General features: G+C 36.9%; 3 protein-coding genes across 3 annotated transcripts; all 3 read right to left on the bottom strand.

Annotated features, from left to right (window-relative positions):
- Positions 1–19,275: 19,275 nt before the first annotated feature.
- On the bottom strand, positions 19,276–20,702 carry LOC131026857 (uncharacterized). Its single transcript, XM_057956862.1, has 3 exons — positions 20,527–20,702; positions 19,758–20,391; positions 19,276–19,407 (listed from the first exon to the last, which is right to left on the bottom strand). The coding sequence occupies exons 1-3, from the start codon at positions 20,700–20,702 to the stop codon at positions 19,276–19,278; spliced, it is 942 nt and encodes a 313-aa protein (XP_057812845.1).
- A 1,006-nt stretch (positions 20,703–21,708) lies between these two features.
- On the bottom strand, positions 21,709–95,092 carry LOC131026858 (uncharacterized). The gene is made up of 8 exons (XM_057956863.2): positions 94,408–95,092; positions 94,193–94,290; positions 93,713–94,126; positions 92,912–93,568; positions 92,286–92,717; positions 23,122–23,196; positions 22,506–22,734; positions 21,709–21,911 (listed from the first exon to the last, which is right to left on the bottom strand). The coding sequence occupies exons 1-8, from the start codon at positions 95,090–95,092 to the stop codon at positions 21,709–21,711; spliced, it is 2,793 nt and encodes a 930-aa protein (XP_057812846.2).
- Positions 95,093–99,726: 4,634 nt separating this feature from the next.
- Positions 99,727–105,772, bottom strand: LOC131026859 (putative transcription factor bHLH041). The gene is made up of 8 exons (XM_057956864.2): positions 105,252–105,772; positions 104,909–105,034; positions 104,028–104,127; positions 103,903–103,917; positions 103,750–103,806; positions 103,013–103,642; positions 100,896–101,288; positions 99,727–100,141 (listed from the first exon to the last, which is right to left on the bottom strand). The coding sequence occupies exons 1-8, from the start codon at positions 105,362–105,364 to the stop codon at positions 100,061–100,063; spliced, it is 1,515 nt and encodes a 504-aa protein (XP_057812847.2). The 5' UTR covers positions 105,365–105,772; the 3' UTR covers positions 99,727–100,060.
- Positions 105,773–140,404: the final 34,632 nt, after the last annotated feature.

The raw sequence follows: 140,404 nt of genomic DNA, 5'->3' as shown, positions 1-140,404 counted from the left end.
AAGCCTAAACCTGCAATTATAGCCGTGCACCTGCAAGCTACACAAAAAAAAGAAGGGAAGAAGGGTTGTGGATTAGGGTTTGCCTTAGTCAAACCCCGGTTGAGGAATCAACCTAGAAAGAAAGTAATTGAAAATACTTAAATGTGAATAATGGAAGTGTATACCTTGTAGATCTGCAATTTGTTGATGGTGGTTGCTTTGCTTCTTGAATGCAATCACAAGTATTGCATGAAATGACATGTAACATGACAAAAACCTAACACACATACATGCTTGCAAAAGAATTTTGTAATATTGCTCCAATGAATGAGTGAAGAAGACACATCAAGAAGAAGAAGACTTGATGAATGCTTGAAGGCTTGAACACTTGAACGCTTGATGATGATAATGGAGACCTTCTTGTTTACCCAATTTTCGCTTATCTTTGCTTGTTACCACCTATGTAAATGAGAGGAATAGATCCCCTTTTATACTTGCCTAGGAGAATTAATTTTCATCTCACCGACGATCGACATAGGGGAAATTGAATCCTGAATAGCAAACTAGGTTCAAGGGTCAGATGGACACATTTTAGGGCCACCCAAAGAGGGAGGACAGGGGCACCAAACCCCTATCTTTCCCTATTTTGGGGCTTGGAAATGGTCACAAGGTGATGCAAGGGCTGACACAGGAGGAGATCCAAAAGAATGATGCAGAGAGGGGTCCCAATTGAGTAGGAAAATGCAGTCGCTAGGGTGAGGACCTAAAACACGGTCAAAATTGCAAGGGTTGTAATTTTATGACACTACACTATCTATCTATCTATCCACACACACACACACACACACACACACACACACACACACACACACACACAGAGAGAGAGAGAGAGAGAGAGAGAGAGAGAGAGAGAGAGAGAGAGACGTATGCATGCATGCATGTATATACATGCATGTGTGCGTATATATACATGCATGCATGCATGGTGCAAGAGCACCTAAGGGTTGAAATGCACTTAACCAATTTTGGCTTGTGAGACCTTCCAGTGGCCATGTAAATACATAAAGACTTTATCTAGTCCATTTGTATGGTTTTTTAGTTGCAATTTTTAAAATATCTCTTTTCGGCAAGACCTACCTCGATCGGCAAGTCTTACCCCAATGAGTTCGCTAGAGTTTGGAGTGGATCACTTACCTCAATGACCCAATTAGTCGTCAGTGCTCGGAGTATTGTTATCAGGTATCAGAAGGAGTAGTTTCAAGTTTCCCTGATGATTAACTTGACCTATACTCGGACGGTGATCGCAGATGATCCTACGGTTGTCGCTATACCGCGATGGGAAGATGATCGCCAGATAATCCTCACGACTTGGCGACAAAGCACGTGCAAAAAAAGAGGTGAGTTAACGACCATGCAGGTTGAAGGTGGATAAAAAATGGTTGCTATACCACAATGGAGAGATGCATGAAAGTTATTCCCTGCGACTTGGCGACCAAGTGGTGGGACCCGACAAGAGAGAAGCTGGTGCAGGAGCACCTAGTTGAGCAAAACTCTCCTTTTTGAGTAATTTGTGTTTTCATGTTTTTAATGTCTTGTGTCAAGTTTATAATGTTTTTTTAGGTTTTTATGTGTCTTGTTTAGTGGTTTTGATCTCATTTTGGGCTCAAGAGATCAAGTTTTGCCTTTCAGGCTTTGAGTTAACAATTTTTGACAAAAATGTGCAAAATTGTCAAAAAGGTCTTCTAATGCTTTCCAAAGCATTGAAACATGTTTGATAAGTTTTTTTAGGCATATCAAAGTTATTTAGACAAGTTGATAAGGTTAGATTCTCAAAAATGCCTTTTGAAGCAAGAAATGTTGTCATTTGGCTTGAAAAGTTGTCAAAATTGTCATTTTTTTGGGTTTTTCTTGCAAAATGTAGTTGTGGGAGCCTCATGTCCATATAGGGCTTGGTAAATAATTAGATATGCTATAAAAAGGCCTCCCTTTTATTTGATAAAGTTTGGTGATTGTATGAGCAAGAGTTTCATAATAAAAATCATGACATTTTGGCTTTATTTGCTGGTTTTTCCTCTTTTGGTGTAACGGTCCGTACTATAGCTTCATAGTCCGTACTGTACCTTTGGGAAAGTGTGTATAATAGTTTTAAAATTCTCTCCAAGTGATTGTGGTACTAGTTTCCTTTGGCATGTTGTTTGTACAAAATTATTTTACTTCTGTGTGCTCACTGCCCTATCAGGGGTTTGAAGTTCCAAAATGCCACCACTTGACTGATCCAGGTCTGGGATCCCACTTAATGGATTTAGTAAAGTTTTTATTCATGTATATACTATAAATATGCTCTATTTTATGCCAAAAGTGTGGTTGGAAGAAGGACTTGAGTGAATACTAGGCAAGTAGTGATTACTTAGGTAGTAGCATGATCAAAAACTCAAGATATGTACCCAAAAGCAATTTGGAGTGAAAAAATGAATGGGGAAAAGGTCTGGACATATGGCCAAGGGTGTGAAGCATCATTTTGATGTGTTAGAGTAGCTTGCTCCATTTAATCATTCTTATTTTGTAAACAAAACAGTGAGTTCACTGTTTTTGTGTATTGTGTGTGTCAAAATGCTCATGGAATGCTTCAAAAGCATAATCCAAGCCTTGTAACTGAGAAGGCAATGTAATAGGAATAATCTCTAGTGTTTTTCAGACCTCATTGAGGTATATTTCCAATTCAAACTCTTCATTATGTAGGTCAAAAAGTGTAACAGTTGTTGACTGGTAAAAGGGCAGCAAATTGACAATGACAGTGGCAATTTTACTATTTTCTCACTTGTTTGCCAAGTGTTTGGCATTATGTTTGCAGGGCAGTAATAGGAGAAGGTTCTATTTTGGTGTGGCAGAAGTCCTAAGCCATTTTTGAGGCTTGAAGAGTGGAGTTGGAGAGACTTTCCAATGTTTTTGGTCTAAACCCTACCAAACCCCCCAAATATGCCTAAAATGGTGGACAGTCCTCTTGTTGATCTAACAGTGGCCCAAACCATGAAAATCCATTAGCACATACCTCTAAACCACCTTCCAAAACAAGTTTATTGAAGGAGAAGCCCATTGTTGGGCAGGGTGAGTAAAAAGGTGACAATTACCCCTCCACGGGCTAGTAGCCTTTGACTGCATAACACACACTTTTTAGAACCCGATTGCAAGGAGGACTTGGGGACTCATGGAATTTTATGTGATCATCCTAAAATAGTGAATCAAATGACAATAGGACCTTAGACAGTGCTTAGCCTCAGTTGGAGGTTTTTGACATTTGGTTGGTGTATTGAGTAAGCTAAGGGCTATGAGTCTCAAACTAAGTTGGGTGTCAAACTTGAACAAAACCTTGCTGCCCCTACATGTCCATGTTGAAGACCCCTAATGCACTCTGAAACAATGAGTTGAATGCCAAAAGAGGAGGGATTGAGGAGTGTGTAGTTGGGTGGAGTGAGCAGTTGGAGAAAGTTTGGGCATGGGTGTGAGCTATTACCAAAAAGGGAGGTTGTTAGTGAAAACTTGTAGAGAGACTTGACTATTGCAACTAAACTTGATATTGGCCAACATAAGGAGAAGACTTAAACAATACTTTTGTTTCCCATTGTAACTTCTTGACCAAAATTGGTCTTTTGAGCACTTTCCTACCAATCTCCCTATTAGAAGCTCAGGCAAGTTAACGAGTGGGCAAGTCCAGAATGATTAGACGATTGTCGCTATACCGTTATGGCGAGATGCATGAAGTTTATTCCCCACGACTTGGCGACCATGGTGGGACCCAATGACAAAGAAGAGTTTCATTCTGGATGGTTAGTGAGGCCGTGCTAAGGTGGCAAGATAGGGACCCTGGAGCCAATCAGGGGGTGCCACGTAGCAGAGCGCAAAAAGAGAGATCGAGCAAGATCGGACGATCGGGATAGCTGTTTGGTTGTCTTTCTGATGACCCGATGGAAAAGTGTGAACTTTGCATGTCACCAATGGGCATATGAAGCCAGGTTCTGAGGCTACGCCGATGACCCGTTATGAAACCGTTTTCTCCAGTTTGTAACCATTTGTGTTTCACGACGGATGGATGAGCTATAAAAGTCTAATTGTAAGGTGTTGGATTGGTTGAATACTATAGGAAACACAAGAGAAATACATACAAGTCTGTTTTCTGGTTTTCTATCGCTGAGTGTTGTACTATCTTGTTTTTGTTAAGTTTTTCATTACAGTTATGTAATTAAAGTTTCGTTTTTGTTGTTCATTTCTTTGTTTTGAATTCACAGTGTAAATATGGCTCTGTCTTGAGCCTCCATTGTGGGATCCACACAACCATTGGAGTTCTTCAGGAAGAGCCAAAAATGTACAGTAAGAGTAGAGTAGCAGTAGGAGGAAACCAGGAAATGGCAGTCACAATTTCTGCATACTGAGCCTAGGCGAGCTTGGAAGAAGTCCGACTAGGTTTCAATGACCGTAAAGGAGTAAGTGCAGGGGAGGACTGGTGTAGAAGTCTGATTGCAAAATCAGACAGGATGATGACTTTATAGACTGCGAGTAAGCAAGGGTAGTCCCACACCTCTGCAACTCATAGTGACAGAATCTAGGAGCATGGAGAACAAGCTTCTTTATGAGCTTGTATCGAGTGTGGTAAGCAAATACTGGTAGGGAAGCACTTAGAATTCTAGAGGGATATACTTGGAACCCGAGAAGGGATAGAAGCAAACCATCAAGAAATCTAATTGATGGCAAACTAGGTTGCCTCCCTATCAATGCATACTTATGTATATGTGTATGTATGTATGTATGTATGTATGCATACATATATATGTATATATGTATATATGTATGTACATGTATATGCATATATATATTTATGTATATATACATATACATACATAATATATACATACATATACATACATATACATGTATATATGTATGTATAAGTATATGTATGTACATGTATATGCATATATATATTTATGTATATATACATATATATATACATACATAATATATACATACATATACATACATATATATATGTATATATGTATGTATATGTATATGTATGTACATGTATATGCATATATATATTTATGTATATATACATATATATATACATACATAATATATACATACATATACATACATACATATGTATATATGTATGTATATGTATATGTATGTATATATATATGTATATGTATATGTATGTATGTATATATATATATATATGTATATATACATATATACATACATACATACATATACATATACATATATGTATATATGTATATATACATATATACATACATATACATATACATACATATATATATACACATACACATACACATACACATATACATCCATATATATATATATATGTGTAAGTAAGTATGTATATGTATGTATGTATATATATATGTATATGTATGTATGTATGTATGTATGTATGTATGTATGTACACACACACACACACACATATATATCTGTGTGTGTGTGTGTGTGTGTGTTGGTTGAAAATTTTGTACACTTGGAGAAATGTACAAAATTGTGGTTTCAACCACAGCACACTAGTAAACACTCTCCTATTAAGGGAAGGCTCCCCCTATCTATCTAAAACTAAAATAAAAACAGGATGGGACAACAGTCTTCCTTCTTTCTTCAAGGAAGCCTATATCCTTTTCTCTCCTTAGAAAAGTGATAGCAAGAAAACGTATAATAATGGTAACAACTTCAAATGAAAATGAGAGAAAGGAAATGAAGTTTCCTAAAAGCTCAAAGACTCCCGTCACTTCCTTCGGGACGAGACAGCAATATCAAGCTCAAAGACTTGACTATTGGAAGTCCTATCTACCCTTTGCTATACTAAATTTTACAATGAATAAAAAACAACAACTCAAAGACTGGAATAATCTATTCTTTCAACACAAAGACAAGAACTAATGCAAGCTCAAAGACTTGCTGCTATTTCTTATCAAACAATAATTTTTCCTCAAGAATAGATGTAAGCTCAAAGACTTGCTGCTCCTTCTAGAGATTTTCCTATTTTAATTAATCTTCTCTACTTGCAGCTCAAAAACTTCAAATCAGATTAGACTAAGCTCCTTTAGAAACACTTTGCATGGAAGAAATAAAAAGATTCAAACTCAAACATGTAGCTCAAAGACTCAAAACTTGAGTAATTCTTCTTTATTATTCTTCAAAACTTTCAATTCACATACATAAGCTCAAAGACTTCTTGCTGTAAATTTGGCAGAGTTTTTGCTTGCTTTCCAAAAGATATATATTACAATAGACCCCTCAAGTATTTATAGAAGAGGAGCCTTGAGAAAAAGGTGGGAGGATCCCAACTAACTAGAGAAAATCTCTCAACCACCTAGACTTATTCAAAAGTTAATTAAGACTTAAATAACTAACTAAGACTTCATTAACTAACTAAGACTTATTCAAACTACAGTCCTAATCGAACACAACTTGTAGTTGCCTTACATGTAATTACAAAAGTGCAAGTAATGTGTAACTTGCATTTTACAAAAAGTACTTTTACATGTAACTTGTCAAAACAAAATTACAAATGTATAATTAAAACTATTCCATGTGTCTAAAGATATGACTCTAACTGCATCATCCTTTGTCTGTGATGATCTTCATGTCACTTCAGGATCCTAGAAGTTGAAGTATTCTGGATTGATAAAGACATCTTGAACCGGAACGGGAACTTGCACCCTTATCTTCTTGCTTGGGGTAGTACTATCTTTTCAGGAGGAAAAGGGTTGCCTTCCTCTTTTCATGTCATGACCATCTTTGTCTTGAAAGCATTCTATGCTCTCAACAATGAATTGTTGTTGTATCTCTTTTTTGTATCGTCCTCCATTTCTTGAAATTTTCTTGTAAAAGAAAGCCCATGCCTTAATCCATTGATTTGGTAGATCGTGCGTGCAAACCAGACTGACAAGGGAAGAGAGAAATTGATGCAAAAATGGGCTCACAAGTGAATTTTGGGTTTTGGAAGTTGCATTACATGTGTGGGGAAAACAAGAGCATTAACTTGCAATTGCGGGGAACAAACATGCAACTTCATATGTGTAATGGGTAACTACAAGTTTGCACTTGAAATTGGACCTTTAGAACTCATTTTCAAGTGTTTTTTGAGTGCATTTTGGACCAATTTCGGGTTCTGGATGGCTGACAGCAGGTAGACTTTTAAATGGGGAAAATGAATGAAGGTGTGAAATGTGTGGATGAAATGGTATGTATGGATGATGGGAATGAATATGAAAAGATTTTGGGAAGATCATCTTCAAGAAAATGAGAAGAACTTTCAACATGTAATCCGGTTCTAGAAACCCGATTTTGAAAAGGATGGGTATTTTTTCATCTTTGCAATTTGGAATTTCAACAAAAGATGGGTAAATATTTTATCCGTAAGGGAAGAACAATTATTTTCATCCAACTTGTAATTGGGATTTAAAATCCCGAATACAAGTAAAGAGGGAAAACGGAGAAGAACAATGCAATTCTAAAATTGCTTTAAAAAGGGAAAAATCTCTCTCACAAAAACCAATTTTTGGGGAAGAACCAACCATTTACAAATTTACAACTAGAAAGGAAAAACAAGAAAACAAGAAAAAAGAAACAAGAAGAAAATAAATCTTACCTTGCTCCAATTTGAAAATGCCTCTCCAAAAGATGATCAATCTTTGAAATAAAGAAGAATATCTCTTAAAAAGAAATTAACTGTATTCGAAAACCCTAGCCACGTTTTTGAAAAAATGCCCAAAACTAAAAAACGTGGCAGCAAATGTATGAGAAATGGCATGGAAAATGGCCAAAACTCTTTCTAACCTCAACGCCTTAGCATACCAAGCCAAAACGATTCATAACATTGCTGATTCGTGGCATTCCAAATGGCCAAAAAACGTGGCTGCTGTTATAAAGCTAAAAACCAACAATCTTAACCTCCATGTGGCGTGAAAGGTGTTTCAAAATGCATAAAAATAGGGAGGAATCCAAAACGCCTTCTATCTCCCAAAAAAAATCTCCACAAAAATTTGCCTAAAATCCTCAAAAAAAAAGTTTTTCCTTGCAATTCGGGTTTTTTGGAACAAATAGCAAGTTTAAAATGCATGAAACAATGAAAATTGGGTTTTTTGGAGGATATAACAAGTTTAAAATTTTACTTTTTCAACATGTTAGGCAAAATCGGGATTTTTTGACCAAATAACAAGTTTAAAATGTCAAAAATGCACTTTATAAGCAAAATCGGGTTTTTTAGACCAAAGTGCAAGTTTTAAATTGTCACTTTTTCACTTACAAGGCAAAATCGGGATTTTTTGGCCAAATAGCAAGTTTAAAATGTCAAAAATGCACTTTATGAGCAAAATTAGGTTTTTTGGACCAAAGTGCAAGTTTAAAATTGTCAAAAATGCACTTGCAAGGCAAAATCGGGTTTTTTGGAGAGAAATGCAAGTTTTAAATACTTGTAAAAGGGAAATAAAATCCCTACAACAAGTTATACTTGCTTGCACATATGTAATGGGGATTTAAAATCCCTATTACATGTAAAAACCATTAAAGTAGGGGTTTTTAGACCAAACTGCAAGTTTACTTGTAATTTAGCCAAAAAATCCCTATTTTAACTAAACAAGACCAAAAACATTAAAAATAATAAAAACAATAAAAGGGAAATTTAAAACAAATTACAAGTATTCATCCTTGAATAAAAGTGCACATGTAATAAGCCAAAAATTCCCCTACAAAGACCAAAACAATGAATATCATTAAAACTTGCAGTTTGAAGAAAATTCTCCACTTGCAGTCGGGATTTTAAAACCCGATTGAAGGAAAGACATAGCAAACGAACCCAGAATTCGACGAAATTCAAAACGTAGTTCGAGGATGGACTGAGGATTAAGGCAGTCCAAGGATTAGTCAAAATTTTGCCTCGAGAAGCGTGCCATAGAGTAAATGTTTCCATTTTTTCATAAAATTTCATGTAATGGTCCTTCATTTTTTAAAACAAAAATGAGGACAACAGTATGTATGTATGTATATGTATGTATATATATGTGTGTGCACACACACACACACACACACACACACACACCAATATTTAATTTTATGGTTAACCCACACATACACACACATACACGCACCCCAATATTTAATTTTATGGTTAACCCAATTTAATGCTTTCTTTTTCAACTTGAATACTTTTATTGAAAAATGAAGGATTTCCCATGATAACTAATGTACTTAGTTAATACTTCTAGAATTATAGGATTTTACACAAATTTTTAGTTATGTCTACAATTTTTTTTAAAATATTAATTTTATTTTTAAAAAAAGGAAGGACATATTATGAAAATTAATGTACTTAAATAAGATTTAATATAATTTTATAACAAATTTAGGGGCATTTTGGTAATGTTATCATAATTTTTTTCATAAAAAGGTACAGCCCGAGTCACTTGTAAGTGTATACTAATATATAATATTATATGAAATTACATGTGTAAGTAGAGGCAAGAAAACTAAAGTCCTTATAAGGGAATACTGAAAATATTCATAACTAGAATCTAGCATTGAGAACTACAAATAAAAACATTAGACAAGCATATTATGGAGAATTGAAATAGTAAGAATCCACACTCATTGGTTGTAGAGGAAGAACTAGTGTAGAAACCTTAGGGCCACGAAGGCTTTAAAAAAAATAGTAAGAAACTCTACACTAGCTATAAAGTGTGCATGAAGTTTATACCTCAAATGCTTACTAGTATAGCTTGTAATACTTTGTAAACACATGAAATATAAGGATTTAATATAATATTTTGTGGGGCAATAAATGATCAATCAAGATCGATTGTATTAAAGAATTATAATTTGTAATAACTTGATGGTATGGAACTATCAAAATAAGATATTCTTAGGCATAATTGAAGGCGAGTGAATCCAAAAGTTTAGTATCCTTAACTAGGTCCATGGTGTTTGAGAGAAAGTAAGAAAAGACAAAGAAAAAAAAAAAGTAGAGCACCTTAAAGCTACCCTTGATAAAGTTTATATACCCAACACCATTTGGATGACCCTTTTTGCATGAGGGTAGGGTATAGAAAATACACGAGATAGCATGGTGGAGCTGAAAGGACCAAGGATGAGAGGCTCCCATTTTTTTGGGGACAAAATTCTCCTATTCCTCATACCCTTGCTCATATTTACTAATAATTTAGAAATAAAGGGGATAAATAAGGATAAGGTAGGAATGATTGCTAAAACTAGAAGAGGATATAATAGAAAGATTATGATGAATCACCTAGAAAAGTAAATTAATGAAATAGTTTTCTTTACTATTAGGATTTAGGTGTCATCAATCCTAAAAATCTTTTATTTAATTGCTTCTTAATGTATTTTGTAATTTATCTATAAGAGGTTAAATTATTTTACCAAACAGTGGGGCAATCCCACAATAATGGGTTACAAACTTGGTACATTCTTATTTTTGCCCGATATCACATATGTTTTAGAAAATATAATGATTTAAGCCTTGAGAGGTCCCATTTGAAGGAATTAATTGAAGAGGGTTAGATCAAACCCCCTTGGATACAACCCCTCTGGTCTTAAATCATACTTGCGATTGAGCCTCCTTTGCACCTATCAAAATGCTGACAAACAACCACTTTTACTTTAGCTTTTGCGGGGTCAAATTCCTTTAGAAGTTACATTTTGTAAGTATGTAGTCCTTATTATAAGCTTTTCAAAAATTATAATTTTAAATTAATTTAGTTTCACTAATATATTTAATTTTTATTTCTTGTGAATGTAGGGTTTTTATCAAACATTAAGGTCTTTGTTTCACACATATGGAAAAATAGGAAAATAGATTTTTTTAAAATATCTTTTCCTTAGGTATTGATATCCTCATTTCAATACAAAAATAATTCAAATGCACACAAATTTTTTTTATGCATAATGATATAAGCCTTTATCCAAATTACAATTACTCTAACTTCAAAAATTACCTTAAAAAAATATATGCAACAAAAAATATGAAAAATTACCTATACACTAGATATTGACGTGACAAATCTATATTGCAAAAATTATAATTTTATTCTTTCTATAAGAATGTTATGCACAACGACATAAATATAGTAGTTTGCTTCATCTTCAAATTTTTAATGGTTTAGATGCTATAAGTGTTTGAAAGTGAAGATAGTGCAAAATGCTGATTTCAATATCAAGTTTGGCCAAAAAGTGTAACCCATTATTGTGGGATCACGTAGTGTTGAAAGAGACCATGTAAAGACAAAGTTACTTTTACCGTTTGTCCTATGAGAAAAGGACATTTAAATTATTACCCCTTTTTGGAATCTCCTATTTTGAGGTGCTTGGACACTTTTCGGGAGTTGCAATGGAATATATGACATTAATGAAAGTCATTATGGATCCCTATGACAAACATATATGATAGAGATTTCTATATTGGTCTAGGAGTGCACAAATTAGCTAGATGCCTTATGATAGTTGTAAGAAGCATTTGTTAAAGGCTATTTTCAGAGGTACACATGATTTTTTTCAAGTGGTTTTTTTGTCTGCTTTTTGGTGATACTATAGTGGTATTCATCTTCACAAGTTTCTATAAATTGGGGCCTTTAGCTAGAGTTATTAATTGAATCTTGTTCAATGTGCAGGGTAGCCTAGTGCTGTTAGATTTTATAGGGGTTTTATAGAGAAGTGTATTGTTGTTATAGTCTTCATTGGATTAGTAATATACTTGCATCTCTTTTAGTGGTGGATTTTTTTTTCTTGAAAGGGTTTCTACACATAAATTTGGTGTTTCATGTGCAATGGTTTTCTTCTATTTATTTTGATTCTGCAATCACATTATTAAGGGTTAATCTTTAGTTTCAGGTTTGCACTAACTTTCAACTTAAGTTCATATTACGAGATTCCTTCACCTTGTTTTACAATATTTATAGCTTAAGGTTATTTGAATGCTTAAAGTAGCAACTTCTTAAAATAAATACTATATCCAAAAGGAGACAGGTGGAGCTCAATCTATACATGGTTTTATATCTTGCATTAGGTTATTTTAACATGATGTAACTAATAGAGGATTTAAACCATAGAGATTAAATAAATAAATGATAATTTTCCTTTTGCAATTAACGATGTGACCCCTAGCTACAAGATTTGTAGTCTTGAACTAGAATACCTTTTAAGGCCTAGAAATTAAATATCACTATTGAATTTAGATACTTGTTTCTTTAAGTTAAGTATATCCCTTGTTGGACAAAAATTTGGCTACCTTGTTTTATCTGCTAGATTAATGCCTAAATTTATATGAATTAAGATTATCCAATACATGTTCTAAATCTATTGTATGATGTAAAAGGGTTTATAGTGATTTATGCTTCTAATTTCTATAACATTGATGGTTAGTTATCAATATTATTCAATGAGGATGATGAAATTAGTTTTTTGTCTTTCCATTTAGATGACAAGTAGGCATGTATATGTTTCTACTTCATCAAGTTTATTCCCTTAAGAGTTTTAATTATTTTGGCCTTTTGTAGTTTAATTGATTTATCCCTTAATAAAATAAACTTCACCAAAATATCCTAAATTTCCTTGCGGATCTCCATAAAATTTTATTTTAACCCGAGTGGATGGATGAGGGATTCATCTATGCTTTTTCCTTTCTACTTTGAAATTAACACTATGTATTGAACTAGAAGGAGGGAGAGGCTTGAGGAGAGACCATGGCAAATAACATAAATTATGAATCTAAGTTAGTGAATACCTTTTTTGGAGTTGTATTCTTAGAAAAGATTACATCATTATTTTAGAGGTTATTCTTTTAATTTTATAGATCACAACTTCACATTGGAATTATATTTCTAAAGATTTTGTAGTTATATTATAGCCATAGGTTCCAACTGAGAATGGATGGGCTCACATACCAAATGTCGGTTAATGTGTACTCTTTACAAAGGGATGACCATGATAGAAATGTTGAAACTACTGGTGTGAATAAGGTTTTGGACTTAATAAGGTCTTGTGCCTAGTGTTTTCACTAGTTTCTAGAAGGGGACTTAATCACATGACTTAAATTTACTTAGATTCTAGGTCGAATTCTATTGGATTCCTTAGTTTTCACATGATCTTATCTTATATCATGATAACTACATCAAACTACCTAAGTCAACACTTCAATTGTCTCATTGCATAGGATTATGACACATGTCAACATCTTGTCAAATCCTACCTCTCACCTTGCGATAATAAGCAAGGCCTCTCATGTAAATTTTCATGTCCACTATCATGTTTAATTAATTGCATTGTTGAAGCCAGCTATTCTTGCTATTCTCTCTTGTAGAAGTTATTTTAGTCTTGCAGGGATCTTGGGGGTGTTGTGGAGTCACCTATTTACTCCAAAATAAACAAGGTGTTTGGGTAGGTTCTTTTCCATCCAAGATTAGCATAGAGCTAATTGTAGCATCTTAGACTAAATCTACAATTCAGTAAAAGACAATCTATATATTCGAATACACTCTTCTATAAAGGACACATTTAAAGGGTGCCATAATTCCTATTTATCCAATATTTTAATAGTCAAAATTCTTTATACAAGGCAAATTCGAAACCTAAATTTAGGAAAAGAACCCTATTTCAAAGAGAGGATAATCTTTGTTCCTATATAGGTATCACAAGGGCTTCATTGGCTAGGAAATATTATATCACGTGCATTCATATTGGGGGGTTTAATATCTCGAAAATGAGGGTACAATATATTTCCTATCGGTGAAAATAGGGGGGTTTTTAATTCGGGGTATGAAAGAAAGCAATATCTGGTGAAAATAGGGGGGCTTTTAATTTGAGCTATGTATTGGGAGGGAGTGAAAAAAAGGAGTTTAGGGCAATATTTTTTGAAAGTAGGGGGATTCTTTAGTATGCCATGAACACATGTGATATGACCCGGGTTCACTAAGTAACTCCCTCGTGATAGGTATGTAGGCTAGATCTTGGAAGAGGAGGCATGAGAGAGGGTTGGGTAACCCTCTTTTACTATACATTTTCTAATTTTGGAGGCCATCCAAGAAATTTCATCTTCTCCAAGTGAAAAAAGATTACTCTCTAATCTAGGATTTTGGATGAAAGTTGATTTTTTTTTTCTTTTTAGAAAAATATAATTGTTGAAATTCTTTTATTTATTTTTACCTTCAATAGAATCTTCCAAGAATAGAGCTTTTCCCCTATTATGAATTATCCATGAGAGGTGAGGAAGGGCCACCTCTTGGCTAGATGTGTTGAAGTTCAACATATATGAACCATTTGGAGGCTCAACCAATGTGAAGATTCTCTCTTTGTCCATTATGTCAAGGTATTTTTCTTGCATAATTTTACACCATTTTGATTTTGGTTTAGAGTAAATATTCCATGCAAGTTTTTTTCTCCCAAAGATAAATTGATTGATCCCAGATTAAGAATACCAACACCACCTAAAGTTTTGGATTTGCATACTTTATCCCAAGACAACAGTGTTATTTTTTCACCAATACTACAACTCCATAGGAAATACATTTTTTAATTTTTCTATTTTTCATTTGATGCCTATTGGGATTTTTAATGCTAACATCATATAAATTGGTACTATTAAGAGGACAACTTTCATTATTGTTATTTTTTCAATGATAATAAACCTTCTACCCTTCTAGGAAGAGATGTTTTTAAAATTGTATTGAAGAAAATATTTTTATAACCCCTAAGAAATAAAGGTATACCTGAATTCTCATGGGGTATTTTTTTTATTTGAACCCTAGAAATTTGGTCATCCTTTTTTAAATCCTCATGTACATGTTGAGGAAGAAAACATTGGATTTATTTGCACTTATTTTTTGACTTAAGGTTGAGTAGTAGTTGTACTTGTGTTGGCCCCATTTCCTTCTTTAAATGGTGACATAGACTTACATATGAGACATGAAAATGATCTATAAGATGAACTCAACTTTAACATAGACACGTGCTATGCATGAAATTAAAGAGAAAGAACATAATAATGGTACCAATTTTTCAACATCGAATCATTATAATTAATGTCACATCAAATTTCACCCCTGATCAAAACTTTAATGTAAATAAGTCTATCTATTTATATTAAATTTTTTACTTTAACATTGTCAACATCTATAATTATCAATTTTTTAAAATCTAAATTTATTTATACTTATCTATACATCTTATTGAATTAACGTAAGAAACATTTCCCTTTATAAAATTATAATAATATTTTTTCTATTTTTTCATATTATAATTAATATTATTCAATTAAAAAAAATCCAAATAACGTGTACGTTTCCTTTAGTAAATTAAAGAATATTTTAGAAAAACTATGGTGACCTCGTCATTAGCGCATATACAATTCTAGAACATCACATCACCATACTTCGTACTAAAATATTTTATAAATAAATGAAAACTTTTTAAACTCACCACACTTCGTACTAAAATATTTTTTAAATAAATGAAAACTTTTTAAACCTTCCCGTGGAAAAGAAAAAGTCAAAATGTTCTGGAAGTTCAGATGTCTTTCTTGACCATCCCATTACCATACATTTTCGGTATTTATTTATTTATTTATATTGCACAAGACGGAGCACTTGCATTAAATAGTAAATGGAAAATGACACTTCATTTTTAAGGCAAAAGATTATTTAGTCAAAAGATTATGTAATAAATTATGAGATTTAAGGATATTAATAAAATTGTTTAGTGGATAAACATTAAATAGATATTGTTCACTTTATTTATGACACGGTCAAAGTCACTTAAATATATTTTTAATTTTTTTTTATATATTTATTTATATAATTTATTTTAATCAAAATTTTATAATTAAAACATCATTATTAATGTTGAAAAGTTTTTTTTTATCATTATGTGATTTTGAATGTAAATTTCTGGGGCCTGATGTCATTCTAACTACTTTTTATCTAATCAATACGTTATATTTTTGTTTTGTTGAGACATTCTACCATTAGTATTGAGTCATATGGCGTGACCATGTACAAAAAGACAAAAATACAATTGACATTTTAAAACAAATCTATAAAATAAAAAACATATAAATATAAAACAAAACAAATATGTTTTCTTTTTAATTTGTCAAAAAAATAAAATAAAATTTATCACCTAATTAATTTAATATTTAATAGAAAAGATATTATTTATTCTTTAAATATAAATACAACAAAATTTTAATACATATGCTATGCTGGAAATGTGGTATCAACCTGCACTGCAAGGAAAACAACTCAAACACACGCATGGAACATTGCATTAGAGGTTAGAAATCAACAAAACAAGTTAGTGAATCTAAACTCTTTAAAATCATTCCATGCTCCTCTATCTCTAAAGATCCTCAAGATTCAAGGTGGCCCTCACTTGGAGGAGCACTTGATCTCTTGGATGACAACCTAGAGAACGAGATTTAAATGATTCTAGGATCAAAATGGATGCAACTAAGATCCTAATAAATGCTAAAATGATAGATGGGACTAGGATGCAAGATGCAAGACTAAATGCTCAAGATGATGAAGATAATGAAACTACATTGATTCCAAATTAAAGATTAAATGATACTAGATGAGTTAATTAAGCTATGAAAAGATATGCGTTTAAACTAGATGATGTGCTAATACATGATGCAAATGCTAAATGCTATAATGCTTGAAGATGACTTGAATGAGCTCCTTAACCTACAAAATGACTATAATTTAGATGCACAAAGAGATTGGATTCTTTTAAGGAAGGAATGGGCTCTATTTATAGGGAAAATAGAGAAATGGATGGTTGAGATTGAGTAATCTCAACAAGGGCTAGGATTGAAAGTTATCAATCCATGGGAGAGATTCAATCCAGTCCCAAGTTGACAAATGTCACCTTGAGAGGGCTTGAGGGGATGCTAAACAAGCATTAGATGCTAATCAAGCAATCAAGGATAACCTCAAGGAGTGACATCATGGATAATGTCATTAACCAGGGAGGCATGCTATTACCCAAGAGGTAAACTCTTGTGCAACATGGGAAAATGGTTAAAGGGACAACCATCATGGCTAAGGGGTGTGGGCTTGTAAGAGGCATTAAATGCCTTTTGAAGACTTTGGAGGCTAACTTTCCCAAAGAAAAAAACCACTAGTGGTTTATGTAAGAGCCTTACATGTTTGGAAGACTCAACAAGTTAACTTGTTGAAATAGATAAAGTCTTAAATGCATTTTGAAGACTTTCTTCCAAATTTCGAGAAGTGACTCTCCCAATTTTAGGGATGGGACACGATCAGGAGAATAGGACATGATTAGGATAGGATTAGAAGGCTTCTACAAGAATGATTAGGGAAATATAGGATTTTGCAATTGGGTGAGGGAAAATAGGTATTTTTGGTAAATTAAAATGATTTAATTTAGCCAAAAACGGGATGCAACTTGCATTTGTAGGATTTTGCAAGTGGGGGGGTTTTGAAATAAATTTTGATTTATTTAAATGCAAAAGGGATTTTAATTAAATGTGAATTTAATCAAAAAGGGGAAAAGGGGATTTTAATTAAATAAATAAGATTTATTCTATTAAATGGCTAAGGGTACTTAATCAAACCTTAGTTTAATTAATAGGTTAGGCTAGAGGAAATGGATTTAATCAAATCTTTAATTTGATTAATAGGATAATTAGAAGAATAGGGATATTAAATCTTAATTTAATTAATTGGAAGAATTATGGATAATTAATGAATAAAATTCAGTTAATTTATTGTGCAATTTTTAGGTGTCTACATTTTCCCCCTCTTTGAGTTTACGTGTGACCACATGTTGATTCAAGGAAAACACTCAATTTGTCGCCAATTTTTTTCGATATGATGCTGTTGCCAAAGTTGTCGATATGATTCGAATAAAGGGGTAAAATTTTTATTAATAATCATACACAAGCATTACATAAGAAGCCCAGAGTCCCCAGGATCCAAAGAAGAATCATAAGAAAATAAATTGATCATCCAACTTCATAACTATCCATATCCTCAACAAGGATCCTATGCAAATCCTGACAGTAATCTTGGGAGAGATGCCCCCAACCCTCAACTTTCCATTCATCGCCATGTTCTGAAGCCCACTTAGCCAGACAATCAGCCACTATATCCCATTCACAAGGAATGTGGATGAAAGACACCTTATCCATCATGGCACTAACCTGCAAAATATGGCGAACAATCCCTTCTAGCTGCCAATTAATCCCAACCACCTTCTGCTCAATTAGCAGATTAACAATAATCTACGAGTCCAATTCACATATAGCCTTACGACACCCCAATACATAAGCTCGCTCAAGAGCATAGAGAATTGCTAATCCCTCCATAAAATTATTAGCCTGCTGTCCTTTGTGCACTAAAAAATAAGAAAACCACTTCCCCCAAACGGTCCCTACCAACACCATCAATCCCAATAGGACCCAGATTGCCCCGAGAGGAGCCATCGGTATTGATATTTAAGAAATCAGCCTAGGGTGGCAACCATCTTCCCACCCTTTCAACCTTCTTTATAGCGCACCTGCTTCTCCTAACACAAGCAGAAACATGAGACAACTCTTGCAAACCCATCCTACTCACAATTTCAACCTCTCATCTTTCTAGAAGAAAATTCACCTCACATTTAGCTTCCACTGTCTCCTGGATCATTCCTATTATTCTATACCACACTTGCTGAACTATTAGCCGAACTTCTCAAAAAATCCTTCGGTTCCTCTCTAACCAGATCTGCCAAAGTATGAAAAAGGGACCTATGTGCCACACAGTCTGGAGAAAATATGACAAAATAGGAGGCTTACCTATACTGCTCCAAAAATACACCAAAGAATCTGCATGAATACAAGGGTGTTTCCACACCCCCCATCAGTAATGCCAGATCTGCATTGAAAAGGGGCATATGAATAACAAGTGTGAAGAATCCTCCTCCCCATTATCACACAAAACACAGATGGAGGGACCATGAAACCCCCACTTGCGAATATTGTCCCAGGTCAGACATCTATTCAAATCCAAAGTCCAAGCAAAAAAATTGCACTTCATCCAAGAGAATTTATTCCAGAGATATTTCCACCAGTGTACTTCCCTCTCCTCCAATCTATGAGTCAACAACTCCTATTATCCACTGGCAACACTAAAAACACCCTTACGATTTGGGGACCACGCAAGTCTATCCCTACCCTTGAGAGGGATACAATGTCTACTAGCCAAAATGCCATGAAGCTAAGCGCAGTCTTCGTCCAAACCAACAACCGACCATTCATCAGGCACCTTCCACTGCACCATCTCCAATTGCCCACACCTATAATCCATTTCAAAGTCGCTAACTCTAGACCACCCTGCCTCAAGGAACCTCTGACAAAGATTCATTAAATTAGGAAACTGATTAATAATGTAAGGGTATCCATCCCAAGAATTTGACCAAAAAAGTGCCTATTCCCCCCTCTTACAGATCCAAAATAAACCTTCCTTTATCAGTGCAACCCCTTTGTTAAGTGTGCTCCAAATCGTGGAACGTTTTTCCACAAGCAAATATCTTGGGATTTCCTCCTTCAAAATTCTCTGCATATACTTGTAAGACAAAATCCTAGCCTAGCATTAGTCTTATTCCACACACCACCTCCAGTACAATTTTGCCGCCAAAGCAACCCCAAATAATGAAGATTGCTTAGGCCAAGCCCAACCAACTGTTTCGGGCTACACACCAAGTCCCACTTGACAAGACACCATTTAGAGGAGGACAAGTTCCCTGCCCATAAAAATTGCCTTGCCAAGGAATCCAATTCCTTCACAAACCACATTGGTGCCACTTGAAGCATACCCCTATAAGTCAGGAGAGAAATAACCACTGACTTGATCAATTGAACCCGTCCAACAAACGATAACCATCTATTCGTCCAATATTCAACCTTCATGTGAAATTTATCTAGAATACACTGCCAAGATTCCCTGAGAGGATTGCCAGTAGAGATAGGAATACCCAGGTAAGTCAAAGGAAGAGAGCCAACCTGGAATCTCAATATGTGAGCAATCCTCAACTGGATAGGCCCCGACGTGTTGAAGAAGAAGATGGAATATTTTTCTTCATTGATCAGCTGGCCAGAACCAACAACATAGACATCCAAGACTTTAGACAAATTTATGGCTTCACTAATCCTAGACACTCCCATCAGTGTCGTATCATCCACAAATTGCAAGTGAGACAGAGGAGGAACATCATTACCCCAACTCCAACCATGAATAATACCCATCCCCACATCATACTTAATCAATCTCCCTAGACCCTTAGCCAGAAGGATAAATAAGTACAGGGAAAGAGGGTCCCCCTGTCGAAGACCCCTGGAAGCACCAAATAACTCAGTATGATCTCCATTGATTAGTACAAAGAACAAGGTAGACAAACCAAAACTCATCACCCAATGGGTCCATTCAACAAAAAAACAAAAGGCCCTAAGGATCTTTTAAAGGAATGACCATCGAACCCTATCATAAGCCTTTGCCATGTCTAACTTGATAAACATAGCCTTTTCTTTAAAAGTAGCCATAGAGTGAATGGTCTTAGTAGCAATGACCACTCCATCTAAGATTTGACGAACCTCAACAAAACCACTCTGTTCCTCAGAAATGAGACCCCCAAACCATTTCTTCATCCTTTCCGCTATCAGCTTAGAGATTATCTTGTAAATCACATTACAAAGAGATATAGGGCGGAATTGACTTAATCGATCAACCCCATCACACTTGGGGATGAGAGTAATGAAAGTCGCATTCAATGCCTAAAGCATCTATTTATTCCTCTAGGACTCTTGGACCACCTCTAATAAATCCAATTTGATAATATCCCATAATTGTTGATAGAATTCAATCGGAAACCCATGCAGACCTGGAGCCTTTCCCTTCTTCATATGAAAAACAATCCTCTCAAGTTCATCCAACAAAATAGGTCCCATAATATTCTCATTCATCTCTCGAGTAACTAAAGAAGCAAAACACACCAGAACTTGAGCTTCCTCTTCAGACTCCCCTTGAGAGTCCTCCTTGAATAAGGATTGAAAGTATTGCATAGACTCCCTAGAAATCTCCTACAAAGATAAACACTGCTCATCTCTATCATTAACAAGATTAGGAATGGAATTACCATGTCTTCTTGCTTTCACCGAATTGAAGAAGAATGCAGTATTCTTATCTCCTTCTTGAATCCAATCAATTTGAGCTCTCTGTTTCTAGTAGATCTCCTCCCTAAGCTCCTACTCCTCTAGATCCTTAACTGTCCTATCTTGCTTCCTGAGCAAGGCATCTGACAATCCATGCTCTCTTATCTCTCTTGTAATTCCATCCGACTCAAGTTGAGCAACAACATTAGCATGAAAAATATTACCAAAGCTCTAACGATTCCACTGTTTAAGCTGAAACTTAACAAATTGTAGTTGTTTAGCAAAAGTGTACATAGCAGTGCCATAGGATGACCTCCCTTTTCTCCACCACTCTACAACAAGTTCCTGGAAAGAAGAGTCACACAACCACATAAGATGGAATTTGAATGAAGGAGCATGAGCCACTTGAGAAAAAGAAGACACTAATTTAATGGGATAGTGGTTTGATCCTCTCCAATCTAGGATCTTAGAGCATGTGGACCACCCCCCACCAACCCAAAAACTAGAAACCATGAAGCAATCCAGTCTCTCCGCAATCCAATCCTCCCCTATCCTTCGGTTGTTCCAAGTGAATAAAACCATTACTGGGCTTGATGTCAACAAGATTCAGGTCTGATATACTATCCCAAAGAAGGATGGAAGAAGGCTCCAATCGCTTAACACCACCCTTCTTTTCACACAACTCTAAGATAGCATTGAAATCACCTGCCATAATCCATAGATGGAAAGGAACTAACCTATGCATAAAGGTAATATGAGACCACAACTTCTACTTACCATGAAGATCAGTGGGGGCATAAATATTAGTAAGCAAGATGTACTCCCCAGTCTCAAGATTAGAAGCAATCTCGGATAAGGATGATTTGGAAGAAACCCACCATATAGGCCGAATTCTCAAGGGGTTCCAAAGGCAAGCCACACCTCCAAAGCAACCATATGCCCCAATACACTGGCATTCGCCTCTCCCCCACAACTTTGGCACTAGTCCAAACATACTCTCCATAGATAATTTAGTTTCATGTAGGAAAATAACATAAGGAGAATGACTCCTTATCAACTCTCGAACAAATTTTTGTCTAGGGCCACTGTTCAAGCCCCTAACATTCCATGATAGAACAATCATTTCAGGGGGATTAGAAAAATGAGAATCCAGAGTCTTTATTGACCCCGACTCAACCAAATTCTCCCCCATCAATTTGATCTTATTGAAGTCCTTTCTACCAACTTTCGATATCTTCTCCGCGGGTCCTTTTTTGATGTCCTTCTAAAGAAGGCCAAGAAGTGAAGAGATCCTATTACTTTTGACCCCAATAGAGCACAAATTCTTTGCTACAAGAGAAACTTCCCCAACAACCATCTTCTCTTCATTACTAGAGATGGGTCCCTCCTGAGCCACTAGTTGTTGATCTGTATCCATAGGTTGACTCCCAACCTCCTGCTGGGCCTGGGAAGTATCCAAGTTCTCACTATCAGGAACCAATCCTACCACACTTTGATCCAAAAGAAGCATTTCCAGATTCACTTCTTGCTGGCCAAGATCATCCAAAGCTTCAAATCTGTTAAAAGTATCCTCCTCCTGTCTCTCCTACAAAGACCTCTTTTGATCCCAGTTCCTGTTCCTTGTCCTAGCTGGGATGAAACCATGTGTACCAATAGCCTCATTAGACAAGGAGGCTTTTCCTTTATCAACCCCATTAAGGTTACATGAGAGCTGTTGAGGCTGATGCACTGTCGGTTTAGACCTAGGGTACTTGTCCTACAAATGACCATACTCATGACAAAGGCGACACTGGAAGGGTAAAGTCTCATAATCAAGCTGTTGGAGCCAAGAATAAGAGCCCACACACATATCTATAGCATCTGGCAAAGACTTACTAAAATCAATTTCAACACAGATGCAATAAAAAGTCATTACCTTTCTCCCCAGGGTTTGCGTTGAGGATCCAACAGGCTTCCCAAGTAATGAAGCTAACATTTGTAGCACATCCTCCTGACAACAGTCCACAAGAAATCTAGGTAATCGAACCCACACCGAGACACTATTTAGAAGCTCCTCTGAAGGGTTAAATCCCGTATGCCACGACTTGAAGAACAACCCCACCTAGTTATGAAAACATGGGCCTCCCTCAAAGACCCTAGTTCGTGATCATCCATGCAATTGAATGTGACCATGAAGTATTTATTTGCCAGCAACATAATATCTATTTCCCCTTCCGACGCCCAAGTTGTTTGAGGCCAATTCTCCAGAAACTGCAGAGAAACCTTAATCCCCAAAAATTTGCACTAAAGCGAGTGTTTTGAAAAATATTCTACATCATCAGCAATCATCTTAGGTGGAATAACCAATTTCGACCTCTCTTTGCATCTCTCAAGACAACCATTAATCTTCAAAATTTGAGAACCATTGGACATACTTGCAGTAGCGGTACTCGGATCTGGATCAAAAAGATTATTAAAAAAGGTCTTAGAACCTTTGGATGGTGATTTCGAGCCCAACACTGCTCGAAAATTTATACCAGGTGAAACCCTTGAGGCATCACCACCAGCAATAGACATCACACCCAGCTGCAAAACCACAACCCTAACAAAAGAGGGCAAGGAGGTCTCCCACCACGACCAACATCGATCCCCCACTGCAACAACTACCGATCACCCACCCCTCCCAAATGCAACCACATAAAAGAATTAGTTAAAAAACCCCCTCACCCCATAGGCTCCCCACAATGCTACCGCAAAGCCAATCCCAACTGCACCTTGCACCAACACTCCTCCCACGAGCCCCCCATTACCACTAGCACCAGACACGATGGCCAAAGGAGCCGCCCCACCCTGCAACCTACCACACTTCCCTCCCCACCGCGCATAGACTGAGACTCAACGCTCACGAGATAGGGCTCGAATGCCCTAGCTTGAAACCAACAACTCGTTTGAAAGCGAAGCCATCCTCCTCAAAGTTATCGATATGATTATCTGGATATGAAAAGTTGATTTCTATATGAAGCGCTGATGTGATTTTGTCGATATGAAGCTATTATGAGACTGATATGGAGATTCAATATGATAATGGTGTCATCAAAATTGTCGATATGATGCCCCAGATATGAAGAATTGATTCTGTAATTGTTAAAAAGGTGAATGATGGAGATCTAGAGGAAAGATTTTCTTCCCTCTGAGGAGAGATGAAAGTTTCACTTTGGACTTCCCTTCAAACACTTTTCACGCATTACATTACAAGAGGGGGGAAATGCACTAGATTCAACCTTTAGAGAAAGAGATTGAATTCTGAGTGATGGTAAGTTAATCCCCTCTTTTGGAATGAGATTTGAATTGATTGAATTTTTTAATTATGAGTGATGCTCTGCAAAATGGACAATGTTAGACTAAAACCTGTAGTCGTATAACACATAAGAACACAAGAAACAAAGATAAATGTTAGTGTTAATCAACCAAAAACTACTCTAAGCAGGCATATCAAGAGAGACACTAAAAACAAGATGAAGTATTTAACTATGAAATAAAATATAACAAGGAATCTCCAAATGCCTTCTACCATGCTCGTAACTCCTTCTCCCTTGTTCCTCTCCTCTCCAAGTTCCAAATTATTGTAGCTCTCAGCAGCTTTTTGCACTATGGATGTCTTATGGAGGTTCAAGATTGACAAATGATTGTTCTCAAAATGATATGCAAATGTGAACAAAAAGTAATTAGATATGCTATGAAATGAACTAAGATTTATTTTAGTCCAAAATGACAATATATGTTATTTATGCTAAATGCTCTTTCTCTAAAATTCACTATAATGTAAATGCATACAAGTTTTCAGGATCTGGATTATGAAGAAATGGGCTCTATTTATAGGAAAAATGGAGCAATGGATGGTTGAGATTGAGTAATCTCAACAAGGGTCAGGATTGAATGATATTCAATCCATGTGAGGATTTTCAACTCAATCCCAGGATGACAAGTGTCAACATGAGAGGGGTTGAGAGGAGAGGGAAGAAGCATTAAATGCTTGACATGACCTGAGGGTTAACTTGGGAGTTAAGGTCAATGTTGGGTTGAGTGAATAAATTCATTATTCAAAGAATAATGCTTTTATCCAATGGATAAAATCTTGTGCAAAGGTTAAAGGGATAACCATGGTAAAAACAATAAATGCTTGAGGAGACACATGATTTACATGAGGGTTGAGTTAGGGGTCAAAGTCCCTAACCATGGGTGCAAGTGGATTTAACCATAAATGGTCATGTAAGAGCCATTAATGGTCATGTAAGAGTCATTAGTGGTTTGGAAGACTTTAGAGGTTAAATTGTTGAATACACAAAGCATTTAATGCTTTTCAAAGACTTTGAAGTCTTTGAGAAGTGACTCCAAGTTGCTTAGGAATGTGACAATATTTAGGGGATGGATTAGGCTAATTAGAAAGGGGTTTAGAAGAATATAGAAGGGGATTAGGATTGCAAGTGGGTTCGATGGGTGAGGAAAAATAGGTTTTTTATTAAAATAAAATTCATTTATTTCAACAAATAAGTGTAAGTTGCATTTTTAGGAGAATTCAAGTGGGGGGTTTAATGATTTAAATAAATGTTTTAATTTATTTATTTAAAATAAGAAAGGGGATTAAATTAAATAAATAAAATTTATTTATTAAATTGAATGTGAATTTGGTTTAATGAATTAATTAAATAAATTGAATAATTTATTTAATTAATAGGAGAATATTTTGAAGATGAATTAATTAAATATTTAATTAATTTGTGGCTAGTGGGTTTTTAATCAAATAAATAGCAAATATTCATTTAATTAAAATGGACAGATTTATGTGACTACATTTGCCCCTCTTTGAGACGGTGTGGTTTATCGCGTCGTTTTAAAGAAAGAAAAATAGGTGTGAAGAAATATGCCCCATAATATATATATATATATATATTTTTAAATAAAAGTGGAAAATCCACTAAACTTTTATTAATAATGAAGTAATTACATCGGGTTCAAAAAAAGGCACACCGACAGGAAAGAACCCGCAAGAAAACCTCCGGTTGTAGCATTCAAAATGATAAAACAAATACTACCCTTACAAACATAAGTTATGTCCAATCGAACCCCCCAACCCCCTATCACTATAGTTTTTACAAGTGTCTCATAGGACAATTCCAAAAAAACCAGAGAACCATCAACTGAAGAGGTAGAACACAGAATGCCAAGAGAGACCGCCAATAGGATAAGTGAGATAAAAAACTCTGCCAAAGCCGAGGATAATCAGCGGAGCATAATAGGATTCGTAGAGTCTTCAGGCTTGCAACAAAAAACCATTCCACCAAATACAAAGAAAAAATGTTAGCTATCCAAAAACCAGAAACTAGAGCTCTCCTCCGGGGGTTCATGAGGTGGAGGCGGAACAATCCTTAAAGTAAAAGCCAAACAAGCAGGAGTAGAGCACAAGGAGCCCATAGAGATTAATGAATGTAATGCCTGAAATACAACCCATGCTCTATCCACATAATGATCAGGCGCCAAATACAACAAAAAATCCATGGAGGCCTGAGTGTTTTCCATAGAATCACAAATCAAGCCCATACGAAGTTCATGCAGTAATTGGCCAGACCAACCATTAGCCATAAGCTCGTGGTGAGGAAGAAAACCAACGTAGTAAAAAGACCCCATATCAAAGCGATAACCGACCAATGCAGGAGAAACCAGTGACCAATTACAAACTGATGGAAAAATAAACGTGGAAACCAAAAGGCGTACCAAATCCACGTCAAGTAAAACATCAAAGAAAATAGTAACAAAGCGAGAGAGAAGCTCAGCATAAGAAACTTGAGGATAAAATTGCAACCATCAACACCCCAACAGCCTACGGAATTCAAAATCCACCGTAGGAGTGAACAAGTTAAAAACCTTACTAAGCTTGACAAAATTATCCTCATTTTCTTCCCCTAGTGCTCGGGCATCTAAAACTACTCTGTAAACACCAATGAGCAGAGAAGAAGACATTCGTAGGAGGAAGGGCTCCGAAAAGGCCACGAAGATCATAACAGAAAAACTGATTTGGAAATAGCATAAGATGGTATAAATGAAAGAAAACCGCCCGTAAACTCATCATCATGATATTGCAAGCTATCTGATACAAGCTCATTTTGATTAGAACATTTCACATGAATTGGAAACCCTTACATTAAAATCCATAAATGCAACACCAGAAAGCGAGGGCGCCACCTTCAACAATAATTATCCCATAAGCCAAAACTGGCAAGGCTGGAACACACACATGGCGGCCAGTGAAATAATACATTGCACCAAGTAATTAATCCCCAGGAGCATACCAAGTGTTTAGAATGCTACAAGCATGCGAAGTCCTAAAGGACTGAATAAAGATGGTACAAATCGTACATGCCACCACCCTAAATATGTCTTTATCAATAATCAGATACTCAAAAGCAAAAGACATTAACAATATCCAAAATTGGCCCATACAATGCATTACAAAACCTTGAGAAGGACCCTTAATAGAAATTCAACTTCAACTTAAGATTTCCTAGCACACTGCAAGGAAATGCATATAACATGCTAAACATACCTCATGGGATATACACATTTTCTACCCCAGAAAGCAAATTTTAAGAACACACCATATGTACCGAATAAATCTTGACTACATATGTAGTGCAAGTAGAATCTGCACTTGGACGAAGATAACATGCAAACCACAAGAAGTAGTGGTGACAGATAAAATGAAGTGAAATGACATACCCCAAAGTTTGAACAAGAAGCATAAAAGCCAAAGTAGATTAAAATACTAGCCTGTAAGGGTGAGATGCCGATTGAAGTTTACCTGCCCACACCACATAAGAAGCACACAAGAACCTCTAACCCCAATGGAGAATTGTAAGAATACACCATATGTGAACAGGAACATAAACTTCCTATCTACACATGTGGTACATATACAAACTGATCAGAGAAGAGGATAATGTGAACACCTTAAGAGAGTGGAAAATAAACCGAGACAAATTACCATAATTCTTGAAGTTAGATCAAATACACAAGAAGAATGCATTGAGGAATGTCACATACTTCCACAATCTTATGATGAGCCCCAATGTCAATAGCCATATTAGCTAGAAAATCTACTAGTTTATTCAATTCTTGAAAACAATGAGATAATGAGAACGTATCAAAGAAGGACAATTTCTCCAAAATATGATCTATAAAATATTTCAAGTGCCAGCAGTTACTATTACAGCTCAAAACACTTTGAATGATGACCATCGAATTCCCCTGAATCAAAAGATTTTTAATCGCTAAAGAAATAGCCAAACCAATCGCAAGGGACAAAGCTTGACATTCAACAAAATTATTTGACTGAGAGCCAAGGGCATGACATTGAGCAGCTATAAGAGCTGCAATATGGTAAAAAATGGCCATACTGGCCCTAGCCAAACCCGGATTACCCCTAGAGGCCCCATCAAAATGAAGTTTAAAATGACCCAGGGGAGGAGGATCCCATCTAGTAGCAAGCCTCTTAGTACTACTAACCAGACTTCTTGTAACAGACCCGTGAGAAGGGATGGCAGAAAGAGAATTCCAAGTCCTTGTAATCCCGCCTTCCCAATGAGAGAAAGGAGTCAGATTTTCCAAATTCTTATGAATATATGATAAAGCCACCTCTGAGATAGAAGCCTCTATCTTGACTAAAATGTTAGAAACCGAGGCAGATGATTTTCTAAAAATCCTATTGTTTCTTTCTAACCATATGTTCCAAATGATAATCAAAGGAGAAATGAGCCAGAGACAGGCATAAAAGGATGAGGAGAACAAGATAGGCCAAGCTCTAAAATGGGAAAGGAGGTCCTTGCCAATAACAAATGACAACCCTAGTTTCTCAAACAACCATTGCCAACATCCAAAGGCAAAATCACAATGAAGGAATAGGTGAGAGGACGATTCCAAATTATTATTGCACAAAACACAAGGGAAAGCAACAATCAAACCCATCCTATCCAGTCTCATCCTAGTAAGAACCCTTTTTTGAACAACAAGCCAAGCGAATTCTCCAGTCTGCGGGAGGCAAGCTGAATGCCAGAATAATTTGTAGGGCCAAGAGGAAAAATCCTTAGTCGGCATAAGAGAATTATATCCTTCTTTCACTGAATACTTGCCTAAAGTGCTCATAGTCCAGATAAGCTCATCTTCCCTCTCAGACAAGATGATAGTTCTATCTTCAAGGATAGAACCAAGCTCTACTTTTAGGTTGGGACTAACATTCAGGTAATCAACTGATTTCCATTTAGCCATCTTCACTTGTCCAATATGTACAATTTCAAAATAGTCAGACAAGAAAGCCCCCCAAGTGTCCATAAGGATTGATTTTGGAGGGGACCAATCCCTAATGGAATCCAAAGGATAGTAACCATTCCAAGCATCATCCCAAAATATAACTTTATTCCCATTATGCACAACCCAAGACAAGTGTGGTAGTAGTGCACTTCTACATTTCACCAAAAAATTCCAAATAGCCGACCCCAGAGGCAAATTTGAAGTGTGGAAAAGAGACTCTCTAGCTCCATTATGAAGATATTTAGCATACATGATCTTAGCCCAAAGGGAATGTGGATTATCATATAATTTACACACTAGCTTAGCCCCCAGAGCCAGATTCTGATTCTCCAAACTTTGAATTCCAGACCCCCAAGCTCTTTAGGAAGACAAACCTTGTCCCAGGCTAACAAGGGGATCCTAGATTTCCCATCCTTATTATTATTCCAAAGAAAAGATCTCAGAATATCCCTTAAAATGACAAGGACAACCTTGGGAGCTTTTAAAATTGACATTAAATAGATTGGCACCACATTCAACCCAAACTTAATCAGAACAATTTTCCCAACCATAGTGAGCCATTTATGATTCCATGCCAAAATTTTCTTCGAAGATCTTGAAATTACCTTGTCCCAAAAACCCACCTTAACCTTATTAACAAAAAAGGGGATCCTAAGGTAGCTACATGGGAAATCCCCAAGTTGGAAACCCCAAAACTTCTAAAGCTTATCCTGAATCAAAGAATGAGTATTTAGGAAGAATATCTTAGATTTGTCCTTATTGACCTTTTGACCCGAGAATGAAGCATAATCTCTAATCACTTGATCTATGACTCTAGCCTCCTTCAAAGTTGCATTACCAAACAAAAGGGTGTCATCGACAAAGAGGCAATGGGAGATCCTTTGATCAAAGTTTTGAATTTTGATACCCTTCCATAACCCATTCATACGAACTGACCTGATTGCCCAACTCAAAGCTTCAGCTAATAATATAAACAAAAAAGGGGACAACTGATCCCCTTGCCTTAGACCCCTAGAAGAGTGGAAGAACCCATAAGGAGACCCATTAACAAGGACTGAGAATCTAGCCGAGGAGATACAAGACATGATCCATTTTATCCAAGCCATAGAAAAACCCAACCTTGACAAAACAACTTTTAATGCATTCCATTCAACCCTGTCATAAGCCTTCATCATATCTAGCTTTAGGATCATGGTAGGGTATTTCTGAACTGAAATCGAATGTGGCACCTCATGGGCAACTATAGCCCCCATGAAAGTTTCCCTTTGTGGAACAAAACCTCCTTGTTCAATGGAGATTAATTTTGGTAAAAGTTTGGCCAATCTCATAGAAATCACTTTGGAAAGGTCTTATAGAGGGTGTTGCATAAAGCTATAGGACGAAAATATGCAAAATTTTTAGGGTCCTCCTTCTTGGGTAAAATAACTATCAAGGTAGTATTTAATTCTTTAAGGATTGACCTATTTTGCCTAGCTTCCTCTAGAGCCAAAAGAACATCCAGACCCACAAAACCCCAACATTTCTGGAAGAACAAAGGAGTGAAACCATCAAGCCCGTGTGCCTTATCCGGATTCATCACAAAAAGAACCCCCTTAACCTCATCTAATGAAAAAGGAGACATTAACATTCTATTGTCATTGGGAGAGACTAGACAAGGAATGTGAGAAGAAATATTGTTAGGGGCATCGATATTCTTAGATGAAAGAAGATTCTTGAAAAACTTTACAGCTTCCTTAGAGATGTCCTCTGCCTCAGAGATAATATTCTCATGACAATCCTGTATACAAGAAATCCTATTCCTGACCCTTTTCAATTTAGTGGAAGCATGAAAATTAAGGTTACAACGAAGGGTATATATGGGGAGAAAGGGGTGAAAACAGGCTCATTTGCATTCACGTCCATAGTGAAATTTGAGCTCTGATAGTGACCTTTTGGAAGAGCAAGCAGTAGTCAGGATGTCGGTTCCCATAGTAGATCACTGATTAGAGTGAGTCCGTCAATTCCAATGGCTAGATGACTATGGACCAGTAGTATGTGAATTTGAATTTTTAAATTTCATGCATTTTTGATATGTTTTTTGCTTGGTCTAAGTTGAGTCAACACAATAGCACTAAAAATGTGTTTTGGTGCTATTTTCAACTAAATTAGTGCTATTGTGCCACTATAGCATTATTGCATAGTGGTTTAAGCATTGTTGTCAAGGGTAGCGCTATTGTATAGCTGTTTGAGCGCTTTTGGGTTTTTAGCGCTATTGTGTAGTTGATTGAGCACTGTTGATGCAAGGTGGCGCTATTGGATAGTCGATGTAGCGCTATTGTTGGTTTAGCGCTATTGGATAGTGGATTTAGCACTTTTATGAGAATATTAGTGCTGTTGTGTATAGAATAACGCTTTTGTTAGGAAAATAGATGCCCTAGTGTGTTTGAAAAAGAATCTCCTGATGCCAATGATGGATGGATGCAGATGTGAGTTGAGAGTTTTTTTGAACCATAGCAGCCCTGATGAGACTCAGGTCATTAGGATAAATGTCTATTATAGTCTAGGTGTGCCATGATCGCTAACCTGTTGAGACACGAAGATACTTGATCAAAGTATCTATTGATAGTCTAGGTTGAAACTTAAGAAAGTTTGAAACAAAACAACTGATGACGATGGTTGATGCATGTGTGTAGAGGATATTCGCATCTTACAGATGCGCGAGAGGCATCCCACCACATAGGTGCTGTCACGAATCATTTTATTTAATAATGTGCAATTTAAAGATGTAATGTGATTTTGAAATTTTAAAATAGAATAGATCATTCATAATCTAGTATGAGGAAATATAGTATGCTTTTTACTCCTGCCATTGATATGAAATTCGACATTCAATATTCTTTTGGGTTTGTCAATACTGATAAATTTTTGAGTGCAAGTAATGCAGGATGAGGTGAAGGAGGTCGAAGGCGAGAACACGAATCAGGTAGAATTGCTTTTAACTAAACGACTTCGATGGAAAGGGAATCTCTCACACACCATAGTAGAAAAGTTTGTTTGTGCATTTGTGACTTCTTCAATGTATGATTTTGTATTAGAAACAAAATGATGTGAGTAATTAGTAATCGTTACATTGATTTAGTCTATAAAAGTGAAAATTAGTTTGCTATTTAGAGTTATGAAATTTATTGACTTAACGTTCTTTATTAAGATGATTTAATGTTCTAGAAAAAGAGAATGCAAATATAATTTCATTTATGATTGATGTGTTTTCAATTATATGGAATTTGTATGCATGAAATTTTGATAATTGTTTTATAAGCTGTCTTATTTTAAAAGTGATTAAGATAATTTTTATTTTCAAATTGAAATATTATGTCTCAAATATTCTTGTTCATGATTTAAGGATTATATATATATATATCATCTTTATTTTTAAAACATTTTTACAAAAAGAAATCGGGCGTTATAAATATATATATGTATAATTAATTTATTAAATATCTTAAATATTTTAATTAGGTTTTCTTTTTAAACATTTAAGAATTAAACGCAATGTATATATATTATTGTTTTATTAACATGTTAATAAAGGTGGCGGGTTGAAAAGGTAGTCGACCGTTTGAAGTTGAAGTTTGAACCATTTTGGTCGGCTTGTTAACAAACTTCCTCCGCCCACGGTAGCCGCTGTCAAAACCTTTAACACAAGTCAAATACGGTGGGAGGCAAATTAAAGGTAAGTTGTTTTAAGGTAGGCGTAGTTTAAGGGAAATACCACCGACTACCACTACTCCTATTAAAACATAAATAATGTGTAAAACACATAAGCCATGATATCTAACTTGATCGACACATATAAAAATAACTTAAATTGATTTAAACTTGGCATGCAAACCCGATCCACTGTGAATAAGCTGAGAAGTCGGCAGTTAATATAAACACCTCCATGATCCATGTTAAGCATCGACTCAAGCAGCAATCAAAGCTCCAACTGAAACCATTGCAAGTTTTAAACAATAAAAAGACTCGAGCTTGCCACAAAATGAGGGTTGCATTTAAATTAAAGACATGCGTGGAGATTATAGTTACAACCAACTAATAAACATGACAATAGAAATAATGGAACAGTAAATAAGGCCCAAAGGATAGCAGCAAACGTAGCTGAAGATTAGAATAAATAGACGTATAAACACACACATTATTTCATTCTTTCTCACATGAGATTAGAAGAGCGATAATTTCTTGAAGGGAAGAAAAGAATAGTTGGAGAGAGGAGAAGATATTTGGCTAATATCGTAGAGATTGAGCGATAGAGATAGTTGGATATAGAGGTAAGAATAGTTGGATAGAGAGATAGTTGGATATAGAGGTAAGGATAGTTGGAGAGGGAGAGACTTGCGATCAAGGCATGGAATCATTTGATGAAAGAACGACAAGCTCAAAATCTTACAAACCACTCTAAGTTTCCAAGAGGTTAGAATCCTTTGTTTATGTTTTATTTTATTTGTTATATTTGGTATAAAATGTGTAGAAATGGAAGTTTAGATAATAGGTATGTACGTCCAAATGGGTAGCAATTATTATTATCTTATTTGAAATGCTTTGTAAACCATTGTGGAATAGAAGAAAAGAATTTAGAGAAAAGATGTTGTTAATATCGTATTTTGCATAAAAATAATTAGTTCTAATTCTATTTTAAGAACGTGTTTGTGTACTTTAGGTTATATATGGGATTAATTTCATACATGTATAACACCTTCTTTTGTATGTACCTTATTTAGTCGAAAGATTGATTTTAAGATTATTGCTTATAAAAGTTTATCATTTTCCAAAATATGAAAGATTGTCTTCGATAGATATATTAGACAAGTAATGAATAGTAAGGAAAAATGATATCTCTATTTTTGTTTTAAAAGAAAGATTGTATTCTCAATGGAATTTGTGTTTGAGGGAATCAAGCTAGGGTTACGCTTGAGTTAGAAAATTTACCTTTCGGGATGGGTGCCGAATGTGGATGTTTTAGGGAGAATAGTTGCTTTTTCCAGCTATTATTTTGCTGTGCATGGCATATACTCGGCTGAGTTATTGTTTGAATTATCCATAGAAAAAAAATGGAAATTCCTTATTTATGCTCTCTACCACATCCTAGTATGATAGTGAATGCTTGTTTCTTAGAATGAAGTAGGAAGAGTGAAAATGCATATATTATCTAGGCATGCACCAGATTCGCTCTTGCTTTCGAATTCTTTGGTTAAACCAATTCATGCAGGGTCGAGTATTCTTGATTGACCAAGAATTCTGGGGAAGCGTAAGCTTCAAGGTTGGGTGAAAGAAGCGCCTGATTCTTGTTCTCATCTACGTTGAAAAGACAGAAGGAAGCGACTCAAACTAATGGTTGACGGATGCATCTTGTTGTATATTCTTAAGGCAATTTGGAAGCCTAAGTAGGAAATAAGAACTTCTTAGTATTGGATATTGTATTATTCATGTGCATTATTATGATATATTCGATGTTTGCTTATATCTTGTATAAAATATGCTTAGAGATTGAAATTTTAAGTTTATTTATGAATAAAGAGTAGTTTAGGGTTAGATCCTAGATTGACGTCTTTACATTTTTGGTATCAGAGCCAATTTTATAACACTAGGACCTATATGAGTCATTTCGCTAAGGTAAATCTGGAAATTAATAGCTTTTTGTTTAAACATTATAGAAATGGTTCGTACCAAGCAGACAGCCTGAAAATCAGTAACAGGGTATGCCCATTACCTGAGGGTTAAAAAGGATCCTCAATCACCTATCAAGCCGGTTTTGGATGACGCCCCCTTTGAAGTGAAACAAGTCCCAGAAGAAAGGGTTGTAATACCTTTTGAGAAGAATATCCCTGAAAAAGAAAAAGAGCCTGAGTTGGAATATTCACCTATAAGGCCAATAGTAATCAATTCTGAAGAATCCAAAGAGTATACCCCTCTAAGTGAGACTGAATTGGAAGGATATACCCCATTAAGTCCTAATGAGTCGGAAGAATCCACTCCCCTGACTCCTTTCGATGAGTGATGTAACGTGTTACAACACTTCAATAAAAATGTCTTTCCTTTTATTACCGAATAAGGATGTAATCCCTTCTACTATAAAATAAAGATGTAATCTCTTCTATTATCAAATAAAGATGTCTTCTATTGTATTTTGAGTTGAAAATTGTGTATTTCTTAATGATATCTATATATATACTTTGAACCTAACTTATATAGTAAATGGGAAAGAAGTAGAATGAAATTCTTTGATATCGTTATATTTTAAATTTATATTGTTTTCCTTAAATATTCAATAGGAGTATTAAACTCTCTAGTTGTTTTATAAGGCTATAAGATAGGGAATATTATAAAAGTTATGAAAGACATAACATTGCAAATATGTCTCTTATTGCTAAGAATTATCAATATCTCCCTGTTGTAGAATTAATAAATAGAAATGACCTCAAGAACCACAAGGGCGAGGTCAAGTAATGGGAACGAAAGGTTAGATCAAATTCTTGATCTGCTCAATCAGCAAAGTGCAAGGATGAATGATCTCGAACAAGAGGTTCAAAGGGTCGGAGAAGTCCGACAGGAAGCCCCAAGGGTTGAGGAGCAACCCGACAACCAAGCCAGAATAGAAGAAGAGCTGGCAAAGGATTTGAAAAGGATAGCCCCGCCAAAGTTTGATGGAAAAACAATTGGCGATGGTGCAGAAGCATGGGTAATTGAAATGGAGAAATATTTTGGTCTCTGCAACATGTCAAATTAAACCAAGGCAGTTTGGGCTGCTTATCAGTTGTCTGGTGAAGCTGCTACTTGGTGGGACAATGAAAAGTCAGAAAGGAAACTACAACCAAGAGAGATCACTCAAGATTTGTTTTTACAATCCTTCAGGAAAAGGTGGCTTCCACAATTATTCTTCGACAAGAAGATGACAAAATTTCAAAACCTTACTCAAGGTAGTATGACGGTAACACAGTACTGGGAGAAATTTACTAATCTCGTTAAGTATGTTCTGCAATACCAGATGGATGAAAGGTTTTGCATTCGGAAGTTCATTTTGGGTTTAAGAATCCATATAGGAGCAGAGGTGGATATCCATAATCCATTAACTATGGTGGAGGTATTTGAAAAGGCGACTAAGCAAGAGTAGAAGTTACAGCAGCTGGGGAACCTCCGAAAGAATGAGAACAACCGACCGAATTTTGGGAATAGAAATTTCCAAAGGAATCACAATAGCAACAATCGACAGATAAGAAATCTTAAGAGGGGACCCAACACCCAGGAAAAAGGAAGAGCAAATCAGGATGGAAATAAGAAAGCAAACAATAACACCAATGCTCGACAAAATATGGACAGAGGAAGGTCAGGTGGCCATCCTGGTCCTAGGGATGGGTGTTATAATTGTGGAGGGAGTCATTATGCCTCCAATTTTCCACAACATACCCCAGCATAGAGAGGATCATATCAGCAAGGAGCCCCTCAACATCAGATTCACACTGCTGTCGACAATTGTCAAGCTGATTTCCAAGCCACACCTATCCAAATTACGGGTAAGCTCTTTGGACAAACAGTTTCTATTTTAATAGATATGGGAGCTACTAAATGTTTTATTGATCCACAAGTAGTTTCTACAATATCTATTAAACCTGGTTATATTTCAAATTCATGGATGGTTCAGTATGGAAATCGAGCAGAAAAGAGGGTAGATACTTGTCTATTTTGTAGTGAATTAGAACTTCCTAGTTTCCAAACCCAAGTTAACCTTTATGTTGCACCACTAGGATCATATGATGTGATCTTAGGTATTAATTGGTTGACTGAACATAAAGCCATAGTGAACTATGAAGATAAGGTCATTAGTTGCATGGATGGTTTTGGAAATTCTGTTGAAATTTTCGGGTCTCAAAGTCCTCTTGAATTGAGATACATTTCGGCAATGCAACTCAAGAAGGCCCAAAGAAAAGGATGTTCCATCATTGCCGTCATGGTTAATGATTTGAATAATGTAGAGAAAAGTCCTACAGATTATCCTAGCCTTGCAGAGTTCCTAGATGTCTTTCTAGAAGATCTTACCAAGTTACCATCTAAGAGAGAGTTCGATTTTTCTATAGAACTCTTACCTGGAATGGAGCTGCAATCTAAGGCTCCATATAGAATGACAATGACAGAACTGTATGAGCTTAAGGCTCAATTGCAAGAATTGCTTAGGCAAGGTTTTATTAGACCAAGTGTATCCCCATGGGGTGCACCAATGATCTTTGTAAAGAAGAAAGATGGTACTTTGAGGTTATGCATTGATTATAGGATGTTGAATAAAGTAACCATCAAAAACAGATATCCTCTACCAAGGATAGATGAATTATTTGTTCAAATGAAAGGAGCATCTTTATTCTCCAAGATCGATCTTTGATCCGGATATCATCAGTTAAGGATTAAGGATGAAGATATTCCTAAAACTGCATTCCGAACAAGGTATGGGCACTATGAACTCACAGTTGTACCATTTGGTTTAACTAATGCCCCAGCAACATTCATGAACCTCATGAATAGTATTTTTAGAGAATACTTGAATGAATTTGTTTTAATCTTCATTGATGACATATTGATCTATTCTAAGAATGAAGAAGAACATAAGAAGCACCTGAGGATAGTTTTGCAACGATTGAGAGATCGTAAACTTTATGGGAAATTATCTAAGTGTGCCTTCTTTCAGGAAAAGGTGCAATACTTAGGTCATGTCATATCCGCCGATTGAATTTTAGTTGATCCTGCAAAGATAGAAGCAATAGTAGATTGGCCAACGCCCCAGAATGTTTCAGAAGTTCAAAGTTTTATGGGACTTGCAGGATATTATAGAAAATATGTGGAAGGATTTTCCAGGATAGCGACACCAATCACCTCACTTCATAAAAAGGAAAAAAGGTTTGAATGGATTGAGAAATGTGAGGAATCATTTCAACTCCTGAAGCAGAAATTGACATCAACACCAGTATTAACAATACCAAATCCCAACGGACATTTTGTAGTAATTACAGATGCCTCGGGTGAAGGTGTGGGAGCAGTATTGATGCAAGAAGGAAAGGTGGTTGCATATGAATCACGAAAGCTAAAGAAATATGAGATGAATTATGCTCCACATGATTTAGAACTACTAGCTATTGTGCATGCATTACAAATGTGGAGGCATTACCTTTTAGGGAAGCCTTTTGAGCTTAAAACAGATCATTTAGGATTGAAGTATATTTTTACACAACCTAACCTAAATGCAAGACAGAGAAGGTGGCTTGAATTTATAAGTGAGTATGACTTTGGTATTGAATATATCCAAGGGAAGGAAAATAGAAGAAGACACCTATCTGCAATGGTTACAACAAGGACAAATTTGAAGCAACAAGTGTTGCAGAATCTTTCCAAAGATGAACATTATATAAGAGTTAAACAAGCCTTGGAAAGAGACTCTTCATACCATCACTATGATGGATATGAGATAGAACCAGAGGGTATTTTGAGATATCAAGGAAGGATGTATATACCAGAAGGAGGAGAGTTGAGGAAGTTGATCTTACATGAGATGCACAATACACCTTATTTAGGACACCCTGGAATAACAAAGATGGTAGCTGATTTGAAAACATTGTATTTCTGGCCTAAACTCAGGAAAGAAGTGGTTGAGTATGTAGCACAATGTCTGGAATGTCAAAGAGTAAAAGCTGAACATGTTCATCCAACAGGACTTCTATTTCAACATGTTATACCAGAATACAAGTGGCAGGTAATCAGTATGGATTTCATCCAAGAATTACCGATGAGTAAGAATAAGCATGACACTATCTTAGTAGTGGTGGACAAGTTGACTAAAGTTTCACATTTCATACCTGGTAATCTAAAAGATGGATCATTTGTTCTTGCCAAGAAATTTGTGCAAGAAAGTTTTTGGTTACATGGAGTTCCAGAAACTATAATATCTGATAGGGATACCAGGATGACTTCCAGATTTTGGACAACATTGAATGGAGCATTGGGAACAAGGCTAAATTTTAGCTCAGCATAACATCCTCAGACTGATGGCCAAATAGAAAGGGTTAATCAGGTAGTGGAGGATCTTTTGAGAATTTATTGCATGGATCAGCAGTACAAATGGGAGGAGTACTTGCCCTTAGTTGAATTTGCTTATAACAACTCCTTTCATGCATCATTAGGTATGGCACGTTTTGAAGCACTCTATGGGCGAAAATGTCGCACACCTATTAGCTGGGATAGACTAGAGGATAGGATCATTATTGGTCTAGATTTACTCAAGGAAATGGATGAGTAGATGGTGTTGATTAAGAGTAGATTGAAGGAAGCAGCTGACCGACAAAAGAGTTATGCAGACCGAAATAGAACTTTTAGACAATTCGCTACAGGAGATAAAGTCTTTTTGAGAGTCAAACCTCATAAGAGCTCTATCTCGTTTGGAAAATCATCAAAATTGGCTCCAAGATATGTGGGACCATTTGATGTACTGGAGGTTATCAATCCAGTTGCTTATAGATTAGCTTTACCCCCTGCTCTAGCTCGAATCCATAATGTGTTTCATGTGTCTTTTTTGAAACCTTACAATGCTGATGCATCTCATATTCTTGATTGGCAATCCTTACAGGTTCAGGATCCAGGGGTGGTGCTAGTGGAGCCCATCCGAATCCTAGATCAGCGTAGTGTGAAGCTACATAGCAGAGATTTCACTTAGTATAAGGTTCAGTGGGACCAATATTTTGAGGATAGTGCTACATGGGAGGATGCTGAGATGATTGACCATCATTTTCCTCATTTGCTTTCTTAGGAAATAACTGCTATTTAATTTTGGATATTTTGAAACAATTATTATTATTTTATGATGTAAACTTGGATAGCCTGTGTGCTCTTGGTATTATTATTTGAATTTGAGGTAAGATTGACATTTGGTGAGATATTATGGTTTTTGTGAATATTGATGAGTGGCAAGACATCGAGACAATGTCTCTTCCAAGAGGGGAAGGATGTCACAAATCGTTTTATTTAATAATGTGCAATTTAAAGATGTAATGTGATTTTGAAATTTTAAAATAGATTAGATCATTCATAATCTAGTATGAGGAAATATAGTATGCTTTTTACTCCTGCCATTGATATGAAATTTGACATTTAATATTCTTTTGGGTTTGTCAATACTGATAAATTTTTGAGTGCAAGTAATGCAGGATGAGGTGAAGGAGGTTGAAGGCGAGAACACGAATCAGGTAGAATTTCTTTTAACTAAACGACTTCGATGGAAAAGGGAATCTCTCACAGACCACAATAGAAAAGTTTGTTTGTGCATTTGTGACTTCTTCAATGTATGATTTTGTATTAGAAACAAAATGATGTGAGTAATTAGTAATCGTTACATTGATTTCGTCTATAAAAGTGAAAATTAGTTTGCTATTTAGAGTTATGAAATTTATCGACTTAACGTTCTTTATTAAGATGATTTAATGCTCTAGAAAAAGAGAATGCAAATATAATTTCATTTATGATTGATGTGTTTTCAATTATATGGAATTTGTATGCATGAAATTTCGATAATTGTTTTATAAGCTATCTTATTTTAAAAGTGATTAAGATAATTTTTATTTTCAAATTGAAATATTATGTCTCAAATATTCTTGTTCATGATTTAAGGATTATATATATATATATATATATATATATATATATATATATATATATATATATATATATATATATATATATATATATCATCTTTATTTTTAAAACATTTTTACAAAAAGAAATCGGGCGTTATAAATATATATATGTATAATTAATTTATTAAATATCTTAAATGTTTTAATTAGGTTTTCTTTTTAAACATTTAAGAATTAAACGCAATGTATATATATTATTGTTTTATTAACATGTTAATAAAGGTGGCGGGTTGAAAAGGTAGTCGACCGTTTGAAGCCAAAGTTTGAGCCGTTTTGGTCGGCTTGTTAACAGACTTCCTCCACCCACGGTAGCCGCTGTCAAAACCTTTAACACAGGTCAAATACGGTGGGAGGCAAATTAAAGGTAAGTTGTTTTAAGGTAGGCGTAGTTTAAGGGAAATACCACCGACTACCACTACTCCTATTAAAACATAAATAACATGTAAAACACATAAGCCACGATATCTAACTTGATCGACACATATAAAAAGAACTTAAATTGATTTAAACTTGGCATGCAAACCCGATCCACGGTGAATAAGTTGAGAAGTCGGGAGTTAATATAAACGCCTCCATGATCCATGTTAAGCATCGACTCAAGCAACAATCAAAGCTCCAACTGAAACCATTGCAAGTTTTAAACAATAAAAAGACTTGAGCTTGCCACAAAACGAGGGTTGCATTTAAATCAAAGACATGCGTGGAGATTATAGTTACAACCAACTAATAAACATGACAATAGAAATAATGGAACAGTAAATAAGGCCCAAAGGATAGCAGCAAACGTAGCTGAAGATTAGAATAAATAGACATATAAACACACACATTATTTCATTCTTTCTCACACGAGATTAGAAGAGCGATAATTTCTTGAAGGGAAGGCAAGAATAGTTGGAGAGAGGAGAAGATATTTCGCTAATATTGTAGAGATTGAGAGATAGAGATAGTTGGATATAGAGGTAAGAATAGTTGGATAGAGAGTTAGTTGGATATAGAGGTAAGGATAGTTGGAGAGGGAGAGACTTGCGATCAAGGCGTGGAATCATTTGACGAAAGAACGACAAGCTCAAAATCTTACAAACCACTCTAAGTTTCCAAGAGGTTAGAATCCTTTGTTTATGTTTTATTTTATTTGTTATATTTGGTATAAAATGTGTAGAAATGGAAGTTTAGATAATAGGTATGTACGTCCAAATGGGTAGCAATTATTATTATCTTATTTGAAATGCTTTGTAAACCATTGTGGAATAGAAGAAAAGAATTTAGAGAAAAGATGTTGTTAATATCGTATTTTGCATAAAAATAATTAGTTCTAATTCTATTTTAAGAATGTGTTTGCGTACTTTAGGTTATATATGAGTTTAATTTCATACATGTATAACACCTTCTTTTGTATGTACCTTATTTAGTCGAAAGATTGATTTTAAGATTATTGCTTATAAAAGTTCATTGATTTCCAAAATATGAAAGATTGTCTTCAATAGATATATTAGACAAGTAATGAATAGTAAGGAAAAATGATATCTCTATTTTTGTTTTAAAAGAAAGATTGTATTCTCAATGGAATTTGTGTTTGAGGGAATCAAGCTAGGGTTACGCTTGAGTTAGAAAATTTACCTTTCGGGACAGGTGCCGAATGTGGACGTTTTAGGGGGAATAGTTGCTTTTTCCAACTATTATTTTGCTATACATGGCATATACTCGATCGAGTTATTGTTTGAATTATTCGTAGAAAAAGATGGAAATTCCTTATTTATGCTCTCTACCACATCCTAGTATGATAGTGAATGCTTGTTTCTTAGAATGAAGTAGGAAAAATGAAAATGCATATATTATCTAGGCATGCACCAAATTCCCTCTTGCTTTCGAATTCTTTGGTTAAACCAATTCGTGCAAGGTCGGGTATTCTTGATTGACCAAGTATTCTGAGGAAGCGTAAGCTTCAAGGTTGGGTGGAAAAAGCGCCTGATTCTTGTTCTCATCTGCATTCAAAAGACAAAAGGAAGCGACTCAGACTAATGATCGATGAATGCATCTTCTTGTATATTCTTAAGGCAATTTGGAAGCCTAAGTGGGAAATAAGAACTTCTTAGTATTGGATATTGTATTATTCATGTGCATTATTATGATATATTCGATGTTTGCTTATATCTTGTATAAAATATGCTTAGAGATTGAAATTTTAAGTTTATTTATGAATAAAGAGTAGTTTAGGGTTAGATCCTAGATTGACGTCTTTAGAAGTGCTGCATGATCGATTGACAGAGGCTGAGGTGAATTACATTGCAACAACAGGCCTATATGATGTTATGTATATGTCCATGATTCAGACGAATTGCGGTTTGATCACAACATTGGTAGAGCGATGGCATAGTGAGACATGCACATTTCACTTAGCCCAGGGGGAGATGACATTTACATTGGAGGATGTATGGTGCATCCTGCACATTCCCATTCGAGGAGAGCTGGTGACGTATGACCGATCTTGGGGGACAACAACAGTGCATATATTCTTTGATGAGGATGTCTTCATTGATGATGGGTCGATAGCCTGGGAGGATATAGCCACCTTGTATGAGCCATTACCATTAGTGCTATCAAGGATTGTTGGGGGACTGCTATGTCCAGATCGATGATCACATGAACTTGCCGTTGGTTGGGGTCAGGTGATCGAGCAGATGATGACAGAGGGCACCCAGTTTGCATGGGGACTGTGCATGCTATTGCACTTATATCAAGATCTACATGAGGTAGCATACTGAGGGGTGGGCTCATTGGGAGTGGGGATCACTTTGATGCATATATGGGCATGGGAGCACTTACCTGTTACCCGCCCAGTTAGTCTAAGATTCTGAGTAGTGGACTGTTGGCATTATGTGAACTGGTATAAGGACATAATGACATTGTATGTTATCATTGATGTCAATATGTTGAAGAGGTGTGAATCGGCATATGTGAGAATCAGTATAACACTGTGAACCGACATTTGTGCCAAAGTGAAATGGTGTGCTTGTTCATGATGAACCGACATATAGTTATGGGAACTGGTATATGGAAGTATTGTATGACTACCGGTTGGTAGTCTCAACTTTAGGGTTTTCGGTTGATGTGCTTCAAGCCTGTGTGGCTCAACCGATGATATTGTGTGATGAGTTAGCATTGTAAAGAAGAACAGATCATGTTGACACGTAAGCTTGTATGCGTGAAGGATCTTGCATGAGGGAGATTGTTCCTATCTACCTCAAGAATGTGCAAAGTTTGTAAAACGGTGATAACATGTGATGGGTTATCAGCTGCCATAATATCTGTGGAAATGGACGATGGAGAATGTCTTGAGTTTGGATCAAGATCTGCTGCATTTAATGCAATGTGCTCAATGATTAGGATTGAATCGTTTGAATTTCTTAACCTAACAGGTTTAGGGTTTAGGGTTTATGCTACCGACTTATCTGTTTTCCTATAAGATCGATGTTGTGTCTCTTTCTAAGGTTATTGGCAAAAGTTGTGTGTGTGTATCCAAGAGAAGGGATACGTGATTCTTGCTAGACCAAAAGGAGAGAAGTGATACCTGCAGAGTGTAAGTGTAGAAGGTGAAGAGGAGCTTAAGCGGATCTGCATTGGCATTGAGTGCTGTTACCAGATCATTGTAATACCTATTGATCTCTAACCACCTCAACAGCTGGAAAATCCCTTAACAGGGTAGCCTTAACCAACTTGCTAAAAATCCTTTAACAAGGTAATTCAAAGCTACTGAGTTCGAAATCCTTTAGCTATTGAGTTCTTGAAATCCTCTAACAAGGTAACCTTTAACAGGGTTTAACCCTTAACCGGGTATTGTAGCCATCCCTTAATTGGGTGATCCCTAACAAGATCAGTTCCTATTAGAACCTATTGTAACGTCTCTAACTGAACAAGGCTTCTAACAGAGCGGACTTCTAAAGAGTTCAAAAACTGCTTGTGGGTATTCATCCCCACCGTGGTTTTTCCCAGCTGGGTTTCCACGTGAAAAATATGTGTGTCATGTGTGATGCTTTGCTATTGTCTGTCAAGAATATGATGGTTCTCTGTTTTATGTCTGTCAATAAAACATGTTGAACTAGTTGTTATTGTGGTCTGATGATAGATTACCTATTTATGCATAAGGGTGAAATGGTAGTGTAGTCTCGAGTTGAGTGAAAATCTAAGTGAGTAACCAGTTAATGCTTGACTCAGACATTCTTATCTTTACGAGTTGCACTCTGTTTCAAACCGGTATCACTGTCTGCCAGTCATTTGAGGTGTTTGCTGTCAAATCGGTTTAGGACTGCGTTTTTGCCTGTATTGATTCATCCCCCCCTCTCAGTACTGGTTTGGTACTATTCGCTCATCATTGAGTTATCAATTGGTATCAGAGTGTCCTCCAGGTCCTCTGTGTTATGAGCTTAACCGCTTGAGGTAAAGATCCCAGTCAAATGATGAAGAGGGAAGGTCCAAAGTTTAACAGGGAAAATTTTCATATATGGAAAGATAGGATGAAGATATACATCAGAAGCATGGGTGCTCAACACTGGAGCTATGTTGAGAATGTCTATGTTGCCCCTACCGGTACTCTCACCGATGACCAAAAGAGAGAGATACAGGAAAATGGGCAAGTCATGGAAGCCCTAATTAGTAGTTTATCTGACATTGAGTTTATTGATGTTCAGGACAGGGTAAATCCCAAAGAGGTATGGGATACTCTTAAAAATATCTATGGCAGTGATGAGCATGTAAAATAGGCTAAGGAAGAAAGCCTGAGAGGGAAGTTTGAAGATATGCGGATGGTTGAAGGTGAGACCATTCAACAATATGGAATAAGAATCAAAACCATTATTGGAGATACCAAGAGTGCAGGTGGTAAAATAGAAGACTCCACTGTGGTAAGCAAAGTCCCGAGATCCCTATTGTCAGTCTATGCAATAAGGGTTGCTGCTATTCAGGAGCTAAGATCAATAGACAAGACTAAGGTATCCTTGGAATCCATCATAGCAAAGTTGACAGCCTATGAGCTAAATAGTTTTGATGGCAGTGTTCAAAAGATTGAATCAACTTTTAAAGCTTCTGCTATACCATCCAGAAAAGGAAAAGAAGCTAGCACTAGTGGTGAACCAAGACAGAGCAGAGAAATGGATGATGAGGAGATTTTGATGGCATTTGAAGCTCTCCATGCTAGGAAACTTCCTAAAGGAACCGACAAATACAAATGTAAGATACCTTTGAAATGCTTTTCTTGCAACCGGATAGGACATATTGCTGTAAACTGTCCTAATGGCGACAACAAGGACAAACCGGAAAGGTTCAAGAAATTCAAAGGAGGAAACCAGAGAAACTGTTTTGTGGTAGTTGATGAAGGTGTCACAGATGAAGAATCAGAGGATGAAGAAAATGAAGATATTGTGTTTGTTGCTGTCAAGGAAGATGTGTCAGACAAGAAGGCTCTTGTCTCCCGGTTTGATAATTCCAATGAGTGGATCATCGATAGTGGCTATTATCACCATATGACTGGTGATCGAGCAAGTTTCTATACTTGGAGGAGTATGATGGTGGTGTGGTTCACTTTGGCAATGATGCACCATGCATGGTCGAAGGCAGAGGGTCCATCTCTCTGAATGGAAAGAGTAGTGCTGACAATGTGTATTGGGTTGATGGTCTTAGACACAACCTTCTAAGTGTTGCCCAGCTGAATGACAGTAGCCTCACTCTAGAATTCTGGAATGGAGTTTGCAGAATCAAAGGAAAGAATGGTGAATTGGTGGCCACCGACATGCAGACCAAAGGTAGCCTATTTCATCTGAATGCAAATATAAGTACATGTCTTATGGCTAAATTTGATGATAGTTGGATATGGCATAGGAGACTCTGCCATGTAAACTTTAATAACATTGTAAAGGCCAGTAAGATCAAGGCAGTTAGAGGGTTTCTAGTGCTAAGAAAATCAGATAATACCTTGTGCAGAGAGTGTCAATTGGGGAAAATGTCTTCCTCAACCTTTAAAGGTAAATCTTTCATTGCTAACAACTTGCTTGATCTTGTGCATACTGATTTGTGTGGTCCTATGAAAACTAGGAGTGTGTAGGGTGATAGGTACTTCATGATTCTCACTAATGACTGCTCAAGAATGATTTGGGTCACATTCTTGAAAGACAAGTCTAAAGCCTTTGTAAAGTTTAAAGCTTTCAAAGCATTAGTGGAGAAGGAAATCGGTAAAAGGATCAAGTGCCTGAGAAATGATCAAGGAGGGGAATTCACTTCCAGTGAATTCAACAAGTACTATGAAGAACATGGCATCAAGAGGCAATTGTCGGCCCCCCGGACTCCACAACAGAATGGCCTAGTAGAGAGGAATAATTGGACTGTGGTTGAAGCAGCTAGAACCATGTTGATTCAAGGAAAGGTAGGTCACACCTTTTGGAGAGAAGCGGCAAGCACTACAGTCTACACAATGAACCGGGTACTCATGAAGAATGGTAAGGATAAAATTCCTTATGAGTATTGGACTGGTAAGACACCTATGGTTAGCTACTTTAGAGTCTTTGGTAGCAAATGTTACATCAAGAGGAGTGAACACCAGAGCAAATTTGATGTGAAATGTGATCAGGGAATATTCCTAGGATATTCCACCAAGAGCAAAGCTCTCAAGTGCTTCAACAATAGGACTCAGAGAATTATGGAAAGCATCAATGTAAGAGTTGATGAAACCTCTGAGAAAATTGAGGAAACCGATAGTGAGCAAGCGGTAAACGAACTGGTTGCAACCTTCTGGGAACCAGTTGTTAATCAACCGAGTATTAGTAACAGTGTTCCTACACTGGAAAATGTAGATGCTGATACTGATGGAGATGAGGATGAAGAAGAAAAGCAAGAGGAATCTATCAAGACCATTCCTTGGTATGTCAAGCTGAATCATGATCCTAAGCAGATCATAGGAGATAAGGATGCAGGAATCCTTACAAGATGAAAAGTCAGAGAAAACTAATGTATGATCTCTGAATTCGAGCCTAAAACATTCAAAGAGGCACATAAGGATGAAGACTGGATCGAGGCAATGGAAGAGGAACTTGACCAGATAGATAAAAATGGTACATGGTCCTTGGTACCCAGACCGGAGCACAAAAATGTCATTGGTACCAAATGGGTCTTCAGAAATAAGCTGAATGAGGATGGCACAGTGATTAGGATCAAAGCCAGACTGGTGTGCAAAGGATATGCCCAAGAAGAAGGAGAAGACTATGGAGAAACCTTTGGTCCTGTAGCCAGATTGGAAGGAGTTCGTATGCTTCTTGCACATGCAACTTTTAAAGGCTTCAAAGTATATCAAATGGATGTAAAATCTGCATTCCTAAATGGTGTACTTGAAGAGGAGGTGTATATAGAGCAACCAGATGGGTTTTCCCTATCTGAAGACATTGACATGGTATGTAGGCTACATAAAGCCTTATACGGGCTAAAGAAGGCACCTAGAGCATGGTATGAACTCCTGCATTCCCATCTTGTGAAGATTGGATTTGAGAGAACAAGTGAAGATAGCAATATCTACTTGAAGTCTGAAGGAGATCAGATCCTGATCTGTGAGGTATTTGTTGATGACATTATCTTTGGTGGAGATGACAAGATGAGTCATGAATTTGTAGATGAGATGAAGAAAGAGTTTGAGATGTCACTTATAGGGGAGGTTAAGTTCTTCATTGAACTGTAGATCCAGCAGATGAAGGATGGAATCTTTATCACTCAGTCCAAGTATGTCAAAGAGGTGTTGAAGACCTTTGGCATGGAAGATAGCAAACCAGTTGGTACACTGATGGTGACCGGTTGTAAACTATCCAAAGAGGTTGACTCTGCATTGGTTGATGAGAAGGAATACCGATCAATGATTGGTAAGTTGCATTATGTAGAGAATAACAGACCAAATATTGCACACGTAGTTGGCATTACTACAAGATTCCAGAAAAGTCCAAGAGAATCCCACCTGGTTGTAGTCAAGTGGATTCTTAGGTATCTAAAAGGAACTATTGACTATGGGTTATGGTATCCATACAATAATGATTTTAACCTGAAAGTGTTCACATATGTTGATTGGGCTAGTAATGTAGATGACCGGAAGAGCACAACCGGTGGTGCATTCTTCCTTGGTGGTAGACTGGTCTCATGGATGAGTACAAAGCAGAGTTGTATCTCTTAGTCTGTAGCAGAAGCAGAGTATGTTGCAACTTTCATGAACTGTACTCAGACAATTTGGATGAAGCATGTATTGAATGGCTTCAAAGTTCCTGTATCTGAACTGGTAAGTATATTTTGTGACAATACTAGTGCAATTAATATCTCCAAGAATTCGGTTTTACATTCTAGAACCAAGCACTTTGAGCTTAAGTATCATTTATTGAGGGAAAAGGTTCAAAACAAAGAGATTGCATTGGAGCATATTTCTAGTAAGGAGCAGTTAGTAGACATATTCACCAAGCCTCTCCCAAAGACTACATTTACATACTTAAGAGGTGAATTAGGGGTATTGCCCCTTCAGGAGGTGAACTAAAAGCATATGCTCCACATCAGTCAGGTATTGCATAGTCAAATTTATTTTGGATTGATGTGTTGAAGGATGCTACTCCTCAGGGGGAGCAACATAATGGAACAGGGAAGCTTGTGCCTCCACTTTGGCATTATTGTCAAAGGGGGAGAAGATGTGAAGTGGAAAAGATATCTGCAGAAATTGGGGGAGAAGATGTGAAGCAGAGAGATATCTTTGTATATTGCCATCAATGTCAAAGGGGGATATTATTGGCATTATGTGAACCGGTATGAGGACATAATGATATTGTATGTTGTCATTGATGTCAATATGTTGAAGAGGTGTGAATCGGCATATGTGAGAACTGGTATAACACTGTGAACTGACATTTGTGCCAAAGTGAAGCGGTGTGCTTGTTCATGATGAACCGGCATATAGTTATGGGAACCAGCATATGGAAGTATTGTATGACTACCGATTGGTAGTCTCAACTTTAGGTTTCCGGTTGATGTGCTTCAAGCCTATGTGGCTCAACCGATGATATTGTGTGATGAGTTAGCATTGTAAAGAAGAATAGATTGTGTTGCCATGTAAGCCTGTGTGCATGAAGGATCTTGCATGAGGGAGATTGTTCCTATCTACCTCGGGAATGTGCGAAGTCTATAAAATGGTGATAACATGTGATGGGTTATCGGCCGCCATAAAATTGGTGGAAATGAACGATGGAGAATGTCTTGACTTTGGATCAAGATCTGCTGCATTTAATGTAGTGTGCTCAATGGTCAGGATTGAATCGTTTGAATTCCTTAACCTAATAGGTTTAGGGTTTAGGGTTTATGCTACCGACCTATCTATTTTCCTATAAGGTCAATGTTGTGTCTCTTTCTAAGGTTGTTGGCAAAAGTTGTGTGTGTGTATCCAAGAGAAGGGATACGTGATTCTTGCCAGACCAAAAGGAGAGAAGTGATACCTACAGAGTGTAAGTGTAGAAGGTGAAGAGGAGCTTAAGTGGATCTACATTGGTATTGAGTGCTATTACTAGATCATTGTAATACCTGTTGATCTCTAACCACCTCAACAACTGGAAAATCCCTTAACAGGGTAGCCTTAATCGGCTTGCTGAAAATACTTTAACAGGGTAATTCAAAGCTACTAAGTTTGGAATCCTTTAGCTATTGAGTTCTTGAAATCCTCTAACAAGGTAACCTTTAATAGGGTTTAACCCTTAACCGGGTATTGTAGCCATCCCTTAACCGAGTGATCCCTAACAGGATCGGTTCCTAGCAGAACCTATTGTAATGTCTCTAACTGAACAAGGCTTCTAACAGAGCAGACCTCTAAAGAGTTCAAAAATAGCTTGTGGGTATTCATCCCCACTGTGGTTTTTCCCAGTTGGGTTTCCACGTGAAAAATATGTGTGTCATGTGTGATGCTTTGCTATTGTCTGTCAAGCATATGATGGTTCTGTGTTTTATGCCTATCAATAAAACATGTTGAACTAGCTGTTATTGTGGTCTGATTATAGATTACCTGTTTATGCATAAGGGTGAAATGGTAGTGTAGTCTTGAGTTGAGTGAAAAGCTAAGTGAGTAACCGGTTAATGCTTGACTCAGACATTCTTAGCTTTACCGGTTGCACTTTGTTTCAAATCGATATCACTGTCTGCCAGTCATTTGAAGTGTTTGCTATCAAACCAGTTTAGGACTGTATTTTTGCTTGTACTGATTCATCCCCCCCTCTCAGTATCGGTTTGGTACTATTCACTCATCATTGAGTTATCATGGACCAACCATATATACATGTATGGAGGTATGATGAGTCAGCCCCACCTGGGGAAGTTAGAGTGGTGGCAGTGGGCACTTGATGATTTGGATACCATGATCTGGAGGCCATATATTAAGTGTGAGCCATGGGAGGATGATGCAGAGGCGTTGTCGTATGTGTTTATGACATGATACCTCATTGGTAGAACAACCTACAATGTGGAGAGACAACTTCCGGGTAGAGTGCTGAGACAGTTTGGGTGGAGGCAAGGATTGTCAAGTGGTTCTAGAGAGTATGCTAGAGTAGTCCGAGAGAGGTTCCTTTGGGGACCAATGTTACTATATGATTAGGAATTGGTAGAGTTCCGCACGCTATAGGCTAGACCATGGCAGATGAGGCAGGGGGTGGTAGATGCTGGGGTGTCAGATGAGTACACGCAGTACATTGTGGCACATCCGATTCCTTGGATATCAGATCTAGCAGAGCCTATTCCATCCTTTGAGGAGGAGAGGAGATAGGGACAAAGGAGGAGAGGAGATGGCATAGGTGTACAAGGGAGAGGAGATGGTGGTGGTGGGGATGGAGGAGGTGGTGATGGAGGAGGGGGAGAAGGGGGTGGGGGTTTTGGAGGAGGTGGTGGATTCGGAGGTGGAGGTGGGGGTGGTGGATGATTACAACGGAGAGGGAGAGGCAGGCAGCAATTGTGACTATCGCAGGGATCTTTGATGCAGGGAGGCATGAGATTAGGTGGCAGGGATGCAGGTGAGGGACAAGTACCTATGGAGATAGGGGAGGGAGCCACTGGAGAGGGAGCCACTGGAGAGGCATCTATGGATACAGAGGAGGGAGCGATAGGGGGTGGAGATCTATGGGATCATATGATATTATTCTTCCAGACTTGACTCGAGGATATGGAGGCAGAGGTGGCAGCTAGAGATGTGCAGCTGTTTGCATGATAGTCAGAGTTGACCAGAGTGCTGCAGGAGAGGGATGATGCAATGGAGAGATTATCAGAGCTGCAAGAGAGAGTCCAAGTTGGAGTAGGAGCACAGGGTCCTTCTGAGGAGGTGATGAGGGAGATTCGACGAGCACAGACTGGGATAGAGTATTGGCGGGGGTGATAGGGAGGTGGTGCAAGTGGATTGCCTAAGTGGCTTGTATGGTTACTAAGTGGTAGGTTCTTTCTATTTCATGGTGTAGACACCAAAATCAGAGTGCAAAAAGCTAGTAGGAAACCTAGCAACTCTCCTTGTTCCACCTCCCTAAGTCAAACACTTCCTGGTTGTTCAAGGGCTTCAACTCCATTGTTTTAGTATTCCTTCACAAATGCTACAAAACTGACTTATAGAGTCAAACTCACCAAATGTGTTGGATTCATGTAAGGTTCACTTATTTCAACTTGATTTGTTGGTTTTTTTGCTTTACAACCTTCTTTGTGATACCCGATTTGACAAAATCCAAGTTTTAGGCCTACAACGGGCTATTAGGAATTAGCCCTCCTTTTGGGGTTTTGTGCTCACCCTGCTCTAGTGATGGACTTCCAGACAAAAAGAAGTTGATATTTGGACACCCTTTTGGGAGTTCTTGAATATTTTCTAAGTTGCAGGGTCCCTTAGGCCTTCTCCATGACTGTCCCAAAAAATGGGTGCAAAAGGAGAGTTTGCAAGGGTTTTAATGGCAAAATCAACTATAGGCAAGAAACCTTCAAAGGTGAGTTAGGAAACCTTAGTCCTACCATGTCACATACTAATTATTCCATAATAAAGTAGATTGACACCTTCAAAGGCTAAAGAACAAGATTTCACAAAATGCACATAAGGAGAGTGCAACAATTGACAACTTTTCCATTCTTGCTTTCTACAAACACATCTTTGCTTAAATACAAATTACATTCAATCATGTAAACATGTCTGTCGTTAGAGACAAAAGAGAACCATCATTAGCTCTGCACAAAAACATTAGGCAATTTACAAACATTGTTTCATTTACTGTCAAATCTAAATATCACTGCACTTTGCCCTTTCACTATTTTTTCACACTTTGACCTGCACTTTACCACTGTCAAAACACCTTTGCAAAGGTCTAATTGGTGCCTTTCTATCACTGCTCTGTCCTTGGTTGTTTGTAGTCCTTCATACCTGCTATTTGGAAGAGGAAGAATGCAATAACAACTTCATTTAAAATGCTAAAATCAGTCATAAATGACTGTGACAGCCTACAGGGTGTTTCAACTTTGCCTAAAGAGATCATTGCTTGATCTTGGCAAACACAAAACCCATGGGTAGGATCTAACACCACCCCCTGTCCTTGTTTACAAACAAATTGAGAAGAAACCAAGCTTTACACACACCAATATATGGTGGAGAGCAAGCAATTGAGTGGATACAAACTCCAAAACAGTTACTCACTGTTTTGTTACAATTTACACAAACTGAAAATGCAACCTTTCTTCTCTTGGCTTTGAAAGTCTCTTAGCTTTCATCTAAAAACTTGGACAACAAGACAAGTCTATCCATCTAATGAATGCATTTGATATAGAAGAGCAAAGCATCAAACTTCTTCAAAGACCCTAGCCAAATGGCACACTTGCCTAGGGCTTCATGGCCACAAAAATCCTTACACCTGCACTTTTGAAATCAAAACAAGTATGTACATATCTTACAAGTTGACCAACTGGTTCTTGGGAAGCCATGAGCATTTAGGGCCTCAAGAAGCCAAGTTGGTCAAGCATCCTTGCCAATTTCCTAGACAAGGCAGTGAAATTGTCAAAACCAAATATTTTTGCACAAAACTCAAAACTTGATGAAATTAAATGCCACCAAAGGGAAAAGCTTCAAGAAACATGAGAGAACATGAAAATGCCAAAATAGTATGGACAAGTACAACAGGCATATGAACTGCTGCTCACTTGGAGTCAAAACATAGTGAAAAACAAGGAACTTTTAGTGCAAATTCTCAAAATGCCTAATAATTTTGAATGTTCAACCCTTACAATAGCTCAAATAGGAGATTAAATACCTCTCCCAGTTGGCTAGCCTCATGTATGGACAGGTACATGTCCAAGAGCACTTAAATTTGACATTTTGATGCCTAAATGACAACTTTTGGTGCCTAGAAAATGCAAGGTTGATCTCAAAGACCTACAATCAACTAAGAGCACTACTCACACCTACAAACCAAGCATAAGACATGTCTAAGCACTTTCAAAACAAAAACCACATTAAAAACTCACTTTTCCATCATTTTGCTAGGCAACTCCAAACTAGCAACTTTGAGCAAAAAGATGAAAACAAGAAACCAAAACCACACAATGAGTTCAAAACTCATCCAAACAACCTAGAACAACTTCAAAAACATCTTAGACAAATTTCCAACTTAAAACTAATAAAAACCAAAATTGCTATCAAACCTGAGATGAAAATGAAACCTAGGTGATCCTGCACCAGGGGGTTATATGAGCAGGTGGTGCCAGCTAGTCAACGAGCACTGAGCTATTCCCAGATGCGGTGGGAAAGATCAGAGTGATCTCAGAGGATGCAGAGCAGTGGGGGTGTGATGGGTCCTCCAGAGAGATAGATCAGGTGGTGCAGGGGGTAGTGGGGGAGTAGGTGATGATGGTGGTGCAACATCCGATCAGAGTGGCATTTGAGAGGGCATTCTTGTATGCTTTTATATTGTCATTTTGGATTGTGTCTTGGATGGCTCTTGGTAGCCGATATTTTGGACTTCATTGTACTCTGATACATGAATGTTTTTGTCGATATGATATGATATATGAGGAGATCCCATATTTTGTGATGATATGCATGTTGATGATATGTATGTTTTTTTATGCAAGATGATGATCTTATGATTGATTCTTAGATGGATACTTGTACTTTCTATATGGATGCGTTGATGATATGATTTATTTATGCATGTTTCATGATGATTTATTCCTATATGATGTCTATATGCATGTTTTATGAATGAGATGCTAACATGTGGATGCAGGTTGATATGTATGATTTGTTGATGTTAATGCTTCATGTATGTAAATGCTATGATGATTATGTATGCATAATGAAATTATGCTAATGATGATATAGATAGTACTTGTATTTTATGGCGATGCGATGATGAGATAATGATATGCAATGATGTTGATTATATTGAAATGCAATGAATGGAATGTTTTATGTAAATGCCTCTAGATGAATGCAATATAGATAAACAAATGTAAGTACAAATGTTTATATGATGATATCTAAATGAATGTATATGAGTGATGTATAAACCAATTTTGAGACAAATGGTTTTGTTATGATTCTAAATGTTGATGAAATATAGCTAAGCAAAATGATAATGTGATGATAATGCAACGTATGAGTAATGAATAACTCCACCTTAATGCAATTAAAAGGATAATGAATGCATTCTAATGAATCTTAAATGAAATTTGTTGTAAGATGAAATGAATGAGTATAAGAATATACTAGATGGATAAATGAATGCACCTAACTCATGGATAGATAAATAACTGTATACAACTATGGAAATCTAAACAAATGTATGGTAAACAAGTTTTTAAATGATGGTAAATGATACTAAATGAATGCATAGTAATGGCTAATAATGGTAATAAATGCAATGTTATAAATGGATCTAAATGTCATGATTTGTGCAATAATGAAATGATATAATGATGTTAATGCTAATAAATGATAATGAACTATATGTATTTAAATGTAACTAAATGTAATGATGATGTGATTATGATAGATGAATGCAATATTGTGTAGACTTTGCATGATGTATCGATGATGTATCAGAGAACTCTGTCGTGATTGTATTCAAGACCAACTCATTTTCCCATAACTTCTCATATTATTCTTGTTCACACCTGTAGACAAAACCATGCATATGAATAATGAATGATTAAATGGATGGGTGACATGCAATGAAATGTAATATAAACAGATGAGATGGAATGACGATCCATAATGTTTTTATTTTCATCATTGAGCATGATAATATTGAACTTGGATGAGGCAGTGAAAAACCAATGACCGAGCATGGTACCTGCAAACAAAAAACATAAATAAAGTATAAAGAATATGGACCCTCCATAATGGTTCATGCTCATATGGTCAAGGTATACGCTATAGTCAGAAAGCCATAGTGATCCATGACTGTATTTTGCATGAGATCATGTAACTTAGTGAACTTCCCATGTAGACACCATTAGTACATGTCCCAAAACTTCATTGGAATAATTCACAAAAGACATATGTTACTGCGTCATTTATTCCTCATGACAAGAGAGAGTCATCCTATAAAAATTCCATTTAGAGTCCTTGTTTTTCTTGTAACACCTCGGTTCAAGCCCTTAGTATGTTTGTAAATCATCTTTCAATCAAAAATGTCGATTTTAGTAATTGGTTGAACTCTGTGAACACGTTGAACTATCTTGAACCAGGTTCAATAGGTTCATTTAGGTTCTACAGGTTCCTAGGTGTTCAGGGAGGTTTTCATGCTAACATTTTCTTTAAGTGTCTTGCAGCGGCTCTTTAAAGGTCTCTTTTTTGGTAATGTGTTACATCATCTCTCTCTGGGCGTTGAACTCATTGAACTAAGTTCAAGAGGTTCAAACGTGTTCAACATGTTCAACATAGCACAAATGGTCAGCAGCTTGGCATAATTAATATTCTCAGCAAAGATTTTCCCCGAGCGCGGTGTACACCTTGAACTACTTGAACTCTAATGAAGTCTGTTCAGGATGTTCATGTGTGTACAAAGTTGGTGTCTCCCATGGGTTAGATGATTTGATGATGCATTCATTGCCAAATATGAGGAAGGTGAACCATGTTTTAAGTGATGTCAATCCTTGGCTTTTCGAAGTAAGTAATCATTTCGGGAACTGGCGGTTACTTAAAAAACATCGCCATGCATTCAATGCATGCGTGCGATGTCCAATCCACAAACTTAACACACTCAATCTAATAATTGGAATTATTGCATTTAATGGTTCCCTATCATTGCCCTCACTATAAGGTATGAAAGATCATTAGTACTCTGCATCTTATTTCTCGTTGCTGCTGTTTTATTTTTCCTGGATAGGAGTCTTGTTTGCTGCTAGTCGCCGTCTGGTTGTTCAACTGTGAAGGTGAGTCCTTTTCTTTTTCTCTCCAATAGTTTTAACTTGCATTTTCTCTCTCATAGAAAGGTTTGCTGCAACCAATTAAGGCTTATTGCTTTGAATTATGAAGTCCACACTGCATTTGTTTGAGAATGTTTTTAGCCTTGCATGTACTGAACCCATAGTTAGCGATACTGACCTAAAAGGGGAAAATCTTGAGGTTTTAAAAGAGAGGGTGTTCAAGGGAATTGACAAGTATTTTGGTGTGGAGATTTTGAGTAGCGGTCTCATAGAAGCGGCAGCTTTTCCCCTAGCCATTCCCTGCCCAGAATTGATTCAGGAATGTATCGCTAGATATGACCCAGTCTCTGAGACCATTAGGAGAGACAATGGTGAAACCATTCTTGCCATAAATCATGAAGTAATTTCCTCCATCTTCAAGATACCTGATTACCAGTTCTCCAACTTTTCCCCTGCTTATTCAATCACCAAGCTCAACGCAGATAGAACCAGACACCGTAACAACGCAGCAAAATTCTGGTTGAAGGTTCCTCAAAGAGGTGGTTCCAGATTACCCAAGAATCCTAATAAGAATCACATGTTGCCTCACATTCATGATGTTATGCTTTTGTTGCATCGAGCCAGAGGGTCTGCTGAAGCTTATAGCTTTGAAAACTAGATTTATTGCTGCAACTGGTTTTAGAAGGGAAGCATTATCTTGATTGGGCTGAGTTGTTTGCTGATTCACTGAGGGAGCAACTGAGCATGGCTAAACAGTTCAAACATAACTTCTTTATGTCTTCGTATCTCTTGTATTGTTTGGCATGTGTTAAGGAATTAGTTGGAATACCAAAACAACTCACTGAGGATGATGTTCCCGTATATGAGTTCTATCCCATGCTACAAAAGGATAAGGCCTTGCGGGATTTCAGAAGGGTGCACAATGCTTTTCTAGGCGACTTGTGCCATGGATTGAAGAATACGAAAGCCAAAAGAATCTCTGAAGATGCGCAGACATTGATAAAGAGGTTTGGCAGTTTCTATATCTAGTTTCGACACTTCTACTATATAAGGATAGGCGGCTTTGAAGAGGAGCCCTTCAAGCTCCCTCACTTTTGTTCAGATTGCTTTATTTTGGCAGAGATATGTGGGTAGCTGACCTCTATAATAAAAAAGGCACAACCCAGGGATAAATGGGAGGGTCACTTTCCCATCCAATTGGGCGTGTTGTCCAGCAGTTCAATTTTTGACGCTTTGAATATTGGAGCAGATCTTAGGAATTTCAATTTTTCCCTGTATCCTAAAAGGAAAGGTTTTGATAATAAGGGATTTTCCCAAAGTCTTGGTCTAATGCCATACCTCCCAATGCTGCAATTGGAAGACTTATGGGAAGCTTTTAGCGATGAGCTTGAGGTTTTTAAAAAGGGAAATATGAGGATGGTGTTAGAACAAGTCGTTTCATTACAGTTAAAGCTGGACATTAAGGGGCTCGAAGAGGATTATCTAGAGCTATTTGAACTAGGATATTTAGCCCGCGCAAAATTTGAAATGCCTCCAATCGACTGGGATGAAGAGGAGAAAGATGATATACAGTTAAGGACCAAAGGAGTTTTGGAGAGGACCGTGGCTTGGTTTGCCAGGAAGAAAGCAGCGAAATTAGGTGTTAAGTCTAATTCTATGAGAAGTAATGAGGTCCCTCTACGTTCACCAGAACATCTTTCTAACAATGCTTCTATGCCTGTTCATGCAGGTAAAGATAAAAAGCCGCCCCAGCTTAGACATAGGTCTAATTCAGCTTTGGATTTCTGTACCCCTCGACATACCAAATCCCGAAGTGCTGCTCAAAGAAAAATGGATCAAGCAAAGGATACAGGGCTGAAAGATACGATTCTTGATGCCCAAATATTTGAAGTTGAGGACCTGGATAGCGATGTTGCTAATGCTCTAGATTCTCATACGGTGACTGTGGCCATGACACCACCTTCCAACGATCGAAAGAACAACTAGTTCTAGCGCAACTCCTAAGTGGTTGACCACTTCAGTGAACAGAAAGCAAAATTTTCTTCTCGTGACTATTCCAATTCAAGAATTGATCGTTAAGTACACAGAGAAGGGCCCCAAACCAAAAAGGTTCAAAATGGCCGCTTGCCTGGACAATGATGAAGGAACTAGAAAATGGGTCGCCGAAATCGTCTCATACAAACCCAAGGATGAAAACAAGGAAGCTAGTCCTAATGATTTTGAGATCACAAAGGTGGAGCTGGGAAATATGAGTAGAGACTCAGACAATCATTTCTTCTAGGTATCTGCAAAGAAAATACTCACCAACTCGAAGAAGGATGGGTGGGAAAAGAGAGAGGTAAAATGACACATAAATATTCTTGCCCAGTTCATCGACAACATTGGTTGCTTTGTTGCACTCCCTATCTCATGCTACAGAGAAATTCGACCCAACTTCACCAGAAAATAAAAAGTTAATGAGCCAAGTTCAACGGGCCAAGAGTATTGCAAAAGCCGTGGAGAAATGGATTGAGGGAATAGTCAAGGATGGGGAGAAGTATATCATTGACTCCCAGAAGTTATGTGATGAGATACTAAGTCTAATCGCTGAAGTTCAAAATCAGCTTGTGTCGTGGGAGAAAGAGGAACACAAATGGCAGAATATCTTGCCTTTGTTCGCCAAAATAGAAGAATATGGGGTGACCAGGTTTCTGACGGAACACTCAATCAAACTGGTAGCAGATGAATGTCAACTCTTTGTGCTGAAGAAAACCATAATGTGGCGGGTGCTTACCTTCAAGTTTGTGATCTCCAATGCTAAGACCTATGTTTATGAGCTCCAGGATCTCCAGTGCAGTATAGTTAATGATAACAAGGTGGTTAACCCTGACCATGATTGGCAATTGGGGATTTGCAGGTTGAACACACAGGATGTAATCAGGGCTTTCTGGATAAACATGGAGAAAATCAAAGCGAAGGGTAATTTCACTCCAGAAGATATAACAAGAGTGGCTAGGATTGAGTCTATGACCTTCATTGGAAATGATCAGTTACCGAAACATTCTGAAAAGATGGTGAAGTGGATAAGTAAGCGGCGAAGGCAAAGCTCAATGCGATGAAGGTTCTGAACCAATCCATTATCCAGGAGCTCACAACCGCCCATGATGCCCATGAAAGTGGAGAGGATGATGGTGATGGGAAAGCGACATAATGCATTGATCCAAGTCCTTTATTTATGTAATTTCTCATGTTTATGCAAAGACTTTGGGACATCTGTCCCAAAATACATCTTGTTGGTTTCATAACTATTTTGGGGGAGGTCAAGTTTTCAGGGAGACCTCCCCTATTCTAAAAAGTATAAATTATAGAAGGATAGATAGAATAGAGGTTAGATTTGGTGACAAATTTTTGTTAGTTTTTGTTTTCCCTCTGTCCTGTAAAGTTTCTATTTTGCCGAAGGAAGAATCAAACTTTTAAAATCTGGAATAGAAAATGATTTACAGATATATTATCGTGCCTTTGTTGCATAAGAATATATATATATATATATATACAAAGATCATACTATTTTTGGGAGAAGGAAAATCTGTGGGTTTTGAATTTGTGTAGACACATATCTTTGCATATGCTTATCTAATCAAATAACAGTAATGACCTTTCTATTACAGAAAATTATTATTTTTCTGGTGCTCCTTCCTTTAAGTGTTTGTTTTTAAGAAAAGATTTGTGTTTGAGAGCAGATTCAATTTCTCTTATCTGTTCATTTTCTTATTGGAATTGTGGGAACGGTGTTCTAAACTTTGATTCAGTTACTTCCATCTCTTGCATTGAAAAGATTGAAAAGATAGTTTTTTCTCAGAAATACGTGTGAAATATTGTCCTTTCATAAAAGAATGAAGTAGGCAACCTTACATGCTTTCAGGTTAAAAGCTACTACTCAAATAAAATTAATTAGATTATTCGTTGAATAACTGAAATAGGGAGCTATACCTATAGAAAATTCAGAGGGAAGTGGTTTATATAACACTTACCCAAGTGTTTAGTTGAACACTTGTCTTTAAAAGAAGGCGACAGTGTTTAAAATTGATCATTTTAAGAAAGGACAAATGTGTTCACTAACATATTTTTGGTGACTCTACTGGGGAAACACGACAAAGCAATTAGAACTTTCAATAGACCATCATACTTTGAGTTTGAAAGAGTTGTATTAAAAAATAACAAACAATACTCACAGGCCTGTCTTGCTTAAAACAAATTTCCAAGGTATGGGAATATTGTTGGGTTTAATGGAGTTGTTGAAGACCTGAGAACCCTAGGGGTAACAACACTAGATTCTCGTCCTTATATCAGATCACAGAGGAGGGAGGGAATAATTGAGAATTGTTTTGAAGAATTGCAAGGGTTGTCATTTGCCACCAACTTTACTCCCAAAAGAAACTCTAAAAGTAGGCCTTCCTCTCCTGTCAGAATTACTCCTATACCTTCTTCTTCAAACCCTAGGCAAGCACTAACGCTTACTGGAGTTCAAGCTCCTCCTCTAGTAACTATTTATCCTGTGTTCATTATGGCCCAACCTTGGGGTGCCGCTATTGGACGTCTTGCTCTCGGAGCTCATAATCCGCTTCCAAAAGGGGTGAGGGATGTCCTACCTAAATATAATGGAGATGGAAAAGTCTCAATTGAAGAGCACTTGAATTCTTTTAATGTAGCCACTGGGATTCTGGCAGTCCAATATGAAGATGTGGTTGTTAGGCTTTTTGCTCAAACTCTTACTGAGGGGGCAACTGATTGGTTTAGTCATCTGCGAGCAGGGTCCATAACTGACTGACAAACAATGAAAATCGCTTTTGAGAAAAGGTTCAAAAGTGTTGATGATGAACATTCGTTACTGGCTCAGCTCACACAAATGAAAAAAGAAATTCATGAGCCAATGAGGGACTATGTAGCCAAGTATAATAAGATTATCCATAAAATTTCTCAAGCCAGAAGGCCAACCGCTGATAATCAACAACGTTTCTTCATAAATTCCATGCCTCCTGATGTAGGTTTTCACCTTAGAAGAAATAGGCCGGTTGATCTCGAGATTGCACAAAATGAAGCTATACAGCTTGAAGATGATCTAATAACAGCCGAGAAATGGAGAAAGGATGTACAAACTCCTCAAGGTCAAGCTCAGGCATCTACCTCTTCCACTGACCCAGTTGTTCAACGGCTTGTTAATGATATGATTGCTTTGAAGAGGCAGATACCAAAGCTTAGAAATTCCTATCCACAGCCTTATCAAGATATAAGCAGAAAAACTCCAAATCAGTATAATTACGGACGATCGTTACAATTGCCTACTGCTCCACAAAGATTGCAAATAGAGGCACCTCCCAACAAGGGTGTCATGTGTTCATTCCATCTTACCATAGATCATGATGGGGGTTCTTGTCCTGATATGATAAGACATGTTCAAATTTAAAACACAAAGGATGAATTAGGTGAGTTCACTGAAGCAGAGAAAATTCAAGAGGTACCTGGCGACTCTGGATCATTCTACCTCGAATATGAGTCAGATTCAGAAAGAGGTAGTAATATTTTGGCAACCCTTGAAGGTCCTGCATGTGCAATCCTAACAAGGAATCAACGAACTTCCCAGTCTTCTCCTTTTGTGAACCCTTCTAGAGGTAATTTCAAAGGTAAAGATCTCCCAAATAATAGCTCTTCCTCTCATTCAAACACTCCTGAGGTTAGGATTTTGCAAAGGACTCATGAGGATAACAATAGCTCTTCTTCTTCCTCCTCTAACATCATTGAATTTTGTAAAGCTTCTACTATTCAATTGTCCACTACTGAGTATCTGAAATTGAACCCAAAAGAACTAGATAAGTTGGTCAAATATGTTAAAGGAGACTCCTCTTTGGAGTCCTTGGTGCACGGACGTGTGGAGAATAGTGATTTGATTGCTGCTGAAAAATCTTCATCTGTCCCGTGCCCATTAGCTAACTTGGCTGATCCCTGTGCTTTTCATGATGCTAAAAATGGGCTTGAGGTTGAGGTTCTGAAACCTAAACCTTTCTACATATCTCTTCTCCTAAATGGTCAAAAGATTAGCAATTGCATAATAGATTTAGGGGCATCAGACAACATAATGCCTTCACCCGTTGCTAGGTCTTTAGGTTTGACTCTCATGAAAACATATGGGAGATGTTTTTCGATGGATGGGAAACATGTTCCTCTTATTGGACAGGTAAAAGATGTCCAGGCAGTGCTTGCAACATGCCCTGATAAAAGAGTAAAATTGACTATCTTGGTTGCTGACATTCCCACAAGTTATAGGATTCTGTTGAGTAGAAATTTTTGTAAGGACCTTGGAGGTGAAATCAAGATGGACTGGTCTGAAGCTATTATTCCTCTTGGAAAATAGAAAATCAAGCTTGAACTTGAGCCAAAAAATAAGTACACTGTTTTTCCTTCGGATAACCCTGAAGCCCGGATTTTGTTTCAAGAATGCGAGTTTGGAAACTATCTCATCCTTGCACCTGGCGAAAGGGAACCTGAAGAAGTAGTTGACGAACTTGGTGGGTTGTGGCAGATGGAATTTGATGGAAGTTGCACTAACTCTGGCTTTGGAGCAGGGGTAGTTTTGTTGTCACCCAATGGTAATATCTTTCCTTTTTCTTTCAAGTTGGATTTTAAGAATACTAACAATACTACAGAGTATGAGGCATTATTATTAGGATTAAATGAGGCCAGATGTAAAGGTATCAAATTGCTCAAAGTTAAGGGTGATGTAGAGTTGATTGTCAGATAGGTGAGAAATGTCTATACAGTTAAGAATGACAAATTGAGACATTATAAAAATAGGGCTTGGGATGAGTTATAATTCTTTGATTCTTTCTCAATTGAAGCCATATCGAGGGATCAAAACAATAGGGCAGATTCGTTGGCCGTTTCAGCTTCACTTTTGTTACCACATCCAAACTTCAAGGATAATTCATATAGGATTGAAATGATTTATAGGCCTAATGTCCTTCATAATGTAAATCATTGGCAAGTATTTGATGCAGATGCTCAGATCAAAGATTTTCTAGAATGTGTTTAGTCATTCTCCCAATCATATTTTGAAGGTTCAGAAAATAACTGCAAGGAGTTTAGACCAGACCCGGATGTTGATCCCACAAATAGTTTTGTTCAGCTCAAGGGCAACAAAATTCTGAAAGGGCTAGTGACTCTGGAGAGGTTTTTCATCAGAGATGATGCGTTCATAGGCAAGAAATTCCCCAAGGATGATAGGAAAGGAATTTGCAAGAAAATAAATCTGGACGATGAGTCCAACCCAAAAGAAGTAACAATTGGCAAGTGTTGTTCTCCGGAGGAAAAATGAATACTTGGGACACTACTGAAACAATACATTGATGTTTTCGCTTGGTCTTACGATGATTTGAAGGAGTTTAGAGATGGACATTTTCAGCATCAAATTCCGTTGAAGCTAGGCGTCTCTCCTTTCAAACAAAAATTGAGAAATTTCAACCCCATAATGGCAGATGCAATTTTTAAAGAGGTTGATAAAATGCTTAAGGCCAGAATCATATATCCAATTCATCACTCTACTTGGGTAGCCAACATTGTGCCCATAAGGAAGAAGAATGGGGAGATTTGTATTTGTGTGGATTTTCATAATTTGAATCAGGCAAGTCTGAAGGACAACTACGCTTTACCCAATATGGATCACATTCTGCAAACGGTATTCGGGTCAGAGATGATTTCGATGTTAGACGGTTTTTCTGGTTACAATCAAATTAGTGTTGCAGAGCATGAACAACACAAGACAACATTCATTACTCCATGGGGAACATTTGCATATAACTGTATGCCTTTCAGTTTAATAAATGCCAGAGCCATCTTTCAAAGAGCTATGGATTTCTCTTTTAAAGATTTTCGGGATAAAATTATTGTTGTTTACCTGGATGACCCGACGGTATTTTCTAAAGAGAGGAAGAACCATCTCAAGGATCTAAGGGCAGTCTTGCAGCATTGTCGAGAGCATGGAATCTCCCTGAACCCAAAGAAATCAGTTTTCTATGTCACAGAGGGCAAATTCCTAGGACATATTGTTTCAAAGGAAGGAGTCAAGATTGATCCTGAGAGAGTTGATGCAATTCAATGTCTTAGTTTACCTTCAAACTGGACTGGAGTAAGGTCTTTCTTTGGTCAAGTGAATTTCTTAAGGAGATTCATTTCGGAGTTTGCAGAAACTACAAAACACATCATCAGCTTGTTGAGTGAACAACATCCTTTCAAATGGACTGAAGAGGCCAATGAATCTTTTGAAAGAATCAAGGGTTCAGTTGCAAATGCGCCTACTCTCATTAACCCGGATTTCATAAAGGACTTCATTTTGTATTGCTATGCATCAGAACATACGATGTCTGGAATACTATTACAGATGGATGAATATGAGGCTGAAACACCTATAGCATTCATGAGTATTCCACTCAAGAAGCATGAGCTTAAGTACTCACTCTTGGAGAAACACGCCTTTGCTGTAGTCAAGACTGTGAAACAGTTTAGGTATTACATTCTACACTCTCACTCTTTGGTTTTTGTTCAAGACTTCGCGGTGAAAAGCATTTTAACTTAGCAAGAGGTTGGACTCAATAAAAGAGCAACTTGGGTAACAAAAATTCAAGAATATGATTTAGATATTTTCCCTATGAAGACAGTCAAAGGACAAGGCTTATGCAGGTTAATAGCAGAAAATGAGATGGAAACTGAAGCAAAATTACCATTAACTCTTTTTGTTGGATTGGAGGATACCTGGTTCTCTGATGTGGCCTATTATTTGACTTATGGCAGCTACCCAAGTCATTTGTCAGCAAAAGAACAAAGGAATCTTAAGTTAAAGGCTGCTAAGTATGTAATTTGGCGGGATGTTTTGTACAAGAAAGGTTTGGATGGAACATACTTAAGGTGTGTAGATAAACCTCAACATCAAAAACTTCTGGAGATTTACCATGGTGAAACCTGTGGAGGGAACTTCTCATTGTCTGTCACTGCTTTCAAAATTTTGAGGAGTTGTTTTTATTAGCCAGACATGTTTAAGGATGGATATATTTATGTTAAGGAGTGTGAGAAATGCCAACTTTTTTTCGGGAAGCCACATTTAGCGGCCCTGCCTTTAAGGCCTGTTATAGTAGATGAACCTTTCAAATAGTGGGGCATTGATTTCATTAGGCTGATAAACCCTCATTCCAGTGCTGGTCATATGTACATTTTGACAGCAACTGACTACTTTACCAAGTGGGTAGAAGCTATTCCCACTAAAAAGGCAAACTCAGAGGTTGTGCGTAACTTTCTCAAAGATTACATCCTAGTTCGTTTCGGGGTTCCTCAAAAGATTGTTGTAGATAACACATCATATTTCTCTTCTGAGGAGTTAACTATGTTTTGCTATGAGCATCAGATTACTCTCTTGCATTCCTCTGATTACTTTCCATAGGGTAATGGACTGGCAGAATCCAGCAATAAGAATCTGATAGCTACCATGAAAAAGTTGGTTGATGAAAATGCTCAAAATTGGCATAAGAAGGTATATGAAGCCTTGTGGGTAGACAGAACCATGCCCAAGAGGGCCATTGGAATGGTACCTTTTGAGCTTGTGTATGGGATCGGCGCAAAACTTTCTTTACCTCTGGAATTATCAACAGCCAAGTTGTAGACAGTGGTGGAAGACTCTTTCTTTCAGAATGCTTTGGAGAAAAGAGTTATGTACCTGATGAAGTTGGAAGAAGAGATGGAGATGCTGGTGGACAGAATCATGGAGCATCAGTGCAGAGTGAAGAGGATTTTTGACATGAGAGCTCGGCTAAGAGGTTTCCTAATAGGAGATGAGGTGTTGTTATGGGATAAAAAGAAAGAGCCGAAGGGTGCTCACGACAAGTTTGATTCATTATTGAAAGGCCCTTTCAAGATCTGCGAAGTGGTGGGACAAAATGATTTTAGAATCAATTACTCTGATGGAATGGTAGTGCCCTATACCCACAACGGGCAATATCTCAAACTCTACAAATTGTAAGTCCTGTGATCAAGAGTTTCGGTATATAGTAGCTTAGGTGTTTGTTTACTTGTGAGTCTCCTTTTCCTTCCCCTGTTTTTTTTTTTGGGTCATGCGAAACCAGAGATAAGGAGTTCTTTGCATTCTCCTTCACAAAATACAATCTCCAATCAGAGCCGATGTTACTGCATCATTTATTCCTCATGACAAGAGCGAGTCATCTTATAAAAATTCCATTCAGAGTCCTTGTTTTTCTTGTAACACCTCGGTTCAAGCCCTTAGTACGTTTGTAAATAATCTTTCAATCAAAAATGTCAAGTTTTAGTAATTGGTTGAACTATCTTGAACCGAGTTCAACAGGTTCATTTAGGTTCCACAGGTTCCTAGGTGTTCAGGGAGGTTTTCATGCTAACATTTTCTTTAAGTGTCTTGCAGCGGCTCTTTAAAGGTCTCTTTTTCGGTAATGTGTTACATCATCTCTCTCCGGGCATTGAACTCATTGAACTAAGTTCAAGAGGTTCAAACGTGTTCAACATGTTCAACATAGCACAAATGGTCAGCAGCTTGGCATAATTAATATTCTCGACAAAGATTTTCCCCAAGTGTGGCGTACACCTTGAACTACTTGAATTCTAATGAAGTCTGTTCAGGATGTTCATGTGTGTACGAGGTTGGTGGGTCCCGCGGGTTAGATGATTTGATGATGCATTCATTGCCAAATATGAGGAAGGTGAACCATGGTTTAAGTGACGTCAATCCTTGGCTTTTCGAAGTAAGTAATCATTTCGAGAATTGGTGGTTACTTCAAAAATGCCACCATGCATTCAATGCATGCGTGCGATGTCCAATCCACAAACTTAACACACTCAATCTGACAATTGGAATTATTGCATTTAATGGTTCCCTATCATTGCCCTCACTATAAGGTATGAAGGATCATTAGTACTCTGCATCTTGTTCCTCGCTGCTACAATTTTATTTTTCCTGGATAGGAGTCTTGTTTGTTGCTAGTCACTGTCTGGTTGTTCAACTGTGAAGGTGAGTCAATTTCTTGTTCTCTTCAGTAGTTTTTACTTGCATTTTCTCTCTCATAGAAAGGTTTGCTGCAACCAATTAAGGCTTATTGCTTTGAATTATGAAGTCCACACTGGATTTGTTCGAGAATGTTTTTAGCCTTGCATGTACTAAACCCATAGTTAGTGATACTGACCTAAAAGGGGAAAATATTGAGGTTTTAAAAGAGAGGGTGTTCAAGGGAATTGACAAGTCTTTTGGTGTGGAGATTTTGAGTAGCGGTCTCATAGAAGCGGCAGCTTTTCCCCCAGCCATTCCCTGCCCAGATTTGATTCTGGAATGTATCGCTAGATACGACCCAGTCTCTCAGACCATTAGGAGAGACAATGGTGAAACCCTTCTTGCCATAAATCATGAAGTAATTTCCTCTGTCTTCAAGATACGTGATTACTAGTTCTCCAACTTTTCCCCTGCTCAGTCAATCACCGAGTTCAACACAGATAGAACCAGACACCATAACAACGTAGCAAAATTTTGGTTGAAGGTTCCTCAAAGAGGTGGTTCCAGATTACCCAAGAATCCTAATAAGAATCACATGTTGCCTCACATTCATGATGTTATGCTTTTGTTGCATCGGGCCAGAGGGTCTGCTGAAGCTTACAGCTTCGACGACTAGATTTATTGCTACGTGCAACTGGTTTTAGAAGGGAAGCAGTATCTTGATTGGGCTAAGTTGTTTGCTGATTCACTGAGCGAACAATTGAGTATGGCTAAACAGTTCAAACAAAACTTCTTTATGTCTTCGTATCTCTTGTATTGTTTGGTGTGTGTTAAGGAATTAGTTGGAATACCAAAACAACTCACTGAGGAGGATGTTCCCGTATATGAGTTTTATCCCATGCTACAAAAGGATAAGGCCTTGCGGGATTTTAGAAGGGTGCATAATGCTTTTCTAGGCGACTTGTGCCATGAATTGAAGAATACGAAAGCCAAAAGAATCTCCAAAGATGCGTAGACATTGATAAAGAGGTTTGGCAGTTTCTATATCCAGTTTCCACGCTTCTGCTATATAAAGATAGGTGGCTTTGAAAAGAAGCCCTTCAAGCTCCCTCACTTTTGTTCAGATTGCTTTGTTTTGGCGGAGATATGTGGGCAGCTGACCTCTGTAATAAAAAAGGCACAACCCAGGGATAAATGGGAGGGTCACTTTCCCATCCAATTGGGCGTGTTGTCCTGCAGTTCGATGTTCGATGCTTTGAGTATTGGATAAGATCTTAGGAATTTCAATTTTTCCCTGTATCTTGAAAGGAAAGGTTTTGATAATAAGGGCTTTTCCCGAAGTCTTGGTCTAATGCCATACCTCCCAATGCCGCAATTGGAAGACTTCTGGGAAGCTTGTAGCGATGAGCTCGAGGTTTTTAAAAAGGGAAATATGAGGATGGTGTTAGAACAAGTCATTTCATTACAGTTAAAGCTCGACATTAAGGGGCTCGAAGAGGACTATCTAGAGCTATTTGAACCAGGATATTTAGCCCATGCAGAATTTGAAATGCCTCCAATCGACTGGGACGAAGAGGAGAAAGATGATATACAGTTAAGGACCAAAGGAGTTTTGGAGAGGACCGTGGCTTGGGTTGCCAGGAAGAAAGCAACGAAATTAGGTGTTAAGTCTAATTCTGTGAGAAGTAATGAGGTCCCTCTACGTTCACCAAAGCGTCTTTCTAACAATGCTTCTATGCCTGTTCATGCAGGTAAAGATAAAAAGCCACCCCAGCTTAGACATAGGTCTAATTCAGCTTTGGATTTCTGTACCCCTCGACATACCTGGTCCCGAAGTGCTGCTCAAAGAAAAATGGATCAAGCAAAGGATACAGTGCTGAAAGATATGATTCTTGATGCCCAAATATTTGAAGTTGAGGACCTGGATAGCGATGTTGCTAATGCCCTGGATTCTCATATGGTGACTCTGGCCATGACACCACCTTCCAAAGTGATCGAAGGAACAACCAGTTCTAGTGCAACTCCTAAGTGGTTGACCACTTCAGTAAACATAAAGCGGAATTTTCTTCCCGTGACTATTCCAATTCAAGAAATGCTCATTAAGTACATAGAGGATGGCCCCAAGCCAAAAAGGTTCAAAACCGCCGCCTGCCTGGACAATGATGAAGGAACTGGAAAATGGGTCGCCGAAATCGCCTCATACAAACCCAAGGATGAAAACAAGGAAGCTATCCCTGATGATTTTGAGATCACAAAGGTGGAGCTGGGAAATATGAGTAGGGACTCAGAAAATCATTTCTTCCAGGTGTCCGCAAAGAAAATGCTCGCCAGATCGGAGAAGGATGGGTAGGAAAAGAGACAGCTAAAGTTACACATTAATATTCTTGCCCAGTTCATCAACAACATTGGTTGCTTTGGGGCACTCCCTATATCTCATGCTACAGAGAACTTTGAGCCAACTTCACCAGAAAATAAAAAGTTAATGAGCCAAGTTCAACGGGCCAAGAGTATTGCAGAAGCCATGGAGAAATGGATTGAGGGAATAGTCAAGGACGGGGAGAAGTATATCACTGACTCCCGGAAGTTATGTGATGAGATACAAAGTCTTATCGCCGATGTTCAAAATCAGCTTGTGCTGTGGGAGAAAGAGGAACACAAATGGTAGAATATCTTGCCTTTGTTTGCCAAAATAGAATAATATGGGGTGACTAGGTTTCTTACAGAACACTAAATCAAACTAGTAGCAGATGAATGTCATCTCTTTGTGCTGAAGAAAATGATAATGTGGCGGGTGCTTACCTTCAAGTCTGTGATCTCCAACGCTACGACCTCTGTTAATGAGCTCCAGGATCTCCAGTGCAGTATAGTTAATGATAACAAGGTGGTTAACCTTGACCATGATTGGAAATTGGGGATTTGCGGGTTGAACACACAGGATGCAATTAGGGCTTTTTGGATAAACATGGAGAAAATCAAAGCCAAGGGTAATTTCACTCTGGAAGATATAACAAGAGTGGCTAGGATTGAGTCTATGACCTTCATTGGAAATGATCAGTTACCGAAACATGCTGAAAAGATGGTGAAGTGGATAAGGAAGAGGCGAAGGCAAAGCTCATTGTGATGAAGGTTCTGAACCAATCCATTATCCAGGAGGTCACAACCGCCCACGACACCCATGACAGTGGAGAGGATGATGGTGATGGGAAAGAGACATAATGTATTGATCCAAGCCCAATTTCCTTTATTTATGTAATTTCTCATGTTTATGCAAAGACTTCGGGACATCTGTCCCAAAATACATCTTGTTGGTTTCATAACTGTTTTGGGGGAGTTCAAGTTTTCAGGGAGACCTCCTCTATTCTAAAAATTATAAATTATAGAAGGATAGATAGAATAGGGGTTAGATTTGGTGACAAATTTTGGTTAGTTTTTGTTTTCCCTCTGTCCTGTAAAGTTTTTGTTTTGCCGAAGGAAGAATCAGACTTTTAAAATCTGGAATAGAAAAGGATTTATAGATGTATTATCGTGCCTTTGTCGCATAAGAATATATATATATATATATATATATATATATATATATATATATATATATATATATATATATATATATATATATATATATATATATATATATATATATATATATATATATATATATATATATATATATATATATATATATATATATACAAAGATCATACTGTTTTTGGGAGAAGGAAAATCTATGGGTTTTGAATCTGTGTAGACACATATCTTTGCATATGCTTATCTAATCAAATAATAGTAATGACCTTTCTATTATAGAAAATTATTATTTTTCTGGTGCTAGTTCCTTTGAGTGTTTGTTTTTAAGAAAAGATTTGTGTTTGAGAACAGATTCGGTTTCTCTTATCTATTCGTTTTCTTATTGGAATTGTGGGAACGGTGTTTTGAACTTTGATTCAGTATCTTCCATCTCTTGCATTGAAAAGATTGAAAAGAAAGTTTTTTCTCAGAAATACATGTGAAATATTGGCCTCTCATCCAAGAATGAAGTAGGCAGCCTTAAATGCTTTCAGGTTAAAAGCTACTACTCAAATAAAATTAATTAGATTATTCGTTGAATAACTGAAATAGGAAGCTGTACCTATGGAAAATTCAGAGGGAAGTGGTTTATATAACACTTACCCAACTGTTTAGTTGAACACTTGTCTTTAAAAGAAGGCGACAAAGTTTAAAATTGATTATTTTAAGAAAGGACAAATCTGTTCACTAACAACATACAAACAATGCTTTGGAACCATCCTGACCACTCTAATCACTTGTGGATATCCCAGAGTAGTGTAGGAACCTGATATAAATGAATAAATAACTTATCAAACCGACCAAGTACTTGATAGCTTAAACAAAATTTTCTTGTCAAAGAAAATGTCATCTTGTCTTTGTTTTGGTAAGGAATGATGCATCCTTGTGAAGACAATTTTGCATTTTGATGTTGATCGTTTGGTCGATGTGAGAAGTGGTCATCGTTTGAGTATTTCACAATGTTTGTTTTGTATTTGCTTGGATGTGTATGTACAAAAGCATTGCCATGTTTTTTATTGATTTTTGATGTTTTATCATGTTTTTTGGAGTTTGTGAGTGTTTTTGATATTTTGTGAGACAATTTTGAATGTTTTCGGTATTTTGTGAGATAGTTTTGAATGAAGAATGCAATGAATCACAAGTAATGCATAATCCACTTCCATCAAACAGATTAAGGGCATTGCCCCTAATTTAGACATGACTATGAAAAAGCGGGATGCAAGATGCATGAAGTACTATCCTTGATTGCAAATCAATAACAAGCCATGGTTTTTGATGGATGTATGTATGTGTGCAATGAATGTGATCACAATAGATCTAAAATAAAATGGAGCCATAGCCATTATGAGTGGTGCCTGTTTGCCAGGTTTTCACCATCGCACTTACCCAAGGTGTCACCAGAGTGGTTGTTCACTGGTTGGATGCATGATTTTTCTTTACTATTTTGATTTTTTTATATTTTCTTCATGACATTTATCTGAATGTTTTTTGGTGTTTTTCTGGTATGTAGGGGAGCCTGATGCTCTGTGCAGCTTAGGTATAAAACCGTTTGAGGTGCTTGCTATTGATCGGATCTGCTAGTTGTTCTCCTTCTAAAGTAGCCAACTGATATGCCCCAGACCCAAATACAACAGTGATAACATATGGACCCAGCCAATTTGATTCAAACTTTCCTTGATGTTCTCGATTGAGTTGGTTACGAGGATTCTCTCTTAGAACAAGATCACCTACCTCAAATGTGCGAGGTCTAACTAGATGATTATAGCTTCTGCTCATGCATTGTTGATAAGATTTGAGGTGATTGTATGCAGCTTGTCGTTTCTCATGAAGTAGCTCTAAGTCTCGAAGACGTGATACTCCGTATGCTTCATCATCTATAAGATTATGCAAGGAAACTCGTAGTGATGGTATCTCAACCTCAATAGGAAGGATAGCTTTTACACCATAGACCAGTGAGTAGGGAGTTGCGCCTGTAGGGGTATGAATGCTAGTTTGATATGCCCATAGTGCTGGATTCAATTGAGCATGCCAATCACGACTGGCATCATTGAATGTCTTCTTGAGGATTCTCAATATGTTCTTGTTTGATGCTTCAGCCCGACCATTTCCTTGTAGGTAATAAGGAGTGGAAAAGTGGTGTTGGATGTGAAACTTCTCACAGAGCTCACAGACATCCTAATTTTTGAATGGAAGCTTGTTATCTGTGATGATGGACATGGGTACACCATACCGACAGATGATGTAATTAAGGATAAATGAGGTGATTTGCTTACCAGTGACTTGGGTGCGTGGAACAACTTCGACACACTTTGTGAAGTATTCAGTAGCGGTAATGATGAATTTATGGTCGTTAGATGAAGATGGATGGATTTTACCCACAAGGTCAAGTCCCCATTGACAAAAAGGCCATGGTGTTGTGATTGGTTGCAATTCCTATGCTGGTGCATGTATCAGGTCTCCATGAACTTGACATTTCTTGCATTTTCTGACAAAATAGTAGGTGTCTTTTTCCATGGATGGCCAATAGTATCCAGTGGGCAGGAGTTTCTTGGCTAGTGACGGACCGCTTGCATGAGTTCCACAAATTCCTTCATGTACCTCTTCCAAGGCCTTTTTTTAATCTCATCCTATTCCAGACATCGAAGGAGAGTACCATCAAGACTACGTGGGTATAGGGTTTCAACAATAATGGTATATCGAGCGGTTTGGCAAATGAAGGTTTTACGTTGGTTATTCGATTGGTTGGGAGGAAGTGTGTGATCACGGAGATAGGTGTAATACTCACCATACCATGGGGATTCAGAACCGACAAGGTGACATATCATCTCGAATTCGGGGATATCATAAGCAGGATTCCAAAGTTGTTCGACCAAGAACTCATAGTGTGTTGAATTCTATGGAAGATCTAGGAGAGATGAAATGGTAGCCATAGCGTCAGCAACTCGATTCTGGTCCCTGGGTATCTGCTCAAAGGTGATAGTAGTAAATGATGCCTTTAAACTGTCCACCATTTGCTTGTATGGCATGAGTTTATCATCCTTGGTCTGATATTCATCGGTTACTTATCAGATGACCAGTTGGGAGTCGCCATATATCTGTAGCTCTTTCAATTTCCATTGTATGGCTAGTCTGAGTCCTATAATCAAGGCTTCATACTCAGCTATGTTGTTTGTGCATGGAAATGTGAGCCTGTAAGACTTTGGGATGTTGTCACCTTGAGGTGTGATAAACAGAATGCCTGCCCCCAAGCCATGCCTAGTGTATGAACCATCAAAGTATAGTTTCCATGGTTGTGCTGCTGTGATCACGAATATCTCTTCATCTGGAAAATTGGAAATGAGAGGATGATGCCTATGAGTGGTGCATCGACCAACTGATTTGCAATTACTTGACCCTTGATAGCCTTACGGTCCACATACTTGATGTCAAATTCACTTAGAATCATCACCCATTTGGCCAAGTGGCCTATCAATGCTGCTTTGTTGAGTAAGTACTTTATTGGATCAATCTTTGCAATGAGTTTTACTTTATGGGTTAACAGGTAGTGCCTTAGTTTAGTAGCTGCCAAGATTACTGCTAAGAAAGCTCGCTCAATAGGTGTGTAATTGAGCTCATAGCCGACCATTGTGCGACAGATGTAGTAAACAACACACTCTTTCCCTTCTTCATTATGTTGTGTCAGTAGTATGCCCAATGCCATATTTGTTGCTGATATATAGAGTAATAGAGGTCTACTTGGATCTAGTGGAATCAACAATGGTGTATTCATGAGATAGTCCTTAAGCATCTGGAATGCTTGCTAACATCTGGCATCCCATTGAAAGCGGATGTTCTTGCATAATAGGTGTGTAAAGGGGTGACACTTATCTGCCAGTTGTGCAATGAATCTTCAAATGGATTTTAGCTGCCCTTGTAATATCCTTAGTTGACTGATGTTCTTCAGAGGTGACATGTCCATGATTGCTTTGACTTTGGCAGGATTGACCTCAATGGCTTTTCTTGAGACAATGTATCCTAGAAGCTTCCCTGAGGTTACTCCAAAGACACATTTCTTTGGGTTGAGTCAAACATGATATTGCTCCAGTTTGTTAAAGATTTTCTCTAATATTTCCAGATGACCTTCTCTTGTTAGTGATTTTGCCAGTAAGTCATCAACATAATCTTCCATTATAGTATGCATCAAGTCTTGAAAGATGGTGGTCATTGCTCTTTGATAGGTCGCTCCTGCATTCTTTAGACCAAAAGGCATTACATTCCAGCAGTATGTTCCCCATGGACCTGTGAAGGCCATCTTATGTTGATCCTTTGGTGCGATCTTTATCTGGTTGTACCCTGAAAAGCCATCCATGAGTGAAAGCATGGCATGTCTTGCTATTAGGTCCACTATTATGTCGATGCTTGGTAGGGGGAAGTCATCTTTAGGACATGCCTTGTTCAGATCTCTGAAGTCAGTACAGATACAGATGCCCCCATTTGGTTTGCCAACAGGTACAATATTGGATATCCAATCTGCATAATCAATTGGTCTAATAAAACAAACATCTAGGAGTTTCTTAAGTTTTTCTTTGAATAGTACCACGATCTGGAGATGCATCTTGTGAGGTTTTCTGCTTGACAGGCTTGGATCCTTCTGCTATGATGAGATGATGCATGACTAAATCAGGATCAAGTCCAAGCATATCTGCATATGACCATGCAAAGTTGATCTGACATTTTTTGAAAAATTCGACAAACTTAGGCTGTTCCTCTGGAGTTAAAAGAGATGCCAGATGTATGTGGTGAGGAGTTTCAGGAGTCCCCATGTTGTATTCTTTGGTTTCCTCGATGAGAATCATTGATCATTCCTGCTGTATACTAGAGGGGAGAATGTCAAACCTTTCATCCTCAGGTGCCTCAAAGAGGTTTTCACCATTGGATACGCTCTTTCTTTTTACTTTTGTGGGATCAAACAGTGCCACAATGTGGTTTTCACTGGAAGATCTATGTTTTATTGTTATATTTTTGCTGCTAAAAGGTTTGGCATCCGCCCTGAAGTATGCTGTGCTATTAAGTTCAATGGCAAATATAGCTTTGTGATCCCCGCTTGGTATGTTATCCCGTAGTTCCAAAAAGTCAATGATTGCCTCATCATTTTGGAATTGCTTAAGGCATGGGGGATTAGATTGGTTCCATTCGATGAGTTCAGGATGTTTAATAGGCATTACCTCATCGATCAGGTTAAGTTCATTAGATGTGTCACTGAGGGTTAAGACATTGTGGTGAAGGTCATTGATGGTACTCTCCTTATCAGAATTAGGTGTAGGATGTGAGGTAGGGTCTACAGAAGAAGTTTCCAGTTCTGGAATCCAAGAGGTCTTTATCTGTGCTTCTCCGTAAATAGGGATGTCTTTGCGAGGTGGAGGTAGTGATGTGTCTTCCTCATCTGAAGTATTAAGCTGGACAAAATCAAATTCCCACTCACGTGAGTTAGTCTCTGAGTCGCTTTCCAGTATCCGATTACTATACCATACTGGGATATTCTTTGAGTTAAACACTGCAGGTGTGATCGGCTGATGTACCATTGTAGATGAAATGATCGGTGTTGTAGGAAGGATTATGGGGATCAATGAATCCGATACGAGGAGTATCGATAGTGTTGAATCTATTGCTTCTGCTGGAATTGTTGGTGTTGTAGATACTGCTGGGGGTTATGATAGTGCTAGTGGTGTTGTTGATGCAGTTGCTATGGTTGATGGGATGGCTGGTTTGATTGGTGGGATGATTGGTATTGTGGATGTTTTTGCTGGGATTTTTAGCCTGAGTGGGTCAGTTGGTATGGTTTGTGGTGTTGTTGATATAATCAAAGGTGACCTCTTTATGTTTGTAGTATGCTTATATAGAGGTTTGCTGGGTTTTCCTTTGAATATGAGTTTAGGAAGGATCACCTTTTGAAAGCCTAGTCCTGTGTTATCTTTGGGTTTTAATTCCAGCTGCAGTGGTTCATGTTGTCCTTGCTTGCAAGGTCCCAAAGCACTCTGACTATCATAACCCATTCGTTACATAATTAGAAGGCCTTTTCCATACCGATCCGTGGGAAGCTTAGCTTGTGGAATGTCCATGGTGATGGGATCTTTATAGATCCATTCTGCTAAGTCCTCATCTTTGGTCTCTTCTTCTTGACTCTTTCCAAGGATGAAAGGTGTCAAAGTGCATGCTGGGTTTACTAGGGGAGTTTGAAGTAACCGTTGAGGTTTACCATGAGTTCTAGGAGAAGTAGGCATTTGTCCAATGCAAAAGAGTTGACTTAAATTGTATTCCCTAGGACCTTCCTTTGCTATTTTCATCTTGAGCTTCTCTTGCTTGGGTATAGTGGTGTTTGAACTGGAAAGAGAGGTTGGAATTATGTATGATGTGGATGAGATAGCTTCTCTATTGTTGGGAACGGTAATCTCTGGTGGATGATTGATATTGTGACAATATGCAAAGGGGTTTGCATCGCCCAAGATTGTAATTTCTACCCCATTATGTGGGAACTTGATACACTGATGGTAGGTGGATGGAACGACTTGCATGATGTGTATCCAAGGTCTTCCTAACAACAAATTATATGGTAGAGGAAGGTCCAAAACTTGACAGATGATGTGCTTCACCACTAGGCCAACTCGGATTGGTAGCACAACTGCCCCTTTGGATGAACACTTTGGATCATCATAGGCTTTGATTGTTATCTTCTTACGGGGATCCACTGATTCAATCACATATCCTAATGTTGTGACCAATTGTAGTGTACATATATTCAGGCCTGCTCCATTGTCGATCAAGACTCGCTTGATCCTATGTTGGTTGATAAACCGTTCAATATGGAGTGAGGCGTTATGAGGTTGCTGGAAGGATGTGTTGTCACTTTCAGAGAAAGTGAGACAAGATGATGACCTTAGATTTCCAACCATAGCTTGGAACTGATATGCATTTAGGTTTGTAGGGACTGATGCCTCTTGGAGAGCTTGATCCAAGATTGTTTTATGAGATTGGGATAGGCACAATAGCTCTAAGATAGATATCAGTGCTCACATTTTATCTAACTGCTCCACAAGGTTATACTGCTTTGGGATAGATGGGATGCCTTGTGGAGCTTCTTTTATGGTGATCTTGTCGTGATGTGTAACAACATTGCAAGTGGAGCTGGGATTTTTGATGGTAATAGTTGCAATTTGTTCACTAGTATCATATAGGTGATTCATAGTGTAATTATATGCGGCTTGCATATAATCAGTGGTATCTGTGTCTCACCCTGAAGTGGAAGGACCCCTTTGATCTTGTGATGGAAGTGGATTCTTAAACATGAGATGATCATTATTTGTTATTTTTGGGTCGTGTCCTTCGATTTCAATCTCACCTCGGTCAATAAGATCCTGAATAAGATATTTCAATCTGTGACAATTGCTTGTCTTATGACCTTTCCTTTGATGGAAATCACAATGTTCAGTATCCCTCCACCATGAAGGTTTAACTTAAGGTTCGTAATTTGATGTTTTGGGTAAGGTCACCAGATTTTGAGAAACCAACTGACGTAACACTGTTTCAATAGGCTCCCCTAAGGGAGTGTATGTTCGTTTTAGTTTAAAATTTTGCTGGCGTTGTTTGGGTTCCTCTTGAGATATATTGCTTCCTTGATTTGGAGGAGCAATTGTGTTATTCTTGGGTGGGAGGTTTTGTCCTGCAAATCGGATCACATGTTGTGCACTTTTGATAATTCTTGCATCGACAACCCCGTTATTGACGATGTTTTTGTTTTTGTTCTAGAGGTTAGGCTTGTCACTATTGAAGCATGGGTGAGGGCCATCCTTTGGTTCATTGTATATCTTGATAAGCCCTTTTTTGATGAGAGCCCATTCACATTTTAAACCTTTGGTGATCATGTCATTGAAAGAGTCTGTGTCTTTTACGTCTAGGTGAAATTCCATTTCGTTATTTAAGTTGGAAATAAATATTTCCACCAGTTCTTGTTCAGGTAACTAAAGAGAATGTCTGCTAGACATTTTACGTCATTGTTGCAGAAAGACTGCAAATAGCTCGCTTGGTTTTTGCTTAGTGTTACATAGATCAGCCATGGTGATATCATGTTCAATGTTGTGTGAGTAATGTGCCAGGAACTTCTGGACTAGTTCTTCGAAGGTCCTAATGCCACCTGGTAGTCGGGAAAACCACGATGTGGTTGTTCCTCCCAAAATTTGGGGAAAAAGTTTCATCAGGTATGTGTCCTCATATGCCACTTCAAGGCAAGCTGATTGGAATTCTCTAACATGATAACGAGGATCTCCTTTTCCTCGATACTTTTTGAACTTGGGTGTTTCAAACCCTCGTGGAAAAGCTGGCATATGAAGATTCCTATCAAAGGGATAGGGACAAATGCCATTAAGTAAAAACTGATTAGTTTTTACACCACTATGAAGTTGTTGGGCGAGATTCTCGACTTGTTGCCGCAACATGTCTATTTCATTTGGAGGAGGAGGAGGTGGGGGATTTCCTTGATGAAGGTTTTATCTGATGTGATCTCGACCTCTTTCATCCTCATTATGACTTTGGCATTCAACTGCTTTCCTTAGTTACACCACATCAAAATCAGAGGGTAGTTTGGCTCCCTCTTGAGCAAGTCTTAAAAAGTGAGCATCGGCATTGCTCCTGAGTATTTCATCAAAAAGTCTATTAAAGAGAGGGTTGTGGTGTGCCCTTTCTATTGCCGCAGGAGTGGGAGCACTTGGATTTTCATCATTTGGGTTTCCTCCAAGAGCTTCTTGGAATTCATTGATATTTTCCTCGTCTTCTTCCTTAGTTTCTTGTTGTCTTGACCTTGATCTGGTTTGAGCCATTTTGTTTACAAGTTTTTGTTGAAGTTTGATGAAAATGATGATGAGTTGGTGATGGAATGAAAGATTGATGTTTGGTGAAGTGTTTTGCATACGGATCCCTAACACTAAAGGTAGATGCTACCAAAGTTCTTCCTTGAATTGCTTGTTGTGTTTGATTGACAAAGTTTGATGTGATAAGGTTTAGAGAGATCTGAGATGTGTTACAGACTCAACTACCTAGTAATGAGAGGATTCACTCATAGACTAGTTTTAACTTGCGTAGACATGCCTCTTAGGATGAGTTTATCCTAGATGTAGAGACACTCTAAAAAGTGATGTATTGTGTTTGATTCAAGCAATATCAAAATATAACTTAGGACAAAAACCTCTTGATGTTTTGAGAGTTGGAATGGATTGACGATGTGGGAATGGATGAAATGTTAACTTTAATAGAAACTTTGTGTTACAAAAGGAACAAACTCTTCCTCTTCTTGTTCAAGGGTTGGTGGTTCTACCCTAGCTGAGTTATATGTGATGCAAATATCTGGAAAGAAGGCAGGATTGATCTTGCCTCCCTTATTTTGATGATAAATTAAAGCTCTATATTGAGTAAAAGCTCTGTGGTTTAATGACTCTTGATCAAACTCGTTTGATTTTTCTTGAAGGTATAGATGCATGTGATGCAAGAAGGTTCTATGAGAGACTAAGATTTGTCTACTAAGATAGAAGAATTTCCTCCTTTTGATAAAAGCCTTTGAGCTTAATGGTCTTTTCTTCAAGTTGATGTGTTGATGAGGATTCTTCTTTCTCAAGATGTGAAGAATGGTCACATAGTTTGATACTTTTGTTATTGCTCTTTGTTTTTGATTTTTTTGTTGGTGTTTTGAAAGTGTTTATGTTGGATGAATACTTGTTTTTGGAACTGAGTTTTGATTTTTTCTTTGACAAGAAAACAAAGCAAGCACACAAACACAAGAATGTTGCCTCAAAAGGCACAAATAGGTGCGGGTCTAAATCAACCCAATCCTTTGAACTTTTTATGACCCTTTCCTTCAAATGTATTTTAGGTGTTTCCAAAGCCTGAAGTCGGCTCAATTTGCGGTCTTGAGTCAAAATGAAAAAAACTTCAAACACTCTTTATCCCTAAGGTCAAATGGCCAGTTGTGATAATTTTAGCCCACATCTTGATATTTCTTCAATTTTGGTACTACATACCTTATGAATCCCGTCGTGGCAGGTAAGGATGTGATATACTAAGTCTTGCACGAGCATAACAAATAGATGATCCCTATGATGGGGGAGTCACCACTTTTATCGGGCTACAAGTAACCTTTCAAAAAACTATGTTTTTACTCAAGGAAATATGTATGGTGAGTATCTTGGGAGCAAAACCTTCTATGCTCTTGCATTGAATTTATCACAAATATCCTCAATCAATAGAACAGGTGGGCTATTACTTAAAGGTGTTTAGTAATTTTTGATGTTTTTGGACATAAGTTCATTATGCAGTGACTCACTTAAGAGCCTTGTAACTTGTGGTGGGGCCCATTTGTCCTTTCGGCAAGTTACAATGTAGGAACAACTATACCCAAGGCTACAACTTTCGCTCTCACCTGATTTTTATAGCGGCTTGAAGGATTTACCGCGCGAGGTCGTTCCCAATAGTGATGTGTCTCTTGGCAGACCTCTCTTAAAAAGATAAAATTTGAGTGTTACTAACACTTTTCTCTTGCACCTAGGACCATGAAAGCCAAGGGAGAGGATAGTGTGTGTTAGAAATAGGACCAATCGACCAACTCTTTTGCACAAGTGTGCCAAACACAAAATACACTTGTTCTTTTTAACTTGTCATTGCAATGGTGATCTAACTATTTGGAGATGTTGCCCCAACATTCATGGTGTTCTTTTTATCCTTCAAAGGCAACGTGTTGAGTAAACTAGGAAAAAAATGAAATCCTGGTCAACTTAATGAAAAACACGTTTGCCTAAAATAAACCGTTTTGCAAAATGAGACAAGTTGATTTTTCTTTTTATTTGCCCAAAAACCAAGTGTGGATTGTGATTTTTAACTTGAATTTGATGCAAGGAAATCAAAAATTTGTTTGGTTGAGTTTTATGCACCAAAATGAAGTGTTTGAAGTTGATTTTTAAGCACCAAAATGGAAGTTTTCAAGTTGCCTATCTTGCATGAAAAACAAAATTTGTTTGTGAGTTTTAAAGCACCAAATGAAAATTTTGATTTTTAAGGACCAAATGAAAATTTTGTTTTTAAGCAACAAAAAGGGTTAGTTTAAACCTGCACACGAAACGAAAAGTCAGTAAAATCCGAACATATGGTGGGCTCCCACAAGCCTAAGAAAAATTAATTTATCGGTTACAAGGCCTTTTTTACAACGCTCTGTTACAATAGCACTACTCTGTGTGAAAACAAAAGCACTACTTAACAGAAAAGCACGAAAGTAAAGACAAAAGTGCTAAAATAGGATATTTATACAACAATACAAATGCACTAATACAGAAAAAAAATCGCTACCTAATGGACAATAGGGCTATACTATGAACAACAATGCTATGTTTTGGACAATAGCGCTATTGTAGAAACAAAAGCGCTAAAATACCAAATAGTGATAGCGCTAAAGTGCGAACAAAAGCGCCGAAGCGCAACCTGTGTGTCAAGTAAAATAGTAAAAAAGTTAGTTGTCTAAAAAAGGTTGTTCTTCGATTCACGTTGGGTTCACCAAATGATGCTCTGCAAAATGGACAATGTTAGACTAAAATCTGTAGTCGTATAACACATAAGAACACAAGAAACAAGGATAAATGTTAGTGTTAATCAACCAAAAACTAGTCTAAGCAAGCATATCAAGAGAGACACTAAAAACATGATGAAGTATTTAACTATGAAAGAAAACATAACAAGGAATCTCCAAATGCCTTCTACCATGCTCATAACTCCTTCTCCCCTTTTCCTCTCCTCTCCAAGTTCCAAATTAGTGTAGCTCTCAGCAACTTTTTGCACTATGGATGTCTTATGGAGGTTCAAGATTGACAAATGATTGTTCTCAAAATGATATGCAAATGTGAACAAAAACTAATTAGATTTTCTATGAAATGAACTAAGATTTATTTTAGTCCAAAATGACAATATATGTTATTTATGCTAAATGCTCTTTCTCTAAAATTCACTATAATATAAATGCATACAAGTTTTCAGGATCTGGATTATGAAGAAATGTGCTCTATTTATAGGAAAAATGGAGCAATGGATGGTTGAGATTGAGTAATCTCAACAAGGGTTAGGATTGAATGATATTCAATCCATGTGAGGATTTTCAACCCAATCCCAAGATGACAAGTGTCAACAAGAGAGGGGTTGAGAGGAGAGGGAAGAAACATTAAATGCTTGACATGACCCGAGGGTTAACTTGGGAGTTAAGGTCAATGTTGGGTTGAGTGAATAAATTCATTATTCAAAGAATAATGCTTTTATCCAATGGATAAACTCTTGTGCAAAGGTTAAAGGGATAACCATGGTAAAAACAATAAATGCTTGAGGAGACACATGAATTACGTGAGGGTTGAGTTAGGGGTCAAAGTCCCTAACCATGGGTGCAAGTGGATTTAACCATAAATGGTCATGTAAGAGCCATTAATGGTCATGTAAGAGCCATTAATGGTCATGTAGGAGCCATTAGTGGTTTGGAAGACTTTAGAGGTTAAATTGTTGAACACACAAAGCATTTAATGCTTTTCAAAGACATTGAAGTCTTTGAGAAGTGACTCCAAGTTGCTTAGGAATGTGACAATATTTAGGGTATGGATTAGGCTAATTAGAAAGGGGTTTAGAAGAATATAGAAGGGGATTAGGATTGCAAGTGGGTTTGGTGGGTGAGGGAAAATAGGTTTTTTATTAAAATAAAATTCATTTATTTCAACAAATAGGTGTAAGTTGCATTTTTAGGAGAATGCAAGTGGGGGGATTTAATGATTTAAATAAATGTTTTAATTAATTTATTTAAAAAAAGAAAGGGGATTAAATTAAATAAATAAAATTTATTTATTAAATTGAATGTAAATTTGGTTTAATGAATTAATTAAATAAATTGAATAATTTATTTAATTAATAGAAGAATATTTTGAAGATGCATTAATTAAATATGAATTTAATTAACTAGTGGCTAGTGGGTTTTTAATCTAATAAATAGCAAATATTCATTTAATTAAAATGGACAGATTTATGTGACTACAATGACCAAGTGAAAAAGTGACAAAGATTTGATTATAACTCGAGATAGAATCCTAGGATGAAGATGTGCACCTAGATCTGGCAATAATCTGTCGAGACGAAGCCGCCCTGCGAATTTGAGAAAAAGTTGCCTGGACCATGGCGGGAGTGTACACGAAAAAATCCGTGAAATGAAAAGGGGTATTCCACCTCTACAAATGGAGTCCAAATCTGAAAGTACAGCTACGCTCCTGCACCCTACACACATAAAAGAGAGGAAAAGGGGTTGGGATTGGGGGTTTGCCTTCAGGTCAAACCCCAATTTTGGAAATAGCCGAATGATGAAAGAAAGTACTTGCAAGTAAATGTAAATGAAATAATGAAATGTAAATAACCTCAAGAGAGGTTGTGATAGGAATGTTGATAGAATTATTTATATGAAGTTGAATGTTGGAATGAATCTCCTCTTCAATGGTTGAATCCTCGTCTTGAATGCAACACCTAGCCTTGAAAGGAGACTTGAGAATGCTCAATGTTGGAAAAGAATGCTTGAATGCTCTTGAATTCTTGAATATGTGATCTCATGTATATGTGTTATCAGTTATCCAACTTTTTTGCTTGTTTTAACTAATACAAATGACAGGGAAAATGTGACTTATATATTTGTCAATTAGGGTTATTGACTAATTTTTCCTCACAGGCCGACACTAGGGGAGTTTTCCCGTTCAATGCACCATGTCCTAGGGGGACATGGGCACCATGCCCCTATCTTGTCCTTTTTTTCAGGACAGGATGCAGTTTGGGCAGTGCGAAGGGCAAGAAAAATGCAGTCTTTAGGTACCGAGCAAGTCTCCGATCTCCGATCAGGCTTAGGGATTCAATTCACATGTGTGAGGACCCTAATGTGGTTGCAAATTGCAAGGTTTACAATTTTATTAGACTATAGATTCGATATGAAAAGTTGATATGAGACTAATGTCGATATGAGACTGATATGAAATTGATGTCGAGATTCGATATGATGCCCCAGATATAAAGAATTGATCTGATATGAAAAGTCCTTATGAAGCTGGTGTCAATATGAGACTGATATGAAATTGATGTCAAGATTCGATATGATGCCCCAGATATGAAGAATTGATTTGATATGAAAAGTTGATATGAAGCTGGTGTCGATATGAGACTGATATGAAATTGATGTCGAGATTCAATATGATGCCCCAGATATAAAGAATTGATTTGATATGAAAAGTTGATATGAAGCTGGTGTCAATATGAAACTGATATAAAATTGATATGGAGATTCAATATGATAATGCCCCCTTGGGAGATCGTTCATGCACTAAAGGCATGAATAATCTCTTGAAAGAAGAAGAAAGCTATCTGAAAGATAGAAGAGTGGATAGTTGATGACATGCATGGGTTTGACAAGATTGATTAGATTGATTGGATTGATAAGATTGATGAGATTGAGATTAAGTTTGGTTTTAGGAATGACACCTCTTGTATAAGATAAGGATGCTCAAAACGTATGGTTTCAGGAATGACACCTCCTGTATAAGACAAGGATGATCAAAATGTCTGATTTCAGGAATGATACATCCTATATAAGACATGATCAAAATGTCTGGTTTCAGGAATGATACATCCTGTATAAGACATGATCAAAATGTCTGGTTTCAGGAAAGATACATCTTGTATAAGACATGATAGAATGGATCAGATGAAATGGATTGATAGAATTGATAAGGTTGAGATCAAGTCTGGTTTCAGGAATGACACCTCATGTAGAAGACAAAGATGATCAAAACGTATAGTTTCAGGAATGATATATCCTGTATAAGACTTAATCAAAATGTCTGGTTTCAGGAAAGATACATCCTATATAAGACATGATAGATGAGAGTTGGATGAATGATGAAGATATGAAAGTGAAGAAAGATTCCATGATGATGCGATAGATATGCATGCAAGGGATGCAATGCGGAATGCCACTAGATGATAATGCTGAGATGTATGATGTGAGATGTATCTTGAAAATGAGATGTATGATGAGAGATGTATCTTGAAAATGAGATGTATAATGTATGATATGAGATGTATCTTGAAAATGAGATGTATGATGTGAGATGTATCTTGAAAATGATGTGGATGATGCATGATATGAGATGATAATTCAATCAAATGCAATTTTAAAATGATAATGCAAATGCACCTATATGCAATATTAACAAGATAATGATGTGCAACCTAATGCCAAATTAATATGATAATGATAATGAAATGATACTAATGCCAAATTAAAAATGATATGCAACCTAATGCAAGATTAAAGTGATAATGATAACGAAATGATACTAATGATGCTAATGCATTCTCGTTCCCAAATGTTTCCATCTGTTTTGATCAAAGTGCGAATGATTCCCTTGTTTTCACGATCGAGCCTTGATTTGTTGAAATTTGATACACGCATTATGGTATAATTAAATCATAATGACCTGAGTATAACTTACATGGATTTTGATATTGCAAGATGACATAAGCATCAAGGTATAATTGAACCAAGATGACCCGAGTGTTGCTTGCATAAAATAGACGAAGAGTTAACCTTTGTCCCATACAAATCCAAAATGTCTTCAGTGATATGTTACTTGATCACGTCGTAAGACAAATTTGTATAATAGAAGGCTTCACTCCCAAATAGTAGTCAAAGAAAACATCACATTCCTTCCTTGCTTCTCTAGTCATTGAGACATCCTTGAGTCACTTAGGAGATATGATAAGAAAAAATTAACAACCAAGAGTAAGAATGAATACTATTGGAAATAGATCTTTTGTTCAGTTCAAGTCAGTTCAATTCCTTGATGTCTAGCCTCTTGCTTTGTTGTGTTCACTGTTGGTTGTTTTGATCTTTGTTGTGTTGCTACATGTTTGGTCTGATGTCCAAAACCCTCAAGGTGAAATTCCCCTAGCAAGGTCATGATTTCTCCCCTTTCCATCGATACTACCTCGATATTTTTATTTACACTGATCACCAAGCCATGGTGGGATATGAGTCAGATAACTAATTCAGATATTCAAGGACAATGACTACGCTAATTATGTCCGAGATAATGCTGTGTGTATAAGTGTTATGTGATGGCTATTGGTTTAGATTATATGAAGCCAAATATATGATGTGAGTACCAATAGATAGAGGAGATTCTTTCTCACAAATGACACTTGTTGCCAGGTTTTCACCACTTGTTTTTATTGCACTTTTTGATTTGTTTTTCATTTTTTTGTAAGATGAAATATGTACTGCCATCAATTGATAAAGATAAGGCTAACTAGGACAAAATCCAACAATCATATTGATCTATGTCATTGTTTTGATTTGTTTGATGATTGATAAGAATGTCTGGTTTCAAAGAGAGTACCCCGTATAAGACCTAATTGTCTAGTTTCAAGTGTACCTATCCCTGTATAAGACATGTTGATGTTGATGTTGATAGAAGGATTGATTAACAAGACTCAATGATTGATAGGAATTTCTAGTTTCAAAGAGTGAGTACCCCATATAAGACCGATCTGTTTGGTTTTGAGTGTACCTATCCCTGTATAAGACATGTTGATGTTGATAGTTTTTGAGTGATGAATTGATTAACAAGACATGTGATCAGTTTGATTGCAAACTTTGAGAGTTTTCCTGTTGTTGATTTGGTGGGTGGGCCATGCATTCATGCTTTGATTTTCAAATTTTTATTTGGTTTTGTCGATTTTTTTCATTTTTAGTTTTTGGACATTTTGTGATTTTTGGATTAGAAGAAAGATGTATTTGGTTGCTCCAATGTATAGCAAGACAAGGAATATTATGAATGGATGACTGAACTATAGACGTGGAAATGGATAGGAGAAATATGAAGGTAGCTTATGAGGAGACACGTCAAGAGATTTTTGAAATCATGTTTCTGTCCTTAATTTTGATCAAGATCAAGGATGGAAAAGGGGATATGGATAGGAGAAACAAGATCATAGATAGTGATAGATTATGGAAGAAATGAATAGTTAGGATAGATGGTATGGATTAGCATGAAGAAAGATCGTAGATGACACTGGATGAATTTAGATAGGGTAATGGATATTGGAGAAAGGATAATGGGATATATGGTAGGAAGAATAGAGTGGATGAACTTTTTCCCCAAGCATAGATGTTTCCATTTGCAAAGAGGCTATATATAAGATTGTCACAGTATTTAGCACCACCCGAATAAGTGTTCCTTAACTTTTCAAAGATAGAGACCAAACCACACTTAGAACCTCTGGAAAATTCTACCAAACATATCCAACGACTAGGAAGCAGACTCAAAAGGGAAGAAGAATCCCAAACTAGATCAAGTTACTTAGTCTTTGATTACCCATGTGTGTGTAATTAGGTTCATTCTATCTCATATGATCATTGTAATCTTTAGAATCCAACATGGCTAGCTACATGAGTTAACCTGACTTCAAAAGCATCCTAGATAGAGCCTCATTGCCAGCGAGCGTCCATAGCCCTGACGAGGTTATAGCTGTAATCTCACAAATATTGCTCCATTGCCAGCCAGGCGTCCATAGCCCCAATGGAGTTATTTGCATGTTCCCATAGCCAAGCATTTTAACATTGCATTTCATTGCATTTTTTTTTCTTGATATTTTTTTTCTTGATCATGCTTTTGATCTTTTGATATTGTCTTTTTTCTCTTTATTTTTCTTGCATTGGCTTGTAAGTGATGAAACTTACATGGGTCTAATAATTACAGTGGAGCTGAAGCAAGATTTTAGATTTTTCACTAGCCATGTCTTACCTATTCCAGAATAGAAGTGGGCAGGGATCTCTATGGATTTCATTACAGGTCTTCCTCGGGTTCAAGGGAAAGATTGTATCTATGTCGTGGTGGATAGGTTAACTAAGTATGCCCACTTCTTTCCGATTGTAGTTGATTTCACAACATCGTAGGTAGTCGAGCTATTTTTCAAAGAGGTGTTTAGGCTCCATGGTCTCCCCAAGACCATAGTGAGTAACAAGGATAGCAGGTTCATGAGTTCTTTCTGGCAAAAACTTTTCAGGCTCGCAGGCACGAGGAGATGAAAACCTAATTGATAGCATCTTTGATCATTTTGAAACTTGCAAATTTGGGAATTGCTCTGGAAGAGTGATTTTAGTCTGGGACGCAAACCCCAGGTCTGAGCTTGTTGGGACGTAGCTCTGAGCAGGAGTTGACAGTGGATTTATCTAGGATTGCACAGAGATTGTCAGAGGTAGAAGACACATCTTCTTGGCCTGAAGATTCAACGTGCATATTGGGGGTTCCAACAGGGCGGCTGGTCTATTTCAGTTGGCACGTGATTTGCAGCAACTTCCACACCTCCTTTGCAACCACGCCTTGTTTGTATGTTGGCTTGAAGGGTTGTATTCAGCTTATTTGATCTTCCTTTTTCGTTGTCAGTAATATTCCTCCATCTGCCATCAATCTAGATTGAGAACAACTCCAAATAAATGTATGGATTCTTGCTGAATACAAAAGTAGGTTATTTTCCTGGTATGATTTGCAGTATTTTCAAATTGCTTAAGTGTTCTTACATATGAACATCGTTTATTGTTTAATTTCACAGTTGTTGCTATTTATCAATTAGTTTACTTATAACATCAAAACCCAAAAAGAAACAATCCCTTTTTGCAACTTTTGTCTATTCTATAAGATCATCCGAAAATTACAAAAATATAGTATGTTTAATTAAGAATTTACAGCAGCAACAACAAAAGTATCCATTTGGGATCTTTCAATCTCGTTCTCTAGGTTGTCATCCATGAGATCAAGTGCTCTTCCAAGTGAGGGCCACCTTGAATATTGAGGATCTTTAGAGATAGAGGAGCATGGAACGATTTTAAAGAGTTTAGATTCACTAACTTATTTTGTTGATTTCTAACCTCTAATGCAATGTTCCATGTGTGTGTTTGAGTTATTTTCCTTTCAGTGCAGGTTGATCCCTCATTTCCAACACACATTTTTGTTGATTTCTAGGTTGATCTTCTTTCATCTCAAGAGAAGAGTCCCATTCAACATCCATCTCCTAAGAAAGAGCATGATATCCTTTCCATATCCTCCACTGATCTAATTAAAAATCAAGAGAAAAGTGCAAGAACAAATGATCCTATTCCAAGTCAAGATCAAGGTATCCCTTCATCCTCTAAATCCATTTTAGGTCCTTTCATTCCAAAGTCAAACTCTTCATCCTCCAAATCCATTTTAGGTCCTTTCATTCCAAATTCAAACTATCCATCCCTTCCATCCATCTTGGGTCCTTACCTCCCTCCATCCACCACCTCAAATAATCCATAAGAAAGATCAACAAAGGAACACATCTTTGAACTTCTTTCAACCATCTATCTAAACATCTTTCCAAAACTATTCTTCCATCATTTCCTTTATCTATTTTGGGTCTGTATGTCCCAAAATTCAATTTTCCTCCATCAGTTCTTGAGTTGTATACCAACACTCATCTTGAATACATTTCCATCTATCCTTGCACAAATCTTCAAACATTCTATCTATTATCCAACACCTCTTTTCTATCCTTCCATCCCTTTCTTTCAATCCTTTGCATAAATTCATCAATTGTGAAATAGGCATTTCTGTCATTTTGTCATATGCTGACCCATGCTCCAATCTCATGATCAGTCCTTTTCCTAGATATCTATTCATGAAATGCTTCAAAATGCGAGGTAGTTTCTCTTTAACATTTTCTTTTGGTTGGGATACATACTCAATCCATAAAAGAACCACTTACTGTATCTTGGTAGCAACATCTTTTGATTACTATATCTCATACACTTAATCAATTGCTCTAGTTCAATGTGATCTCTTAATCGAGCTACAACAAACTAACAGGGAAAGTATGCTTCGACTTATTCTACTGACAAGTCATACACTCACGCACATGACGTAGGACATCATCTTTGAGACCCTTTGAGAAGAATCTCTCCCGAACTTCCCTGTAAGTCTTACCATACCCTGGGTGTCTTGCTGTAGGAGTATCATGGTAAGCATGCAAAATCCATTCTTTCAACTGAGAACCAGGAACAAGATATACCCTGCTTTTGTAGTAGATGACATCATCAACCACACTGTACTTGTCATCCAGTACCAATCCATCCATGACCTCACAAGCATGCTGATCTTTGGAATACTCAACTAAAAGTTGAGACTTCCAATCTGCTGAAATCTCACTTAATGAGCATAGAGCAGCAAGTGATGGTCTTCTAGAAAGTGCATCAACAACAGTATTATTCTTTCCTTTAACGAATTCGATGTCAAAATCATAAGCCTGAATCTTGCTTACCCATTTTTGCTGACGATCATTGAGCTTTGTCTAATCAAGGAAATATTTCAAACTGTTGTGGTCAATTCTTACGACAAATTTGCTGCCAACAAGATACTGTCTGAATTTGGCTAATGCATGCATAATAGCCAACATTTCTTATCATATGTAGAATACAACCTCTCATTATCTCACAGCTTCCTACTATTGTAAACAATGGGATGTCTATTTTGCATCAAAACCACCCTTATGCCCACGCCTGAAGCATCACATTCAAGTACAAATGGCTGCGAGAAGTCAGGGAGTGCCAAGACTAGACAAGTGCTCATAACCTCCTTGAGTCTACCAAAGAGCCCTTGTGCCTGTTTTGTCCATTTGAAAGCCCCGTTCTTCGTGAGATCGGTCAAAGGTGCTGCTAACTGTGGAAAACCTCTCACGAACCTCCTGTAATAAGCACATAAGCCAAGGAATCCACGTAACTCGGTGATATTTTGGGGGGAGGGCCAATCTCGGATTGCTCGAATCTTCTCCTCATCCTCTTTCACTCCGTCAGCACTAGTCACATGCCCCAAATATAAGATCTCTATAAGTCCAAATTCATATTTGGACAACTTAGCAAATAGAGACTGACTCTCCATAATGCTAAGTACCTCCTCAAGGTGCCTGATATGATCCTCCCATGTATGGTTGTAAATCAGTATATCATCAAAAAATACTAGAACCAATTTCCTCAACTGCTTATTGAAGATACGATTCATGCATGATTGAAAAGTAGCCGGTGCATTGGTAAGGCCAAAAGGCATCACCAAGAACTCATAATACCCATAATGACAACAGAAGGCAGTCTTGTGTACGTCCTCAGCTCGTACATGAATCTGATGATAGCCTGAATGAAGATCAATCTTGGAGAAGTAGATGGTTCCATGAAGCTCATCCAACAACTCATCAATGTGTGGAATAGGATATTTGTTCTTGATTGTCTTCTTGTTCAATGCCCTGTAATCTATACACATCCGCAGTGTCCCATCCTTCTTCTTCACAAGCACCACAGAAGAAGCAAAGGGACTAGAGCTAGGGCGAATGAAGCCCATGTCCAACAACTCATGAATAGTCTTCTTAATCTCATCCTTATATGCTCTAGGATGATGATATGGACTGGTAATTACTAGCTTAGCTCCATCCTCCATCTCTATACCATGCTCAAACCCTCTATCGGGAGGTACACAAGGAGGTATGTCACCAAAAACTCTGTCATGCCAGTCCATAATTGATTGAATATCAACATGAAATGCCCTGCCATCCTGATGTGTAGGTGTCTTGGACTTCACAAAACAATGTGTAGCCCAAATCACATCATCATGTCTGATGATAGATTCCATCCTGTGCGAAGACACCTCTTTAAGCCCACCATCTGAAGTTGCCCTCAAAATGACCTTCTTCCCTCCAGACAGGAACTCTAACTACATGCGATGGTGATCAATAATATATCTCCCAATACCCTGTAACCATTGCATGCCCAAAATCACATCATAGTCCTCCAAGGGTAGCACATAGAAGTCATCTGTCAAGGTATAATCCCCCATCTGAATGCTAAGCTGTGGAATCCACTTAGTACAGCCCCAAACTGCACCATCAAACACCTCAGACTATAACCCACGCCTCTCAACTAACTTTTTATCAATAAAGTTGTGCGTGGCCCCTGTATCTACTAAGATCATGACTCGTTGGCCCTGCACTGTACCTTTCAACCGAAAGGCATGAAATCTAGGATAACTGGAAAGGGTGGCCATAGTCACTTTAGCTGCTGCCAATGGCTCGGGGATGTCTATCTCCAACTGCGGTTGCTCCTGCCTAGTCTCTTCCATACTGTCCTCAGTGTTAGTGCCTGGTATCTCCTCATCCCCAAACTCAGATGTTACCTCAATCAAATGAACCTTGCCCTTGCCCATACAATGGTGCCTAGGCTCCCAAGGCTCTTTGCAGGAGAAGCATAGTTTCCTCCTTCTCAGATCATTCTGTGTCTCCTGATCCATCCTGGGAGGTCTAGTTGTCTGTCCATCTCTAAATTGTGAGGCATTGGCCTTCTGTGGAGGTCGTGAGTCCTTGAACGACTTCTTATCTGTCTGATAAGAAGTAGGAGTGGTGTCCAATCTCAATGTCACATCTATGGTGTCCTTAAGAGTGGTCAGATTGAAAGCACATACCCATCCCTTAAGCCTGTCTTGTAGTCCCTCAATGAATAGCATCACACTGTGCCTTTGAGGCATATCAGGTACCATAACTGCAATATGCTGGAACTCATTGACATATGCCTCTGCATGCCTAGTCTGTCTCAGATGTGCCAACTCCCTATAATAGAGCTCTGTGTCCTTACAATCAAACCTAGAAATGAGGCGCTCAGTGAACTCGGCATAGGAGTGGACCATGGCGTGGTCCTGGGTGACCAACTCGTGGTGCCACTAGTCATAGGCAACCCCATCTAAATGCAAGACAACAAACTGAATAGCATCACGCTCAGGCATGGGTCTCACTGATAGATATATATCCAGCTTGTGCACCCACGCTCGTGCACTCGTACCACTAGTCCTATCAAATGTAGCCAATGTGATCTTCCCAATAGCTCTACTGTGGTCATAGTTCTGATGCTGAGGCCTATAGCCTCGGTCTCCTATGAACCTAGCGGTATCTCTACGTTGTGTACAATATTGAGGAAAAGGAAAAATATCCCTAACCTCTAGGGGTAGGGCTCTCCACTCAGTTGTAGCCGCCTTGATTGAAACCAGAAATTCCATCTCTGGTGGCTCTACCTGTACTGGTTTCTCACCTGGTATAAACCGAGGAAGTAATGGTCTATCCCTAACCGGTGTATGATGTCTCTCACGCCTAGGGGAATGATGAGAGCTCACATATGATGTATGAGATCCATGACTATGCTGGCTTCCAGCCACAGACACTGATCTACTCTGTCACCCTTTGTGTCTATCCACTTCCAATCGCTCCAGGGTAACCTGTATTCTGTCTAAGGTTTGAACAATCCTGGGTTGGGCAGTGATGAGGGTCCTCATCAACTCTCTCTCTTGTTTGTCTTCCTTAGCCTAATTTACTCCGATGCCCACCTGTTCATCTGCCATAATAGGTTCCTGTTCTCTTCCACACTCATGCTCATACTGAGCTCTTATGCGGGTATAATATCTATATATGTCACTTCTTTCAGATGCATAGAAAAATGAAAGCTTAACCCCACAGGTTGGTAGACAAATAGCTTTGATACCACTGCAAGATCCCAAATGGATCCTTTTGCTGTTGCTATTGTAAATTCTTAATTAAACATATGATATTTTTGTAATTTTTCAGTGGTCTTATAGAATAAACAGAAGTTGCAGAAAGGGATTGTTTCTTTTTGGGTTTTGATGTTATAAGTAAAGTAATTGATAAATAGAAACAACTGTGAAATTAAACAATAAACAATGTTCATATGTAAGAACACTTAAGCAATCTGAAAATACTACAAATCATACCAAGCAAATAACCTAGTTTTGTATTCGGCAAGAATCCATACATTTATTTGGAGCTGTTCTCAATCTGGATTGATGGCAGATGGAGGAATATTACTGGCAATGAACAAGGAAGACCAAATAAGTTGAATACAACCCTTGAAGACAACATACAAACAAGACGTGGTTGCAAAGGAGGCGTGGAAGCTGCTGCAAATCATGTGCTAGCTAAAATAGACCAACCACCCTATTGGAACCCCCAATATGCACGTTGAATCTTCAGGCCAAGAAGATGTGTCTTCTACCTCTGACAATCTTTGTGCAATCCTGGATAAATCCACTATCAACTCCTGTTGAGGGCTATGTTCCAGCAAGCTCAGACCTGGGGTTTGCGTCCTAGACCAAAATCACTCTTCTAGAGCATTTCCCAAATTCACAAGTTTCAAAATGATCAAAGATTCTATTAATTAGGTTTTCATCTCCTTATAACTCCTTTCCCTTTGCAAGTCGAACCCTAAAGAATAATAAAGCTTGCGCTTTATAATTAAAGTGACACTTTCCCAATTATGGCGTCAAACTATAGAAAAATATCACTTAATTGCGAATAAATAGCTTCAAGCATCCAAAAAGACTCCAAGAGGTGAGAATCATGTAGCAAAGTTCAAGACCTTTCCAATGAGCTATAACACATAGGCATATCAAACCAGATGAAGCCAAAAACCCCTTATTACTCCGAAATGGCTATATACATAGCCTTATTTTAATTTATTCAATCGCTAACTTAGGAAATATTTAAATATATTAAAATATTTCATCCAATAATAGCCGAAAATAACCAACCAAACATGAATCTGACTTTGTCACTTGTCTGTGACTGATGCTAGACAAGATGGGCCAACTGGCAATCCCATCCCTAAAATCTAGGGATGCTCCTAGAAACTAGGAAACACACCCAATCTTCCTGAAACTAAAACCATGGTATGGTCCTGTGGAACCTCAAATATGGAAACTGCCACAACCTTGTAAAAATTAGGGAATCTCCCTAAAATAAAGGAACTACTCCCAACAGCCCACAAACTACCTGAAACACCAACTCTGGATATTGAATACCCTGTGTGAGTCTCTATCCACCACTACCAACCTATGAGACCCCCATAATAGGCTAACTCACATGTCTCTACTAGACAAACTAAAGAGGGGACATGACAGAGATTTAAATGATTCTAGGATCAAAATGGATGCAACTAAGATCCTAATAAATCTTTCTGGGTAAGACTCCCGAACCTTCTACTCCAATTTTTGTTGATTATTATTTTGAGGCAGTCGATAACATAGTGGGAAAAATTTTGGGGGTTGATGAAGGCTCCTCCAATTATCTTCATACTACATATGCTCACATTTTAGTTGATCTTGATATTTCTAAAGTATTTTAGCAGATATTTCTCTCAAAACTACAAATTGAAATTGGTTCATCAAAATTTGGAATATGTGGGTTTACCCTTCTTTGGTTTCAAATGCTTTAGCATTGGCCACATTTCTTCTCAATGCTCCAAAAAAAAGATTTATAGCTAGGCCTTCCTCCACCACTACTCTATGGAAAAAGAAGATTTTTTTCCTTCCTGGGATGGCAAATCTCAAGTAGTTCAAAATAAAACTCTTGAAATGAAGTCCATTGTGAAAGGAAGTAAAAATGTTTGAAACTATGTCTCATAGTCTACACTTGGGGATAATAATGGCTTACATCGCTATGGGAGGGAAAGCCTTAAGGCATCAAACTCAAAGGAATCTAAGCCCAAAGAAGAGATGTTAGCATAGACAAATGATTAAAAAAAATTGTTCCCTAGGAAAGAAGAAACCAACATCCGAATAACAATTGATGAGGCTTGGAGTGATGGGTCTACTAATTAAAATAGACAATCGTACAATGGGAAAAAAAGAAAAATTTGCTAGCTTTCAACATGCATCTTTGATCTCACACCATATGTGATGCTAAAACTTAGAATTGTTAAGATATAATTAAATAAGGAGACCCTTATATAGTTTCTTGTGCTTCACTCAATGCTCCTTGCTAACAAATCTGATTGAAATCATGTATTGAAGAAATTTAGGCACTCCTCTAAAGTTGTCATTTTGATATTTGTAATTTTTTATCTCACTAATGAATTAATGGGGTTTAGCTCCCTAATGCCAAATTTATGGATAAAAAATAGTGTTTTTAGATTCTCTATGTGTTTTTTTGTCAATGGTTCAGATAACACTTAGTGGTTTACATAAGGAAGAGAAGAGTTATCCATGTTAAATTGTAAGCTTAACCTCTAAAAGGAGGTGAGAGGAGAAGGTGATAGGAGGACCAAAAAATAAGGTACAAAAAAGGAGGAAAAAAAGCTCCTTTATATCTTTATCTCTCTTTCCTTCTTTCCCGTTCTTCATTTTTTGTTCCTCATATTAGCTCCTCCTCCTTACCTCCTTTTAAAGATTACGTGTGCACAATCTAAACCATAACTGTCATTTTCTTGATGATAGATCATTAAGTGTGATCTAAAATGTTTTTAGAAAAATACACAATCGAATCTCAAAACATTCTTACATATCTATACTAGATAATATGAAAGTATAGTACTATTCATCATTACAAATAAAATTGAATGCTAAATGTGTATTTTGGGAAACATTTATATGAATATTCATAATCTTTTATGTAGATTTATTGGAAATGGGTAGTTCAATGTCATGGAAAGTACAATACACGATTCATTGAATAATATAAGAAAAATAAATAAATTTAGTGATAGTATAAACATTAGAATAAAAATCACACAATTTTTAATAGTAAATATTTTCCTCATTCTCATAGACTATAATTTAAATATCATATTTTCATATAATTTAACTTTGACACAATTTTTTTAGGAAAACATTCTAATCATCTTCATGAATTATTTTTATATCATATATTATGTAAAATTAATTAAGTAGAATTTTAAAATCAAAGGATAGTAACAAAGTTGTCTTGTGGATTATTTTTACATCATATTCTATGTAAATAATGGTATTCAAGGATAATAATATTTTATGTAAATAGTGGTATTCAAGGATAGTGATTAAGTTTGTGGATAGATACTTTTGATAGGTATTGTCCATCTACTTAATGATTTTGTCTAAGTCACTCAAATAGAACTTTTTTGAAATTTTACGTCAAAATTCTTAAATATTACTTTTAACATAGAAATCAAAGTTCTATAGATAAAACTTCATCATGAATATGGAAAATTGTTTTGTTTACTTTGAAAGTTGAACACCATTGAAATTTAAGAACCAACTATAAATTATTTTGAATCTTTTATGCAAATTTATTGGAAATGGAGAGCTCAATTTCATGAAAAGTACAATACATGATTTATAATTTTGAAAGACTGAAAAGAAAAAACGTGTTAAATATAAATAATAAAATAATCTAACTTTTATACAAATTTCAACAAATTAAAAAAAAATTTAATCAATAGACTATGAAAATATCAAGTCTTTATTTAACTAATATGTTAAATTCTCCTGTTTATTACAGTCTTTATTTTGACCATATTCAAAGGTAGTAGGGGAGCTGCTACTCATTTGATTGATAGGCTTTTTCTTCTTAGAACAACATCATAGAAAATGACTTTTGAAGACTTTATATAAAAAAGATCCACGTTAATCCTCAAGTTCTCTCACATACTGGTACAAGTTACGGATCGAAGAAGATCTTTAAAAAAAATAAACGAATGAATCTGTGAGCAAGCAAAACTAATGTTGACTGGACTGGAGACTCTTGACCAAAATTGTTGTATATTGCTTATGTGTATGCTGCGGCGGCTGGCCGCCATTGAATTCAATTAAAGAGAAAAGGGAGAACAAAAATGGGAATTAGTTCTGGGGCCGCCTATTCAAAGTTCTCTGTATTCCATCTTTGATTTCACCTCGCCTCGCTGGGTCCCCCCTTGTCTCCTGTTTACAGTACACGTATTAGAATGGACTTGTGTGAAAGAACCCACACAAAGATTTTCATTAACAAATAAGTAGTTCAATTTTATCAGATTTCTACAAACGGTAGTTTATTTCTTAGTTGTTTCTGGATTTGATTGTATGTCTATTTTTATCATCAACATTTGAGATCACATTTTGGACCCATCAAAAAGTTTTGGATCACATTCCATGATCCACCAACGTTTCGGAGCACATTCCATGATCCATCCATCAACGTTTCAGATTGCACTGCATGATCCATCAATGTTTCGGATTGCACTCCATGATCCATCAACGTTTTAGAACACGTTCCATGATCCATCATCAAGATGTTAAAGAATACAAGAACTAAGAGATAAAAAAGTAGCGTTTTGGATCACACTACATAATCTACCATCAAGATGTTAAAGAACACAACAACTAAGAGATAAAAAAGTAGTGTTTGGATCACATTCCATGATCTATCATCAAGATGCTAAAGAATACAAGAACTAAGAGATATAACTGTAGCATTTTGGATTACACTCCATGATCTATCAGCAAGATGTTAAAGAGTAAAATAATTAAGAGATAAAAAAGTAACATTTCAAATCACACTACATGATCTATCATCAAGATGTTAAAGAATACAAGAACTAAAAGATAAAAAGTAGAGTTTCGGATCACATTGATCTATCATCAAGATGTTAAAGAATACAAAGACTAAAAGATAAAAAAGTAGTTGATATGTACTTACTTGTGGTAGTCTGATTCTTAGCCTAAGTGTTAACTGGGGCGCAGCTTCTGTTTGTGAGGTCAAGGATATCATATCAATCTCCATCTGTCTGAGAGTGTTTAGAACAGAGATGATCACATCAATCGTATTTGAAGGATTTGTCACCGTTATTCTCAGTCCAAATTCAGCGCTCTGAATAGATTCCTCCTCTTGTTGTTCTTCTTCTTCTTCAACTGTTACAGCTGTTGCAATAAAGGCGCCAGTTTGGGGGGCATTTTCACCACTTTGTCCTGTCCCTTGATTGGTTCTTGATAATGATTCTAGTCGTTGATTGGCTGTTTGTAGTTCTTGGACCCGTGAGTTAAGGGTGCTTAAATATTCCCTGGTATTCGCCAAGATGGAAGCCTTGTCTTTCTGCAAAATTCAAAGACATATGTCATTTTCAGATTGTGCCAAGACATGCCCTTTTGCTTGTTTTCCTACATTTGAATCAGGGATCTTGACTGAGACTTTCCTTTCTCTTTCCGGGCTTTAGTTTTTAATATAAAGTGTTATAGACATGTGCCGTTTCAATTTGTGTTCAATAATGATCAGCAGGTCAAAAAATTATCATGAGCATGAGACATTATAAAAATAGTTGTGCTCAGTACTGGTAAACAAGAGTCACCCATCCAATGGAATTTACTCTTGAATTGAATACAGTAATTAGAAAGAATGATGGTCTTTTTATATTATTGATTATATTTTAGAGGTCACATGATGGTTTATTGAACATAAAAACGTATTTAATATTTAGATATGGTATCTATTTTTTAAGAAGAATGGTTGACCAAGCTGTCAGGTTTATGTTCAATTTGTAGTCAAATATTTTTAATGGGTCAAAAAGATGTTAACAAGAATAGAATATGTATAACAATTGAACAATACCATTCACTAAGTTTTATAAACACTTTTAATCTTTTTATATATTTAAAATAACAGGTGGATGATCCAATTTACAACTTTAAAATTATATTTAAGTTTCTATGTTTAATACAGCAGGTGGATGATCCAATTTGCAACTTTAAAATTATATTTTAGTTTTAAATTTATTTGAATTCGATATATTTTTTTTCTATTCAATAGAATGTCATAATAAATATATGATTTTTAATTTGCTTACCAGTTTTTTAATATATTTATTAGATTTTAAAAATAGATGGTTCAACCAGAAGATTCTGGTTCCTTTTAAAATAAAAATTTGTAAGTATATTATATATAAGTTAATATAGTTTTTAAAATAACTGAAATTTTATTTCACAGATTTTTAATTTTAATATAAAAATGATGAGTTTTTTATAGTTCACAAAAATGGTTTTGTTTATTTTTAAATTTAATTGTCTGATAAATCAGCATGTATTATTTTGAATTTGACTGCATGAGTTTTTGTTCACATTGTTTGTGGATCAAACTCCATGATCTATCATAGAAAAACAGAAAACAAGATCATTTCTCATATCTTGTTTTCTATTTCCATTATCAAGAAGTAGAAAGCAAGAGAAGATAAACTATCATATCATTTTTCTCTCTTGTTTTTTTTTCTCTCCTGGATGATAGATAATAGATCATTTCTATTCTCTTGCTTTCTGTGGAGTTTGATTCAGAATGTCGAGAAAAAGACTCACACAGTCAAATTCAAAAACAATGCATGCAATACCATGGACTGTGGAGATTATATCTCTATATGATAAAACACTAAACATGATGTAAAATTAAAGATATTAGCTTTCCACAATCCATATTAATTCTTGTTATTGCTTCTGATTTAGATTGTATATATTTGTTTACACCAATGTTTGGGATCACTCTGAGATCCATCATCAAGATGATGGATACCTCGTAGAATAAAGAATTTTCTACTCCATGAGCTATCTATCATCACGATGATGGATCACAGAGTGTGATCCGAAACTGCATAAACTATCTATCATTCTGACGAAGTTCCAAAATATTGATGTAAACAAACACACAATCTAAACCAAAAATAATGACAAAAACGATATAAAATATCATTTTTTTAACACATTTCAATCTAGAAGCGCCATGGTTACAGTTATTTTCAAAAACAAACTAAAGAAACTAAAATGAGATGCACATACCCGAGAACCCGGTGGAAGAAGAGAGCGCAATGCATCGAAGCTCTCCTTGAGCTTTTCCCTCCTCCTGCGCTCAGAGATCATGTGATGAAGTTGACTGCTGGAAATGGGTGTAGTTGGGCGCCCTGTAGCAGAAGCCTCAAATTGTTTCATTCTTTGAGCATGAATATGTTTCAGTAATTCCACCGATCTCTTAAATCTCATATGACCACCACCCGTCCGACGAGGTATTACACCTGCTGCTCTCCAAGCCCCAAACGCGCCACGTCTGTTGGCCAGCTGTGACAAAGGCTGCCTGGGCAGCAGTGGCAGCTGAGGTGGAACAATCCTTGGCTGAGGTGCGCCTAGGGATGACATGTATTCGCTCGGGCTGGTTGAGATTTGATATGGGAGTACAAATGGCTGCAGGAATGGCAGAACCGCTTGAAAGGATTCAACCGGAAAACAAGAAACGGGTAGTTGTTCCGGTGCAGCTGCAGTCGTAGTCGTAGTCGTCGTAGTAGTTGAACTTTCCGGGCTGTCAATTGACCGGAAAGATGAGGTCGAAGATGACGTTTGCCGGGGCTGAACAAGCGGAATAAGTGGCGCCAGAGCGTTTGAAATCTGCAATTGAAAATCCTCATTTGGTGGAACCTGAGAAAGGAAGAAGAGAAATTCAATAATGTCCGTTGTGGGTTATGAGTATTAAAGGAAATTGAAAATTGTTAGGAAGATTATGTCTTTAAGAGTGATTTTCTTACTGGGTTAGTCGTTCCCAACTCTATTACGCCATTTCCGCAAGGTACGAATATTACAGTCTGATAAGAAACGAAATTTTAGGAAAACCCAATAAGATTGGAATGAATTATTAATTCGAGGTAATGTGATAAAACTGGGCAAATTGTCGAACTCACCTGAATCCCCGCCACCTACATTTATCACAAGAATTGATCTTCATTAGAATTTAATTTTTTTGGCTAAATAAAGCAACGAAATAAGATTCATTCATGGCGTTGGAATGAGATTCAGATGTTCTTACAATGTAAAAATTGCGCTGCTCGTCGTTGCAGCAGAAGTTCAATACTTCAGTCAATTTTAGCCAAATAAAAGTCTGTGTATCCAATGCCAAAGCTGGGACACTGCAAATGTTAAACTAGTCACTAAATAAATCACAGTTTTTTCTAAATCTCTCAAGGAAAACCTTGACTAAATTGATGTAAACAGTAGCTAAACTGACGGGGCGAGAGAAATTAGTTCTAGTTACTTGTAAGAGAGAAATTAGTTCTAGTTACTTGTAAACTGCATGGATCTTGTAGAAATTCAATTCATTCTATATATACATATATATAAATTCAAAGAAATTCAATTCATTCTATATATATATATATATATAAATTCAAAGGGCCATATGCCATGTAAACAAGAATATTCTGTATCATTAGAAAAACATGAGCATCCTGTTTGAATATTTTCAATTAGATTATGTGAGTTTTTTTTTTAAATGTAGTTTCAGATCAAAAATATATTGTCATAATGAGATAATAAGAGAAGAGAAGTGATAGATTATAGAATGTGATAGAAATGTTGATGAAAGAAAAATTCAAATAATGTAATTCACTAATATTTTAAATTATATATAAACTGTACAAACATAACTTTTTGAACATAATTTTTTTTTTTACTTCTCTAACTAACTCTTTAATCTTCTGATGAATCATAGAATATGATTTGAAACATTGATGTTAAAAAGATATATACAATGTAATCCAAAAATTCAAATCAAACTGTTACTATTTTTTTTTTCATTGATCACATTTCATTCATATTGTTTTCATTTCTCACAGACCATGTATTGAATGTCAAACAGTGTTTTCCAAAGCTACTTCAAACAAGAACATGAACAGATGGAGTACAACTCACCCTATACCTAGAGCAAATCTCGAGAGCCTGTAAAAATTGAAAAGCCTGAGACCCACACTCTCCGTCATTGAGGAGGACCCAGCTTCCATTTCTTTGTTATACCATCCATCTCTGCAAACAAGCTCTCTGAAAAACAAAACCCAACAACTTATACCAAATGTGAAATTAATGATATTGATTCTTACAATCTATTATGTTTAGATTTTTACAATTTATTATGTTGATGATATACTGTTTCTGAATTTGATGCAAATTTTTTTTCACACAATCAAATTCAAAAACAACAGTTCGTCAATTGTAAACTTAAAAAAAAAACCACAGATACAAAAACTAGGCTAATTACCTTGTAGTCTGATCCAATGTCCACACAACAACATAATTTCCCCCAAAAGAAGCCACAATATTTCTCATGAACAATTGCAGGGACTGGTCATCTAGATCCAAAACAATGTCCATCTAATCAAAACCACAAAACCAGTTTGTACCCTGCTACTCAAAATCTCTATACACTCCCAATAAACTATTCCATCCAAAGGAAATCTTCCATTTCTCTGCCCTCCTAATATATCATCGGCACACACAGTGTCCTTCAAAGCATCATTCAGTTAATCATCACGTGCCATTAAAAAAAACAACTCAGATTCTAGAAAAGCGAGCACGTGACTTGATCATTGTTCATGTTTCCTTCCATGGAAACACACACAGACGAAGGAAAAATGCAGATTGCAATGAAGAATCACAGAAACAGAGTTTAGATTTAGATATTTGGACGCTATAAAAAGAAGAAAAAAAGGCTTGGGGGGGAACAAAATTGCTTAGCAGTTAGCAGCCACGACCACAACTCTGGCGACGAAAAAAGCCCGAAAGTGCAGAAGGAAAATTCAAAGTCTTTGGGGGAGTGGGGCCGCGGAGACCAGGATCCCATGGACCTTTTCAAGCCTTACGGAAATACCCGTGAAGACTAGGATAGGTAGCTGTTAGGCAAAACAATTTTTTTTTAGGGCTACCTGGGTGCTAAAAGACCTCGAAGTTCTTGACGTGTAAGGCCCAGATTCATTCCCGGGAGCTTGGAGTACATTACATGGAGATTTGGGTTCTGTTGGCATTTCTGTAAAATACTGCCGGAAGTCGCACTCAACCAAAATGGTGTGAAAAGGAATCAACGTGGCAATCGATCAACAATAGTGTGAATTGGTATTAACGTGGCAATCGATAAACAAATTCCAAGGAATTGGGTTTTCTTTTCTAGGAACCATCTTTTGCAATATGTCGCTTTGGAATTGGGTTTTCTTTTCTAGGAAGAGTCTTTTGCAATAGGCCACTTGCATAGTATCCTTCTAGAAATGAAAAGGAGTGTCCGTATGTTCTTTAAAAATGAAACATTCAACAAGAGTGTGAAACGTTTCAGGTCTACTAGGTGTCCCCATCATATTAATTGTGGCTTTAAATTTGATAGGAATCTTACAACTTCTTGTTATTATTTTTGGATTTGAATCATTTTGTGATCTATCATCAGAATGTGATCCGAAATGTTGTTGAATGTTCAAAATGGTGATTATATTCTATCATTTTCCCTTTTCTTATTAAAAGTAGTAGCCTTGTTAATTTAGTACGCATAATTTTTCACACTTCATGAAGAATGACATGAATGTTTTTGGTTTCAATTGTGTATGTTTTTCAATTGATATTTCAGATCACACTCAATGATCCATGGATAGGAAGTGGAGAGTGATGAATTGGACTGTAGAATTGGCCTTAATAATTGATCAAGAATAGTGTGAAAAGTTCATGTCTACTAGATCTACATCACGTTAGTCGTGGCTATAAATTTAATAGTAACCCTATGACTATTAAACAATTTCCAAGTAACTCGGTTTTCTTTTTTGGGTAGATCTTTTGTAATATACCACTTCTATCAACATCCTTCTAGAAATGAAAGGGAGTTGAGAGTATAAAATGTTCAAAATGGTGATTATGTTCTATCCTATTCCCTATTTCTTAATAAAAGTAGCAACTTGTTAGTTTAGTAGCCATAATTTTTGCAAAGTTCATGAAGAATGGTATGAATGATTTTGGTTTCAATTGTGTATATTTTTTAATGAACATTTCAATCCACTCAATGATCAATTGGTATGAAGAGGACAGTGACAAATTAGATTGTAGAATTGACCAAAGAGTGATCCTTTCGCCCAACTCTTCTAAAGGCCAATTTTGAACTCTAATTCATTACTCTCCTCTTCTTGATGATGGATCACTAAGTGTGACTCAAAATACCGTTGGAAAAACATACAAAATTGAAACCAAAAGAACTCATTCTAGCTTGTTAGTTTGTTTTAGTAGATATTGTATAAAAAAATTTAGAAGATGTTAAAAAGAGGTGGGTTTATTGGGAAGAGTGCTTAAGAATCAATTGTTACGAGTGCAAGGTTTTGGTATTATAATGTTCGAGTTCTTAATAATTTTAGTTTGAATATATATTTCTTAATCCTTGAGATTATATTGAAAGAGGTCAATGATTCATATGCATGACCCCAACAAATGCAAAATAAATTCGATATACTTGTAGGCACCTAAAATTGTCCAGTCTAATTAAATAAATATTTTATTTATTTAATTATCTTTAGCCTAATTCTTCTATTAATTAAATAAATCTTTATTTATTTAATTAATTCATTTATCCTCTTCTAGCCTTATTTCTCATTTAAATAAATACATTTATTTATTTAAATTATCCTTTTCCTAAATTAAATAAATATCTTATTTATTTAATTGATCACACTTCCTCTATTAATTAATTAAATCTTTATTTATTTAATTAATTCATTAGCCTTTTCTACCCATGACACATGTCAATCATCTCTTAATTCCTACACTACGTACCCTCTCATTATTTTCTTATTTTCTTTACCTACCCTCTAATCATAGCCGACCTCTTTTACACCTCTTAATCTTATCCCTCCATTTCTTATGGTGTCTTCTATATAAGAGGATACTTCCTTCATTATCAACCCTAATCAATCAATCTACACACATCTTATGCATTTAGCCTCGACTACGCTTTTGAACTTGCATATGCAATCAAGCCTACTTGCAACCACATTTCCGTTCTTTGTTGAGCTCTTGTGCACATATAAAATTTGAGGCAAATATGTCAAGCAAGATCAATGGAGATAGGAAGAATGGAGATCCAAACCCTATTGGACATGTGATGGTATAATATTTGTGATTTCATTTGATTTGCATTGTCTTAGGTAATCTTCATATGTTATGGTGGATCTTTGTTGTTGTTAGGCTAGGGTTTTGTGGTTGAATTCATTTAGTCTTTCAATATTGTTGTTTCCATTTTCACCATAAACATTTTGGCACGCCCTGCGGGACATGAATTTTTGTTAGATCTGTGTTTTTTTTGCAGGTTTTTCTAACCTTATATTGCTGTTTTGTAAAACAATTTGGAGAATAACCTTGTGCAGCTAGGGTTTTGGACACAAAATCAAGATCTTGGAGATATTTGATCATATCTCACAAAATCCTTGGAAATTTTGCACCAAATTTTGTTTGCAGGTTGAAGACAATATTAAGAGCTTTTAGTCCAAAATTCAGAATTTTTGGAGCACATTTACATTTTTGATGATTTTTTTATGATTTTTCATAAAAAATTAATTTTGAGAGAAAAATTAGCGAATTTTTTAGATTTTCTTATATTTTTGGAAATCTCTCTGATTTATACACATGATCTGTTCTTTGTGATTTTAATTTTGATGCAAAATATTTCCCTAAAAATCAGATCTTTAAAAATTAGGGTTTTTCATTATTTTGATCAGATCTCACAAACGGCTTTGAATTTTGGAATAAGTTTTTTTTTGCAAGTCAGGAACATTATTAGAGGTGTTCAGTAAATTTTTTTGATTTTTTGGATCAATTTTGCATTTTATAAAATTTTTTTATGATTTTTAATAAAAAAATAATTTTAAGAGAAAATTAGTAAATTTTTTGGATTTTATTACATTTTTATAAATATCTCCAAATAATACATAGGATCTGTTCTTTGTGATTTTAAATTTGATGCAAAATAATTCCTCAAAAATTGGATCTTTGAAAATTAGGGTTTTACATTATTTTGCTCATATCTCACAAACTGCTTGGATTTGTTGTAGAAATTTTTTTATGTAGGTTTGGAAAATCATCAAGAGTGTCCAGTAAAAAATTTAGATTTTTTAGATCCATTTTGAATTTTATATGAATTTTTTATGATTTTTCATAAAAAAATATTTTTTGGAGCAAATTAGCAATTTTTTTAGATTTTCTTACATTTCTGGAAATCTCTTCAAGTTTTACAGGTGGTTGTTTTTTTATTATGAGTCAAATATTTGAACTGGTCAACAAAATGTATTGTTGAAGGCCCCTATTTCACAAAGTCTTTTGGATCTAAAATTTACCTAACTTGTGTGCTTGCAGGAAGGGGTGATCATTTGAAACAATCCAAACTACTAAAAAAATTTTGTTGCAAGACCTTGACAAGGATTTTCTTTTGATCTTTATTGTGTGCCTTATTTTCATAGATTATCAAACACTTCAATTGGTGCACTAAAATTGAACCGGTGCCCTTTGTGTCTTGGGCAATAGGCTCTTTTTGTTTCATCTTTAGAGATCTTGTCTCCCCGTGTGGTCATTAAGACTACTAGTGAGGAGAGAATGACCCAAGTGGTAGCGAGGAAAAGCCATCCTCTTTCGAACCACTATAAACAACTGTATTCATGGTGAAAACTATGGATAACGTGTGCTGATTAGTTCATACCGACACTATGTCTCCTCATAAACCCGTTTGATCAAATTTATTTGATTATTTGTAGGGCGTAACCCCTACCGGCTGGGAGCCTTCTAGATTTATAGAGCTGAAAGTGTCGCATGTATGGCCACACGAGCAGATGCCCTTACTAGCACCTTTTTGTTTTAGAAGCCAAAATCCTTCTAGTTGTTGGGGCAGGAGGTCGAACCTCTAGTAATGGCCCACACACATACGGTTCTTAGTAGAGATACAAAGTTCGCCACGGGGAGTTTTCATGGGGACTGATGCTTGGCTGCCCCGAGAAGTGAGTGCCGAGGGTGGAGCCAGTGGGGTCAAGCATCTAAGTAGCCGCTCTGAATAGCGTAGCCTTGGGGGAAACTCCATGTGGGATCAACAACTATTGTCCTAGCCAACCATAAGAATTGTGCTGGTCTTATTTTGAACTATCAAACATTCAAGACCAAACATTAAAACATTGTGTCTTTTGTGTCTTCAAGTGTATGCAAAACAAATTTTACATCAAACAACACACTTTTCTTTGAGTCATTTTTGAGTCTAAACACTTGCAAACATTGAGTCTTCATCATCATTGTGTCCTCTTGTCACCAAAAAAAAAGTCAAAAAATTCAGATTTGGTCACAACAACAACTTCACAAATTGGAAAAATTTACAGTCCAACAAACAAGAGCAATTCGTTTCAGAATTCTTGAGCTTCCTAAGCTATCTCTTTAGGTTTTCATCTAGCATTCAACCTATCTTTGGGTCTCAAAAAGTCCATCATTGCTTTACACCTTACATTACATTCACATTTGTCTAAACTTGAGTCAAAAGGTCACTTGCTTGTCCTCATCATACTTTGTCAACACATTACATACAACAACATTTTGCTAAGTGGTCCTTCATCAAGGTCTATCACCTTTGGGTCTCATTTGGTCTTACTTAGAGTCAAGGTTAACTTACCTCATCAAGAGAAACTATCATCTCTTTGGAAGCCACACCTACTCTACTACATACATACTTAGTCTTACACTTTGGACATTGCAAGTACACCTTAGATTCATTTACATTCCATCCAACTCTTGGTCTTCTATACTCTTTTCCTTTTTCATCTAGTTTCACACATCTTGGTCAATACCTAGTTCATGGTTGAAACCTATTCCCAAAAATCTAGGAGAGAAACTAAAGAGGCTCAAGAGTCCGCAAACATGAGTTCCTATGAGTATGACAATGATATCTTTTTTCAATTCTGATCATCCTACATTACCTGACATGGATGCTTATAGAAACGTTCCAAATGTTGAGCACATGGACACTACAAACAACAATGGTACACACAATGACAATATGGACAATTTTTTTGTACATTCAGCAGAAGTGGAAGACAACATTATGAATCCTCATTTCAATTGATTGGTTGAGGAAATAATGAGGAGAGATAGACAATACTTTCTACAAGTGATGGCACAAAGTGGAACCAAGATCCCTCATGATTTTGATATATCTCAAATAATGGAAAATCGACCTTTGCAACAAACTCACCTCAACATGGATAAAAGGAGGCCTAATAGTGGAGGCAATAGAGGACCACATATGGTGCCTGAATCACCATAATCTTTGTTTAAAAAACTAGAGGTCCCATACACACATGGTCAAGCATATGATACTCATCTTCACAGACCATCATGGAAGTCTTATGCAGAAAAATATGCTCAATCACATACCAATGCTAAGGACCAACCACCAAAGCAATTGGATATTCAAAGGCATGCTCAAAATTTGGACACAAGGAAACCCCGCATCAAATTTGGGGGCAACATACTAGAAAAAACTCATGACATTCCTGTAGAGTATGGCATACATGGACAAAGCAGATATTCCATTCCTCACCATGACTCTATACCAAGTGGTCCATATACGCAACATCATTATAGACCTCCTCCATATGAACATGTGTATGATCAATATCATCCATATATGCAACACGATCCTCCACTCGGTGCTTCAGGCATGGGGTATGACCCAAGAAGTTGGTCTCCACCTAAGAATAATTTGGAACAATAAATCAGAGACTTACAAAAGAAAATGGAGGACATAAATACACCGAAGCCAACTTACACAATGAGAGACATATATCCTTATCCATTTGACAAGAGCATTCCAATGCCTCCATTTCCTACACACTTTGTGATGCCCAAGTTTGATAATTATAGAGGAAAAGGGGATCCTAAGGCACACATAAGACAATTTTTCACAGCTTGCATTGAGGTAGCAGCAGAAGAGACATATTTGATAAGATTATTCCCACAAAGCTTAGATGATCAAGCTATGGAATGGTTCTCTCAACTCCCACCTGGAATTAAGTCATGGGGTGACTTAGCTGAGGCATTTATCCAACATTTCTCCTACAACATAGAGATAAACATATCAATCACTACTTTGTGCAACACCAAGCAAAGGGATGGAGTCTTTTTCATCATTTTTACAAAGATGGAGGAATCTAGCCAGCAGATGCTCTTGTGAAATTCCACAAAAACAAATGGTAGAGATGTTCACCCAGAATGTTAACAAGGACATTGGTTATGACTTGAGAAAAGTTTGCTTATCCACCTTCAAAGACGTCATTGAAAAAGGCTTAGCAACAGAGAAGGTACTAATTGAACAAGGAGTCATTAAGATATTCAAGGAAAAAAAAGATGACTTTAAAGGAAAAGACAAGCCAAGATTTTGGAATAAAAACAAGAACACAGTCAATGATGGTGTTGTTGATGCCAATACAGTGCGACTCAAAATCATTTTTCTGGATCAAGTTCTACAAACAATCAAGTGAATACTCAAACAACTTCCAAATCACGAAGGAAGTACACCCCATTGGGAGAACCACCTGAGTTCGTTTTCAAAAAGCTAGTGGCAAACAAGATAATCACAATTCCATATTTTCCTCCATATGAGCCAAATGTTAAACCAAATTGGTGGAATGATGATGAATATTGTGAATTTCATAAGAGCAAAGGACATAAAACAGGAAATTGTCATCGACTGAAGAACATCATACAAGATCTTATTGATAGAGGTGACATTGAAATTGAAGGGCACTCATCTAACCAAGAACATGAAATGTTTAAAGAACCATTCCCAAAGAATGACAAGGGAAAAGCCAAAGCCACAAATGAGCAAACCAACTATACCAGAGCATCTTATAACTATGATTCAACTATCAATCACATTTCAATGGACAATTATGTCTCTACCATTATCATCAAGGACAAAACACCAGATAATTCTACCCAAAGACCCAAGATTGTCCTAAAAGGCATTGGATCTTCTTCCGAACCTACCTCTGAATGTAATGTTACAACTTGCCAAGGTAAATTCACTTTGCAAGGTGCTCCAGCTAAAAACACTGCTTCCTCATCAACCAAGCTTGAGTACGATCTTGTAGAATAGTTAGGGAAGACACCCACGCTCATCTCCATCCTTGAGCTCTTGCACATATCCCCTACACATAAAGCCATTCTTGACAAAATCTTGAGAGACACTTCTGTCCCTACTGATCTAAACATGGACTAGTTTCAAGCCATGGTGGGATACCTTTCCATTCCACATTCTCTTACATTCACTGAAGTTGACGATGCCTCCATAAGCCAACCACATAATGCACCTTTACACATTGAAGCCTTCATACACAAAAATCGAATAAAATGATTCCTGATAGATGGAGGAGTAGGTCTAAACATTTGTACATTGAGCACTATTAAACAATTGGGATATTCAGATAAAGCTGTGAATTCTAAAAACAAAATTACCAAAGGCATATGATGATGAAGAGCGTTCATCCAAAGGCATAGTCACCTTGCCTCTCAGAGTTGGGCCAGTTACAAAGGATGTGGTTTGTCAAGTCCTAGACCTAGATCTCACATACAACATACTCTTGGGACGCCCTTGGATTCATGAGATGAGCACAATACCATCTACATATCATTGATGTATCAAGTTTCCACACAATGGAGTTGAAGTGACTGTCAAAGCTGACCCAAACCCATTCATATATTGCAACAATTTGAGACCTAGATCAAAAATAATAATTCCAGTCAATCGACAAGCTATTCCTTCATCAGCATATGTTGATCCTGAATCCTTGAAAGCTTCTACATCCAAACAATCAGAGTTGAAAGAAAAGATCAAGATTAAAGACCTTGGATGTGGTGAGTATATCTTTCATGTTGATCAACTCCCACTATCTCCTAAGGTATTCAGTCAACATGAATAATCTATAAACAATTTGCAAGGAATTGGGTGTGAACCACCTAGTGTTGTGGCTACTAAGTCTGAATGCAAATCTCCTTTAGTGGTGCAAGAAACTCTTGATATCAATAGTCCTAAGAGTGGTTCCAACAAAGAATATATTAAGCATATCACCATCCCTCTTAAGAACTCACATAGCCTTGCCATATCATCCACTCATTCCATTTCCAGTCCACTTTCAGAATTGGATCAACAAGAATTACAAAAGCCCTTACTCATCAGGGATCAAAAATCAAGCTTTGAAAAGAAAAATCTAAAAGTCAATAATAAAGAAAAGCCCTTCAGTCCAAATCAAAATCAAAAGCAATTGGACTATGAAAAAATCAAGGTCAAGGATAAAAATCCTATGAAAGAAAAAGAGCAAGAGATGATCTCCCCTAATATCAAAATAACTGGGGGCAAAAGTCCTACAATTTTAAGTCAAAAAACATACTTGTTGATCCTAAGTCTCCATCATGTCATCCTACTTTCACTTCTTTTCACAATCATAAGCCTTCGTAACTCATCCACTTGTTCCACACATCATTTCCCTTCTGGCGATACATCATGGACCTTTAATGGAGCTTCCTCCAGGGACTTTGTTATCAAGGATGCCCAAACTTCTTTAGGTGACACGCATATGGGCCTGTGTAGTCCACACACTAGTAATTCTATCTCAGTTCCTTTATCAAGGAAGACAATCACTCAAGCTACACATCATTCAGTCAAGGAACATCGTAGCTATAATCATAAGATAAAGCCTCACACACTTGAGGTGGGTGATTTAGTTCTCAGAGAAAATCATAAGAATCAGTAAGACAGAGAGAAGAAAGGCAAGTTCGAACCAAATTGGCTAGGTCCTTACATCATCACAATAGCATATGGATCTGGTGCATATTAGCTCTCAACCACAGAGGGTTAACCTTTGGATGATCCTATCAACAACATGCACCTTCGCAGATTTTACACATAGCTCTTTAGAGTATCCTAATTCAAAAATACAAAAAAAAAATATCAAAAATACAAAAAAATCATAAACATAAAAAATTGTTACTTTGTGAAAACCTGGCAAATGGGCACCTTGTGAGACAAAAAAAAATAAAAAAAATAGAAAAAAGTAAAAATAGAAAAACATTTCGTCCAACGATGAAAACCACTTTGGTGGCTCCCTAGGCAAGCACCATGGTGAAAACTGGGTCACCGACGCCACGTGTACATACATTGCTCCTCCCTCCTTCAGGATTCCATTTCATCCTTCACTTTGCACACACACACAACCTATTCATTCATAATAAACTTACCCATTCCCATCATGGCTTGTTATTGATCTACCCAAGATTGGTTCGCCATTCATAATAAACATTCCTTTTCACCTTTCCATCCATAATAAATCAACTCCTATATGTGGCTAAGGAAAATCCTACGTCTAGTAATGGGTGTGGAACTAAGAATGTCACATGTTTCGAGGAGTACAGTTTCTTCCAGTTTTCTTCAGTCTATACGCGCACAATCTGCAATAAAGCAACATCTGCACCGCCAATCTGCAATAAAGTTCTGTCTTCTCTGCAATACGGTATCAGTTTCATGGTTTCAGTTAATTTTAGATGAGACACAACAACAACAATGGGCTTCAACAAATCAAATCTTTCAATAGACTCAGACAACATATGGTTTAGTGCTATCTATCCTTTTGTGAAAGTAAACATTGTGACCACAATCAAATAAGACTTATACGAGTGACAAGAGACACTAAACTTCAGGAATACAGTGGATGTTGGTGTTGAGTCTTTATTTTCTTTTGATTTTATCTTTTGGTGACATGTCTTTTAGCTTTTCCAGGATGTCTTTGACTAGAGATTCTATCTCCAGGATGTCTTTGACTAGAAAGGCGAGGATGGGGTATCATCATTGATTTTTCTTTTGCTGTCTGTTGATTGTCTCTTAGTAATGCTATGACTTGTCCAAGGATATGAGGACACTATGAGTCTAGTGTGAACTGGGGCATTCCTTGTTTGTTACTGTCTTATCTCCATGCAAACAGGTACAATGAATTTTTGGGTCGAACATATGCCTCGATTGTCATAACCTACTTGCCATAATAAAGCTCAATGATGATAATGCACAAGAAGCTCTTTCACTTTCATATCTTCTATCTTCCATACCCCTTTCTTGATTGACCTCCATCGTCCTTCTTGAGTCCATGTAGCCTGCTATCACACGATTGAGTATAATGACACCTAAAATTGTCATGTCTAATGTAGTCTTTCACCTGCATTACCACATATAAGCATTTCATACATACATACATACATACAGATATCACAATCGCATCACATCCTGCACACAACACATATTAGCACATTTTACATTCTCATTATTCAAATAGTTATTTGCATTATCATATTCATCTGCATTTCATACATTCACATTTGCATTTGCATAACATATAAAACATAAAAGACCAAAAACATTGCATTTCATCATGTACATATTTGCATCCATATCATAAGCATCACATAAAACATCTCATCACATAGGTACACATGCATATAGCTGCCGCAAGGATGAATAATTTCATATATATATAATCATAAGTGTCATGATATAATGATGTCAAAATACATATGGCTACACAGCCAATCCTCGTGTCACCCTATCCAGATAGAGAAACCGACTGATCACTCCTGCCAGTACTGATGGTAGTGCCAATCTAGTCTATGTCATCATGTCCCATGCCACATGTCCAACCCTCATCTCTGGTCCTGGATCTTGAAACACTCGTCTCAGGGCATCCCTGTCTTCGTCTCGATCATAGGGTATCAACTCCCCATCGATCGGTATCCTCAGTATCCTGTATACATCCTCCAAGGTGACTGTCATCTCACTCATTGGCAAATAGAACGTGCATGTCTCAGAGTGCCATCTCTCAGCAAGTGCAGTCAGCAATCCGATGTTCGCCCAAAACTCAGGCACATACAGAATATGTCGCAAGCCCATAACCTCAATCGTAAGCCCATAACCTCAATCACTGCTCTATCCTCAAATGTCAGCTCCGGTCGTAACCTCTGAGTCGACGAGAATCTCTCTCGTGACTCCAGCATAGGTAAGTACTCCTACAGTCAAGCAAATCAATCATGTCAGTCATAGTGGCATTCACTGCTCATCACAAAATGCTGCTTTTTTTTATCCTAAGTGCTTATGATACTTTATCCAAGTGACACTCACTATTCATCACAAAGTGTTGCTTCTATTCTAGTGACACTCACTGTTCATCACAGAGTGTTGCTATTTATCTTAGTGGTACTCACTGTTCATCACAAAGTACTATGTGTTTTAGCACTCCCTGTTCATCACAAAGTGTTGCTCATATTTGCACTCCCTGTTCATCACAAAGTGTTGCTCATATTTTGCACTCCCTGTTCATCACAAAGTGCTACTCTTTTTAGTACTCCTTGTTCATCACAAAGTATTTTATCTTGGTACTCCCTTTTCATCACAAAGTGTCTTGATCTATCTTATCCTAGGGCCTCTGCTTGAGTGTATCCTCTTGAGTAGTTTCCTAATTGGGAATGTATGTTCTATCACAAAATTGTCAATCCTAGCCCTATCTACTATTGTAGTCTTCCCTAGAGGACCTGCTTGAGTGTATCCTCTCAACAACTTATCCAATCGACATCATATGTTCATCATGGAACTGCCGATTTGACCTTGAAGACACAAATGCGCTTTCATTACATAAACATGCTTACATATTGCACAAACGCGCCTTGACATTTTTTGACCTTGTTTGACATATTATAGAATGCATTTATTGCACTACCTAAGATGCATTAATGACAACATTTATTGCGACAAAGTACAAAGAGGTTTTGTGGTATTTACTGGCTCTCCTGCATCTATTGGCCTCTGAAATCGGCGAACGCGATCGAATCTGTGCACCAATGCCATCATTGCTGATTGTTGCTACTCTATTCTCTCTCTGAAATCTGATCTCTTGGATGTGTGGATGACAATGAGGATGTTTTCCCCTTGTGGTCTATCTTATAGCCTGCCCTAGTCCTAGCCCTAGCCCTAGTCTCCCGAGTCAGTCTTCTTTACCCTGTGACTTTGTCACTCTATCCTATCTTGTCAGTTCTTTCCAGCCTTTCTTTCTTATCGAGAGATTGTCTGCGATCTTTTCAGACATTTTCATCCAATCTCTCGAGGGGGCATACCATTCCCATCTTGGGGCAACTTTATATCAGTTCATATTATCTTCTTTGAAACAACGCGACAAGCTGCATTGTCTCAAAGAGAGGCAAAATATAGACGCCTAAAATTGTCCAGTCTAATTAAATAAATATTTTATTTATTTAATTATCTTTAGCCTAATTCTTCTATTAATTAAATAAATCTTTATTTATTTAATTAATTCATTTATTCTCTTCTAGCCTTATTTCTCATTTAAATAAATAGATTTATTTATTTAAATTGTCCTTTTCCTAAATTAAATAAATATCTTATTTATTTAATTGATCCCACTTCCTCTATTAATTAATTAAATCTTTATTTATTTAATTAATTCATTAGCCTTTTCTACCCATGACACATGTCAATCATCTCTTAATTCCTACACTACCTACCCTCTCATTATTTTCTTATTTTCTTTACCCACCCTCTAATCATAGCCGACCTCTTTTATATAATTTTATCCCTCCATTTCTTATGGTGTCTTCTATATAAGAGGATACTTCCTTCATTATCAACCCTAATCAATCAATCTACACACATCCTATGCATTTAGCCCGACTACGCTTTTGAACTTGCATATGCAATCAAGCCTACTTGCAACCACATTTCCGTTCTTTGTTGAGCTCTTGTGCACGTATAAAATCTGAGAGCAAATATATCAAGCAAGATCAATGGAGATAGGAAGATTGGAGATCAAAACCCTATTGGACATGTGATGGTATAATCTTTGTGATTTCATTTGATTTGCATTGTCTTAGGTAATCTTCATATGTTATGGTGGATCTTTGTTGTTGTTAGGCTAGGGTTTTGTGGTTGAATCCATTTAGTCTTTCAATTATTGTTGTTATCCATTTTCACCATAAACAATACTTATTCTCTATAAACAAAATAAAATAAAATTAGGATATATTGTTGGGACCACTAATCACATCAAAACCTTTTGATGACTTGTTTTACTTAATTGTCTAGAAAAAGAAAAAAGCTTGAGGATCATTTGTTTAAATCCTAGGCAAGTTGTTCGAAGAATATGGGAAAGAGATCAAAAGTGTTGGGTAGCTAAGGTTGGCTTGGATTTGATGTTTTTTTTCCTTCCTAAGTTCTTGTTCGCCACACCACCTTTTGATAGTGTAGTGACATATGTTTACATTTCATACATTTATTGTAGAAGGTTTTAGGTTTTCTCAACCTTTAGGTTGCTAGTTTTCCTTAAATGGCACTTGAAATTAGCACCTCAATTGTTAGTGTTGATGTTGGAACAAACCATGGCATCACCTACAAAGAAACCCTAGAAATATGTTCCAAAGGTATTTAGTAAATGTATGTTGTAAAACTCTCTCATATATTATTCTTCAAATTCTAGATTTGAATAATAGTTGCAACTATCAAGAATAATTTATATTCATGAGGTATTTTGTGAGAATAATAATGTCAAAAAGCATGATTAAGAGTTGAGTGACAACAAGTTTTGATCCCTCATGAGACTCATCAAACATAGTCTAAAATTTAATCAAGAGTCTTTTCCTCTTCTCTCATGTATAAACTAGCCATGCAAACATTATCCTTATACACGGGTCTTGTTATGTCTGAAACTCATTGCAAGTTTATTCCTTTGATTAAGGAATTTATTGTGTCTAACCACTAGGCACTTAAGGTTTGAATGTGAGATGAATATCATGGCCTACCTTTGTCTTGTTAGTTATTTTTAGACCATATTTTATCCTCTCTTAGGATGATGGGTCAAGTAAGAAAGAGGTCAAGTTCTATTTCAACCATAATATAGGTCTACATGGAAATATACATTTTCAAGGACCTTAAGGAAACTATTGTGTATAGATCGATGATTATGCCATGTTCAATGCTGAACACACCTGAATGTTGAAAGGTGGGGTGAATCAACATAAACTTAAACTTAAATATCCATTTTCAAACTAAACATTAAATCATATCTGCCAAAAGAAAGAAAGCATGCACCACATAAGAACACTCAAACTTTTACGTGTATAACACAACGAGGGAAAATCCATGGTTGGAGTTAACTCACACTATATGAAAAATGATTACAATATTATTTTAAGGCTCACTTCCTAAGGAAGTTCACTTCTCCTTGATGGACTTGTTGAACAAGATACAATGACAAGGGACTCGCCAAGGAGATACACTATCTCAGAGAAGGATACATGAAACTTTTATTAAAGAAAAACTTGAACTAAACTACCATAGAAGAAGCATTTATCATACTCTGATGTTGTAGTCCTTTTTTCACACAATTAGTCCATCATATTGACTTTGCACACTTCATACTCAATTGACATATCACATGTACATTTCTACCACCTTCACAATAATTTTGACCTTCTATAAATACCGTCCACAACATCTCAAAACTCCAATTAGGTCGGCTCCAAAAAATCTTTACATGAAACCTGTAATATCACATAAGTTGACTTCAAAACATATACAAAATGAAAGAAAATGAGTTGAAAATAAAACCAAAGCATAATTGAACCTAAAAAATATCACAACAAATTCTTCAAGGCAAATAAGATAGGTTAGGATCAACTACAAATGAAGGAACCAATGTTATCAGCCCCAACAACACCAAAACTACTAACTATTAATCTTTGCACCACCAAGGAGAAACCAAAAACAACATCCAGATCAAGATAAGAGAAATATTGATCATCCACATCATCCATACAATCATCTCTTGAAGTATCTAGACATTATGTGTTGGTGCAAAAGAAGAAACCCACTAAACTCATATAAATGTGGCATCCTAGTTAGATTGTTATGCCTCAACACATTATATATATAATTACAAAACACCAAATCATCTAAAACTCACATTCAATAACCTTTATATCTGTAGCATCCTAAATTGTACTCCCTTAAAATTTTGATCGCATTTGAGTCCTCACCTTAGCTTTTGCATCCCTAGGCCTTCTGAGGACTTGATTCTACTCATTTCATGCAAATATGACTTCATTTTTAAATTTTGTACCATCTTGGCACTTTGTCATGGCCCCTTAATTGGGCAGGACCAAGGTGCCATTCCTTGGTCCTCCCAATTAGGGCCTTGCTTTGGGCCCCTTAACAGTTTTAAAAATTGAGCGGGAATCCCAACCCTGTGTCAACTCATGTCAGAAAATTAATATGTTTTTCGATTGACAAATATAAAAGGAGGCTTTTGATGAGGAGGTAAAATAGAAGTTGGTCTTCTTTGAGGTTGGTGGGCTTTTGTTCTCAATGTACTTCCCAAATCAATCCCTGGGCACAAATGGGATTCTTCTAAACCTTTCTCCTATCTCCTCCTATCTATTCAACACTGCTTGCACCCTATTGTATTGGGCATCACTCCTCCTTACCTTCCATGCTAAGGCATTCAAGTCTAAAATGAGGTCCTCTTGAGTGTCACAAAAAATGAACAAGTTTGGTTGTCCAACTGGCTGAATCTCCTCTCTTCCAGGAATGGGCAACTGTTGGAGAACCATGGTTTACCTAATCTTAATTGCACCTTTAAGGATTTCAATCATATTAATCTATTGATTGAGCATCTGGACAGGTCTGAAAAGTATGAGGACTGTCCTTCACCTTTCAAGAATGAAAATTTCTAAACTGGATGCAAAGAACGTTGGGTTACTCAAAGCAACTTTCTAGGTTCAAATGGTCATTTTGATCAAATGACTTAATGCAATGCTATGGATATTGTAGTAGGGTGTCTCAGGTCTTTAATCATCAATTTTGATGATTTGAAACAATCAATTGCTTCTCCTTCCTTACCGATTTCATGAAATGGTCAAATTTGCTCCAAAAAGGCTACTAGAATTAGCCCTAGTTTTTAATGAAAATTGTTCACCCTGCTCAACCTGCTAAACTTCATGACAAACCCTTGGAGATGTGGTCAATTGATGATGTAAACTCAAATATTTTTGCTATGGCAAGTACTGTACGGATTGTTTGAGGACTATCCCACAAAAGATGCACTTTTCAAGTGTTTTTAAGGATTTTAGTGAGGGTTAGCAATTTACAAGTCTTCCTCATGATAGTAGACCAATTTAAATGCTTCAAACCTTGCTACAACATATACCAAACACTTCCAAGGATTCAAACCTCATCTTCTAATATTATCATTTTGTCAAATAAATGCCATATTGCTGCCCTTACACAGAAAACAGTCTAGAGGATTGGGACAACAATGATTTTAATGTTTTTGCATACATTACAACATTTGTAAAGCAAATACAATGAAAGTTTAACAAATATAGATGCAACTATGTCTTTTCATGAGTTGGGACAACCTGCAAAACAAATAGGAAAAGATTCTTATTATGACTGTTGTTCATTCATCCGCCTACACTGCACTTTGACTGCATTAAACTGATACAACTGTCTTTCTTGGTTTTTATTACTCCTTCACTCTATCTCTGGCCTGCAAGAGGTGTTATGGCAAGGTAATACAATGCATATGGTCTCTTCAAAAATCTTGAAAGATTGAGCACTCAAAAGATGCCACAAAGTAAGACAACATTACAAGTCTGTGACAGAAAATACAACTGTTCTAGGATCCTTATTTAAGTCCTTTACAACCAGATTATGCTTCTTGTTTTCTTAGCATTGAAAACACTTGTAAATACATTCCCATTATGCATACAAAGGAATCCATCATTCCACACTATCCATTAGGGAGGTTGGCAATGAGGTTTTATCCAATGAAACAGTGACTCACTGTTTTTACAATCTGATTACACCTTTGCTTCTTGCAACCAACCAAGTCATGAGAGAGACAAGGATGGTAAAATACAATTAAGACTCTTGCCAACTTAATTCTTCTTCAACATATCAAAGTACAGTGCTATGAACATAAAGTACCATTCAAAAAACTTTAAGGATACCCAAGCCAAGTTGCTCACTCCACATACTTGCCATGGGTTTACAAACACTTGTACATTGCTAGAAAAGGAAAATAGATGTATGGTACAGTATGTACAGAGGATCCAACAAATTTCCTCAAAGCCATGGATGAAGAGACTTTGAAGAAATCAGTTGGACCATGAATGATCTTCCATTGGAACCACAAAACAATGCCTTTCCTAAGAGTACTTCAAATAAAACTTGTTCCAATCACTACTAAAACATCAAAGGAGATCACATCAATCAAAAATAGGAGCAGTACGGACTCATGGAGCCATGGTACGGACTGTACTCTAAAAAGTGCAGAAAACTAGTTAAAAACTCACAGAAAATAAGAGCAAAACAAGTATTTTTCTTATTTTTCCAATTTAAACTGCTCATACAATGATTGGAACATGGTTTTTATACATGTGCCAACTTTTTGAAGCCTTTTTACGGACAGGTATAGGCTGGAACTAACCAAAACCACCAAAAGTCATTTTTTGCACTTTTTGACAACTTTTGACAACTTTTGTTGCTCAAAAAGTTGCATTTTGACTCCCAGTGACTTGGCACTCAAACCAATGACTCAAAATCATTAGAAACACTAAATAAACATTCTCCAATAACTTTCAAGGCTTTACAACATCAAAAATTCAAAAATGCTCATTTGGACCCAAAATTGACAATTTTTGGCCCACTGAGAAAAAAAACAAAAATCTTGGAAACTCTTAACACAAATGAGTTCCAAACCTTATTACACCACAAAACAAACCTATTAACCCTACTAGAAGCATAAAATAAACACACATTCTTAATTTGCAATAAAATGTTATACCTGCTAGGATTTGAGCATTCAGGTGCTCAGGTGGTCCTGCACCATACTCCCCTAAGGACAAAGAAGTCATGTGACTCCTTTGGGCAGTAAAGAAAGAGGAATACCAGCTTTGAGAAAGTCACTTTCAGGTATCCATGTGGCTTCAGAAGCTGGTTTATCCTTCCACTTGATGAGATGATCCAAGTAGGTATGGTGTCTTGTCTTTTTGATGATTCTTGAATCTAGTACTTGCTGAGGAATGGGAGTAGAAGAAGAGGGGAGAGAAAGATCAGAAAGGGAATGAGAAAGATCTGAAAATCTTTGTGAATATGATGGTAGCTCCCCTTTGAATGGCACCAAATCCGCAACATTGAAAATAGGAGACATAGAAACTTCATTAGGCAAATCAACTTTGTAAGCATTATGGCCATATTTAGCCAAGATTTTGCATGGTCCTACTCTTCTCATTTGCAACTTAGTAGGCACTCCTTTCTATAACCGTGACTTGTTGAGATGGACCATCACATAATCACCCACTGAAAATTGAACATCTCTTTTTGAAGCATCAACTCTCTCCTTAACTTTTTGAGTAGTTTCCTGTAAAGACTTCTGTACCTGCTCATGAATTTCATAGACTGTGCCATATATTCTGCTGTACCACTCACTTGCTACAAATTAGTTACATCATTTAACTCAAAAAAACCTCTAGGATGCATTCCATAAATAATCTGAAATGGGCTCTTACCAGTGGATCTGTTTACACTGTCATTGTATGCAAACTCTGCCTGATGGATGAGTTGATCCCAACTTTGCCCATATTCTTTGGTAAGACATCTGAGTAGGTTACCCAATGTTCTGTTCACCACTTCTATTTGGCCATCTGTCTGTGGATGGTAAGCTGAGCCAAAACACAAGTTAGTACCCAATTTCTTCCATAAAGTTTTCCAAAAATGACCCAAAAACTTAGCATCTCTATCAGATACAATACTGGATGGCAAACCATGAATTCTTACAACTTCCTTAAAGAAAAGAAAAGCAATGTGACTAGCATCATTACTAGTTTTACAAGGTATGAAATGTGCCATTTTACTGAATCTGTCAACAACCACAAAAATACTATCACACCCTGCTTTAGTTCTGGGAAAACCTACCACAAAATCCATACTGATGCAATCCCAAGGCCTAGAAGGTATGGGAAGAGGCTGATACAAACCAGCATTAGTGCTAGTACCCTTGGTTTTCTGACATACCATGCATTGCTCAACATATTTCCTGACATCTGCCTGCATCTTAGGCCAAAAATAGTGCCTCTGAACCAATTCCAAAGTCTTATTAAGACCAAAGTCACCACTCAAGCAACCATTGTGCTTTTCTGGTATTAGATTCTCCCTCATGGAACCTTTTGGCACACACAGCTGTCCACCCCTGAATAACAATCCATTCTGCAAAGTATAGTCATCATATTCACTATGAAAAGTATTCTGAAAATCTTGACACACCTTGTAAATATCAGCAAAATCATAATCATGTGGATATAAATCCTTAAAACATTCTATACCAATACTTCTAATCTGAATTTCTTGAACAGTAAGTAACCTCCTACTCAATGCATCAACTACTTTATTGCACTGTCCTTTCTTATGCTTCAAAGTAAAGGTATATGCTTGCAAAGACTCTACCCATTTAACATGTCTATGACTAAGCTTATCCTGTGAATTGAGAAAACTAAGTGCCTAGTTGTCAGTGTAAACCACAAATTCTTTAGGAAGAAGATAATGCCTCCATTTCCTAAGTGCCTGAACCAAAGCATACATTTCAAGATCATATGAAGAATATTTCCTCTTAGCATCATTAAGCTTTTCACTGAAAAATGCAACAGGTCTATTATCTTGACTCAAAACAACACCAATAGCAATATTACTTGCATCACACTCTAAGGTAAACAATTTGTCAAAACTAGGTAGAATCAACACTGGTTGGGTAGCAACTCTGACTTTCAGCAATTCAAATCCCTTGCTGGCTGCTTCTGTCCACTGAAATTTCACTTTCACACCACCCTTAATGGTTTCCAACATAGGTGCACATATTTCACTGAAACCTCTGATAAATTTCCTATAAAATTGAGCAAGTCCATGAAAACTCCTGACATCACTAGCATTCTTAGGGGTTGGCCAATTAACTATGGCTTCTACCTTACTTGGATCCATCTTCAAGTCACCCCCTGAAACAACAAAACCCAAATAGACCAGCTCTTGCTTAAGGAAATCACATTTCTCTAGGTTGATAGTAAGTTGTTCATCATTCAATCTTTGTAAGACAATCTGCATATGTTGGAGGTGTTCTTCCTTGGTTTGACTGAAAATTAAGATGTCATCAAGGTACACAACTACAAACCTGTCTATGAAGTCATGTAACACCTCATTCATCAATCTCATAAATGTACTGGGTGCATTTGTTAACCCAAATGGCATGACTAGCCATTCATACAACCCCTCATTTGTCTTGAAAGCTGTTTTCCACTCTTCTCCCTCTTTGATGCGGATTTGATGATAACCACTTTTTAGGTCTATCTTACTGAAATATTTTGCTCCCCCTAAACAATCCATAAGATCTTCTATCCTAGGAATGGGGAATCTATACCTGATTGTGATCCTGTTTATTGCTCTTGAATCTATACAAAGTCTCCAAGCCCCACCTTTCTTAGGTGCTAACATTGTGGGTACTGCACATGGACTAATACTTTTTCTAATCAATCCTTGGTCTAGGAGCTCATGGATTTGTCTTGCCACTTCCTGATTTTGTTCAGGTGTCATTTTGTAAGTAGCTTTGTTTGGTAAGGATGCACCTGGGATGAAGTCTATCTGGTGGCTAATGGCTCTCTGAGGAGGTAGAGAGGTTGGTTGACCATCATTAACAATTGACTTAAACTGATCTAGAAGTTGCTGCACCTCATATGGGATTTCTACCTTCTTTTCTTTCTTTTCATCAACTGGTTTAGTTACCAATGCAAAACCTATGCCATCACCTTCTTTTAAGGTATGAATGAACTTGTGGTTTGCTACCCTCACTTTCTTCATTAAGGGACTGAATTTTATAGTTGATACCATTCTTGAGAAATGAGTATGAGTTCTTTTCACCATCATATTGTGCTTTCCTGTCAAATTGCCAAGGTCTTCCTAAAAGCAAATGACAAGCATCCATAGGTAGTATATCACACAAAATCTTATCTTGGTACTCACCTATGTTAAACTCTACCCATGTTTGTTCACTCACCAATACATGCTGCCCTTTTTCCAACCATGTGACCTTGTAGGGCTCATTGTGCTGTATTCTAGGTAGATGAAGTTTTGTAGCAGCTTCCTCTGATATGATGTTATCAGTTGATCCTGAGTCAATGATAACTTTGCACACCTTTCCTTGGATCTTACATTTGATCCTAAAAAGAGCTTTCCTTTGAGACATATCTTTCTGGGATGGCTCTTTCATGAGGATCCTCCTGATCATGAGGTTTTCCCCTTCTTCTGATGGTAGATACCTTTGATTTGGTGTGGTTTCCTATTGCACAAAATGGACTCTCTTATCACCTCCTTGAGATGAGCTTGCCTTCTCTAGGCATCTATATGCTGGATGGCCTAGTTTCTGACAGTTGTAACACTTTATTGTGGAGAAGTATGAACCTCTTCCAGGTCCATTAGATCTACCCCTTCCTGGGTTGCCTGATCCCCTACCCCTATAGTTGGGTCTGCTCTGAGAATCCCCGCTTTTCTCAATAAGCTTAGACTCTCCCTGGGACCTATGATCTGTGTTTCTTCCCCCAAAACTGCCTCTATGACTGCCTCTGTTTCCTCTGCCTCTGCCTCTACCATTCTGTTCTTGTTTCTTCTTGTTTCTCTCTTCTACCTTCAGTGCTAATTGAAAACACTTTTGTAATGTGTTGGGACACCATAAGCTTAACTCTTCCTGAATACTCCATCTTAACCCATTGAGATATCTAGCTACTCTGACATTTTCATCTTCTTGTACCTTAGATCTAAGGCTTAGTTTTTGGAATTCTTCAGTGTAACTACTGACATCTAGGTCTTTCTGTCTCAAGTTCTGTCTCTTCCTATGTAACTGGATTTCATAATCTTTAGGCATGTAGGTGTCTTTTATTTTAGTTACCATTGTCTTCCAGGTGGTTATGGGTTTCTTTCCCTCTTTCACCCTTTCCTCTTGGATGAATTTCCACCAGGTCAAGGCTGCCCCTCTCATTCTGGATTTGGCTACCTTCACTTTCTGTGCTTCAGTAATGCCATCACATTCAAAGTGATTCTCTAGACCCTCTATCCACTCCATTAGTGCTTCTGGTTCCATCTTGCCACTAAAAAGGGACACTCCATCTAGGGCCTTTCCAGTCAAAGCTTTCAAAGCTTGTAAAAAGGTTTCTTGTTCTCTATCCAAGATTGGATCTGGTTCTGGGACTTCTTCCTCTAAGGTTTCCTTCTTATCTTCAGCATTTTCTACTCTCTCAGTGACTTCTTCAGTCTTGACTTCTACCCGGTTCAACTTCCTTTCAAGTTGTTGTAATCTTTCCCTAAGGAGTCTATTTTCTTCAACCTGATCCTCCACTCTCTTTGCTAACTCTGCATTGGTCACCATGTTGTTGGTGTTGTCTCCCATTGACTCACTACCTGACATGTGCTAATCTCTCAACCCAAATCTGAATTGGCTTTGATTCCACTATGATGAGGAGGTAAAATAGAAGTTGGTCTTCTTTGAGGTTGGTGGGCTTTTGTTCTCAATGTACTTCCCAAATCAATCCCTGGGCACAAATGGGATTCTTCTAAACCTTTCTCCTATCTCCTCCTCTTTATTCAACACTACTTGCACCCTATTTTATTGGTCATCACTCCTCCGTACCTTCCATGCTAAGGCATTCAAGTCTAAAATGAGGTCCTCTTGAGTGTCACCAAAAATGAACAAGTTTGGTTGTCCAACTGGCTGAATCTCCTCTCTTCCAGGAATGGGCAACTGTTGAAGAACCATGGTTTACCTAATCTTAATTGCACCTTTAATGATTTCAATCATATTAATCTATTGATTGAGCATCTGGATAGGTCTGCAAAGTATGAGGACTGTCCTTTACCTTTCAAGAATGAAAATTTCTAAATTGGATGCAAAGAACGTTGGGTTACTCAAAGTAACTTTCTAGGTTCAAATGGTCATTTTGATCAAATGACTTAATACAAGGCTATGGATATTGTAGTAGGGTGTCTCAGGTCTTTACTCATCAATTTTGATGATTTGAAACAATCAATTGCTTCTCCTTCCTTACCGATTTCATGAAATGGTCAAATTTGCTCCAAAAAGGCTACTAGAATTAGCCCTAGTTTTTAATGAAAATTGTTCATCCTGCTCAACCTGCTAAACTTCATGACAAACCCTTGGAGATGTGGTCAATTGATGATGTAAACTCAAATATTTTTTCTATGGCAAGTACTGTACGGACTATTTGAGGACTGTCCCACAAAAGATGCACTTTTCAAGTGTTTTTAAGGATTTTAGTGAGGGTTAGCAATTTACAAGTCTTCCTCATGATAGTAGACCAATTTAAATGCTTCAAACCTTGCTACAACATATACCAAACACTTCCAAGGATTCAAACCTCATCTTCTAATATTATCATTTTGTCAAATAAATGCCATATTGCTGCCCTTACATAGAAAAACAGTCTAGAGGACTGGGACAACAATGATTTTAATGTTTTTGCATACATTACAACATTTGTAAAGCAAATACAATGAAAGTTTAACAAATATAGATGCAAATATGTCTTTTCATGAGTTGGGACAACCTACAAAACAAATAGGAAAAAATTCTTATTATGACTATTGTTCATTCATCCGCCTACACTGCACTTTGACTGCATTAAACTGATACAACTGTCTTTCTTGGTTTTTATTACTCCTTCACTCTGTCTCTGGCCTACAAGAGGTGTTAATGGCAAGGTAATACAATGCATATGGTCTCTTCAAAAATCTTGAAAGATTGAGCACTCAAAAGATGCCACAAAGTAAGACAACATTACAAGTCTGTGACAGAAAATACAACTGTTCTAGGATCCTTATTTAGGTCCTTTACAACTAGATTATGCTTCTTGTTTTCTTAGCATTGAAAACAATTGTAAATACATTCCCATAATGCATACAAAGGAATCCATCATTCCACACTATCCATTAGGGAGGTTGGCAATGAGGTTTTATCCAATGAAACAGTGACTCACTGTTTTTACAATCTGATTACACCTTTGCTTCTTGCAACCAACCAAGTCATGAGAGAGACAAGGATGGTAAGATACAATTAAGACTCTTGCCAACTTAATTCTTCTTCAACATATCAAAGTACAGTGCTATGAACAACAAAGTACCATTCAAACAACTTTAAGGATACCCAAGCCAAGTTGCTCACTCCACATACTTGCCATGGGTTTACAAACACTTGTACATTGCTAGAAAAGGAAAATAGATGTATGGTACAGTATGTATAGAGGATCCAACAAATTTCCTCAAAGCCATGGATGAAGAGACTTTGAAGAAATCAGTTGGACCATGAATGATCTTCCATTGGAACCACAAAACAATGCCTTTCCTAAGAGTACTTTAAATAAAACTTTTTCCAATCACTACTAAAACATAAAAGGAGATCACATCAATCAAAAACAGGGGCAGTATGGACTCATGGAGCCATGGTATGGACTGTACTCTAAAAAGTGCAGAAAACTAGTTAAAAACTCACATAAAATAAGAGCAAAACAAGTATTTTTCTTATTTTTCCAATATAAACTGCTCATACAATGATTGGAACATGGTTTTTATACATGTGCCAACTTGTTGAAGCCTTTGTACGGACAGGTATAGGCTGGAACTAACCAAAACCACGAAAAGTCATTTTTTGCACTTTTTGATAGCTTTTTGACAACTTTTGACAACTTTTGTTGCTCAAAAAGTTGCATTTTGACTCCCGGTGACTTGGCACTCAAACCAATGACTCAACATCATTAGAAACACTAAATAAACATGCTCCAATGCCTTTCAAGGCTTTACAACATCAAAAATTCAAAAATGCTCATTTGGACCCAAAATTGACAATTTTTGGCCCACTGAGAAAAAAAACAAAAATCTTGGAAACTCTTAACACCAATGAGTTCCAAACCTTATTACACCACAAAACAAACCTATTAACCCTACTAGAAGCATAAAATAAACACACATTCTTAATTTGCAATAAAATGTTATACCTGCTAGGATTTGAGCATTCAGGTGCTCAGGTTCTCCTGCACCAGCTTTCGCCTCCCATTTGGACATATCACACACATATTCGACAATCATATTTGTCAATCATTTCAAGCAATCAAGTATTTAAGTCAAGTGAGCAAGTAATCAGTCTTCCTTCAAGCATAGAAGCAACAATAAGGTCAACACTCTAGCATTGGAGTTGACATTCATGTTACATGTTGTTGAAGACTTCATGAAACCCTAATTCCATTTGGAGACAAACAAAAATTCTCAAGGAGGTATATCACTTGTGTTTTCAATCATTATTTAGCACCTCCCTCAAAAGGAGAACATTTCAATTACTACAATTCATTTATGTTTCATGGTGGGTATGTGCAGGATCATGGTGTGCCAAAATAGGCCCTTAAGTGGAAATTAAATTTCAGAAAAATCAGAGTTATGCAACTTGACATGAAAATTTGAATAAGTTGTGAACATTATTTTTAAAATATGTAAGAAGAGAATATATAGAAAATTGAATTTAGTTTCTAAGCTACCAGTTGTTTTTTGGAAAAAAAAATCCTATTTGATGAAAATTTCAAATTTCAATGCAGTGGTACTAAAATTTCAGGAAAAAAATAAGTAGACATATGTCTGACCACCCTAATCACAATCAAATCTTAATAATTTTTTATTGTTAAGAGAGAGAGAGAGAGAGAGAGAGAGAGAGAGAGAGAGAGAGAGAGAGAGAGAGAGAGAGAGAGAGAGACCATAGGACCCCTTAAAACACGAAATCATGTCGTTAGGGGTCATATTGTGTCTTACGACCCATAACTATGACCCCTAATGATAGTTATGTGATATGGTGTCCCATGAACCCTTATGACCTCTCAGAACACCATATGACCCCTAATGACACCATATTGGGTCGCTTTGGGTCATATTGTGTCCTAAGGGGTCATATTGTGGTCCATGACCCCTTAGGACACCATATGACCCCTAACGACATGATTTGGTGTCTTAAGGGGTCCTATGGTGTCGTTGGGGGTCATATGGTGTCCGTAGGGGTCATATGGTATCTTGGGACACCATAGGACCCCTTAGGACACAGTATGACCCCTTAGGTCACAATATGACCCAAAGTGACCCAATATGGTTTCATTAGGGGTCATATGGTGTCCTAAGAGGTCATAAGGGTTCATGGGACACCATATGACCCCTATGGACACCATATGACCCCTAACGACACCATCAGACCCCTTAAGACACCAAATCATGTTGTTAGGGGTCATATTGTGTCCTACAACCCCGTAAGACACAATATGACCCCTAATGTTATGATTTGGTGTCTTAAGGGGTCGATTAGTGTCATTAGGGGTCATATGGTGTCTTGTGACACCATAAGACCCCTTAAGACACCAAATTGTGTTGTTAGGGGTCATATTGTATCCTACGACTCCATAAGACACAATATGACCCCTAACAACATGATTTGGTGTCTTAAGGGGTCCTATGGTGTCATATGGTGTCCCATGAACCCTTATGACCTCTTAGGACACCATATGACCCCTAGTGACACCATATTGGGTCACTTTGGGTCATATTGTGTCCTAAGAGGTCATATTATGTCTTAAGGGGTCCTATGGTGTCCCAAGACACCATATGACCCCTAACAACACCAAATCATGTCGTTAGGGGTCATATTGTGTCCTACGACCCCGTAAGACACAATATGATCCCTAATGACATGATTTGGTGTCTTAAGGGGTCCTATGGTGTCGTTAGGGGTCCTATGGTGTCTTGTGACACCATAGGACCCCTTAAGACACCAAATCATGTCGTTAGGGGTCATATTTACACCATAGGACCCCTTAAGACATAATATGACCCCTTAGGACACAATATGACCCAAAGCAACCTAATATGGTGTCATTAGAGGTCATATGGTGTCCTAATAGGTCATAAGGGTTCATGGGACACCATATGACCCCCTAAAGACACCATATTGGGTTGCTTTGGGTCATATTGTGTCCTAAGGGGTCATATTGTGTCTTAAGGGGTCCTATGGTGTCTCAAGACACCATATGACCCCTATGGTGTCCCAAGACTCCATATGATCCCTATGGACACCATATGACCCCTAACGACACCATAGGACCCCTTAAGACACCAAATCATAACATTAGGGGTCATATTGTGTCTTATGGGGTCGTAGGACACAATATGACCCCTAACGACATGATTTGGTGTCGTTAGGGGTCATATGGTGTCCATAGGGGTCATATGGTGTTTTGGGACACCATAGGACCCCTTAAGACACAATATGACCCATTAGGACACAATATGACCCAAAGCGACCCAATATGGTGTCATTAGGGGTCATATGGTGTCCTAAGAGGTCATAAGGGTTCATGGGACACCATATGACCCCTAACGACACCATAGGACCCCTTAAGACACCAAATCATGTCGTTAGGGGTCATATTGTGTCCTACGGGATCGTAGGACACAATATGACCCCTAACGACATGATTTGGTGTCTTAAGGGGTCCTATGGTGTCGTTAGGGGTTCTATGGTGTCTTGTGACACCATAGGACCCCTTAAGACACCAAATCATGTCCTTCTCTCTCTCTCTCTCCCTCTCCTTCTCTCTCTCCCTCTCTCCCTCTCCTCCTCTCTCTCTCTCTCTCCCTCTCTCTCTCTCCCTCCCTCCCTCTCCTCCTCTCTCTCTCTCTCCCCTCTCCTCCTCTCTCTCTCTCTCTCTCTCCTTCTCCCTCTCTCTCTCCCTCTCTCTCTCTCTCTCTCTCTCTCTCTCTCTCTCTCTCTCTCTCTCTCTCTCTCTCTCTCTCTCTCTCTCTCTCTCTCTCTCTCTCTCTCTCTCTCCCTCTCCTCCTCTCTGTCTCTCTGTCTTTGTCTCTGTCTCTCTCCCTCTCCTTCTGTCCCTCTCTCTCTCTAAAATATGACCAATAAAATTGGATATCGGATTTTTGCCATGTGGAAGTTTAGTTCATAAATGGCGGCAACGGGAATTTTTTTTCAGGACCACATATTTTTGTACAAAAATCGGATATCAGATAAAATCCGATATCCGATTTTAGTACTAAAAACCAAGAAGAAAGGGGTTTGTGGGCCATTATGTAGATTCCAATGGCTGATGGTCTGGGTCCTATGTTTTCTGTCAAGGATCATAGGGTTTCAGATAGCTAGAGACAAATTTGTGCTTTTGGGAGATTCTTAAAGTGAAAACTTACATTGTCAATCACGAAGGAGCATATGTGTGGAGGAAAATGGGGAGTAGTAGTTGTCGAAAGTCTAAACGCAAAAGAAAACTTTCAAATGACCAAGTTGAAGTGTATAGAGAAAGAGATAGAGAATGTCATAGGAGGAGAAGACAAGATATGTTAAATATTGCTAATGTTACTTCAACTGAAGAGGAAATTGAAATTGAAAATGTGCCACAAGTTATTGAAAATGAAAATGTAAATTTTGAAAGTGAAAATATTGAAAATGTTGAAAGTGATAATGAAAATGCTCAACATGTGGAAAATTTTGACATAGGAGGTGAAAATGTGGAAAACTTTAACATTGAAGGTGGAATTGCCTCACCAAGTGAACCATATGTAACACCTAATTACTTTAGAAATGAAGACCCTCTCATGGATGAAATAAAAATTCCAAATCCAAGACCTTCAAGAACCCCAAAATGGTTATTTGAAATCGATGAGAACATTATTGCGAATCTTGAAGGCAAGAGGTCAACAAGAACCGTTTGGTTGTGGGCTACAGAATGTTTCAACCAAAATTTTAGCAATAAGACATTGACCGAGCAATGCCAAATCTTTGTTCAATTGCTAAAGATGATAAAGATGAGACCATTGCTAAACAAATTGAAGATTCGTATGAACAAGAAGACGAAGAGAAATTCTATTATTGCAAAAAATCTATTTGACGCTCTCAATTCTATTGGAAAGAATACCAAAGAAAGAGATAAGAGAGCCTCTCGAAGAGTGATTACAACCTCCTTAGTAAGCCATCAATTGAGGAAGGCTCGTCAAATGAGACAAACTTGTGTTGATTTTAACATAAACTGTAAAACTTTGGATAGAGCACTTGCACGAAGACAAAGACTTGATGATCCACTTCAACAAGATACATGGGAATTTGGTGGGAGGCTTCCACGTGTTGATAGAAAGTTGACTGACAATGTGAAGGAAGAGATTCAATAATTTTGGCACTCTAATTCTAGAGTGTCACCCAATGTAAAGGATGTTTTGAAATTAAGAATTAGCAACCGAGACTGCACACCGCATCCCAAACATTTCTTGGAATCAAGCCAAACAATGTTGTACAATTTTTTTTGTGAATTACATCCAACTTTTCAAATATCACAAAGGGCCTTTGAATCTTTGAAACCATTTTATTGTGTTCCTCTTAAGATTTGCAATACCTGTTGTTGCAAGTACCATGTGGAGTTTTCAATGTACCATGAAATTTTATGTCATATTCATTCTACGATGCATACTAATGAGATGTTGTAGGAGTGTGGTGCAATGCTATTTCCAAGATCATCAAGAGACTTGCAAGATCTATTTTTATGCCCTAGAGATGATGGCTGCTATTTCTATAGAAATGATTGTTTGAATGAGAAGTGCTTAGAATGTGGTGGGTTGTCAAAGTTTGTTTCATGTTTTCATGAGGGCAGCGAATACAAGTTTGGAAATAATTATGTTGAGAAAAAAAGATACGAGACGGTGAAATATAATTTGAAGAGTGGAGGTGAAGGTTCTAGATGCGAATTAGTCTCAAGAGAAGTGAGTATTGCTGATTTTATTTTGGATTTTAAGGAAAATATTTTCTACAAGTATGCAAGGCACACCCATAGGTCTCAGTGGTTGGATCAACAGTTTAGGATGTGTAAGAACTCTTTCCCGATTGGCACTATTGTATCAGTGGTTGATTTTGTAGAGAACTATACATTGCAACCACAAAATGAGGTACAGTCTCAATACTACAATTCAGTCTAGATTGCTATTTTTGTTCACATTACATATAGACATGCTCCTGATAGTACAGAAGAGGACAAGAAGATAATCAGGGAGTATCATTTTTATATGAGGGATGATAGATCACACTCCTCCGAGTATGTGCAACATTCTTTTGAGAATTTTTTTGAGTTCTTGCATGAGAAAGATATTGCAATTGACCGACATATAATATGGTCAGATAACTGTATGGGTCAATTCAAGAATGCCCGTATGTTTTATTGGTTGAGTAGAATGCATGTGGAGAGGCGTATACCTCATATTTGGTGTTTTTTTGAGGCAGGGCATGGGAAGGGAGAGCATGATGGAGCAGGTGCATGTTTGAAGAGAGCTCTAGTTAAGGAGAAATTGAGGATTTCAGGTGCAAATTTCTTTGATGCACGTTCTATTGTTGATTGGTGTAGTTCATCATTGTCACATGGAGGTACTCTTGATTCAGCAGTGAGCAGATACTTTTGGTTGGTTGAGGAGGGAATGGTGGGAGATAGATTGGATTGTCAAACAATTAAAGATTCTTAAAAGATGCATTCATTTCTCAGCTCATATGCAAGTACATGGACCATTTGGACACGAGCATTGGCTTGTTTTTGTTAGAGTTGTCTTTGGTGTGATTGGGATCAGTGCGAGTCAAGTGAGTGGGTTGATACGTGGGTTCCCCACTATCTAACTCCTTTATCTCAAACAATAGCCTTGTCAAATGATGACATGGAAAGTTCACTTGAGTATGATCGTCTATCAGATCTTGTACAACCATGACATGTTTTTGTAGTTGTTGCATCGCAAGGGAATGAAGAGAGATCAAAATATTGGTTGGCACGATGTGTATAGGGAAAACAAAAGCTAACACAACCAGTGATAGATGATGATGGGTTCACATATCCTACAGGTTTAGTTGTTGTTGTGGGAACTTAGTTGCGAACATACATGATTAGAAAGAATGACATACCTGCATTTGAAGACTATGAGAGACACAAAACCATTATAATGTATTCACACCTTATTATAGCTACAAATGTCAAGTTGTTGAAGCATCAAGAAAAACTGAAGACCAAAGAGCTATGGACAGTGACTATTATTGATCATGAAGCAATACTGGATACTCTTAAACAAAGAGATGACCCTTCAGGAACACTTGAGTAGTAGGTATTTAATGGTGCCTTATTTGTTTTATCATGGATTTCGTTTCAAACAATGATCATTAAACCTTAATGTTCAAGTTTGTTACGTGTATATTAAGGATATGTTCAAAATGAAGGTCTATTGATGAACGTTTTTTTTGGGCAACACGGTTTTTGCATGCACATAGCGAGTACACTCGATATAATTGGAAGGGACGTATTTTTGCAACACCACTTATGTTCATCCATGCAATTTATGTGTAGACTAACAATTCCTAAAAATACAAGTTCATGCTAGCTCATTCGTCGTTGACAAGGCCCTCTCTTGGTGATTGTACATGTATATATATATATATATACATGTATATATACATGTATATGTATACATCTAGATGTATACATATACATGTATATATACATCTATACATATAGATGTATACATATACATCTATATGTATACATGTATATATACATGTATATGTATACATCTAGATGTATACATATACATGTATATGTATACATCTATATGTATACATGTATATGTATACATCTAGATGTATACATATACATGTATATATACATGTATACATATAGATGTATACATATACATGTATATATACATGTATATGTATACATCTAGATGTATACATATACATGTATATATACATGTATATATATACATGTATATGTATACATATACATGTATATGTATACATATACATGTATATATATACATATATATACATGTATATATATATACATGTGTATATATATAAATATATATACATGTATATATATATACATGTGTATATATATAAATATATATACATGTATATATACATATATATACATACATATACATGTATATATGTATATGTATATGTATGTATATATACATGTATATATATATTTATATATATACATATATATATATGTGTGTGTGTATACATATGTATATATATGTGTATATATATGTATATATATGTATATATATGTGTGCGTATATATATATATACATATATATAAATGTATATATACATATATATATACATGTATATACATATATATACATGTATATATACATACATATATATATGTATATATATATGTATATGTATATATACATGTATATATATGTATATACATGTATATATATGTATATACATGTATATATATGTATATACATGTATATATATGTATATACATGTATATATATATATATACATGTATATACATATATATACATGTATATACATATATATACATGTATATACATATATATACATGTATATATATATATATATATATATATATATATAGACATTAAATGATCTTTCATAAGGTTAGGATGTAATTTCTTGCTTAACATATATTTTAAGTATTTGTGGCAAGGAAAAGAACGATTGTAAGTAATGTTCAAAATAAAATATAATTATGATATTGCTATCTAGATCAAACTGTGTAGATTTTTAGTCAAACTCATCGAATCATTTTTCATGAGTAGTGGTTCATAAGAATAAATAATACACTTACACTCATTGCATATAGGTGATGCTCACAGAGGTGAAGTATTGGGCCTTTTTGGGAGGCCACCCATGATCCTAGTAATACTCCAAATCAAGTGCGCTTAACCATAGAGTTTCCCCCAAGATTAAGGCCACTTAGCTTTCTACCAAATTTGCAAAACCTTCAACAAGTGTTGTGCCGTATGAACCATTAATTATAGAGCCCCTTTAGCTCATTAGTTGATAAGTAGGAGATATCTTCCACAACAAGTCAAATTAAGATATTGCTATCAAGATTGAACTACGTAATTTTCGATTCAAATTCATTGATCCAAATATTTCATGATTAAGCACACTTGATTTGGAGTAGTACTAGTATGAGTGACCTCCCGAGAAGGCCCAATGCTTCAACTCTATGAGCATTACCTAGATGCAATGAGTGCTAAGTGTACCATTGATTCTCATGAGACATGGGTTCATGTGTACCACTACTCATGAAACATGGGTCAATGAGTTTTACTCAAAAACTACATAGTTGAATCTTGAAAAAAATTCATAATTTGACTTCCTGTGGAAATTATCTCCTACTTATCAATAAAATACAATTTTAGTAGTGAACACAGTAATGAATATAGTTCAAATTGCTTTAGAAAATGGGGAAATAAGATACTTTTAGTTTCCAAACCAAAAAATACACTTAGATCTCAAGATGCTAAGTAGTCACATCAAATGGGAATTAAAAACTTGACAAGAGGAATCTACCTACACTAATTGTGGCTAATAAGAAATACATTTATTTATGCCATTAGTATTTCATTTTACTTTTTCTTTTTTTCTTTTTTCCTATCATGACCACCTAATCCCAATACCATACAACTCAAAGGATACAAGGGCTTATCACCAAATGATAGAATAAGTGAGTAATGGTCCACTCCATCTCCTTGTCCACACCCTCATGTAACTAAGTAGACATGTGAGGGATTAGCACCAAAGGACAAAGAAGACAATAGAAGTGGATCATATATAAAACAATTTATCTTTAATAGATTGTAATGTGCCCCTTTTCTAAACTTAGCCCAATAGAAGGTTAACTCTTTAAGACTCTATCCATGTCAATGTATATAGAGTGGGGACCTAATAGTTTCTTATACGATGGATTATAAACATAAGTTATTTATCAGAAGAGATGGAAGTGTTGTGAGGATAGACTAGATAGAGTCATTCACCTTGTGCAAAGTAAGTAGAATTTTGAGAGCATGCTCATGAGGTTTGAAATATAGAGAAGAACATAATGTAAAATAGTGTCAAGAAATAGGCATATTTATGTTTTGGATATCATATATGGTTGTTATGCATCTCACATGTTGTATACAATTTCATATTTTTCCTTTATGTGTGTAAGAAAGTAAATATACATCATCAAAATCCTCTATTAGTAATGACAAAGTATGGCCAATAAAATCTAGGAGTCATCTATCTAGTATAAAAAACATAAGGGACTACTTCTTGAACAATTTTTTTTCATTAGGTTCCTACTATTGATCCAAGATATGATTTGTTGGAATAGGCTGAC

The sequence above is a fragment of the Cryptomeria japonica genome, chromosome 1, assembly GCF_030272615.1.
Source record: "Cryptomeria japonica chromosome 1, Sugi_1.0, whole genome shotgun sequence".
Classification (NCBI taxonomy): domain Eukaryota; kingdom Viridiplantae; phylum Streptophyta; class Pinopsida; order Cupressales; family Cupressaceae; genus Cryptomeria; species Cryptomeria japonica.
This window is presented reverse-complemented; position numbering and strand designations above follow the sequence as displayed.

Bases quoted from the DNA above. Each gene is read 5' to 3' on its own strand.
- LOC131026857 (XM_057956862.1), bottom strand. From the start codon at position 20,702: ATGAAGAAATGGTTTGGGGGTCTCATTTCTGAGGAACAGAGTGGTTTT. The intron at 20,392-20,526 runs GTCATTCCTTTA...TGGTGCTTCCAG, and splicing joins GCTTATGATAGGGTTCGATG to GGGTCTTCGACAGGGGGACC. The intron at 19,408-19,757 runs GTGTGTAGCCCG...AATCTTTGTCAG, and splicing joins GTCTTGTCAAGTGGGACTTG to AGGTTCCTTGAGGCAGGGTG.
- LOC131026858 (XM_057956863.2), bottom strand. From the start codon at position 95,092: ATGGTCCACTCCTATGCCGAGTTCACTGAGCGCCTCATTTCTAGGTTT. The intron at 94,291-94,407 runs GTACAGTGCAGG...TTGATGGTGCAG, and splicing joins TCATGCCTTTCGGTTGAAAG to TTTGGGGCTGTACTAAGTGG. The intron at 21,912-22,505 runs GTAATAGGATCT...GGATTATGGCAG, and splicing joins GTGCTCTATTGGGGTCAAAA to GTGATTTCAATGCTATCTTA.
- LOC131026859 (XM_057956864.2), bottom strand. From the start codon at position 105,364: ATGGACATTGTTTTGGATCTAGATGACCAGTCCCTGCAATTGTTCATG. The intron at 104,128-104,908 runs GTGAGTTGTACT...TAACATTTGCAG, and splicing joins AGATTTGCTCTAGGTATAGG to TGTCCCAGCTTTGGCATTGG. The intron at 103,643-103,749 runs GTAAGAAAATCA...TTCCTTTCTCAG, and splicing joins AGTTGGGAACGACTAACCCA to GTTCCACCAAATGAGGATTT.